This window comes from Peromyscus eremicus, chromosome 17, assembly GCF_949786415.1.
Source record: "Peromyscus eremicus chromosome 17, PerEre_H2_v1, whole genome shotgun sequence".
Taxonomy (NCBI): domain Eukaryota; kingdom Metazoa; phylum Chordata; class Mammalia; order Rodentia; family Cricetidae; genus Peromyscus; species Peromyscus eremicus.
This window is the reverse complement of record NC_081433.1, coordinates 37,135,421-37,279,599: the sequence shown is the minus strand read 5'-3', so window position 1 is coordinate 37,279,599 and position 144,179 is coordinate 37,135,421. Positions and strand designations below refer to the sequence as shown.

The 144,179-nt window shown below is 44.7% G+C and overlaps 1 protein-coding gene across 1 annotated transcript; it reads right to left on the bottom strand.

Moving 5' to 3' along the window:
• Positions 1 to 29,580: 29,580 nt before the first annotated feature.
• Positions 29,581 to 137,192, bottom strand: Irf2 (interferon regulatory factor 2). Its single transcript, XM_059244825.1, has 9 exons — positions 137,017 to 137,192; positions 82,958 to 83,050; positions 68,460 to 68,559; positions 67,622 to 67,798; positions 67,275 to 67,321; positions 55,947 to 56,064; positions 39,060 to 39,224; positions 31,783 to 31,829; positions 29,581 to 30,596 (listed from the first exon to the last, which is right to left on the bottom strand). The coding sequence occupies exons 2-9, from the start codon at positions 83,042 to 83,044 to the stop codon at positions 30,288 to 30,290; spliced, it is 1,050 nt and encodes a 349-aa protein (XP_059100808.1). The 5' UTR covers positions 83,045 to 83,050; positions 137,017 to 137,192; the 3' UTR covers positions 29,581 to 30,287.
• Between the last annotated feature and the right edge of the window lie 6,987 nt (positions 137,193 to 144,179).

Here is a 144,179-nt window from a genome sequence, read left to right as displayed (position 1 = left end):
AAGTGGAGTCAGCTGAAATCAACGGTATGCGTAAATTGAGATGACTACTACATAGTTCAGGCCAATCTCAATGCGGGATGCATTAGGGAAGTTTTGTGAAAGCATCAGCTGCTGTGAGTGATGTTTAATGGGCAGATGAGGCGGGATCTCAAACCCAGAATGCAGATAGGAATGTGGACGGTAAGAAAAAAACCACGTTGATATGGTATCAGCTAGAAACAAGGTCTCTTAGGGGACTGATTAAGAAGCCATTCATGGTACATTCTGGCAAACAACTTGGCTACATTTGGCAAGCTCTGAGGCGTGGTAAGTGGCGGAGCTTAAGGGTGATGGCCTTTTATCTGGTGAGAAAGTGCTAATGTAGCAGAGCATTCAGGCTGGGGCATGGGCACACCCTTCATGCAGATTTGCAGTAAGAATCAGGAGCACTCAGCAGAGAGGAAAAGAGGGTGTTTGTATCGGGCAGTTTTAGTGTCCCTGTGACCAAATACCGGAGACAATAACTCAAAGCAGTGATTCTCAACCTTCCTAATGCTGCGACCCTTTAGTACATACAGTTCCTCATGTTGTGGTGACCTCCAACCATAAAATTATTTTCATTGCTATTTCGGAACTGTGATTTTTCTACTGTTATGAATCATAAAGTAAATATCTGGTATGAGACCCCTGTGGGAGGGTCGTTTGACTCCCAAAGGGGTCACGACCACAGATTGAGAATGGCAGATATAAACGAAGGCTGGCAGTTAGCTCATGGTCTTAAGAGTTTCCGTGGGCGGAGGCCTGGCTCCCTGCAGTTCACAGAACAAGGCGGGTGGTAGAAGTAGAGAAACTCTTCACTTCATAGCGGACAGGAAGCATAGTAAAGGACAAGAAGGGGCCAGGGACAAGATCCCCAGGACCTACGTAAGTGTTTAACTTTCTCCAGTAGGTCCTACCTTATGAAGCTTGCAGAACTAGCTGGAGACCGAACTATTAAGGCACCAACCGGCCCATGGGAAATAGTTGATAGTCAAAGCGTAATAATTTTAAAGTTGTAGCCAAGGAAGGTGAGTCTGCTGAAGAAATGAGCAACATTTGACCACAACCATAAAGCCAGCTTGCTCATGCTGGCGGTACTGATCAAACTCAAGTGAATCACCACAAACAAGATAGGAAGGGCATGAGGAAGGAGAGCGGGTTCGGGGAATATGGGATGGGGGTTAGGTGAGGGTGCCTGGGATGAAAAAAAACCAACCTACATTTTATATGTGTGTGAAATAACAAATGAAGATAAATCCAAGCAAACAAAGGACCTCATTTCTTTGCATTGTAACCTTAGAAAAGATGCCCCAGGGCATGGCAGGAATCAGCAAGACCCACCCAGGTTCTCAGGTTTAAGGTTTTGATTTAAAAAAGAGAGAGAGAGACCCCTGTGGTATACTGCTCTCACTCTGAGCCACCCACTAAATCATTTCCCTGGGTTTGTTTGCCCATATTTAGCTGTCTAGGCACTGAGAGGCTGCTGGAGTCGGCTCCAAGTAGACCCAGCTACTGCTGAAGTCAGCCCCAGAAACTGGATTCCCCCTATTTGATTCTGGTTTCGCCTGAACACAGAATGCGTGAGTCATGGGTTCACGGAGGCTTCCAATGAAGTTGTGAAAGAGGCTCTGGAAGTCTAGGCAGCCTGTGGCAGAACAAGAGTCTCCCAGGCAGCCTCTAAAAGGTGATGTGTGAAGCTACGAGACAGGAGCTGAGCCTGCATTGGAAACCCCAGGAAGATCAGGAACCTTGACTGTGTAGGCAGCAAATGGAGCCAGCTGAAGAAAGAAATGCATGGGCTCCTTCCAGAAAGAAGGGGGGCTGCTGCAACCCTACTGAGCTCATACCACAGTTTCATGTATACAGGTGTTAGTCACGGAGGTACAGGTTTTAGTATTTGTTGAACTGAGTTCCCATCTTGCTTTTGACCTGATCCTTCCTTTCCATGACTCTACCTCCCCTTCTGAATGACGGTACTTCCCTTGCGCCATTGTTTATTGGAAGTATGGAACTTGTTTATTTTATTTCTAATCAAAATATTATATCATTTCCCCCTTCCTCCCTCCAGCCCTCCCATGATCCCACACTCTACTCCCTCTCAAATGCATGCCCTCTTTTTCTTTAATTAAACATAACATGTTAAGTCTGTTTATTGTTGTTTGTGTGTGTATGTTTTTAGACTGACCACTGGGTATTGGATAATCAGGTAGGGGCCTCATCCCTGGGGAAGACCGATTCTCTGTCTCTCAGCAGTAATTCCTTGTTTGTAGTTCTTCATCTAAGGGGAGGGCCCATGAGACTTCCCTCCACTCACAGTGGGTAGTCAACTGGCATTGGAATTATGGAGGTCTTGCTTAGGCTGTCACCTTGTTGAGATTTCATGGATGTAACTGTTGTGTCTAGAAGACACAATGTCACAGCAGACTTCCTGGACTATTGGCTCTTACAGTCTTTCCGGCTGTCTTCCAGGATGTTCTCTGATCCTTAGGTGTAGGAGCTGTGTTATAGATATATTAATGGGGCCGGGCGTCCTACAGTCAGTTGGTCTCTGCATTTTGACCAATTGTGGCTTTCTGTAATGGTCTCATATCTGCTGCAAAGGTAAAGGGTAAGCGCTATACCTGTAGTATAATCTGTGGGAATAATAATAAGTATTTAGAATGCAGTTAGGAATTATGCTGCTTCAGAAAAAAAAAATGACTTCTTGTACGTGGGAGCTTGTAGCTGAGAATTTATCTTGAGTCTCAAAGGGGAATTCGCTTGGTCTTTTGAGCAGTCCGATTAAGATTATAAAGATGCTTGGGATGGAACCAACATTGTTTGCATTTTGAGACTGACAAGAATCTTCAGGAACTAAAAGGGAAATGTTGTTTGAGTCTTAAATGTCCTTCAAAAGTTCATGTATTGAAGGAATGGTCCTCAGCTGATGGTGCTTCTTGGAACTGGTGTAAACCTTCCAAGATGATACCTACTGGTCATTGAGGATGTGCCCTTGAGGAGACTGGTGTAGACCTTCCAAGATGATACCTACTGGTCCTTGAGGATGTGCCCTTGAGGAGACTGGTGTAGACCTTCCAAGATGATACCTACTGGTCCTTGAGGATGTGCCCTTGAGGAGAACCCACCCCTCCCTGTCTTTCCTCTATCCTTTCTCCTTTTCTCCTCTCTCCTCTATTCATAATATGAACAGCATTGCTCCACTGCATGCTCCCCACCACGGTGTTCTACTTCTCACAGACTTGACTGGTTGCCAGACAGCCATGGCCTGAGACTTCGGGACCCGTTCTTCCTATTTGGTCCATCTCTGGCATTTCGTCACTCCAGTGGAAATTTGACTAAAACATCATGAGAATGAGAACCTTTTTAAAAATCGGATATTTTCAGATACAACCATAATATGACCTCAAAAAGAAATCAGGCTTTTTTTTCCTGTGGTGCCTCCTAAGCAACAGCTGTATCATGAGGAGGCTGAAAAGCCCCCTTCCAGCCGCCCTCTGTCAGAAACTCACTGACGTGGATGACGAATGCAAGCTTTGCACTTTCCACGAGAAGCCCAGCCGCAGGAGTAGCTGCTGATGCTCTGGGTGAAGGTAGACGGGTTCTGTGGTCTGAGTCCATAGTGGGAATGACAAACAAGGTTTTCTCAGGAAGTAAGGGGACTTGGCCCACAGCAGAATGTACCTGCTGTTGAGTAAGGGGTGTTCTTGTTAGAGAGACCAAGGAGAACTGTTGAGATGTGGAAGTCTTCTCAGGAATGCATTGTGGATTCCAATCTGTGTATTCTCAACTTGGCTATTGTAAAGAAGAAGAAAAGCAGGGAGAGCTATTCCTGGACTGACAGATACTACTGTGTCTCAGAGGTTGGGGTCCTGAAGAGCTAGCGGAATCCAAAAGTTTTCCAATCTCTCTACAGAAGATGATGTCTGCCAAAATGTTGTCAGAAAGCCCTTAAACAAAGAAGAGAAGAAGCCCAGGAGCAAAGTCCCCAAGACTCCATGTCTTGTTACTCCATGTGTCCTGACTTCTAGCTCTGAAGATACAACACATTAAGAAAAATAAGAAGAGTGCAGAACATGTTAAACTTCAGATTGCCAAGAGACATCATCAGCTGTCCTTGCTAAGAGCTTCTACTTCTGAATCCATTCAAAAATAAGTCATGGTGGCCATAAGGTGGGCCCTAATTACAATGATGGACATCTCCACAAGAAAAGGAAAGGACACAGAGAAGATCACATGAAGACAGAGGTGGAGGTTGGAGTGGTACAGCCATAAGCCAAGAATGTCTGAGGACACCAGAAAGTTTGCAGAGACACGGTATCCCTTGTTATGTGCTGCTTGAAACTTTTGGTCTCCAGAAATCTAAGAGGATAACTTGTATTTTAAGCCACCAAGTTTATGATAACTTCTTACAACAGCTCTAGAAAGCTAATTCATCTGTGAAATTTGTTCTGACGCCAGCTGAAATGCAGGAAGAAGAGCGGAGCAGCCTGACGACCCATTCAGTCTTCCGTTTGGAAAGACAAGGACGTAGAGAGCGGTACTTGGAGTGGGGGGAGTAACGGAAAAGTCATTGTGTGTTTCATTTATCCACTGTTATGTAATAAAGCATCCCAATAACTAGTGCCGTGAAGCCCAGGGGTCTCATAACGTCATTGTGACAGACAGAAGTGGGGTTGAGAAAGTGATTAGGAGACATAGGGGAAAGCAGTGGTAGGGGGTGCTTACGTACATCCATCTTGGTGCTGCTCTGTTTCTGATCAGCTCCTCCTGGCACAGAATTTGGGGAGAAAGCCTCCCACAGGGAGTTTGACTACTGGTCTTCAAGCAGGAAAAAGAGAGCATAGCTTTTCCTACATCTACTGATTTTCAGTGGCTTTCAACCCAAAATACTGCTCATGGCAAAGTGGCATATTTTAGACTAACCTATTCTGGATCCCTTCAATAGTAGAGGCCAGACTTTTCTATGTTGTCCTCACTGGTACCCTAGCCTTGGAACCTTTCCTAGGGTAAAGGTTTCCCAGCTCTCTGTGCCTCTGAGTTGCACATTGTGAGTTATATATAGTAAAGACTGAGTGGTCTAGTAAAGGGACCTGCTTAGATGAGGGTCAAGCTCTATTAAACATGAGAGGATCAGCATCATTAGTAATTTGAGATATGCAAATGAAACGAACAACAGAGCTGTTAGAATACTTTGCATTCAGAGGAAAATTAGAATGGTAATACCTGGTATTAATGAGGATTTCAAACCATTGTCTTTTTTTTTCCTTTTCAAAGGAGAAGGTTTTTTTAAGATTAGGAAAAAAAACTTACTTGGGTTATGCATGGATTAAACACATGAGTGATTAGCTCTGAGTCACCCATAACACATCGGTGTCGCATTAAGGAAAGTAATAACAGTATTTCCCCCTGGAGTCATCTAACCAAGAGCAAGTCCAGATTTGAATTCTCTTCTTTTTGTTCCCTATGTCTTCTGTCCTCTGGCTGTCGGATGAGTCTGAGTCTGTGCCTGCCTAGAGGCTGTCTTATGAATCTGTCTCTGTGACTGTCACTGTGTGTTCTGTGTGTCTATCCATGCCTATCAGTGTGTATCTGTGTGTCAGTCTGTGCTTGTCTTTAACAAAGGGCTTTGCTCTGTTGTTATTGAATAGTACAGAAGGCATCACATGGGGAAGGGACGGGGTACTTTACAGACATCTTTAAGAAGGGCTTAAATCACTGGCCCCAACCAATCCCAACTGACCCAGACAACAAATAATACTACAAATATCATTGTTTAGTAATCAATATCCAAATATTACATTCAACATTTACAGTGGATATTAATTTTAAAAGATTACTTCAACCTGTATTTACTGCTTTTTGCAAATGATACACCTATATTGTTCTGGGTGAGGAGCCTGGAAGAGCACATAGCTTATGGTCACAGCTATGCATTAACATAGGTTGCAAAAGCTGATTACATGGGAAGTCTCGGGTAAGCATGGCTGATTGTTACACTATTCTCTTAACAAACAGGCTGCAGACGACAGTAGGATAGCAGTCTTACGTCTTCAGTGACATTTAACTGTCATTAACATGTACCATTAACTCTGGCTCTGAGGTCCAACCAAAGTTCTAGTCTCTTAGAATGTAAGAGATATTTTCATATAGAATGAACACAGGGGTGTATGTTCATGTGCTTGTGTGTACATAAACACGTGCAGGCAGGTACCCATAGAAGAAGTGAGAGGTCATCACACTCTAGAGCTGCAGTTACAGGTGGTGGTGAGCCTTTGAGTGTGGGGAACAGAACTTCGGGCCTCTTCATGAGTAACAGGTGCTCTTCCCTGCTGAACCATCTCTCCAGCCCCGCATTTGGAACGGAACATCTGCACACTCCTGCTTAGAGTGCAAAATGGTGCTCTAACTCTGGGAAACAGCTTAGAAGTCTTTTCAGATAAAAGTAAATGTGTACTACCTTAGTCGCTTGGAACTGGTGTGACAGAATACCATAAAACTGATGGCTTAAAGAACAGTCATTCCTTGTGGTTTTAGAAGCTAGAATTCAGTTGCCAGCACAGTGGCTTCTGGTGAGACCTCTATTACTGGCTTTCAAGATGGCCCCTTCTTACTGTGTCCTCATATTCAATCTATAACAGTGGTTTCCCACCTTCCTAATGTTGCACTGTGACCCTTTAAAACAGTTCCTCATGTTGTGGTGACTCGCCAACCATGAAACTATTTTTGTTGCTACTTTATAATTGTAAGTTTGCTGCTGTTATGAATCATAATGTAAATATCTTTATTTTCCTATGGTCTTAGGTGACCCCTGTGAAAGGGTCATTTGACTCCCAAAGGGGATGCACCCCACGTGTTGAGAACCACTGATCTATAATATACACATACATGATTCCTAGCACCTCATCCATAGATGATTGAAATAAAAACTTATGTTTATAAAAAAAAAACTAGAATACAGATGTTAGAAATATTTTGTTCATCATCGCTCCTATCCAGATGTCCTTCAGTGGATGACTGGACCAACAAATTGTGATGTGTCTATCCCATGTAGTACTACTTAGCAATAAAACTGAACTGCTAATACATGCAATAAATTGGATGGATGTGAAGTATATTTTGAGAAAAAAAAGAAGGCAGGCTATAAGACGACATACCGCATCATCCCATTCATGTCGTGTCTTAGAACACACACAACTTGTAAGAAGAGAAAGCTGACACAGAGGTGACAGAATCTGGGAGTGAGAGATGAATGAGACCAAAGGCCCTGAGGGGCATCCTTTCAGGGAGTGTTACAGCGTGCATCTGAGTTCCAAAGGACCCCTTGAAGCTCCCAGGCTCTTGTGTCCCATGGCAAAGAACTGGCTGGACACATAGTTAGAAATGGAAGCAGAGACCATGTATTAAGAAACAAAGGCACTCCGGAGAATAGGGGTGGCCTAGTGGTCAGCGGGAAAGAATGCACTCAAAAGCATTGTGCCACCAAACCCTTTATGGTCCAATTACACAGCATCCACTCCCACAGCTCTATGTCACTGGGCTTTCCCTGAGCATGCTCTGTCTGATTTATGTAGCCCAGGTGGGAAAGGGTGTCCAGGCTCACCCTGCAAGCTGCCTTCTTTCATATGCCAATCTTGATGTAACTTTCTCTAGTCCCTTTGTCCTGCCGCAGGGAGAAAGGTCTCACCTCAGGCAAGCCATGTGGCATAGCCACTCTTGGTCAAAACTCATAAAACGGTATTTTTTAAAAGACCAATTTTCCATCAGTCACTGGCTAAGAGTTCTATCATGACAGCCAGAGTGTTCAGCCATCCAATCATCAGAGCAGGTCAGCTCAGGCACTCTCTTGACCATTGCCAGTAGTCTACAGTGGAGGTATCTTTGTGGATTCCTGGGGACCTCTCTAGCACTCTGCTTCTTCCTATTCCCCTGGGGTCTTCATTTATCATGGTATCTCTTTCCTTGTTCTCCCACTCTGTTCCTGATCCAGCTGGGACCTCCCGCTCCCCTAAGCTCTCTTTCCCGCGACCCTTGCCCTCCATTACCCAACCCCCCCCCCCCCCCCCGCCACGTCCAGTTTGCTCATGTAGATCTCATCCACCCAGGTGGGGCTTCAGGAGTCCAACCAGAGAGAGAGAAAAGGGATTATATGAGCAAGAGATATTGAGACCATGATTGGAAAAAGCACAGGGACAAATAGCCAAACTAGTGGAAACACATGAACTGTCAACCAATAGCTGAGGAGCCCCCATGGAACTGGACCAGGCCCTCTGGATAAATGAGACAGTTGATTAGCTTGATCTATTTAGGAGGCCCCAAGGCAGTGGGACTGGGACCTGTCCTTAGTGCATGAGCTGGCTTTTTGGAACCTAGGGCCTACACTGAGACATTTTGCTCAGCCCTGGTGTAGGGAGGAGGGGACTGGACCTGCCTTGACTGAATCTACCAGGCTGAGCTGAATCCCCAGGGGAGACCTTGCCTTGGAGGAGGTGGGAATGGGGGGTGGATTGGGGGGGAAGGCTGGGAGTGGGTGGGAGGAGGGAGGACAGGGGAATCCGTGTCTGATATGTAAAATTAAATTAATTATAAAATAAAAACAAAAAAAGACTAATTTTACTCCATATGAATTAAATAGCAATCTTAAGGGGGGGGCTAAGCAAAAAAGAACCACACAGAGAATAGATGGCCGACAAGCAAAATGGAAACAAAACACCTATTCATGTCTTATGCAATAATCCTTACAAGGAACAGTTTGGAAACAGGGCTTGACGTCAGATTAAGCACTTGTATAATCACACACCAGGATCGGCCATTTTCCCATTCATCCTACAAATAGTGGGTGTCCACCAAACACCTTGCTCTAGCTGCTAGGGACACAGAAGGACAGATACAAATTGAAAATAAGTGGGAAGAGACTTTCTGCTTTCTTGCTTTCTTTTTCTTCAGAATTTCCTTTCTGTGTCCCTTTCAAATCCATTTAAATATTTTTCGAGACTGAGTAAACTTCATGCCAGTTTGACATCTCAAGACTTTTTTTCTCTTGACCTCAAGTCATTGCCCTGGAGCATAATCCTCCAAGAAGGAAAAGTTGTGCATCCCTGCTTCCTGGGAGAAAACAGGGCTAACTTCAGCAGCCACTGACTCCAAATACAAAAAGTGCCCTGGTAAGGATGGTGTGAACCCAGTCCGTGTCTGCCTCTGAAGTTATTTCAGGGGTGTAGAGGTGCAAAAAGTGACCTGAGGTAGGGCAGGGACCACAAAGCAGTTCAATGAAGTTCTTACTGGAGGCATTAGGAATGCCAAAAGAAAGTTCTGGTTCCTCATCTCCCTCCCCTTGCATGGGAGCTCTGCCTGAGGATGTGAATGAAACTGAGAGGAGGCATCTGGATACCTCAAGGTGGGGTCCACTGGACTGACCACACCCCCATGCCTATCCCTAGTTCTGACATCAGTCCTCTAAAAGGCCCTAGACCAGCAGGACAGCGGTACCCCCATTTCCTGGGACCCACTGATACCATGCAGAATCTCTGCCTTCTCTTTTTCAGAAGCTCCTACCTACCAGTCTATAAGAGCCTTCTTTCTAGAAGCTACTCTCTGAAGTCCATGGATTTTATTCTTGGATGTCACAAGACAAGAATCCCAAGTCCGTTTGACTCATTAGAAATTTAGTGTGACCCTGAGCATCTGACGTCAGAGTTAAGAAGAGCCCATCGGAGGCCAGAAGAAAGGCATCCTTTGAACTTCAGCGATTCATCCCATTTCCCATATCACATAGACGGCTTTGAAGGCCTGAGGGATTCCTAGATATGGTCTCCAGTCTCTGCTAGAGGGCTGAAGAAGCTGGGTTTGAGTGTCAGCGAAGGAGGGGGTCGGGGCATGGCTGAAGGCGGAGTGGATAGAGTCATGAGTGAGGAGTGGAGCAAGCAGATAAGACGTAGCATGGCTTGTCTCTCAGGGTTCTTTATGTCTGGGCAGTGGGAAGCTGCTAACTGTCGGGAAGGGTTTTCTCCACTCAGTCCTCCCAGAAAGTACTGTCGCAGACCCGCCCAGAGGCACACCTCTCACTTGATTCCAGATCCAATCAAGTTGATGAGTGAGATGAGCAGTTGCAGAGCACAGAGGAGCTTGTACTTTAACCGTTTCTCAAATAATCAGCTGAAGATAATCCTCAGGCCAAGGAGGCTTCTGCAGCCATATTTCTAGGTGGACACACTCTGACTTCCTCAGAGAAAGTCTCAGTGAGAAATGGAAATTTTGGCAAAAATGTGAGGGGGATAAGGGAAAAAAAGGCATGGGACCAGGTAGGTCAAGGACAGTGGTCCTCGTGGGCCAGAAATGCAGAGGCTCTGTGGAGTAAGGGGTCGCTTTAGAAGCCATTACTGGACACCTGGGGTTTCCGTTCAGTTCTGAGGGCCTGCAGCAGGTGTGCAGCATTTTCTCCATCTATAAAATGAAGACATTCAGCAATGGGGAGCATGATTCCCTCCATCTTGAACCTAAGACTCCAAGGGTTCAATCTCTGCTCCTTGTCATCTTCTGAGACGACCCCTTGCTTTATTGCCTCAACAGAACCTGCTTGCCGTGTTCCAAAGCTGAAGACTAATATTTTTTTTCCTCTGTCCACTCCAAATGAGTTGGAGGGACCTGCCCTTTGCTGATGGTGTTCATCTGCCTTTGTTTCTGTTCTGATCATTTCATTTTACAAGTATATTCTTCTGTAATGAGACTTAGTAACCAATCTTCCTGTCCTGGTGAGGTTTTTGTCAACTTGGCATAAGCCAGAGTCATTTGAGAAGAGGGAACCTCAACTGAGAAAATGTCACCCACTGGATGGGCTTGTCAGCAAGACTGTGAGACATTTTGTTGTTTAATGATTGTTCTAGTTAGTGTTAACTATCGTTATGATGAAACACAAGGACCAAAAGGAAGTCGGGGAGGAAAGGGTTCATTCGTCTTACACTTCCACATCATTGTTCAACACTGAAGGAAGTCAGGACAGGAACTCAAACAGGGCAGGAACCTGGAGGCAGGAGCTGATGCAGAGGCCGTGGAGGAGTACTGCTTTCTAGCTTGCTCCTCGTGACATGCTCAGCCTGCTTTCTTTTAGAACCCAGGACAAACTGCCCAGGGTGGCACTACTCGCAATGTACTAGGCCCTCTCACATCAATCACTAATTAATAAAATGCCCTACAGGCTTGCCTACAGATATTATGAAAACATTATCTTAATTAAGGTTCCCTCCTTTCAGATGACTTTAGCTTGTGTCAAGTTGACATAAAACTAGCCAGCAGAATGATGGCTGTGGGAGGACCCAGCTCACTCTGGTAGGTGGTCCTACCCATTAGCAGGTGGTCCTGAGTTATATAAGAAAGCAGGGTCAGCAAGCCTAGAGGAACAAACCAGGAGGCAGAGTTCTCCCATGGCCTCTGCATCAGGTCCTGCCTTGAGTTGCTGTTCCAACTTCCCTAGGTGATGGAGTATGACCTGAGAGTTGTGAGTTGAGTTAAACCCTTTCCTCCCCAAGTTCCATGGTGTTTTATCACAGCAATGGAAATCCCATTGTTTATTTGAAATCGTCTTTATCTTTCATCCCACCCACCCCTACCATCACTACCACCAAAGGCTACCTCAAGCAACCTGGAAAATAATTTCCCCAGCCTAAGATTCCATCACTTGCATAATGCTCTCTCAACTTCAGAGTGGCCTTTTTGTGGGCATAGGGGAGAAGGAAGAAAGTTAGATTAAAAAAAAAAGAAAAAAGAAAAGACATAGAAGAGAGAGAGAGGAGGGGGAGGTAGAAGTCAAGAAGGCTAAGCGTACTGTGAAGATCCTTGAATGGCCTTGGTCCATTCGTCTGCACACATTAGCTACTCCTGCACCACAGCGACCATGTTACCTGACATAAACCACTTACTGTGGCTCATGGTTCAGTCAATTATGGCAGAAAAGGCATGGTGAAGCAGCTCTACTCATGGTCACTTGGAAAACCAAGAACCAGAGAGGGAGATGGGCACCAGGGACGGACGACAGATAACCTTAAAAGTCCATCACCAGTGACCCACTTCTTCCAATGAAGCCACATATCCTAAAAGTCCCACAGTTCCCAAAGTAACACCACCAGATGGGGAACAAGCTTTTAAACCATGGACCTGTGGGAGTTCCAACCATAACACTGCACAGTGATATGCTGCTTTCGTTCCCAGAGTTTAACTGCACCCCATTTCGAAGTCAGACACTAAATCTTCTAAATCATTTCAGACACCCACAGTCCCTCACAGGCCCGTGGAGGCATGGCACCTGCCTGCTGTGTTTGTGAGCTTGGTCTCTCCAGCACACTTAAGATTGATGGCATCATGGAGAATCCTGGCAGCGTGTTAGTGTGTGCTCAGTTTTTGTCAATTTGACACAAACCAAGACATATCAAGGAAGAGAGGCTCTCAACCGTGGAATTGACTCCATCAAATTGGTCTTTGGAAGCATTTTCTCGACAGATAATTGATGTAGGATGGCCCAGCCCACTGTAGGCGGTACTATCCCTTGTCAAGAGGACCTGAGCTGTGTAAGTAAGCTATCTGTCCTCGCCAAGATGAGCAATCTAATAAGCAGCGCTCCTCCATGTTTTCTGTGTCACCCCAGCTTGCTTTAGGTCAGGGTTTTATCACAGCCACAGAAAGCTAACCGAGACAGTTAACATGCTTCTCATTTCATTTGCTTTTCCTTAAAGCTAAACATCAAGCGGCTTCTTCTGAAATCACTAGAAGTCTTTGGTGGGTTTCGGAGGCTGGATAACTGTTTCCACGATGCGTGAGGTTGTCATGCCAACTTCCTCCAGCTTTAAAAGGGGGTATCATTTATTCAGTCTCGATGAGGCACTGTGGAATGCCTCTGTGCAACAACCGTCCCGTGCCAGCCACACATGGTGGCTTCTGTTCCGTAGAGTAACGCGGTGACAACTTTGCAAAGACATTTTCCATGACAATTAGGATCACGAATCTAAGCAAACGCTGGGCTGCCACAGATGCGCACAGCGAAATGGATGTGTGACATGAGCAGCTGGTTCTACGAGGCCGGCGAAGCTTGTGCTCCCGAAGGCAATGCCAACCGTGTTAGCGCCTCACTCCAGGGCTCAGCGACTGGCAATTTTTTTTTCTTTTTATATCGTAATTTAAAAAAAAAAAAATGTTATCTCTGTGAGTTCGAGGCCAGCCTGGGCTACCAAGTGAGTCCCAGGAAAAGGCGCAAAGCTACACAGAGAAACCCTGTCTTGAAAAACAAAAAACAAAAAACAAAACAAAAAAAAATGTTAACATGTGAACAAATGAAGTGAGACACGCTAGCCCAAAGAGGGGCAGTTTTCAACCATGTCGAAGCTCTGAGAATTCCGTTTGGCCTGCCGAGCTGGAGCGTTGTCCCTGAGCTGGACACTTGCTGCCTCGTCTTCATTTTCTGTGTTCGCGGCTCCCCTCCGGCTCCAACACTAGTGACAAGGGGTTCAAATCTCAGCTTGGAGCGAGAGCCTTCTGGAGGGAACAGACAGCAATGAAGCTTATTTGAAGTCGCCTGCCTAAACTGCCAGCGGGGTAATTTCTCATAGGTGAGGAGGCTTCATTGCCTGAAGGCTCATGGGTGAATCCCTGTGTTTCATGGCTTGCTGAGGAAAAAAGGCTCCCTCGTCTAGGTTTTTTAAACCTCTGAATTGATATTGACATATGGCTGTGTGAAACATCCACCTGAATCTCGTAGAGGAATTAGGAATTAATCCCATGTAAGCACTCTGCAGTTTGTGTATTCCTGTGGGTGGTTATTTTTGCTTAGTGTATTTTTTTTTCTTCCACCTTCAAACAACTTTTTCTCACAGTGGTTAAAAGTTCACACATAAAGCCCCTCCCTTCCTGCTTCACCGGTAATCGCTTGGCTTCATAGATTCTGAAACAATTCCTGACCAGTTCTGTAAAAGGGGGAAGGGTAAATTCTGCAGGCTGGAAGCTTGTGATAAGAATCTACAGAGGAGGGAGGCAAAACCAAAGCCGGCCAATGTTCAGAAATCTCTGGAAGGAATTTACAAAGCCCTAGAAGAACTGCGTTGTGGAGCTCGGTGCCTCTTGCCCTCAGTCAGCCTGGAGGAGGAATGCCCGTGATTTGTATGTCCTGGATGGCCAGCCGACCCTCAGCTCTGTCAGTGCGCTCGGACCCCTCGACAAGCAAGCAGCGTCTCAAGGGCCACTGCCCTCAACCTCATGCCTAGCAGCACGTCCACTGGGACAGCTGGAAACACTGACCTTTCACTCCTGGCCACAGACTCCACTTCATGCCCCTCACTCATCACACAGGCATTCAGATATATCTCATCTATTTGTGTATTCAGCTTGATTTCTTTATGAACACAAAGCCTCACTCTGCGTGCGTGCGTGCGTGCATGTGTGTGTGTGTGTGTGTGTGTATGTGTGTGAGTATATATATATGTGTCTACATATGTGCACCTCTGTGTGTCTGTGTTTATGTGTGTGCACCTCTGTGTGTGTATGTGTGCCTACAAATGTGCATCTCTGTGTGTGTATGTGTGTTTATGTTTGTGTGTGTCTCTCTCTGTGTATGTGTGTCTACATATGTGCACCCCTTTTTCTGTCTCTGTCTCTCTCTCTCCCTCTGTGTGTGTGTGTGTACATTTCTTTTAATTTCATTGTTTTAAGCGTACGAGTATTATGTCTGTGTATCACTTGCACAGGGTGCCCTTAGAAGCCAGAAGAAGACGGCAGATCCCCTGGAACTGGAGTCATAGCTGTGTGATGCCATGTGGGTGGAGGGAGTGAACTCAGGGCCCCTGAAAGAGCAGCTAGTGACTGCTAAATCATCTCTCCAGCCTCCATCCCCCATGATTTCTTCATACAAGGTCTCTCCTGGATCCCGGGGCTCACCAGTTTGATTAGGGGGACTGGCCAATGAGCTCCAGGGGTCCTTCAGTCTCGGCCTCCCCACTGCTGGAATTACCGGCATGTGCTACAAAGTGCTGAGATTATTTTATGTGGCGTGGGAGCTAAGGAGATGAACTCAGGTCCTCGCACTTGCTCAGCAAGCATTTCGAGGACTGAACTATCTTCCCAGACCTCCAAAGGCTGGTTTTTGACAATGTTGAATGTGTCCGTGTGGCCCAGTGAGGTCTTGGACTTTTCACTTGTCGTCAGCCTATCAGCATCCATGGCCTTTCACTGGGGAGGCGCTGCTGGAAAAGGGGCGGGGCAAAGCCCTATCAGCATCCATGGTCTTTCACTGGGGAGGCACCACTGGAAAAAGGGGCGGGGCAAAGCCCTATCAGCATCCCTGGTCTTTCACTGGGGAGGCCCTACTGGAAAAAGGGGCGGGGCAAAGCACTTAGAAGAACAGATGTTGGATCTAAATAAAAAAGCATGACTGCCTCCCAGGGATATGTAAATTCACCTTCTGCATCTGCTTATGTTAACCATTTTTCAGCACGGCCTTCTTAAAATAATTACTAGCTCTTGAGATAGATGCTGATATGATTTTTAGAAAATTTTGGCCTCAAGTTCTCTTATGGTCAATGATATCATCATAGGCCCCCAGGGGATGGCAGAGTCTACAAATATTTTCTGCAAATTAGGAATTTGCCACCAGCCTCTTTGAGAAATCAAAAGACAATAACCATTTTTCCATTAAATGTGCACTTATTTATCAAATTTCTTTGAGAACCCACAAGACGGTAATGCTTTTTTCACTAAATATGTACTTTAATTTTTTTTATTTCTAAGGATATGTTTTATTTTTGATTATGTGTATGTGTATAGTCTGTGTGTGAATGCGTGCCACATGAATGCAAGTACCCACGGAGGCCAGAAGAGGGCATCAGATCCCCTGGCTCTAGAATTCCAGGTGGTTGTGAACCACCTGCCATGTTTCACGGGTACCAAACTCTGGGCCTCTGCATGAACAGCATGATTTTAACTACTGAGCCCTCTCTTCAGCTCCAACTATGCACTTAAAAAAAAATCACTGCTGCTAAAATTACTTACTGCAAAAGAAAAAAAGAATTAATAAATAGCATTACAAATCGTTAAGATACATATCTTAACTAGAACTCAAAACCACTACTGTTCAAGTATTCTGTACTTGGTAGGTGTGCTAAGAAAAGACATCTGTGTTTTTATTTTTCATAAATATTTTATATGCCCCTGACCTACATTTTTCATGCTTCCTGCGGACCCTGTGAGTGGAACACAAGAACACTGCGCATGCCACAGGCCACAACATGAAGCATTAGTGTCCTGTAGAAGCATCCAATAGTCCTGGAACCAGGCCTGGGGGCCTGAAGGAGCTACGCATCCCCAAACACCTGTCTAAAAGTACATTTCACTTATAGTCACCCCACATGCCCTGCTTAAAAGGGAGATAATTGTATGCAGTGTCAGGAAAAGGTCAGGGGGAAAAAAAACAGTACCACTGGCCAAGTTTCAGATCTAGTCACACATTACAGCGAGAACTGGTTTGCCTGCATATGTATCTCACATTACATAGACCTTGGCAAAAGAAAGGATGAAATATAAAATAGAAGCAAGGGTATGATATCAATTCAGGGTCATTTCATGCAGCCACAAAAATGAATATTTGCTAAAAATGATACATATGGGAAGACAGTCTTCATCTTTAGGGTATATGTTACATATCCTAAAACTGATCTATTATTAACTGAATTATTTATACCTATATCTTTTTTTTTAATTCATGTGCTGTCTGTACTGAATATGGGGTGTTAACATCACCTATTATTAATGTGTTTCTATTTCATGAAATTTATGTTTCATGTGATCGTTGCTATGGTACACAGCACATAGATATTTCTAACTGTTCCGTCTTCTCTGTGTGAACCACACTTTTCTACATTTTATTACATCTTTCAAATGTAATCCATGTAAGTTTCAAAACCTACATCACAGAGAATTGGGGGCTGAGTTCACTTGCTTGATTAGAATCACCAGTGTTTTTATTTTTATAGTATACCTCTGCTTATTTTGGGCTTTGATTAGGGGTCCTTGAGTAACCATATTTGAGGTGTGTTTATTATATATAGTATGGGTTTAACTTTTGTGTTATGGGTCAAACTGGAAATTGACCCATTTGTCACTAAAACAAGAGAGGAGAAAGTTACAAACCTATTCCATTAATCAACATGGCTGCTATATTTAGTCATACCATACTAATTCATAATTATTGCATTGTTACCCTTTATTTTATACTTTCACTGGCTTGTTTTATTTGCTACTTGTCTTTCATTTCTTTCAGCATTTCAGGATATTTGTGTGTTTGTTGTATGGTTATTTTTATATTTGATTGCAGTACACATAATCCCCTTTCCATCTCGCTGAATATTTTATAGACTATTTGCAGGCTCCCCATGGCCCACCCTCTGTAGAACTGCCCATGGTAATTCTTTTCTTTTTCTCTTATCCCTTTTGGCCATGTCTATTATTTTATAGAATATCCAACATTTACGTATTACTCTTCAATCCACGGCCTGAGCTATACAACTAAACACAGTGATCTTTATCACGTGATAAAATTACACAAGAAAGCACATGTGTGCTGCCAGTGCTTTTGCTGGTGTTTTCCCAATTGCCTCTTGTTGGTATGAAACTCGTCTTCTAAACCTCAACTGATACTTGAACAGTATTCCTTGAGTTATTTCCAAGCTGTTTTTCTTTGAAATGTGAAGGGCAGCTTAGTTAGATACCAAAGTGCCAGCTTGCATTCTTTACCCTTAAGTCATTTAAAAATTATTCCCATTATTAGCTTCCTTTTCATGTCATTCATGAAAAGCCTGAGGTCATAAATGATTTAACCTTTTACCTAGAGGTTCTGGAATGAACTGAAAAATGGCCCCAAAAAGATATATACAGTCCCAAATCCTTGACACATGTGACTATCAGCTTAATTGGAAAACAGCCTTTGTAGTTGTCATTAAAAGATTGTCCTAGATTATCCAGGTGGCTTTTACATTCAATGAAAAATCTTCCTATAAAAGGGAGGCGTGCCGGGCGGTGGTGGCGCTCGCCTTTAATCCCAGCACTCGGGAGGCAGAGCCAGGCGGATCTCTATGAGTTCGAGGCCAGCCTGGGCTACCAAGTGAGTTCCAAGAAAGGCGCAAAGCTACACAGAGAAACCCTGTCTCGAGAAAACAAAAAAAAAAACAACAACAACAACAACAAAAAAAAAAAAGGGAGGCGCATGGTGTAGATCTCAGAGACAGAAAAATAGAGGAAAGCCCTAAAGTTGAAATGGGAAGAGCACCATGTGGAGACAGAGGCAGAGGCTGGAATGATATAGCCACAAGCCAGAGAACACCGGAAGTCGTCAGAACTTGGAAGAGATAAGGAAGGAGTCTCTCCCCTGAGCCCTCAAGGGATCATGGCCGTGATGATATAACTGTAAGAGAATACATGTATGTCATTTTAAACATCAGATTTATGGTCACTTGTAGAGCAACATTAGGAAATTCATATAAACCCCTGGAGAGAACCATGGGAGGGGGGAGGACGGGAGGGGAAAGAGAGACAGACAGACAGACAGACAGAGAGAGAGAGAGAGAGAGAGAGAAAGAGAGAGAGAGAGAGAGAGAAAGATTGAAATTTCAGAGTCTTCTAGAAAAAGTCTCAAAATTGCTCTTTCTAGGTCAGTTCTCCTAAATGTACAGTGGGTCTTTTCAATGTATAAATTTACATTTCCACTTATTTATGGAAGGTTTTCTTGGATTTCAGTTCTGTTCCATTGATGGCTTCTCTTCTTCTAGGACTTTCATTTTTATGTATATTAGGTCTTATTTGTAGTAGAATATTATTTTAAGGCGTGTTACTTTTGTTTATTTTGCATTTGTCTAACTCTGTGAAGCTGTGTTACTGTGCCTGTCTAAAACACCTGATGGTCTAATAAAGAACTGAACGGCCAATGGTACGGCAGGAGAAAGGATAGGCAGGGCTGGCAAGCAGAGAGAATGTATAGAAGGAGAAATCTGGGAGGAGAGGAAGAAGGAACGATAGAAGAAGGAGGAGGACTTCAGGAGCCAGCCACTCAGCTACACAGCTACACAGCAAGCCACGGAGTAAGAGTAAGATTTATAGATGTAAGAGAATGGGAAAAGCCCAGAGACAAAAGGTAGATGGGACAAGTTAAGGAAAGCTGGCAAGAAACAAGCCAAGCTAAGTCCAGGCATTGATAATTAAGAATAAGCCTCTGTGTGATTTATTTGGGAGCTGGGTGGCAGGACCCCCTGCCCTACAAAAAAAAAAACCATGTATTTGACTAGTGTGTGGACAGTATGTGAATGGTGCTCCTTGCAGAATTGGCAAAGAAAAAGACGAAGGGGGAAAACACTCTGGAAGAAATGAGATAATTTTTCATAGCATCATAGTCATATCACAGCTAAAATCTTTCTTTTTATTATCAAGTTATAATTGGAGTTCGCAAGTATTTTCCATGTGGGCATGCACGTGACGCATGCGAATACACCAGGTGTCCTAAACTTGAGGCCAGCATATGCTATGACAGCAGTACCCCTGTGCCACCAGTCACCCCCAGTTGCCGGGTCCTTCTTCCTTCGTGTCTTCTATCCTCTGCCTTTGTGCATGGCTCCACTATGGACACTTCTCCTACACCAGTGTCAGAGCTGCTACTGTCCTGGTCCGCCTCCTTGCCTTGCTTTCAACCAAGGTTTCATTCCTAACCTGAGGCTTCCGCTTACTCTGCTGTGGTCGTCAGGTGAGGAAAATGTGACAACGGATCTCAGAATATGGAATTTACAAATAGAAATTTATTGCCAACACTTTTGGAGCTCAGAAGTCCCAAGACTCAGGCACCAGAAATTTGTACCTTCTATGTGTCCTCGCCTGGTGGAGGGGCAAACACAGCTTTTGTGCCTCTTTTATAAGGATGCTTGTGATAATTCTGAGGGATCTGTCTTCAGGATCTAGTTGCCACCATTTTAGTCCTGTCGTTCTAGGACAGTGGTTCTCAGTCAACCTGGGGAGCGAAAGACCCTTTCACAGGGGTTACCTAAGACCGTCAGAAAACACAGATATTTACATTACAATTCATAACAGTAGCAAAATTACAATTATGAAGTATGAATCAAAATAATGTTATGGTTGGGGTCACTACAACATGAGGAACTATATTAAAGGGTTCCGGCATTAGGAAGGTTGAGAACTATGGCCCTAGGAACTAGCTTTTGTCACATGGGCTGTGGAGGGAATATAAACATTCATACTGTATCATCTAGTTAGGTACTCTCTCCTAGTCTCCTGTATGTTGCTGTGATTAAAAAAAAACAACAAACAACAACAACAACAACAAAACAAAACAACAACAACAAAAAAAAACACTCTGGCAAAAAGCAGCTTAGGAGAGAACGGGGTTATCTGGCTCACAGTTCCGGGTTACAATCCACCATAACAAGAAAGTCAAGCCAGGCACTTGAAATAACAGTTACAAAGCATCCAGGAGCAGAGGAAGAATAAACGCATGAACACCTGGTACTGAACTAGCCTCCTCTGCTCTTCTACAGGCCCAGATTCAGACCCAAGGAATGGCACTTCCCGTGATGGTCTGTGTCTTCCCGCCTCACTGAACTTAATTATGAAAACAAATCCCCTCCCAGGCATTCCCGAAGACCATCCTGACTTAGGCAGTTCTTCATTGAAGTCCTTGCCCCAAGTGACTCTAGCTTTTGTCAAGCTGACAATTAAGAGAGTCCTATGACATAATGTCTAGGGACTTTATAGTGTACCCCCACCCTGCTACCTTCAAGGAAGGTCTTCTCTATTTCACTGTCACCTGGGCTTGGACCACAGACACCTTCGCTGAAGAAGGATGGCCAGAACATTAGCCATCACTCTGAGCCATTTTCTTCTTCAAGGCATGTAAGCCTTCACAATGGGTGCCATTACGGGATCAGTAGTAGTTTCAACCTGCTACCAACAGCAGCTTCTTCCACCTTCAGAGAACAGCTGGCTCCAGCTGTTCTCAACCCTAGAGTACGTTCTTTCACAGGAATCCATTCCCTAACACACGGGGAGAGATCCTTTCCCGTGAAGCTACATGGCATCTTATGTCAATCAGTTCATCTAAGCAGAGGTCATTGTAGCTTGAGTTTTCCTGCCTGGCCCACAGTCAGGACAAATCTCTTTCACCTGCCAGTCCCACAGCCGCTCAAACCCGACCAAGTAAACACAGAGACTTATATTGCTTACAAACTGTATGGCCGTGGCAGGCTTCTTGTTAACTGTTCTTACAGCTTAAATTAATCCATTTCCATTAATCTATACCTTGCCACATGGCTTGTGGCTTACCAGCATCTTCACATGCTGTTTCTCATCGTGGCGGCTGGCAGTGTCTCTCTGACTCAGCCTTCCACTGCCCAGCTTTATTCTCCTCCTTGTCCCGCCTACACTTCCTGCCTAGCCAATGGCCAATCAGTGTTTTATTTATTGACTAATTAGCAACACATTTGCCATATGGAACATCCCACAGCAGTCATAGAGAGGTGTGCCCTAGCCTCACACCTGGCATATGTTTAGATTCTCAAAAATCAGCTGCCCTAGGCTGGAGAAATGGCTCAGCAGTTAAGAGAACACACTGACATCATAAAGAACCTCAGTGTGGTTCCAAGCTCTCATATAAGGAGGTTCGCAATTGCCTATAATTCTAGCTCCAGGGGACCACATACCCTCTTCTGACCTCCACAGACACCTGCACTCACATGCACATACCCTAAACACACACACACACACACACACACACACACACACACACACACACACACAATTAAAATAAAATAAACCTTAGTTAAGAAAGAAAAAAAAAACATCCACATGAAGTTGATTATCCCATGTACCCATGCATGAGCTCGAATAAGATTTTTAGAAATGAGGAGATAACAAGAAAGCAAAAAGGCCCAGCAATTCATTGTTCTGCTTTAAAGAATGTGTTAAAATATCTATACTTTCAAATTACTGAGTCAAAGTATCCCACATCCACAAATCTAGTGAGAATGACAGCAGAAACTTACCCTCAATTGAAATTATATTGATGACCCAAGAATGAAGCAAATTACAATATGCCAAACATCACAACTTAGTGTGAGCCCACCTAGTGGTTTTATAAGATGTTTCAAATGTTGTTTGAATCTATTTGTATAAAATTGAAACTACCATAACGTTTTTATCTCTTCAGTGTTTACCAGAGAGGAATTTACTCTTTCATCGTTTTATGCCAGTTCCATAGTGAAATTAGGCTATTTCAATAAAGTCCAAGACATGAGGCTGGGGGAAGAGATTATATATATATATATATATATATATATATATATATATATATATATATATATATATATATGTCTTAGGGATTTATTGCTGTGAAGAGACACCATGACCATGCCAACTCTTATAAAGGAAAACATTTAATTGAGGCTAGCTTACATTTTAGGCTCAGTCAATTATTTTCATGGTGGGAAGCATGGCAGCATGCAGGCAGACATGGAGCTGGAGAGTAGCTAAGAGTTCTACATCCAGATCAGCAGACAGCTGGAAGAAACAGTGAGCCATTAGGCCTGGCTTGAACTTCTGACACCTCAAAGCCCACCCCTAATGACATACTTCCTCCAATAAGGCCACACTTCGTAATAGTGCTACTCCCATAGGTTGGGGGCCATTTTCATTCAAACTACCACTGTGTGTGTGTGTGTGTGTGTGTGTGTGTGTGTGTGTGTGTGTGCATTGCAGTCACATGTTTGAGATCTGAGTTCCTCACTGATAAACTCTCAAATTCATATGAGTCCAGGAAAACTATGAATAATTTGATACCAGCCCTCCAAACCACAGCTCACAGCTACCTTATCCACAGGTACTGTAGAGGCTGCAAGCGAGTATCTACACTATGTTCCCCATATAACTAGCATTATCATGTTTAATTATATAACAACCTTACAAGTAAGGTGTTAACAGCCCCGTTTCCAGAAAGAAACCGTTCTTTCAAAATGTCAAGACAGTTGCCTAAAGCCATTAACAAGTAAGAATTGAATACAGACTGATCTGACTTCAAAAGTGTACCCTGCACTTGAGACTGTAGCATATACCAGCATTTAGATGCAGAGGCAGGATTGTGAGTTCGAGGCTAGCCCCAGCAGCTTAGCAAATACAGCACGTATGAATCCATCCTGGGCTACACAGTGGGAGCTTGTCTTAAGAACAGGCAAACATCAAGGATGGAGAGATTACCCAGAAGTTAGAGCACTGACTGCTCTTCCAGGGCACATGGGTTCAATTCCCAGCACCCACATGACAGCTTACAACTGTCTGTAACTCCAGTTTCAGGGGATCCCATGGCCTCTCTTTGCCTCTGAGGGTACACACATGGTGCACAGATATACATTCAGGCAAAGCACCTATCCACATACAATAATGAAAATGTTTTAAAGATTTAATTTAAAAAAGCTAGTCAAACCAAAAGCCTTGTTCCAGCCACTGTGTCTAGTTGCCTTTCCACATTTGCTGAAGTGTGCAGGATGAAGCTACCTCCCTCCGGCTATTCTCATTGCCTTTAGCATTCTTGCCATGCTCTCCTGAGGGGGTCTAGAGGTCCTGAACAGCCTGTAGCACCCATTCTTACCTGCCCGTGGTGCGCCCTTCTCTGCTGCTATGGCTGGAAACCTGCAACCCCATTTCTCAGTCTTACAACTGAGACCCTAATTGCAAAATTAGGCTCAACCTGTGCAAGAATGGGAAGTCAGCAGTGAGGCCGAGGTCATTTTCCTGATCCAGCTGTAACCAGTCCCATACACGTCGGGGAGCCTTGGGACTTTCTGACGCAGTGGCTCGGGGTTCCGTTACTAAAGTCATGAGTATCAAGGGATTCGTTGAGGTGGGCCATGACAAGATGGGGCTCTCTGATGAGATTGAAGCTAATGCAATGCGTTCACAGCGCTGGTGTCTCCTAGCATCCCACCTCCACAGTGGTGATGGAGGTGGAACCAACCCTTCAGAGGCTTGTCCAGCTTGCCCACACAAGCACCTGCTTCTCTCTGGTCAATGCCTTTGTGCTTAAAATAGCTACTGTGGTTTGAGCTTCCTGCAACAGAACACTGCTGATACGAACCATTTTTCTTCTTTCCCCCTAACTGCTGAGCTTTGCAACTGCCAGGCCTGCCACTGATCCTGTAAACACCACCACGATGGCCTTGAGTGTCTGCACTGCTCCTCCCCCCCGCCCTCCCCCCACCCCCTCCTTGCCCCATTTTATTTTCCTCCATGACCTTTATTGTCACCCAAAGATTACTATTCATTGGTTGAATAGCTCCCACCCACTCACCACCGGAACGCATGCTGTCTTAGAAGAAGTTCCATTCACTTCCGTGTGGCTTTCACACATAAGACCAACACATACTGGGAACTGATAGTGTTGAATGAATGAAGTCTATGTCTCTTCATAAACACACTACACCTAAATGAATGAATTAGTAATAGACTCATCAACAATGTATGTCCAATAACACCTTCTTGTGAAGCTTAAATATTTTTTTAACAGCCTCAAAAGAGCGTAACACATGTGTCCTCTGATTTCATCATTATATTCAGGGCAACTAAAACCTGTGGTTGTAACTGAGACAGTCCCAATTTCAACAGTGAGAATTCCCCATCCTACAGAACCTCTCAGTTCTGGGAAGAACAAGATCATTAGTTACCAAATTAAAGTCATGAGCTGCTAAAAGAAATTCACTTAGAATTACACCACTTAAAATCTGTCCTGCAAATAGAAACTTAAAAACATGCTAAAACACCCAGCAGCTTCCTGCCCTATTATAGCCTGGTTGCCATGTGACCCCTAAAGTCACTAGTTAGAATTTGAGCACTAGCTTTTGGCTGTATTTTGCACTTCTCCCTAAAATTCTAATTTCCCTATAGGCTGAATGTTGTGGATCCAAGACTGTGAACCCCCTTTCTGCATTTCACAGTCACATTAAAAACATGATGTATGGGCTTCCCAGAGCAAGGATGCTGCAGATGAAGATAAGCGCTGGATTTACAGCCCTGGAGGGGAATTGCTGGCAGACAGAACAGCATGCTCTATAGAGAATATCTGTCAGTGTTAATGCTCAGAGTGGATAAAGCCTGGCTCATCACTAACCATAGGAATCACTCTTAACTAGCTGTTTACATTGTCTGGAAACTTCAGGCACATCCCCAGTACAATGTGTGGATTTAAATTGCCTTTGAATGCTATAGGGGGATCTGGGGGCAACAGGAGCGATCCCAGATAGATGACCCAAGCTTTAATCAGATGGAAGATATCTGGAGTCTTTTCCCTCTGACAGTTTGTGTGGACGCACGTTAGGGGTTCCAATTTTAACATATTCTTCTCAGCAAAACTGGAATTTAGAGATATTAGTGATGCAGACTTTTTTTTTTTTCTGGACCTGCACGAAAGGTTGTGTCACTCAAACCCGCTGGGTGTGACCAGTGAGTGGGACAGCAGTGACTCTTCAGGGGTGAGTACAAGGACTTAAACCGAGAGCACTCGTAGAACCCAGCACCATATTTCCCACAGAGCCAGCAATCTGTTATGAACATGGTTATAGAGTAGACATGGAGAAAGTGACCAATCCTTACTTAGAGGCTCGGGACACATGCTCTGCTTTTCTGTCCAAAGAAACATGCCAACGGATCCTAGAACGCCGTCTTGCCAGACTGCAGAAATTCTTAACCTTTTTTTTTTTTTTTTTTTTTTTTTTTACTTATTTGTTTATTTAGTGGTTTTCAAGGTGCTGGGGCTTGCACAGGGTCCATCATATGTCAGAGAAGCACTCTATCACTGAGCTGCACCCCCAGACTATGTAACCTCTGAAATGGTCCCCCTCCTGATCCTTGCACAGCATGACCAAGTTCTTGGACAGACTTCACATTTTTGCTAAAACCAGCTCTCAGGCCTGACCACTTCCTTCCTCCCAGTCTCTATTTTCAGACAGTGCCTCGGCACCTGTTGTTAGAATGGCCACAGAAGCAAATCTCTTTAGAACCCTCATTTATGATCACAGCAGGACCAGCAATGCCCAAGCCACTGGAGAGAATTATTTCTGTGTCCATTAGGGTTGGCAGGGGCACAGAAGCCAGCCAGCTTCAGGAAGAAACCCTCCCTACCACGAGGCATACTTTTTGATATCTTCCCACCCAAAGCTCTACACAACCATGGCAAGATCCTTTTCCAGGTCTGCAGCTGGTATCCAAGTCATTGCTAAGGGGCAAAGCTGGGGACCGACACTATCCTCTTAACATTAGGAATGGTGGGGTATGGTGTAGGAGATGCTGGAGTGATAATCTATCGATATCTTCCTTGTGCCACTTATGAGAATGGGAATGTGGTGGAGACACCACCTCAAGAGGCTTTCAGTCTCGTGAGAGCTAGAAAAACACTATGACACCCCTGAGGAGGAGTCCACTGCAGCAGGGACACAGTGGGGGTGACATTCTCCTGGCTCCCTGGCAGGTAAGGTTCCCATCCCTGTGGCTCTGTCATTCATCCTGGCCTTAGGTTATACCAAGAGATGGAGTTTCAGGATGAAATGGCTGCATATAACTAGTTAAAAGCAGCTTCTGCCCCCATACTCTTTCCAAAGCCCAAACTCGTAAAGGCGTCATTGGATATTCTACCCCGGCATGCCGGAGACCCGTCTATCTGTTTGCTGGCCATTTCCTAGTTTTTTTGTCTGTCATCAGGAAAAATTTGGCACAAGTCTTGGGTTTTGATTTCCTCCTTTCATCTGGACCTGTTTGTCCAAAGCTAAAATGACAAGGGGCTTTTCAAGCCTAATGAATTCAACACTCAAAGGACAGCCTCTAGCCAATGGAAGGGCTAATGTTTCACCTCTCAGATGTAGGGGTAAGAGGCCATGTGGGGCTTTAACACTTTCTTTTTTCAGTCACATGGAAAAATACTTTGCAAAGCATCAACTTGAAAACTCAGAATCCTGAAACCAAATCTTTGATCTTCCTCATTCCTAAAATTTTTACCTCAGGAGCGGGTTACATGATAGTACCCTTTGCATTTGGAGCACCAACAAAAAAATGGATTGTTTTAGGGCTTAGGTGTCCGAAGGATTTGTACTTCTTCGCCACGTATACCTAATAAATTCAAATAGACAAAACACTGCCTTGGGCCTCTAAATAGGGAATGAAGGCTATAACTGAAGACAGACTTATTTAAGGCACCCAAACAGCTCTGTGAACGCCAGTCCCATCAAGGTGCTTGGTGAGCCCTACCTTACTGTGTTAGTGAATTCTCAGATCACAGATGTATAAGGAACTTTGTCATGGGTGTGACCTCCGGAGAATGGAATCTATTGTCCGAAAGGCGGTTACATTGCTACTTAAACACACCCACAGCCAGCCCCATCATAAAAACCATATCAGCACACACAGAGGCCAACTAAATAAATCACGTGTCCCCAGCACTTCCTCTGAGTGACAACAACAAGGTCTGGGCCGCCTGTTCCTGAGCTGTCCATCTGGCTTGTTTGTCTGTCCCAGGCATTTTGTAACTCACGTTTCCCTTTACTACAGGCAAGTGTGACTTAGAAATAACAGCCTTCCGGAGGGATATTTTAAGCATCGTTCTGTTTTTGTGGTCTCATTGGCAATAGAATATTATCTTGAGCACCTAAACGGCGTTATCTCTGGATCCTGACTTTGGCTGCCTTGTCTAGTTCCTGCCACAGGACTGGAATAAGGCAGTGGCATGACGTTTGGGACCTACAGGGCTCCTTGATGGTACAGAAGGGAGCAGACAAAAGGTCAGCGCTATCCTAGACCCACCGATCACCATGTGAGCCGAGGCCAACTTCTACTCCTGGGTTTTTGTTGTTTTGCAAACAAAACAAAAACAGGGTGATTAATGAGATTTTAAAATATAAATTACCAAAGGGGAGGGCTCCTATTCTGAGGACTGTATGACTCCTAAGGAATGAAAATAAACACTCCTTACAAAGGTGCTCTGAAAAGAAACAACGGGCCACCTGTGTGAGACATTTCAAACTCACCCAACAGTAACGTGTTTCCGGCGATTTGTGTTCAGGGAGGATAATTTTATGGCCACTGGTTGTATCTGCAGCCACACATAGAGATAGACCTAAAAAGAGCCCTTTGTCCTTGCATAAATTAAAAGGACCTTTCAAACATTAACTTAGCGATCTTCTCATAACCCCTAAAGGTGGTAGGGAGGCAGCTAAGTTTTAGTATTCTGAGGAAGCTTGGGAGGTAAGGGAGGTGACCTTCTCAAGGTCGGGGCTGTACCTTTAAATACCAAGGTGTGTATGTGAAGGCAATAAGGATAATTCAAAAGGAGAGAAAACAAATTCCAAGTAGGTGATAGAGACCAGTGTTCTCGAAGTCCTACATTTTAAAAGCAGGGCCTTCATGTAAAGAGGCCAGGTCTTAGAAGATAGAGGAACAGAAGGTAGACCACAACATCTATTTCTCATTTCTAAGTGTTTTATCTGTGCCCAGATATGTAACACAACACAAACTTGAGTTGTATGTCTAAGCCTATGGATAAGGACAGAAAACCACTGACATGAGAGGAGTCTGCTCACAGCAGAGAGCTGTGGACTAGGGAACAGTCTCCTCCAGAAATCCTCCAGACTTGGGCGCCAGCATCCTGGTCTGGTGCTGCATGGGTCACCTGAGCCGAGGGCCTTCATTTCAAGTCTCCACTGCTACCATGTGCAGTTGTGATAAACGCCCTTTCTGGGCACAGCTGTGATCGGCAACTCGTGTGGGACATTCCAACAGGGGTTCGGTGCAGTGCGCATTTGGAAGAGGAAATTATTCGCAGCCTCACCATAGGAACGTCCTAAGTTTCCCATGGTCAGTCCTGATCCATGATTGCACTCTATGCAGACACAGATAAAGCCAGGAGTGATATCCATTAAAAATTGTAACTATATATCATATTCATTTATTATCAATCCACAGGATAATTTCATTGCTACATGAGCTCATAAAAGTTTTTTTTCACCTTTACAAAATTAAAAAAAAAATGTGCCACAAGGATGTAATAACAACTGCTGATAAACAAGAAAAGGAATCTTAAAATTATAAATTTGCTGTAGAAAAGATAAAAAACAATTATATTTTATTTAGAATTTTACCTTGAATAAAATATTCCCCTGTATAAAAAATAAAAAAGCTTGCTCTGGTTAGAATTAGAGTATTTTCGTCTTCAAATCTGGGAATTTGCATAATATTTCCATGACAGTTTTCCTTTGTACCGCGTGGCGTTCAAGCATAGCAGATTAGAAAGATTTTTTTTTCAAGCAGTCTTAAAATGGGACAGCTGTGGAGAAACTAATTTTCTTCTTCCCCTCCTCCTCCTCCTCCTCCTCCTCCTCCTCCTCCTCCTCCTCCTCCTCCTCCTCCTCCAATATGTGGAACATTACCTTTGAGGAGAGAAAAGGAGAAAAAGAACCGGGTGGGCTGGGACTGGATGGGTTGGGGAGGGAAGGGTGGGTAGTGGGCTGGGATTGGATGGGTTGGGGAGGGAGAAGATGGGTAGTGGGCTGGGATTGGATGGGTAGTGGGCTGGGATTTGATGGGTTGGGGGTTGGTTAGTAGGCTGGGATTGGATGGGTTGGGAGGTTCATTAGTGGGCTGGGATTGGATGGGTTGGGGGGGGTTGGTTAGTGGGCTGGGATTGGATGGGCTGGTGAAGGGTGGGTCGTGGGGTAATGGGCACAGAGGGGACTCCGAGTGTGCTGTGAAGAAGAGCAAGATCACAAGAAGGCCTATTGTAAGTGCTTCAAGATAAGGTGCAGAAGCAGACTGCAACGTGGCTAGTACTGCCCTATGTACATATTCACAAGAATAAAAAAATTCCAGCTAGTTCACATTTTCTCGTCCGTTCTGAGGCATCCACTCCACCATGCTGGCCTTGACCGTAGGCAACGCAGCACCTCCACTGCCCGTGTGGCTGTTGGTCCATGAACTTGAGGGAGTAGCCTTGGGAGATCCAGCAGGTTCTAGAGATATGCATCTACCAAGGGGCTGGAGTCCTGAGTTTAGAAAGAAGCCCCAGCCCTGGAGTTGGACACAGCAATCAATATTCTATTGACAAGGCTTTTTCCCTTAGATTTGTCTAAGATAGGTATCAGAGAGAAAAATAAAATACAAACAAATAACAACACAAAGCTAAGAAATCCCAACAACCACCAGAGAGAGTCAAAGGCTTAACAGCTCTTGACACGGGCCTGGGTGATATCAGAGGTCTTCTTGATGACGCTGGCCCGGGTCTCCCTGTCCGGCCGGCTGCTGCTGGGTGTGGGGGTCACTGGGGCAGGGAGAGAGATGTCTGTAAACGGGGGCCAGGAGCTGTTGTAAGGCATTGGACAGCTCTCTTCTTTGATGGTGACCTGCAGATCTGGCTTGCTGGAAGTGACAAAGGTCGCCATGCTGGGCAGCAAGTAGGTGCTCCGTGTCCCCATGTTGCTAAGGTACTGTTTGCCTTCAATGTTCCTCTTCCGCCAGTGTGGTTTCCCCTTTCAGAGAAAACAATCAGTATATATGTATGTGTGTGTACATATATATATGTATATATATACATATATATACATACATATATATACATACATATATGTATATATATAATGTGTGTGTCACACACACATACACACACACATACACACACACACACACACACCGTCTTTTCCTTTCCATTGAATGCCACATACAATGCAATGGCTTCTCTTACTTTTCAAATAATTCCCATTTGCTATCTCCCAGTAATCTGGCCAAGACTCTTCTGCAAAGACACAAAATACAGTGGCAACTTGGCTTCTGGTTCCTGTGCCCAGGCTGCATAGTTTCCAGCCATAGTGGATGGCCCAACCTAATTAGTCACCCCGAATTTTCAGAGGAGGAGAGTAAGGAGCTTAGGAACAGTCAGCAAATGCCCTTTGATTGCTTTTTAAGTGGATAGGGCTGAGATCCACATTCTCTGAACCACAACTGGCCTCACAGCTGCCAGGCAGAAAAGGAGGTAACGTCTTTGAAGAAGCCAGATCATAAAATACGCCAGCATGGATGCCTACTGTCTTCTCGGAATTCCTGATATCGGAATAGTAGGAATTCAACCAAACATCAGCTTCTTCTCCAGCCCCCCTTTTCTTCCCATCAACACTGCAGCCATTTCCTGCCATTGTGTGAGCCTGGCCTACAGAGAGACGCCAAGCAGGTTGGCAGGGAGTGGAGACTGGACACACCCGCCTCTCTGCAGGACCACTCAAGGAGAGGACTGATCTGTGTGAAGATAATCTTGCTAGCTGTTCCTGATGCTGACTTCTGCCCACTGCTTTGGGCTGGGCAGGCCATTCTATTCCTGTTGGCAAAGCAGGATGTTTACAGCCAGAAGAATATCAACATTTCCTGGCCTTGACTTCCGTTTTCTCTTCCAGCCATGTCATATTCACCTCTCTTTCTGAGGGGCGCATTTTATTCCCTTCTTCCCACCCAGCGCTCAGCACCACATTTTACAATTGAGAATAAAAAGCTACGGTAAATTTTAAGGTTATGTACATTCACTGTCTTGTGTCTGTCTCTGTCTCTCTCTCTCACACTCACACCACACACACACACACACACACACACACACACACACACACACACACACGGATCCAAAAGTAAAACCCATGCTTTAAAACAAGAGGCAACAGGAAGCCGGCTCACCTCTGCATTCTCCTCATCACTAGGCACGCTGTCGGTAGTTTCACTTTCTGTCGAGAAAGAAAAACAGAAATATTCTTGTTGCTCAAGCTATTTTGGAGGCTCAGGAAGTATCTTGAAAACCTATGCCAGCACTTCAGAAATATGAAACTACACACACCCTCTCCCTCCACTTTGTGAGGTCAAACACTTCCAGTGGGACAAGCTGAGTGAATTTCCATTCTCTGCTTGGTCCCCTAAGAGAAGTGGGGCTTTGGGGCTGAGTGGAGAGGCTTGCTCTACAAGGCTATGCTGCCACAGCCTCTGCCTCCCGGGGTTCGGTGCAGCACTGGAGGGATCTTCTCCTCCCTGAAGCTCTGTCCACAATGCCACACACTGTCTTCTTCTAGTCCATCCCCGTTGTCACAGGAAGTCCCGACACAGTGAAATTTTCCAAGAAGTCTTCCTGAATCTCTCCTTGCCCCCTCCTATTTTTAGTAGCCTCCCTTGGATTTATAGAGATCCAGCTTCTACTGGGGTTTTAGCAGATGGCAGCCATGTTGTAGATGCCCCAAGACCTTCATTTGAAGTTTACCACCTTTGGGCCCATCCCCTTCCGTGTGGGCAGAAACTGTGACTTGCTTTTAACCAACAGAACACAGTAAAGACATAAACATGAGCAAGAGCATGCCATCATATAAGACTGAACCCATCTTTTGTTTGCTGGCTGTGTTTGGGAGGCCCACATGGCACATTTAAGCTAAGGGCAGCTTCTAGGTAAAAGCTCACGAGAAACTGCGGATCTCTGTTCAACACTTTGCAAGGAATTCAATTCTGCCCAACGCTGTGTGACCCAGTGGCTGAACAGTTGTCTCCCAGATGAGCCAACACCTCAGGACTGGTTAGCAAGGCTCTGCTGCCAAGAATCCAGCTAAGCCACACCTGGATTCCCACCCCACAGAGACTGTGAGATAGTAACTGTGTATTGTGTTAAGCCATGACATTTATGGTCATACTGCTACAGGGCAATAGCCGGTCCATTATAAACCTGATTGGACCTGCTGGCTGTGAGACACAGAGAAAAGTTCTTAACCACAGTGAGCTGCAGTTACCCGCCACTTTCCAAAGAGGATTCCGTGACGAGTAAGTGAGAGAGTGTTTGGGGGTTTGGCCCAGCACGGAGCTGACACATAGTGCCTGCAATATCATTGGTATTCACCACTAAATTTGCACATAGGGCTGGACACAACAGAGTAAAATTTAGTAACTGCTGATTACACATCATCCGTACGTTAGGCTTTACAAATTAAAAAATGACACTGAACAGTTTTTTCACCGTTCATCACCACTGAAAAATTAATGCACGGAGAGTAGAGCATCTAATACAGATGCTCATAGGTCATTTTGTCTGGATCATTTATTTGACTGATAAGAGCTGGGCATTTAGAGAACTACAGCAAGGCTCGGCTAGAGCCTTTGTATACAGGTCTGTTCATCTTACAACGATCCTAAGTCAGAAAGCAGCTGCTATCACCTGGCAATATGTCCTCTAGAGCTTCCGACCCTCACCCACCCTGCCACTGCTGAGGGAGATTAGCCTCTGGCTGCATGCCTACCCAACAGCAGTTAAGATCCAATGGCTCCAGGCCATCCGGGGCCCTCTGCATCATTCCGATCACGGGCCAGAGACTGGTCTCTCCACATAGATCAAGTGAAAGAGCAAATGGACAGACTGTACCCCAGTGCATTCCTTAGACAGACAGCGAGCATGTGAGATCCACAAGTCTCACCCAGGAATGCTTTTTTGCATGACTCTCAGCCACTGTTCTCCAGGGACTTCAGACAGGCCTGGGAGATGGTCACGGACTGACCAAAAATCAGATCGTTTGCTCCTCCAACTCGGAATGTTCTGCCCCCAAACAGCCCCATACAGGGGACACAGTTTCCGTGAGGAAGCCTAGATGTTAGCTGACAGTGGTCTGGGCTACAGAGACAATCCCACAATAGGCACAAGGAATGTTTTCAGGCAGAAGTAAGCGAAGACCAGAAAAGGAAACTGCCCTCCAAACACAAAAGCCACATGAACTCAGCCTCCAGGGGAGGCAGGACTGCCACTCCCAAGAAGAAAAAACGAGAAACAGAGATGTTGAGAAACCTGCCAAGTCTCGGACTGAGTCAGCAGAGGAAAGAAAACAAAACTGTACTTCGGATCCCAGAGTCGCAAACAGAGCATGGAGACTGCCTTCCTGCTGGCACAACTTCAAGGTCCCCTTTCTATTTTCATGCTTAGCTTTGTTTGTGCTCTGAAGCCAAAGTTTCGCTTCCTTCCACGTGCATCGAGCCCCCTCTCCTCCTCATGACTCCCCATAAATCCGTCTGTGCCTTTTCCCTTCGAAGAAAAGCAAGCACACAAAGCCCCCAGGCATGCGCGGGAAGGCCGAGGGTTCAGAGAAAGGAGCTGTCGACATCAAGGTCCTAGGATCCCACAAGCTCACGGCCACAGTTGTTGGAGGGTTTGGAAGTTAGATGCCAGGCTCAACTCCTTGGTAAGACTTTGAACAGTCCTGGTAGGGGATGAGAATGTTCCTTTCCTGTAAATACCCAGCATGCAACTAGAGGAATAAAGTTGTGACTCAGGAACGGCACACGTCCTCTGCCCTTGCTTTTTCGGCTGACTCAAATGCTGGCTGGAGAGACTCATTTCTAAACGATGTAGTGATGGAGGGAGCCTCTCCACTTCAGGAACTGGGCATAAGGGTTTGGATCTTAACTGTCTCCCAAAGGTTCAAGTGTTGAAGACCTGGTCCCCAGATGACGGTGATGCTGACATGGGCTGGAAACTCTAGGAGGTGAGGTCACTGCATTCATTACTGATGCAGGGGACATTGGGACCCCCAGCTTCTTCCTGTCTTCCCTTCCCTTCACAGCCACCATGGTCTGAGCAGATTAGCTCCACCAAGTGCTTCTGGCCATGCCGTTCTGTGCCATTACTTGCCCCAAAGCAACGGAGACAAGTAGCTATGAATTGAAATCTCTGAAACCGTGAGCCATGATGCCTTTTGGTCTCTTAAAGTTGACTACCTCGCGTGTTTAAAGCACTGTGAGGCGGACTAACACTCTGGTTTATAATTCTGATTCTTACAGAGAAAGCAGCCTCGAGAGTCTTCAGCCGAGGAGATGCAGGTGCCTGGGGCTCCCGTCTGAGGATCCCAAAGTTTACTTTTAGATGAATGGCGGTTTTTAGAACTATTACTCAATATCTGGCTCCCAGTCCTCATTCCTGTTCTCTTGGTGTTCCTCCACCAGAGCCATTTCCAGACTCATTCCTCACATGACAAATGAGTTCCCTGCAGCTGCGGCTTCCAGATCAACGTGACTGCCAAAACGTCAATGTGCATTATGTCACTTCCCCCTTTTATTAGTTTGGATCCTTCTCAAACTGACTTCCAATACAACGGGATGAAAAAAAAAAAAAAAGATTGAAGCTGCTTTGCAAGCATGGTCCGAAGAAGCTGAAATATTTACAGAATAGTAGCAGGTACATGAAGAAATGATTTAACCTTTCTGGCCCGTTTTCCTACAAGCAGCTAATAGGGAAGAAAGTGATTTGGACTCGGATCCGATGACATCAAGGGCTCTTCCTGAGTGCCAGTTCTAGCATCATGACACTTCAGCCCAGGTTTTAACATCTGCCTGGAGAACACATATTGCCAAACCACCTCGAGAACATCATGGAGAAGAAGATATATTTTATGGAACACATTATTGTATTATGTGATATCTGCTATGTTTTCTGGAAGGCTCTCATTCAACAAAATACGATTAGCATTGATTTCTTTCCATATAATTTCCTCAATTACATTCACTAGAAGATGCAACCAATCACTCAGCAGCTCAAATCCGAACCTTAGTCTCCATGCCAATACACCTTTGCCTCATTCACAACATCTCTATGGTTTCCGGGAGAATGATGCTTGGCTACCTGCATAACCTCTGTTCTCTTGAGTATATAACCAACTGATTCTTACTCTGCTTCCTATGCAGACCTGGTTTCCGCCTCCTTTCTTCTGAGTTACCATCACGGTTTCCTTTTACTAAACCAACCATCTAGTCAAATCCTGCGGAGATGTGGCATACAGCCACATTAAAATACAGTGAGGGCTTGGCCATACAGGCCAGTGGTGGAGTGCTTGTTTTATCATGCCCTGAAGCCTTGCAAAAGTAACTATGTAAACAAACAAACAAACAACAAAAAAGACTATGCCTTAGTGCTTCCTTAGCCCGGGTTTGGAAACATACTTTCCCCACTCTGAAAATGTTATCAAACAAAGTAGAATTTTCTATCAGCTTAAAGTATCCAATGCAAACACTTCCTTCCACCCAAAGACACTGCCTCAGCTTCTTCTTAGCCTGACAATTAAATAATAGAGTAGAAGAAGAGCTGCAAAGCTGAATGTGGTTCTGTGATATTCCTAGGATGATATATCAGTGATCTTTAGAGGAAAAAACTATTCAACAACAGCCTCCAAACAACAGGTTCCTGGGCAGGAGAACGAAGGTGGTTGACATTTGAAGGCGCAGTCTGCACAAAGGATCTCTATCATGAAAATAAGCAAACAGCCTACATTTGAACGCGCAGTCTGCACAAAGGATCTCTATCATGAAAATAAGCAAACAGCCTATGCTACTGACGAACATAAAATCAAAAGGTGAGGCTGGGTGGTGGTGGTGCACACCTTTTATCTCAGCACTTGGGAGGCAGAGGCAGGTCAATCTCTGTGAGTTCGAGGCCAGCCTAGTTTACAAAGTGAGTTCCAAGACAGACTCCGAAAGCTACACAGAGAAACCCTGGAAGACTTGTTCTAGCCATGGTCAGTAATGGAGAACTTTGTAACATATCTTCAAGTCTAGAAAGGACCAGCAGCAAAACATTTTGGCTCCATCCAATAAGCTTCCCTCTGTGAGAGTCTGGAGAATTCTGACAATGAAAACAATGGAATGAACCAAATACCAGGTTGAAAAGCTGGGCTCTCACAGAAATCCATGCTGTATCTGTCCTGCCCCGGAGCTAAGACCCTTCCTTTGAAATCTATGCAAGTGTCCCAGAACGGGGAAGGAAATTTTCATTTTTCTCCACACATCAGCTGTTCTCAGGACGCCTCTGCTAAGGCAAAATACCACTGCTGACAGAACAGCAAGACAGTCTTTCCAAAATCCCCAAGAAAATCTCAAACAGGTAGACCCGTCTGCTTTAAGGCTCTACCCCTCATACCCGACACCCTGTTTAACAACTACAGCAGCTGGGTGACTTAGAAGAAAGCCAAGACTTCAGCCTTAGCTCTGCAAATATAAGCAAAATAAAATACTGCAGTGCTTAATGCTACCATTGTTTCTGCATAAAGATTTTGGTCTACCTCCTCTGGTTGGTCCTTTGACAATCGAATGAGACTATGTGACCATGTGTAGGACCTTGGTGAGTGTCTAAGAACATCTACACATGGATATATCTGTTACTAGTTTCTTATTCCTAGACTTACATTAGCTTTAGAGTCCTCATTTCGGAAGAGGTGAGAATAACATTTATTCCCTTGATAATTAAGTGAGTCAATCAATACAAACCCTTATAAGCGTTTAGCATAATCCCCAGAGAACAATAAACACACAACAAACAATAGAGTTATTGGGCCCTGGCAAAGACAAAAAGAGACGGACCCATGTAAGAGTTCAAACTATGTCTGATGAATGAATGACTGATGGCCAGTTGTTTGGCCGGTTATAGGATTCCTGTCACTAACCTTCTTTCTCACGTTCTTTTCACGCCCCTAACACAAAAGCAAGTTATGATGTGCGCTAAGTAAAATAAGCCACTCCCAAAAGGGTAGAGACTGCAAGATTCCGCTCACAAGAGCCCACGGAGTAGACAGAAAATAGACTGTTAGTTCTCCAGATTCGGGTAGAGGAGTTCATATTTAATGGGTGCATCATTTTAGTTTTAGAAAATGAAAGACTTCTGGAGGTAGGGGGCAGTGAAGGTTGTAACACCACGAACACACTCAAAGCCATTCAACTGGACACTTAGCAAATGGCATGTTCGCGAGATATGTATTTTACCACCACCAAAAAATAAATTCAAAAAGAAAGCTGGCAGCTGGGGAATATGAGGTTAATTGATTTGCTGACAGTTTACAAACAACTGATGTTTGGATGAACTCTGCCACACAAGTCCGGGCTGTCCCTGTGTGGCCTCCAAAGCATGCAAACAGGCCTGGGGAGAGGGTGATCCCTTCGCTAGAGCTGACTGGCCTTTCCCATGCCTGGGCCTCTGGTTTTTGTTGTTGTTGTTGTTTTTTAATAGTTGCAAGCAAGAACACTGACTCAGAATTAAGGTTTCCTAGTTGTGATTGAGTTCCAAAAGCTCAAACGGAGATGGTCGGGAAGGCAGCGTAAAATGACGGAATTCTGGTGACGGAAGGAGCCGTCACTTTCTCAGTCTGTGTCTAATCCTGTAATCCTGCCTCGACTAATTTCTGCAACGATGGGATCAGTCCCCAGGAGTAGAAATGGCCTCAGTTGCCCAGTTCAGCTACAAGGAGCACTATATAACAAGGAAGGAAGGAGGGGAGGGAGGGAGGGAGGGAGGGAGGGAGGAAGGGAGGGAGGGAGGAAGGGAGGGAGGGAGGGAGGGAGGGAGGGAGGGAAGGAGGAAGTATATGGACGGGGCAAGTAAAGCTAGTGAAATGGATTAGATCCAGCAATGACCTCGAAGCTGAAGGCTGAGTTCAACTCCTGGCCAGGACACTTATTGGCCAGGGGACCTTGAGAAAATTCTTTCACTTCCACAAACAGAGACTCTAGAAAAGATGATTTCTAAAGCCCTGTCCACCTTAATAAAATCTAGATGCCATCAAACCACTCTGACCCCAAAGTCTGTTAACTTAGGCAAGGACCTTACAAGTGAATTTGAACTCCTTTGTGCCAGACCTTTTTGGGTCTTGGCCAGGTCTCAGTCACTGTATCATTTGTTGTATGTTCATGATGACAGTGAAGCATTTATCCCAGGAAATGTTATTTGTAGTCCTCAATGAACCATATCATGGACCGTTAAGAAAAGGAATACCATAACTACCTCTCCTAACAGAGGTGTCCAAGACGTTGTCAAGAACGTAAGAGTAGGAATAATTCCACAATGATAATTTCTAGTACGGAACAGAGATGTCTTGTGGTGGGGTGAAACGGGGCGATGCTAGACGTGGCGGTCTGCTTCCTATTCAGTCTCCATGTCACCCTCCTGTTCCCCTTACCTGCGTAGGAAGACACAGGAGAAATCTGTAGAGGGTAGAGCTCGCTCATGCTGACTGGCTGGTCATCACTCTCAGTGGTCACTTCCACAACTTGGCAAATGTCTGGTGGATTAGTGACAATCTCTTGATCTTCAATGTTGCTGTCCAGATGGGATTGTCCTACAACTTCAAAGGACAGGAGACCATCATCCCTCAGAGTCTCTAGACTTCATGATTACCCACTCTCAAACAGAAAACCCTCCTCAGCTCAGGCAGGCTGCCAACTAGGGTTCAATTCCTGGCCTCCCCATGTCACCAGCCAGGAAGCTGAAAACCAAACTTGAGTTCTGAGTTAAAGTCTCAGAGAAGTAGCCTGCAATGAGTTGGCCCAGATGTATCCCCCAAAGGCCTGCAAACGGTACACCCTGGTGACAGTGTACTGAGTCTCAAACTCAACCTGATCATGGCCAAGAAGACCTCAGGCTGTATTTTGACCAAACGACTCTCAGGCCAGATTTCCTAACTCTCTAAACCCAATCTGGTACTGTTTTCTGCTCTTGCTCTGCAAGACAGTGCTGTGTTTATTTTCAGGATTCTGTGGTCCAGACAGACATTGTCAAACCTTCATAAGAAGGAAAAAACACAAAAATCTACCCACTGTGCCATTTCCGGCTGAATGGAAAAGGGAAGTTCTTCTCATACCTTTCCTGATCTGAATGTGTCTGACTGTCCAAAATATCAGAACAATGACATGGTTCCCTGAGTCTAGCAAATGTTAACAGCATTAACCGCCCAAACACTGAGAAGATGGATTAAATACTCTGAAACTGCTTCCATATATTTTAAGCTAAAATCTTTCCTTTCGTGAAGGAAACAAATGACTGTGGGTTACCCAGACAACACACTCCCTCTGCTAAGGCTCAGGGGGCATCACAGAAGAGAAGGCAGAGAGACTGTAAGAGCCAGAGGACCAGGGAGTCTACTGTGAGATAGTTTCTTCTAGATAAGACAAGGAAGATGTACCGATGAAATCTCCACCATATAGTTGTCTAAACAAGAACTGAACGTGACAATACAGCTGATGTGGGGGACTTCTCACGTGGCCTCACCTCTAGGTAATTAATGACTAGTCTTCTCCTCTAACTGGTTACCAATACCAAGTGGTCACCCCTAGAAACATACGCACATGAGCAACAATAAATGGAATCATCGAGTTATATTTATGCATATGTAATTAAAGAATAAGGTCAAAAAACTAAAACTGAAAATTTTATTTGGGGACAATAATAAACTAGATTCATACTGCAAACCACGGAGGTTGACTTTTTTCCACTTAGCATAATTCCCCAGCAAGACACCAAGCTATGTGTACCCACAGCCAGTTCTCTGTTGCTGGTGTACACATCCTGCTGTGCAACTATTGTAAACTGTTGGAGAACATATCCCAGCAGTTTAGCTATCCACCCATTGAAGGATGCTTGGGCTGACACCAGACTTTGCCTAGTGCAGACAAGGTTGCTGTGGACATTTGTGTTCAAGTTTTCCACAAACATGTTTCCATTTCTCTGGGATAAACTTCCAAGCGTCTAATTGCTGGCTCATACGGAAATTCCACGTTTAGCTGCACAAGAACCAGCCAAACTGTTTCCCGGGGCGGGCACATATCTTACATTCTCATCAGCAGTGTCAGAGTGATCTCATTTCTCCTCATCCTTGCCAGGATTTGGTGGTGTTACCGTTTTTATTTGACCATTCTTCTAGGTAAATAATGAGAGTCCACTATGTCTATAACTGCAATGTCTATGATGCTATGTTCTAACTTCAAATGGAATTGACTGTATACTGTGTCAGCAGCTAATTGGATTAAATGTCCCTGAAAATTGGCTCCAATTAATAAAGGGGAAAAATGTAGTGTGCTAACACATTTTCCTAAGGTCCTCAAAGCACAAGGCTACCATAGCCGACATTGTGCTTATGCACATGGAAGTTATTTTAATGTTTCAGTCATCACACTGAAGCACCAGTATCCTGATACAGACGAAGGAACCTTGGTCACCGAGAGGCAGAGTGGCTTATCCACAACTCACAGTGTGGTTCTGCACAGTGCTCTGTTCCTCTCCTTCTCCCATCCCTCTGCAAAGGCAAAATGCTTAGTTTTTACCAGAAGAGGCCACATTACAGTCTCTCTGAAAGTTATCTACTGTCAACAGCTCTGGTTTCAGTCACTCAAAGTCTCTCTTCAGCTGACAAATGATTTATAACTTTGAACACACTTTTCAAGATATATTTTATTATTAAGTGTGTATGTGTGCACATGATTGTAAAAGCCCTCAGAGGCCACAGACTTTGGATTCCCTTGGAGCTTGAGTTATAGGCATTTGTGAGTCCTGGGAACTGAACTCAGGTCCTCTGCAAGAGCAGGACAAACTTTTAACCACCGAGCCATCTCTCCAGCCCCAGTATTTTTTTTAAAAACATTTACAACTTCTGGGCATGGTGGTGCACACCTCTAATCCCAGCACTTGAGAGACAGACACAAGAAGATCTCTGAGTTCTAGGCCAGCTGGTCTATAGAGTGAGTTACAGGCCAGTCAGGGATACATAGTGAGACCCTGTCACAGACACACATGCATACGTGTGAGCATTTGTGTGTGCGTGTGTTTGCTATGTGCGTGTGTGTTCACATGAGTGTGTATGTGCATGCGTGCATGTGTGTGTGTGTGTGTGCGTGCACATGCACATGTGGCATGTGTGTGAGTGTCTGCAGAGGCCAGAAGAAAGCATCAGATCCCTGGAGCTGAGTTGTGAACCTCCTAGAGTGAGGCTGAGACTTGAACCGAGGTCCTCTGGAAGAACATCTCTCCAGCCCTCGGCTGATGTATTTTTAAGTAAGTTTTTGTTTTAATTGCTTTAGGAGCACAGTGAGGGTATTGTCTAGTTTCTACTCAGGGAAAGCAGTGCTGAGAATTCATCGGATCTTTAATAAAGGGAGGTTAGGAAAGGGGACCTGGGTGTGATGAGAGAGCACACAGAAGGGGAGGAATCTGGATACTGTCTGGGTTTCTCTGGCAGCAAAAAAAAATTAAAGAGAAGAAAGACAAGCCACACATGGAGGTAGAGACCGAAGGTCTTATTTCATACTTCGGAGCATCCCATTTTGAGTGTGAGGATATCAGCTGAGCCGTTCCCTAGACTCCGGGTGCTGACACTGCATTCTCTGTGGTTTCCTCTGCCTCTTCTCCCAAGCAAAGCCAACGAAAGGGGAACAGAGAAAATGGCAAGAAGACAAAGCTCTACCCTACTCAAAGTCCTACAAAATAGCTGGGTGATGATAAAAAAAAAAAAAAAAAAAAAAAAAAAAAACAAGCAGGTTGTGTGTGTGTGTGTGTGTGTGCGCGCGCACGCGCGCGCACGCATCCATGTACAGTACATGCATGAAGCAGAAGGGGCAATGGAAATAGACTCCATTTCCATTGAAACTTTATTTCAGCCAAAGCCTCTTTAATTTCAATGCTCCAAAGCTCCTTCTTCCTTTGTGCTGTTACTCCTCACAGTGACAGGAAGCTGGCTGGCATTGTAAACAACGGCACAGCTCAGGTATCTTTTGTATCTGTCCCTTTGTTCTGCCCAGGAGTCCTTTCTCTCTGTTCTTTTCCTCACAATGCCCAGCTTAGTTATTCAACCAACCCAGACTAGGGGAGCACCTGCTTGGCACACACACTGCTATCTGGTCCTGGCAGAGAGGATGCTATGGCGACAGACTGAGGAATAGGTTTGTGAGAAGTCTGGAGGGCTGGAGGACAGCATATAGCCATCTACGGAGGAAGGGAGAGAAAGACTGTAAGGGAAAAAGGAGGGGATGAAATCCAGAGGGAGATCAAAGGAGGAAGTAAAGGGGTTTTTTGTTGTTGTTGTTTTTTGTTTTCTTTTGTTTTGTTTTTCCACAGCTGGAAAACCAAGGGTTTCAATAAGGCAGGGCTCAGGGAGACAGCAGCTGAGTTTGGGTACTGCTCCGATGGCCCTATTTTCTAGAGCCCTTCCTGAGGCTGACCCACAGATTCACCTGCACCTTTCATACCCTGTAGCTGGAGCTCCGCCCAAACTGTATGACCTGGCAGTACATCTTGATTTCCTGCCTCTGCTGCTTCTTAACCCTGTGCGTCTTTCTGTCACCTTTTACCTGCATGCACAGTATCTCCCGGGAGCCGAGAACTGCCATCAACACTTCCTGTCATCCATCACAGTCCAGGCTCATGGCTGGCACCAGCAAAGGGCTCAACAGACTTTTCCTGAACCGGTAATAAGTGAAGGGATTCAGGCTCAGTGACTAAAGCCAGAGTCTGTGAGGAGTTCACAACTCACAAGTATGGGACATGACATTAATGCTTTCTGGCAAATTTCTGGCTTTTTAAAAACTTTCCACAGTGAAAAAGACAAAACAGACAATATTGGTATGAGAAGGTAGGGGTAAGAAGGTTTTGGGTTGATGAAAACATTGTACCTCGACTATGCTGCTAGTTACACAACCTAACACATTGTCTACACTTGGAGAATTGCCAGGGCTGGGGGCATAACTCAGAGGTAGAATTATACACCTAAAAGGAGTTAATTTTGTCCTCGATTTCACCTAATATACATGACTTGAGAGAAAATGCAGACTAGTAGCTCCATTTCAATTATCAGTGGATCCTGAACACTGGCTGCTAGGACAGATAGCTAAGGTTTTGTCTTCTGGGCTAAGAACTAGACGCCCAGTCTCCACAGTTACATTATCATCTCTGAGAGCAGGGCTGTGCGATTTTTGAGAAGGAAGTGGTTCCTCCATCCACATACTGGCGAAAGCTCTTTGGAAAAATCCTGATTCTCAAATGCAATCCCGCCATAGAAACAGGGAAAGCCCAGAGTCTGAGGAGTCCTGTGGGTGTCTGCCACTCATGTCTCTTTCTATGGCACACCTCTAGGTGCTAGATAATGAGTAACCTGACTGAAAAATAACAGTAAAATTCAACTTTCCCAGCGCACCCTCTGAAAGCCTCCCAAGCCTGTAAGGAACATGCCCTACAATTATGACCCCCATTTTAGATAGAATTAAAAAGACATAATCAAGCAAAGGTCAGCCAGCTAGTACATGACAGATCCGAGAAGTCAAGGTCAGCTTTTCTTTGACTCCAAATTTCAATTCCTCTGTGACATGGTCTCCCTAAATACAGTTCAAACTGAACGACTTTTACTTCCTAAGCCCCTTTCAAGATAAAGCTTTTCAAACCACGCCTTAATGAATCATTGGGCCCATAAGCAACAGAGAAAAATTTTTTTTCACCAGCTTCCTGTTTGATGCCAGGAATTCTCAGCTGGGTTAGCAAGCAAGAAATCCACCAAGTTCATCCAACTTAGTAAGGTCAGGGCCTTATGCAAAGTTACCCTTGGGAATGTAACTTTGTCTGGATCTAGTTTCTGAGAATCACAACAATATTATTCATAGCTGGTTACTGATGGACCAGTTCGATGGCTTAAAAGGTCATTCATTACTTTATTAACAATTGTTGAGTTGATGCAAGGCCCCACCTGAGAAAGCATCTTGCTCTCTGGCTTCAGGGAAAGGGCTTTTGAGCAGGGACTACTGGAAACAGAAAGGCCCTTGAGGGGACTGGGCCTATCATTTTACAGTTTAAAGAGCTGAAATGCTGAGGTGAGGTAAATTGCCAGGGTGACCAGGTAGCTACAAGGCCGAGCAATGAACTCACTGGCTGTGTGTATAAAACCAGACCATCGACATCTCACTATCAGGAGAGATGTAGCTTTAGATGGTTTGAGGATTGAAACTGCTACTACACAGTGTACAGGGAAACACTTTTTCTACTCAGATGCATGTTAATTTGATTTTGGAAATATAATCATCCTATCTTCCTTCTAAACAGAGGATGACCAACTGCCCATTTCATTTGACCCTCACAACACTCCAAACAGCGTGTAGGATCAGTACTATCATTTCCATTTTATACAATATTGTATCTTTCCATTTTATAGATAACAAAGCAGGTCCTGTTCCCAATTCACATATACAGAGAGTCTCATATTTTAAGGGGTATGAATCAAAAAACTGCAAAAGTAGGTCTAGAATCCAAGTCTATGAACAGTGCTCATCTCTTTCGGGTTTTTTTTTTTATATATATATAAAATAAAAGCCAACACTAGGTTGGGAGAGGAAGAGTCAAAATAGGGTTAGGAACGGAAGGCCAGGGTTGAGTCCTAGCATGGCTCAGCTCAGCTGGCTGGGCTATCTCCTTAGGTTACTCCTAAGTTACCTCAACTAGTTGAGACAGGTATAGGAAGAAGCAAGAGTGGAGCTGCTGAGGGGACTCTTCAACCTGAGCGCTCACAGTGTCGCATGCTACTTTCCAAAGCAGGGCACACAGGGCTTCCCAGGAAAACTCAGTAGAGTTCATCAGCATCTCAGAGCTCAGCGATCTGGAAGCAGAAACACGAGCAGAGTGTGCTGGGCAAGCGGCTTCACTTGGCAATGAAGTGAGAGGCCCTGGCGCCGCTGCTTGGTCCTAAGGTCTCCTCCCATCAGCCTCCTTTTCAGCCGCTTGCCTCCTACAGTTAGATCATCCAGGCTACTTCAAGTTCAAACACAGTCTGGGCATGATAGGCAGAGACAGGTGATGTCAGACATGAAGAAGACTCCAGTGCGTTTTGCGTTGGAGGCAGTGGTCACGTAGTAATAAGAGCACTTTCAAAAACATCACTGTGTGACCGAGGAATGGGTAGGAAGAGGGGAGAATGGAAGCAGAGCCCAGGTGAGAAGCAAAGTATGGTTAGAAACAGTGTCGGAACTAGAAGATGGAGCAGAGGACAGAGGGAGGACCTGGCAGTTAATTATCAACAGGAAGAAGGGGAGGAGAGAAAAACCTCATGGAAATATGACAGCCTTCCTAAGAACATTTAAAAAAAAAAAAAAAAAACTCCATAAGGCTGGAAAAAGAAAACAACATCCAAACACCACCACCTTTGGCTCCCGGTTAGCACATGGTGACTGTCCCTCCTGCGTAAGCCAGCTCTAGGGGTCCTAAGCTGCCAAAGGGAAAAAAAACAACATAGTATCTGTTCTGTTACCTGAATTTTGAGGCTCTGCTAAAACACAAAACAAACAAACAAAACCTATTTAAGGCTAAGGTTGCACAGCTCAGCCCTGGAGTGTTCATCTAACATACATGAGGTCCTGGGTTCCCTCCCCAGCAACTCAGAAATTGAAGAAAAGGCAAAGAAAACCAGGTTCCTGAAACCTGAGCTTTGCTTTAAATAAAGCTAATCGAACTGGAAGAAACTGTCAGAAAAGGCAGTCCTCCAAGGTGCGTTTCGAATATCTAAGACAAAATTAAGACAAAATACATCACTTCCTAACTATCCTGTATCCAGCCACTTTAGGTTGCTTTATGCCCATAATAAAACTGTTCAATAGCGCCCCTTGTTTCTGGTGATCTCTGCCTTAGCCAAGGGTGGGGCTCCCTTTTATCAAGAAACACAATGGGACTGTAAAGCAAGGCCTCAGTGAGTCAGGCAGAGCGAGGCACCTGCAGGCTTCTTGGACTGGCCTGCAGCTCCTTCCCTTACAGCTCAGCAAAAGCTCTGCTACCTAGGGCAGGAGGCCAGTGGGGCACCCTCAGAACAATTCGACACACTACTGGCTTCTCCCACATCTTAAACACATAAGCCACCACACACCCTACCAAAATTCAATGCTTAAGGAAAAAAAAAAGCCTCCCCTTCCTTAGAGGGGTAACAGGGATAGGTGTTCTGGTTGCTAAACCTGTGACTTTAACCACTCAGAGCAAAGGAACTTCAGAAGACACAATTCATTCAGCAAGCGGACATTACTCTCTTTTTGGACTGCCTGAAGATGCTACCAGATGTTATGGAGAGGGTGACAGGAGCAGAGGACAGCCCCTGCCTCCCTCTGTGTGAGTGTGCCTGTCTGTCTGTCTTTCTGTCTGTCTGCCTATGTGTGTGTACGGGTGCAAATATGCAGATACCCACAGATGTCAGATCCTCTGGAATGTGTTACAAGCAGTTGTGAGCTGCCCAACATGGGTCCTGAGAACCAAACTCTAAACTCTAGGGGAGTGTGTGTGTGTGTGTGTGTTGCTGCTGTGACTTGTGACAAAAATGAGTCGAACACTATAGACACTAACCAAGAGTTCTTTGTCAAGGCAACAGTACATTTCAGATTGTACAGTTTTTGTTTATGAAACCAGCCAACCTTGACCAGAATAAAAGTTTACTGGTGACAACAGAACTCAGTGATTTTCCGTCCAGCTCCCTGGCGAATGAGCCTCCAGACAGCACGGGCAATGTTATCCTATGAAATGTTACCATACTAAGTACCCATTTCAGCTCCCAGTTTTCATATGTTCATCAACACAGGATGCAAACACCTCGTAGCTTTTGTGTTGGGGCCTAAATACAGAACTGAAATGCAAGGCAGGTTTCAAAGCAAGGCAGTAGAGAGTGAGAAGTGGTGTCATTTGTAAAGGAAGCCATTTTCAAGGTTAAAGAGACAGAGAGAGTATCTCAGAAGCCATTGCAGCTATGGATCCAGATCCCTGTTTCTTAGCTCTATCTACAAGCCTCAAAGACCAAGGTGGCCAATGGGGAATACACGGAAGGTTGTAGGCAAATGCTCTTTGGGGTTTAAAGTCTGAGACAGTAACATGGTAAACACCAGCACCAATTATCCATCTATTGAAAGACCTGAGGCTCTGCTTCATTTCAATGTGATTTATTCTGTAAGAGCAACCAGCTGAACAGAAAGATATCTTCAGACTTATTGTGCTGCCATGCATTATTAATGTACTATTAAGTCTATTAACTATTAACTTCCTGGTCACTATTAAGACCTGGAAGGGAATCGTTAATCCAGCAGGTGATGGTCTCAGGAACTCTGACCAGCTTCTTTGTCCCAGAAGAGAGTCATGACTCACTCTTACCCCAGCTCCAGGTAGCACTAGCCATGCAAAAGGGCAAAGAGTGATCAGAAATCCTCCACACACTGCCGACTCCACCAAAATGACAAGAAAAGAAGGGTAGACCAGAGGACACACTGCTAAGTGAAGTAAGTCAGGCACAGAAAACCAGTATTGCTTGGCCCCAGCATTTGAGTCGAAAGAAATCCAATCTAATTAGAAGAAAGGTAATCACTAGAGGCCAGTAGTGGGAGGGAGGGGAAGGGTAAGCTGCCGGTCCAAGGGCACAGAGCGTGTGTAGAGTTCAGGAGTGACTTTTAGAGGTCTTTAGCACAGCATGTTGTCAGCAATAGTTAATACTATACTGTGTGCTTCCAAATGGCTGGAAGAATTCATGTCTTTAAAAAAAATCCTAATACCACAAAAGAAAATGTTGATGAGGTGGCAGATGCTTTCATTACCATGATGAGTTAATGGTCCTACACATCGATCATAGCATCACATTGCACCATATATATATAGTCATAATTATTACTTGTCAATTAAAAGTAAGTAAATGGCATTAACAACAATCGTGGGACATGGTACAACCCTAGCTTTGGTTTGGCAGATCATTTGGGGCTGACTTCACCTAATAAATGAAGGGAAACTCCAGAACCATCCAACACATTCAAAATGAGCTAAGTCTTACGAAATTGTGCCTGGAGTTGGGGGGTGGCATTTTTTAAAGGCTCCAAGAGTCATGTGTACGTTCTCCAGACCTGCCTGCTAAGAAAGCTAAGTGGTACCCCACAGGCAAAGAGACAGGGGCAGGAGGCAGGAAAGAGGGAATACCTCCCAAATAAGGATGAATCTCCAAAATCAAGGGGAACGATGGATGCTGACAGCCTCTGGCTGTAGCTTCCTGTCAGACGGAAAGCCACCTATTCAAGAGGCTTGTTATATCTTTGTTAGTTCTTTCTAGGTCTTAGTAACATCGGAAGCTCAGACTGAAGCAAAGTTTTATGGACCAAAAGGTATCCCTGGGCCATGAAGCCTCACTTCTGGATTCTGAGTACAGATTCAAGCCAAGGTCACTGGTTTCAGTTTTTATAAGGTGTTTCCAGAGTCCATTCATCACAGCGTCTCAGTAGGATACTACTGTGATGTAATTCATGACTTGTCACCCACTTGCCTGAAACTCTGAAGGAGTAGTGCTTGCTTTGGGGCACTTTACTGTCCACATTATGCTTCAACTTAAAAAAATATATATAGACTTTTTTAATTTATGTGTTTGCATGTGTGTTTGTGTGTGTCCATCTCTCTCTCTCTCTCTCTCTCTCTCTCTCTCTCTCTCTCTCTCTCTCTCTCTCTCTCTCTGTGTGTGTGTGTGTGTGTGTGTGTGTGTGTGCATGTTTGCAGGTACCTACAGAAGCCAGAAGACAATGTCAGATTCCCTGGAGCTGGAGTTACAGGAAGTTGTGAGCTGCCAAACTCTGATCCTCCTGAAGAACAGCAAGCACTCTTAATTGCTGAGCCAATTTTCCAGCCCCCAATCTCAATTTCAAACACCCCCTCAATAATTTGAATAAAACCCCAGACATAATCTTTCTTAGCTCCATTGAAGAGAAGCAGTCTAATTTCCCCTTGGTAGTCTGGATCACCCACCCTTCCTAATTTTGTTATTCCTTTCTTAGCCTTGGCTTAAGGGCATCAGAAGCCCTAAGTAGGCAGAGGGAGGTCTGAGTTTCCAGTTTACTAGAATGTTTGTTGAGTCTCCTGGTAGAAGATCTTTCCCTTCTGCAACCCAAACCTCTGGGCCAGCAGAACCTAAGTCATGGGAACAGGAATCAAAAATTTCCCTAGTGGGTCACTAGGGTTGATAGTGAGTGGAACTATTCCCTTTCCCACACCTTGATTCCTGGACCCATGGATCCTGGCTATGGAAGAAACAGTACCATACACTGGATGCTGATTCAGAGCACATACAGTCTTTCAGGGAACCCTGCCCCAGCCCTCCAGGCTGCTGCCACCTCATCAATGTTGTAATTGTGTCTTCAAAAGGCCACATCCATCTTTCTGTGTCAAGGCAGCTGCTTCAGAATGTGGGAAACATGGTAAGACCACTGGATTCCATGGTTGGGGGCTGACTGTCACACTTCTCTGGCTGTGAAGTGAGTTCCTTGGTCAGCAGCAATACTGTGTAGAAAATAGCATGATAGTGGATAAGGCATTCTGCAAATCCATGGATGGTGGCTTTGGCAGAAGTGTTATGTGCAGGAAAGGTAAATCTATAACCAGAGTAAGTATCTACTCCAGTAAGGATGAAGTATTGTCTTTTCCATGGAGGAAATGACCCAATGTAGTCAACCTGCTACCAGATCACTGGCTGGTTACCTCAGGGAATGATGTCATATCTGAGGCTGCTCAGTGTTGGTCAGCAGCAACTGTAGCCAGGTCAGCCGTGATGAGTTGAAGTCCATGTTGTTGAGCCCATGCACAACACCCATCTCTGCCACCACGGCCACTTGGTTTATGGGCAATGATAGGAATGGCTGGGGAGAGAGGCTGACTGTCCACAGACTGGGTCATCTATGTACTTGATTACTGAATTCCTCCTCTGCTGAAGTGACTTTGTGATGATCACTTACACGGGACACAATAGCTTCACACCCTTAGTCCATCTGGAGAGATCTAGCCACATACTTCTTCCCTGGATACCTTTCTCACCAGTTTCCCAACCACGCCCTTTTCAAGTCCCCGATCATCCGGCAAATCCACTGGCTACAGCCCATGAATCGGTGAACAAGTGCACATCGGGTCGTTTCTCCTTCCAAACAAAGCGTATGATCCTGTGAACCACCCACAGTTCTGCCCACTGTGAAGATTTCCCTTCACCAGTATCTTTCCAGGTAGTCCAGAAAGGGGTTGTAATGCTGCAGCTGTCCACTTCTGAGTGATGTCTGCATAAAGTGCAGAACCATCTAGTACACCAGGCCAGTCTTCTTTCCTCACTCAACGGATCACAGGGCATATCCCATGAAGCTATAGGTGCAGGCTTGCGAGCAGTCAGCATTGTGAAAGGAGTAAAAACCATAGGCATTTGAGCAACTTCTTCATGTAACTTGCTTGTACCCTCAGGACCTGCTTGGGCCAGATCCCATACAGACCACTTCCACGTGACCATGGATTTCAGTTGTGCACATCCTACTTTAGGATTTGGAGGGTCAGATAACACCCAGCTCATGATGGGCAGTTCAGGTCTCACGGTAACTTTGTAGTCCACTGTCAAACATTCCGTTTCCACTATGGCCCAACCACAGGCCAAGAGCTGTCTCTCAGAGGGAGAACAGTAGTCTGCGGATGACGGAAGAGCCCTCCTCCAACAGGCTCCCAACAGCATCCCTCATCTGTCATTGACATCTCACGTACCATCAGACTCTTTGATCATATGGTCCAAGGGGTAGAGTAGCCAGCACAGCAGCCTGGACCTGCTGCAGAGCGTTCTCCTGTTCCAGGTCCCACTCAACGTCAGCAGCTTTCTAAGTCGCTTGGTATACGGGCCAGAGTAACACACCCACGTGAGGAATGGGCTGTCACCAGAATCCAAAGAGGTCCACTAAATGTGCTTCTTTCTTGGTGGTGGGAGGGGCCGAGTGCAAGAACTCATCCTTCACCTAAGAAGGGATATCTCTGTACGCCCCACACCACTGGACTCCTAAGAATTTCACTGCGGTAGAAGGCCCTTGAATTTTTGGTTGGATTTAGTTCTCATCCTCTGATGTACAAATGTCACCAACAAGTACAAAGTGGCTGCTACTTCTTGCTCCCTAGGTACGATCAGCATGTCATCAATATTGCGAACCAATGTGATATTTTTTGGAAAAGGCGGCTGACCAAGATCTCTTTGAACAAAGTTTATGACACAGGGCAGGAGAGTTAATATTTTTATACACTTGTGGTAAAATTGCAAAGGTATATTGCCAACCTTGCCAACTGAAAACCAATTGCTTCTGGTGGTCCGTATGGAGAAGTACCGCAAAAGAGGCATTTGCTAGATCAATAGCTGCATTCCACATACCAGGAGATGTGTTCATCTGCTCAAGTAAGGACATCACATCTGGTACAGGAGCTACAAGTGGAGTCACGACTTTATAAAGTTTTCGGTAGTCAGCTGTCATTCTCTATGATCCACGTGTCTTCTGAACTGGCCAGATAGGAGAGCAGGAGGGAGATGTGGTGGGAACCACCTCTCCTGTATCTTTCAAGCCCTTGATGGTGGCACTGATTTCTTTGGTTCCTCCTGGAATGTGATGTTGTCTCTGACTCATTATTTTCCCCGGCAGAGGCAGCTGCAATGGCTTCCATTCCCTTTCCAACCATTATAGCCCTCACTTCGTAAGTCAGAAAGCCAATGTGAGAATTCCACCAACTTCTAAGTATATCTATCCCAATTATACATTCTGAAACCAGCAAACTGACTACAGGGTGAACTGGGGAACCTCCTGTGCCTACTATGAGTAATATTTGGGCTAACACTCCATAAATCACCTGACCTCCATAATGCCCTACTTTAACTCTAAGGCCACAGCATTTCTTAGGGTCTCCTGGAATCAACGTCAATTCAGAGCCAGTATCCAATAGACTCTGGAAAGTCTGGTTGTTTCTTTTCTTTCAATGTAGTTACCCTTGTAAAGGCCACAGGTTCCTCTGGGAAGGACTGGAGAAAGGCTAACAGTAAACTCTTCTGTATTTTATCAAGATCCTTCCTCAAGACAACCTGGCCATCCCTTCATTCAAGGGGTTCTGGGTCTGCAAATTGGCTCAAGTCTGGAAATTGGTTCATAAGCCGAGATTCTCTTTCGCCATGACCCAATGCAACCTCTCTTTCATTTGTTTAAGAATTTTTCCACTTATATAGATCAAACAAAAATGCAGTAGGCCTTTTAATCTGGTTCGTGCCTGGAAACACCATAATGATTAGCCAGTACCAAAGATCCATATAAGTCATGCCACCGTAAAAATCATGTTACCTGTGTTGCTCATTATGGGTCAGGCCATTACGAACATTGTTGCGTCTATGCAGCCCATTACGATATCTACGATCACCTTGCCTTTGGTGTCACCCGGCCCTTGCTACTTCGGGCCCCAATTAAACCCACTGCATTTAATTCATCCAGCTGAGCAGCAGCATCTCCAACCCTATGGTCTGACACAGGGAAAAGACAACACAACTCTTCAGACGTGCGGGTGCCCCCTCACCATTCTGCTGTCTTACAGGATTAGTGAAGGCCATGTCTTCTGGGTTTTCCCACGGTGGAGGATGAGGTTTTACACAGCATGCTCTCTCTAGCACTGCTTTCCCTGATCCTTAAAATCCATCATCAACACTAAGCCAAGGGATAGCAGGTATCTCCAGCTTTTTTTCAGTCAGTCATCTTCTGAGAAATGCTTCAGCCAACCATTCAGACTTTCAGCACCATTTTTAACTGAGCAAGCTTCCACACTAACAATAAAATCTCCACTCTGTGGGTTCCTATCAGGAAACTCAGCCTGACACAGTTTTACATTCCTTCTATCACTATCCCACGCCCTTAAAATCCGTTCCCACACGTATTTCCCAGACGAATTAGCAAACTCATTAAGCTCTTTAGTGGTGTATGTGGTGCACCTCCTTGGGGTCTACACTTCCTATTCCTCCTCTAAGAGCCTGCTGAGCCTTAAGTCTGGGTATAGGTCTAGAAGCAACCGTTGGTGGTCCCTGAGGGACCTCAGTATTGTCTTGCCCATCATCTCCTTCAGAGAGGGTCACTGATGATTTAGCAGATAATGAGAGATTAATTTTCCAGTCAATGATGAAAAAGGCAATATTCAGGGGTTGGGCATATGAGTACATTTTCTGCTAAGGGTGGAGAAACTCCTTCCTAACATAAGATAAACCCTTGAGAATCTGAGGGTTCAAAGATCGCAGCTTCAATTGGGTCCTCCCACACATCTCCACCCCAAGTTATACGATCCCATTCTTCACCAATTAATGCCCTTCTTTTAACCGTCTACACTCTCCAACTCGGCAGGCGACCTCTAAGGCTTGAATGTTCACTGTTATTCAGCCAACCTTATAAGGAGGGCTTTGGTTTGATTTTCCACAACTTGCGCTTTGTGGCTGCTGGAGTGAAGATTTTCTTCCAGGGAACACTTGGAAACCTCTAAAATGTATATGTGCATTCGGGGCTGGTCAGTTTTATCAGCAAGTTTTTGGTTGTCCTACACAGTATCCGGAGATGCTAGAAGTTGGCTAATTTGATCACGGAGCTCATTCTTTTCCTCTGTCAATTCATCCAGAGGTACTAGGAGCAATCGACCAGCATCATCCTTTTCCTTATTTTTCCACAAATTGTCAAAAGTTTTATACAGAGAGTCACCAAATCTGTTGCTTCTCACAATTGGTGCATCAGGATAATTAAATGCATGTATCTCCTTAAGTTTGTAAACTAGTTCGCACCATGGGCTTTTACTATTCTCCAAGCTCCTAGGAGAGGCTTCGGTAACTGTAAGTGTTGGTAAATTGGAAAGCCTACTCCAGATACTAAAAAAAAAAAATCATCCTTATACTTTTGTTGCTCTAGAACCACTCGTGGCATCAAAATCTGTCTTAGTCAGGGTTCTCTAGAGCAACAGAACCAATAGAATGAATATATTTGGGATTTGTGGCCTGCAGGCTGAGGTCCAGCTAGCCCAACAATGGCCGTCTACCAATGGAAAGTCCAAGAACCCAGTAGCTGTTCAGTCCATGAGGCTGAATGTCTCAGCTGGTCTTTAGTATATGCCAGACTCCCGAAGAAGCAGGCACTAATACCAGTGAAGGAATGGACTTGCCAGTGAGAATTAGGGCAGGCAAAAATAAAAAATCTTCCTTCTTCCATGCCCCTTCTATAGGCTGCCAGCAGAAGGTGTGGCCCAGATCAAAGGTGGATGGTCCCACCTCAAAAGATCTGGATTACGGTGGGTCTTCCCACTTCAAATGATTTAATTAAGGGAAAACAAATCCCTCACAGGTGTACCCAGCTGCTTGGATTTTGGCTAATTACAGACGTAGTCAAGCTGACAGCCAAGAATAGCCACCACACCACCTCTGAGGGGACCTCATGGGAAGTCACCATTCTTCCTATACTGTGTAACTCTGGCCTGCCTTCTGTTCCCTCAGATGTTTTCTACTCAGGGTTTCTGTCAACATCATGTCTACCTCCATGTGTCACCTGCTGCTCCTCACACACCCACTATAGGGCAATGTCACTCTTCTGAGGACACTCACCACGACAACCATGTAAGTCTGGTTTCTAGGCTGTTCCCAATTACCTCTGTTTTCTTCCTTTGTATCACAGGCCACAAATGGGGGTGCTATGCTTACCCGTGTCTTTGTCTGTTTACTGTGTCCCCACAAAATGGGAATAGAGCTGAACTTGTTCCCTATTTACTCCCTGCTCACAGAACTGTGTATGGATGGTAGAGACCTCTCAGCAAATCTGTAGCACCAGTCCGTCCTTTGACAGAAAGTTTCTGTGCCTCAGTTTCTTGGCCTGTAAAAATGAGTGCCACCTCTGGGCAGGTGGACACAAGGCAGAAGCTGGGAGGGCTCACAGGGATGGCTTTCCCTTTCCTTGGTTCCCAAGTTAAATGAACGACATTTTTGTCCATGGGACTGAACAATGAGTGATGAAGAACCGCTAACCATAAGCCCCCGGGGAGGAAGCATTTCGAAAGCCTGGCCTTCTTTTGTTGATTCTGACTCGTCTACGAACCTTTATTTCATCTGTGAAGCCCTGAAATCTGGGGACTAGAACTTGTGTTTGGACAGGTTCCAAGACTTCCCCTTACTGACTGTGTTTGTTTTGAGATGACTGTTTTGCAAAGTTTAGAGCTTGGAGGCTGCTGGTGAGTATAAAAATAAGATGTCAAAACGGTTTACCTATGATGTTCACCGTACTATCCACTTCATTTTTTATAGCTGAGGTCAGGACCGCATACTCAGGAGAAAGGTCACTTACTCCATTACTAAGCCCCAAAGATGACTCAACTGGTTCTTGCTAGGAAGAAGAAAAGAAAACAGAATTGAGAACACTTCCTTTCCCTCCCTTTTCTTAGCTTCAATTCTCCCCCTGTCTAATCGGTTGAATCCTGGGGTTAGTCATTCGCGTCATGTCCCAAATGCGTCCCCTGCCTCTCTAAATTAGCCTGACATTCAAGAAGCCAGCTATTCGGTTTCTTCGATTTTTTTCCTTCAAGGAAATGTTCTCAGCACATCTGGCTTGCCTTCAGGAAATACCTGCAGCTGCAGAGGATAGCTCTGTGGTGGAGCAGACCTGCAGCACGATGTAAGTCCCATGCTGCGTGGGTCCCGAGACGTCCTCCTCTGAGGGGGGACGCACAGGGACCAACTTCTGGATTCTCTCAGAGGAAAGAAGCCATGTCCCTGCTTTTGCAATCACTTCTTAGGACTAACTCTGCCTCCATGACTAGCCAGCGACGGGAGCCCCGAGGAAGGTGGTGAGCATTCTGGTACACTCTGTGATGGGGGTACCGCCACTTGAGCACACTGCACTGGTGGTCTGATGATAACATGGACCCCAACCTCAGCTGAAGCCTCCTCTCACTGGCCCATCACCAGACAGGCGACCCCACCTCCACAGCGTCACATAAATGTCCTTCTTGGGCCCAAAAGTCCACCCGGCCCAACCGCTAGCTATATATACAACGGCACTGACGAAAGGGGAATGCATCCATTCCTTGTTTGAACTCTGCATCTCTTCTTCCTTCAAGTACACTTGAGCCGTCCACTCCCTGAGAGCACCAACCCATCAAGGAAAGCCAGTCCTGAGGCGCACGCGACTCTGGGAACTTGCATGAGCACACTTCCTTCCCATAAGACTACATGTGTTTCAGTGACAGCAAAAGGCCCAACAAAAGCCACAGAAGACAACTCCCGAGGAATCCAAAATGGAGGAGGAGGCTGGAGAAGGAGAGGGAAGTCAGGGCTGCAAGCGGAGGAGGATTGTGGGAGCGGTAAGGGCAGGAGTACTTGGCATTCTAAGGCATATGAGGCACTCTTATCAGTTGATCACACTGGGGGGGGGTCAAGATCAAACTCCATACAGTCCCCCGTGGCCCTCTGGCAAACTCCCATGATTATTATGGCTTTAAAGGCCGAGTCACCTTGATGTTCAGTTCAGCTTAACAAGACAAAACAAAACAACAACAAAACTCACTGTAGGGTTTACCTTCTCTACCAAAGGTCAAATACCTAGAAGGGCCCAGGGCAGGTCCACTGAGCAGTCAATTGACCCCTCCTCGCTGTTAGTAAGTTCCAATAAAAGGCTTGTCCTTTTGGGGACAGGGGGAGGGAGGGACCTTACCGGTTTTCCTTCCTTTATAGTCAAACATCTGGACAAATGGCTGCTTTTGCTAACTCTGCCTCCTCACGAGCACCCCTGAAAAGGCGCACCATCCCCCCTCACCTCCATAGGCAGAATGAAGCCCCCAGAGGTCAGGCTAAGAAAAGGACTCTGGGGTCAGACCAAGCCTGGCTCCTTTGTGTCTCACTAGTTGGCAGGCTGAATTTAACCCTTTAATCCCTTCTCAAGGCACTGCAGACATCTGTGTGCTGAGAAGAGTCATGGGTACCACACCACAGGATGAAGCTTACAGGAGAAGAATATAGACAAGGCATTTATTATCAAATAACACCCGCTACCATCATAGGTCACCAATAAAACTGCTTCCCAAATCCACTCAGCTCCATGCTCTGGCACTTAACAGGGAGGACATTGCCTCCAATTTTTGTTGTTGTTGTTGTTGTTGTTGTTTTGTTTGAGATAGAGTTTCTCTAGGTAGCCCTGGCTGTCCTGCAACTCCATCTCTATAGACCAGGCTGACCTCAAACTCATAGAGATCCCCCTGCCTCTGCCTCCTGAGTGCTGGGACTAAAAGCATGCACCATGCCTCCATTCTCAACACCCTGAATCCCCTGACGCTGCTGGGGGTGCCCACCCCCCATGGCACCATTCTTTCTCTGTGACTCTCTTAATAGCCCCTGTTCTCCTCCCCAGTCACGGTCCACATTCTATCACAAAACTTCCTCTCCTCAATTTCTCCTCGAGGAACTAAGTATGGGTCTCTAAAGACAGGACAGGAAGAACCGCTTCTGTATGATCTTCTTTGGTTTCCTTTTTTAAAAAAAAAAATTATTCTATTTCTACATTTCTTACCAAAGTAATGCATCAGTCAGGTTTGCATTATTCAAAAATTGAATGATTCTAACTTTGCAACAGAAACTTCTAAGTGTTTCACATGATCTACAGTTTAACGAGTGGCAAGTGATACTTTTGTCACTTCTAGGGAGAGAAAATTATGACTCACTAAATTAATTTTCCAAGATCATGCTCCATTTAGCCTGCTGAGACACAGGAGCTGAGCTAAGCCTTGGCCTATGCAGCATGTTCAAATGTGATGACAGTCTCTGTCTTCTGCGTTCATTCCGATGGAGACCAAGATGGGTCTGGGTGGGACAGAGATGGATCTGGGTGGGACAGAGATGGTGCTGGGTGGAACAGAGATGGAGCTGGGTGGAACAGAGATGGATTGGGGTAGAACAGTGACAGATCGGCGTAGAACAGAGATGGATCTGGATGGAAGAGAAATGGACCGGGGTGGACCCCTACTTCTCTCTGCCTGCCCGGTGTCCTGCCTACAGCAGAACTCTCAGCCAACGGCTACTGAGAGATTATTTGAGACTTGCCTTACTCCTCCCGCCACCGCTCTGGGCAAACTCTCATTGCTCCTGTCACTCCAGAGGGACAAGATGGTAACATGTGCAGCACAATGGGCCGTGCATCTCCCTGACACGTCTCCTTTGAGGGTGTGGAACACATAATCCCAAGAGAGATGTTTCTTTAAGAATTCAGTTGAAAGTTTTGAAATAATTAGAAATGAGTATATCCAAAGCTAAACTGGGCCAGCAAGATGGCTCAGCAGATAAAGGCATTTGCCGCCAAGCCTGATGACCTGAGTTCAATTCCTGGGACCCACATGGTAGAGAGAACACACCACCCACTTAGGACATTCTCTGACCTCCACTATACACTGTGCATGTGTGGGCATGTGCACAGACACACAAACAAATAATAAAAAATATAATACAAGCATTAAAAAACCAAATTACATTATAAACCCAAGGATTCCAAACTGTGCCTATGCTCATGCACAGAGACAGTGGAAGTGATGGATGCCCTGTTCTGGTCACCTCTAATGGCCCGCTTCTGCCCTGTCTCACTGACACCTCACTCTAGCCCAGTGAGTCCTGAGCCTCATGTTAGATAGAGGCTCTCTTACAAAGTAATACCTGTGGCTACCTTGCTTTCTAAGTCTCTTGCGTCACTCCAACAAAACCAAACAAACAAACCATGCTCAGGCAGATTCCCTCTGCTGTGCATTAACCCTGCCAAATATTTAGGCTCGAAGACATCTTCTGCAATTACAGAATCTAAGACCTGCTGTAGAGCTTAAAGGATTTTTAAGCAAAAGGAAATTGGCACAACAGAGTTTTAAGGGTGAGAAGTGGCCATGCTTACAACTGTGAAACATCCTGCTTTGGTTGCTCTCCAGCTTGGCTTGCTAGATGGGCTTAGAGTGGACCTGAGATAGAGCAGCAGAGGAGCTGGTGGCAGAAGCATCTCACTCCTCTGCTCGGAGCCCCTTCTGCCTCACCTCTAGACCTGTCCTCGTAGGGCCCAATGGAATGGCCAGAAGAACATTTCCCACCCTGACCCACCACCTCCTATCCCAAAGTGCTCTCCTAAAGTCAATTTGAGGACATCAAATCTAAGGGCATCTGCAGGGCTCTGTTAACAAAAGGTCCAGGCTGAGCTTCACCACCACAGGCAGGGAACTGAACCTGGGAGAGTGCACAGGCCCGCCACAGCAGTCCCAGCACCACGGAGATCAAAAGCTGAGGCGCAGTCTCCAGCCCACCTTTCCCCTCCCTTCCCTGGAGCACGGCCATCTTTCCTGGACTCTTCCCCAGCTCTCGCTGTACCTTCCCTTGTGACCTTTGCCCTTGGCTCCTTCTTCACTTCCTTTTCTTTCATCTCAGAGAATTTCTGTCTTAGAGAAGGCCTACTTTCAAGGATTCCAAAGTTGTTCTGGAGTGAACGATCGCACCTTTGGACCTCAGAGAGTCAGCGTGACATGTGCTTGCCAGGGCTCTCTCTCATGTCATACACAAGCTCCAGGCCTAGGTTCCCTCCCTGTATCCTCCTCTTTAATCCACTCCTGTCTTTTCTGACCATACTCGGAAGAAATGTCTCCTCCTCTCCCCACAACGGCCACCATCTCTGTCTGTACTTGCTAGAGTCCATCATTCTCTTCCTCCTACCATGGACTGCCATTAAATATAAACTCCACTGGGCTCCAAAACTTCACCCCAAGTAGTTCAACTTTATTTCCTAAAGTTATCCATAGACATGTGAACAAGAATTCCTGGTAAGAAGCGGTGTCTGGAGAGACTGATCCACTGAATAGAACTTTAGTAATATAAAGTGATTGGAACGTTGCAGGTCCAGGACCAATTAGCTTACCGTGAGCTAGCTTTAGCCTCCATAATAGACATCCCTGCCCCTCTGTGTCGGAACTAACATCCTGTGACTAATCAATAAAAACTTTAAAATATATATTAATATAGCAGTATACTACCTTCCACCAACTTCAAACCTAAGAATGCCGTCAGGGGGCTGGGGAGATGGCTCAGTGGTTAAGAGCACTGGCTGCTCTTCCAAAGGACCCGGGTTCAATTCTCAGCACACACATGGCAGCTCACAACTTGTCTGTAACTCCAGTTTCAGGGGATCCAACAACTTCATATGGACATACATGCAGGCAAAACCACAAATGCACAGGAAATAAAAATAAATAATTAGAAAAAAAGAATACCATCAGATATGAGGCCTATGGAAAAGCTTCTCCCGTCTGTCCGTAAGCACCTTTCTGATGTACCCAACAATGCATTTTAAACTTGCCTTGACTTGTGATTTTCTTGATTCTGTAAAACCGAAACTTCATGGGACCGCTTCCATGTTGGAACATGAAATTTGGAGTGACCGAAATCTATGTTCCAGAGCCACGGTCACTCAAACTTAGTTCTAGAATGAACTATCTTTTCTTTCCTTTAAGGTGAAAGCCATCATTTCTGTGTCCATAGATGTGATTAAGCCTACCACCAGCAGGAGAATGGAAGGACCAGAGATGGCTCCTAGCCTGCTTCATCCAGAACAGCTCTGGTGTGTTTTCAAGGAGATTACTGATACAGGTTCTCTTGTAATCACAGTTTCAAACCTAAAGATCTTTCCCAAACAGAGAAGGGGCTGCTGCAGCAACAGCTCCCACAGGTGGTCACCGTCCTGTCTAACTGGGAATGCACAGTTTTAAAACAGCTCTGGTCTCAGTTGCGGTAAACAGTCCTTCGAGAAAGTTCTGCAGAACCAGTATCCGCTCTTCTGTAACTTCTACCCCCACGTCTGTACTCAGAACTAACATACACCAATGACTTTCACCAGATGATGTTAGGCCGCTTTCTATTCTGTTTCCATGGTAACGCTGATGCTTTGATCTGGAAATACTTGGGTTTTCCTCTGCAAACTACCCCCACGGCAGGAAGCACTTATTCCTTCTTACCTGTGTGCATCTTTATTTCCCATTGTTCTCCACATAAAACCTGCTCAAATTAAGCCAGTTTCCATATTCATTCAGAGAAAACCAAGTAACTCTAACCTCATGAAGGTCCTGGGACTAGGGAATGCAGACCATCTGATCTGGGCCACATTTCTGTCCTCAACGTCTGGCTCGGGTTCTGCAGTTTCCAAAAGGCTGAGGCACGAGTTCACTGACTCTCTCAAGCTATGGCATCTTGGGAAAATGACTCAGCCCCTGTGTCTGGACTGCCTTGATATGACCATCACAGGAAGAGCTAAATAAGGTAATAAAGTCATTTAGGGGAACTAAAAATTGTCAACACCTACTGCTCTCCCTACTTTTAGCCTCATTGTTCTTGGTCTTGCCTATATTCCCACAGAGCAATCTGTTCCATGATATTTTTTGAAGCACATACGTTCCCTGATGATGTTCAGTCTAGGATTGCTCGCTGGCATTTCTCTTATTCTAATCTCCTTAGGTAGACAGGTAGCCCCATGTAGGCCGAGTTTATTTCAGTGATGTATGGCTCTCTAAGCACTCAGGGTACATACACTCTCAGACCGAGTGGTGGAAATGAAGATATTCTAGAGATGCATCTGTCTCAAGTAGATGACCTTACAAAATGTGACGGAAGCCCAGGACTGTGAAGATGTTCATGTTCTCTGCCTCTATTTAAACTTGAACTGCCTTTCACGACCCCAAAGATAGACTTGAGGGGTTTACTTCATCTTTCTATTTTTCTTCCCAGTGTGGTCATATCTTTAAAAAAAAATCTCCATTTTTTGCTTCTTACTATTAATTTGGCTCTTTTAATTGGTTTATTGAGGATGGGTGACCAAACATGGCTTAGAAAACAGGCTAAGACCCCAAAGTTCTATATGACAAGGTGGTCAAACAAATTATCAGGACTGTGTGAAATCTCATTGGGAGACAAGTTTCCCACTTGGATGGGGCCTTTTCCTTCTCCCAGCATGAGATTTCTGGGAAATTTCCCATTTCTTTGGGGTTCCTTGTTTTAATAGCCTGGCAGTCTCTTCAGAATACCTTCACTTCTGCCAGACCAGTTACAAGCCACCAGTTTTGTTTTAAGTCCTCAATCTGGAGGTGTCTGTGTCTGAATGAATAACCAGAATGTGGATAGGAATGAAGGCTAGAATAGATTTAATCAGTGTCAGGTATGTGTTCATAAGAAGCATTTTTTTCTAATCCCTTGACTTGGCATAAGGAACTCCATCTTGGTTTGAGAAAGGGGCTTATCATGAAGTTCAGACTGGCCTCAAACTTTATATCCTCCTGCTTCAGCTTTGTAAGTGGGGAATGACAGGAAGACACTGCCGCTCCCAGCCTGACTCCGTTTTAATTCTGACAACTTCTCCGCTAATCTCCACTTCCCCATATAGAGCCACAAATCTTGGAGAAACTATTTTGTGGGCCAAGGAAGAGCCTACAACCAACATGTCTGTGGCCCAGGAAAAAAAAACTTCAAGTACTTGGCTAGCATGCTCTAAATATTGTTTGCTACTTAAAACTTTAGCTTGAATTGAAGATTGGGAAGAGCTTGCTTCAACAGCTGTAAGTTATTGCAGTTCTAGGTACACAGATAGTTTTCTCAGAAGGTCTCTAGCTCGTCCAGCCACTCACACATTGGCATACAACTGAAGAATTCAGCTTAGGTATTCTGTTAGTTTCGTGGTTGTTTTGACAGGGGTTGTTTTATTTTTTTGAGACAGGTTCTCATGTAGCACAGGCTGGCCTCAAGCTATGTGGCTGAGGCTTACCTTAAAACTCCTGGTCCTTCTACCTCCACACCCCAAGTTCTGGGATGATAGGCATGTGCCACCAAGCACAGCTCAGTTTACGTATTTTGACTTGCAAAAACAACACACAAAAAAGTAAACTATTAATAGTTATTGAAGAAAATCTTTGACTATATGATCCCAGAGCAATCATGGAGTTAACTCTGGAAACATTCTGCAGGGACCCTAAGTCATGCAAGAATCGGGGAAGCCCACTGGCTTTATTCCTGTTCCACTGTAACACTGCAAGACATAGGCAAAAAAAAGATCTACATCCAAAGGTCAGGCTGCACTATGCATGATTCATCAACCCTCCGCTGCAAGAGCGATGTCCCTTGAGGAAGACAGTGTTAATCATATCTTTGTTACACAAGGATTTCATAACATTCGCTGCGAAGCAGAAGCTTCACCCACATGGTTGCACCTAAGGCCTCTCAGTTCCTGGTTCAACATGGCTGAGCCCAGCCCAGGGCTGTGCCTTCCACAGCTTGCTCATTTTAGAGGCCCCACAAAAGACGAGGCCCACAAGGCTGATGCAACTGAAGGTACTCTTTACTTAGGACTCAGGTTTCCTCACGTTCCCACAGTCCTGAAATACTACATGTCTTAACTTTGACTCTGGGCCCTAGTTTCAGGAAGCAGTTTTCCTATCTTAAAAAGACATAATATAATGATCTACCATAGGTTCTTTGGTATTTTATATCAAAGGAAATATAGTGGTTACATGTGGGCAAAATATATTGAAAAGTAGACATTGTTCTGCTGTCAGTTTTCCAAATACAATTATGAAATCAAATCGGTACCCTAATATAAAGCCCCTGACTCCCATCACACATACTTTACTTATGTGTTTCTTCAATAAATGTTTATGTATCCACTCTACTATCAAATACAAATTATTTGTTCTACGTGAGAGTCACTGAATACTGTGAAAACAGTAAATATGATACAATCACACCTAAGATTGCAGCAAATTCCTCAAACTATCTATTTGTGGGGAGAGAAAAAGTTATGCATCTCTTACTGAACAAGATGTTCAAACTGTGGGTCTAAAGAAATGGTACAATGAAATACAATATAGCTAATCACTAGTTTTTTATAATCACAGGGAGAAAAATCATCTTTTTTATATAAAAGGAGATGTAGGAAAACCCAGAGATTAAAAACAAAACCACTCAAGCCGGTTGTGTTGGCTCCAGTCTGTAATCCCAGAACTGGAGAGGCCAAGGGAAGAGAAGTACTGGAAATCTGGAGCCTGCCCAGGCTGCACAGTGAGTTTTTCTCAAGGAAAAACCAAGCAAGCAAGCAAAGAAAGAAAGAAAAGTCTTAATACATAAAAAAAAAAACCCACATGGTTCTCATACCAATTTCCTCCTCTTTTCTGAAGCAAAATTTCCCCATGATATGGTCCAGGACAGCCTCATCTTCAAGAGCTCCCTGATTAGTCCTTAAATTCAAGGATTATAGATAAGTGCTCCCTACCATACCCAGCCCTTAATACGGATCTTCATTAAGGTTAATTAAAAAAAAAATTATACAGAAGCTGTAATAACATTTCTGAGATAACTGGAACCCTGAGCACTGCCTAGATATTTAATCATACTGAGGAATCACTGTCAAATTCATCAGCTGAAGAATACTCTTAAAGATATATATATATATATATATATATATATATATATATATATATATATATATATATATTAGTAAAGTATTTAGGCAAGAAAAAACATGTTTGAAATTTGCTTCCAAGCATTTTGACCACTATCAGAAATTGTGTCTGTAAGTCAAAACGGGTCAAATATTGTGACGTCATACTGACAGACAGGGAATGGACGGAGGTGCTGACGGAACAAAACGTGGCCAGGAGTCGATTACTACTAAAGTCTGGGCGGTGGGCTAGTGCCAACTCTACTCCTTCCTGTGTGTATAGAACTTGTCCACAGTAAAACTACAACACAATTCATTAATCCTGTGCTGTTTTTTTTTAAATAAATATTTTGTTATTTTTAACTTGTGAGTGAGTGTGTGTGTGTGTGTGTGTGTGTGTGTGTGTGTGTGTTACTTATGTGTGTGCCTGTAGAAGCAAAAGGAGGATTTTGGATCTCTTGGAGTTGAAGTTAAAGGTGGTTGTGAGCTACCTGCCATGGGCGCTAGGAACCAAACTCAGGTCCCCTAGAAGCACGAAGCCCTGAGCCACCTCTCCAGTCCCCAATCCTGTGTTCTGTTTAAAATACCTCAGACAAAGGATCACTGCTAAACAGTCTGCCTGAAGTACTTATTTTCCAGTGCAGAGATAAACACCTCTCGACCCGGAACAGCTAGCCAAGTGTTCCCTCAAACTCTAACCACGGGGCCAAGAGAAATGGCTTCTCCACTCTGAGAACTTGCTGCTCTTCTAGAGGGTTAGGGTTCAATTCTTCATACACACATGGAGGCTCACAACTGTCCATAACTCCAGATCCAAGGGATCTGAGGCCCTCGCTGGCCTCTGTAGGTACCAGGCATGTACATGGTGCGCGGACATCCAGGCAAGATGCCTATATGCATTAAAAATAATCTAATAGCAGTTAGCCATATACATACCACAATTCTACAGCTAATATTCAACCAAGCACTGGTCTATTCTAACCATATATATAGACTTCTTTTCTTGTAATTATTCCCTAATGATATAACACCACAACTTTTTTTACTATTAAGTATTAAAAGTAACTAAGGGGTAATTTAAAGTAAATGGGAGATAAGGATAGGTTCTATGCCAACACTACTACATCATTTTCCATGAGGCTATCTTGTAGGGGAGGGGAATCCTGAGGACCAGGTCCCAATGATAGCACAGGATGTTGTCCCTTCTCAAACCTAATGAGATACCTAAAGTAATTCACTTTGTGTTTTTTGTTTGTTTTTTATTGTAAATCAGAATATTCCACATCCACTTCAAGCTCAGTTCTAAGGAGCCATGGGACCTTGCATACAAGCCACTTGACTTTTATCTGTCAGTCCCTTCCCCTACACACAGAAGCCAGTGACCACTATCACCTCTGGGGTGGTCTTTGGGTCTCTAACTGTACTGTCCGCCCTTTGCATAAAAACGGATGGGCTCCCCAGTCAGGCACAGGGCTTGACACCTCTCTCACTATTTAACAGGGGCTACACCTTCTATGAGCTAAGACAATTGAAATGTAGGGGTGGTCAGACCACTTAGCCGACTGATAACCTCAAGCACATAGACCCATCCCCCTAGAGAACTCTTGGAACACATTCAATCACAGAACAGAAAAGAACATTGAGACTCACACTAATAAGAGTGTCTGAACTACTGTGTTCCCAAGCTAATGGCTTATGATAGAACAGACAGAAAGATAGTTAAGACTTCTTAACAGACATATGTAATAATTATGATAGTTTTCAAACATATTTCATAGCCTGAAAGCATATTCCACAGTATGAGACCTAAGTTGGTTGCTGGAGCTTGGTTGGGGCTGAGTGACAGGTAAGGAGAGGTGACCGTCAAGCTCTGCGTATCTGTTACATCATTTTTCTCTGGGACACTGGTGTGAGCAAAGCATAAGTGGACTTGTGTCTGCAAGTGGGTGCATGCAGAGGAGGAAATATAAACAGCACATGAAACACAATAGAAAGAGGGGAAAGGGCAAGGCCTGCATAAAGGTCCTGCTACTGCTCTGATGTGACAGACTATGACTCATTAATGCACGGTCACAACATGGGCTTTCTAAACAACCAAAGACTATTACCTTGATGTGCTTAACTCGCTCCTCTTTTTCCGTCTTTGGTTTCTTTCCTGTGGCAACAAAAAGGTAGTTCTGGATCAGTTCACGAAGGACAGAGGAAGATGAGCTTTCCTCCATTAAATTCTTTCTGAAACCCACTGCCTCAGCTATACAAGATCGGAAGTACAAATCTTTTTGCCTTTGGTGCCTTGAAAGTCATTTTCCCAAGGCAAGTGAAGGCGGAATTATCACCTCTAGGGTGAACAAGTATTCTACCCTTCAAAGTGACGACAGAGGCAGAAATGAAGAGTCTAAAAGGGCACCATGGTCTACAGTGAGGGATCATTTCTTTAATCTGTAGAGGGCTTTACCTTTTTTAGAAGGGCGCTCGGATAAGGGCAGCATCCGGTACACTCTGAAGGCATTGTTCCCTTTCTTTATACTTCTGTCTTTCACTTCTTCGATATCAGGCAAGGAATTCATGGCACACCGAAAATTCGCTTTCCATGTTTTTGGATCAGGTTTATCTACTCCTGGTTGATGCTTTCCTAGCAAAATAGCCAAAGATAAAGAAAAAGAGGGAGGGCATTAGACATAGGGGAGGAGGTCTAAAACAGTACTGAGAGAGACAGAGAGCAAAAAGCCTCTATTGCAGATGACAAACGATCCTGCTTTGCCGGAAGCTGAGGTATTTCTAAGCTACAGGCATTTTATTTTAAAAACCTAGACAACAGAGACCACACTTGGGCAAGCTGGTCTCTCTGGTTCTACCATCCATATTTGAGGGGAAAAATAAAATGGTAGATGAAGAATCAAACCACAGATAAGTCTAGAAAGCCAACAAGCAGAATTAACTAGCTTCAAATGTAAGTAAAAAGTCCACTTCTAAAGATAGCTCCCTGCAGAAATTTTGTAATAAATAAATGTATGACTATAAGTTAGTAGTGCTAAAGTTCCCCTAGTAACCCTTAGGAACTTATGAGAATACCACATCTATGGGAAATTTAAGGGCTGGGAACCTCTAGGATGGGTGGGGACATCACTTCTGAGTGATGCTGTCTCTACTCCTCATACATCCCCTAGATGTACCTGAGGACAAGTCACGGGATTTCAGAGCTATCTTCTGAGGTCATAAGGAAGGATGTTTGTGTAACAAAAGCAAAAGTCAACAACAGCAACTGTGTAAATAAGCAAGCCAAGGGTTAATACCTGTATGGATCGCCCAGTTTCTGAAGAGTGGGGCATCCTTCTCCACATCCCACCCATGTCTAGCTGCATGCATCCAAGGGATCTGGAAAATCTTCTTTTCCTGAAATGAGATGGGGGTTGGGGGGATAGAAGTTAAGTAAAAACTAAAGTTGTGGGGCTTGGCTGAGGACAGCATGTGCTGGTGAAGTTTCAGTGCTAAATTCCACAACTAAGCAACACTGAGTTTGTGAGGGTCTGTAATGAGGTCAACTGTAAAACAAGCCCATGGCCTGGGAAGGTGGATCCACCGGTAAAGAGCATGAAGACCCAAGTTCAAGCACCCATGTAAAAAGCCAGGTGTCATGTGTGCCTGTGTCTTGGTTAGGGTGACTACTGCCATGATGAAACACCATGACCAAAGCAATTTGGGAGGAAATGGTTTATTTGGCTCATGCTTCCATATCACTTTTCATCAATGAAGGAAGTCAGGACAGGAACTCAAACAGGGCAGGAACCTGGAGGCATGAGATGATACAGAGGCCATGGAGGGGTGCTGCTTATTGGCTTGCTCCACATGGCTTGCTCAGCCTGCTTTCTTCTAGAACCCAGGACCACCAGCCCACTGGTGGCACCACCCACAATGGGCTGGGTCCTCTCCCATCAATCACTAATTAATAAAATGTCCTACAAGCTTGCCTACAGCCAGATCGTATGGATACATTTTCTTAATTGATGTCCCCTCCTCTCAGATGACTTTTAGCTTGTGTCAAGTTGACATTAATCTATCCAGCACAGCCTACAATCCTCGAGCTAGAGAAGTAGAGACCAGAAGACCCCTGGAGCATGCTGGCCAATTAATCTTGCTCAATCAGTAGACTCCAGGTTCAGGGAGAGATACTGTCTCAAAAAATAAGGTGGAAAGCCAATATCAAACATGCACAACTACAGACATATGAGCATGCACACACACAACATGCACACATATTTGAAGAAAACTGAAATCAAAGAAAAAAATCCCACTGCCCCATTGGGTCCCTAATTCTGACAATCTATGCAGGAAGGAATTCAGAGTCTTGCATGGCCTGGAAGAACAGGAGTGTATTGTAAGGTCAAAGGTGAAGATTTATGCTACAGTGATGTGTTCCACGCTTTGTTTCCCTTCCCTTTTGTACAGTCACAAAACACCAGCCACTGGCTGAAACGTCTAGTATGTATTTATTATTTCTTCTTGTCACGTTGCTAAGGAAATGTCTAGTGTATTGGTGACCACTGCTACAGAAAACAAGTATCTTCCATTTTGCATGGGTATTTACCAAACACAGAGGGGTGTGTGTGTGTGTGTGTGTGTGTGTGTGTGTGTGTGTGTGTGTCTGTCTGTATCATTCTAAATCCCTCCAGGTCTACTGTCCTGGACATAAGAGCAGGAAATGCAAAGATATTCAGTCTGTGAGGTCATACTCATTCTCCAGCAAAAAGTTCGATACATACCCTACACCCTACACCCTACACTAGACTCTATCTTTCTTACCCTCTGAGCACAGCTCACAACTGCTTAAGTCAAACCCAGCAAACGCACATGCTCAGAAACTAACACTCTAGCAAAAGTCTACTCAGAGTGACACCTCATGTGTGAAAGAAAGGTGGGTAGGCCCACCCTCGACCACATCTGTGTGCTACACACCTGACTATGCATGTCCACGTGGGTAGGTCTACCTACCGACCACACCTGTGCACTGCACACCTGACTATGCATGTCCACATGGGTAGGCTCACCCTCCAACTACACCTGTGCACCGCACATCGGACTATGCATGTCCACATGAGGCTCACTTTTGTTTCTTGCAACCACGGAAGGAACTAAGTAGATGCTTATCATTTCCATTTTACAAGTGAGGGAACTGAAGAAGGGAATTCAATTATTTTGCCAAGGAACTTGTGGTTCAACATATCTAAACGCAGAGTCAAAGTCGTGTGACCCCTTATTAACCCACACATTGTCTCCCATCCTCTACACTTAGATTTCCTGCCTTGTTGTCTTGGATTCTGTGGAATGTGGGGAGTTTGGGAGCTAAGGTAGGGAGGTGTGTTTTGTCTGTTTTTGTTTGTTTGTTGAAAGCTTCTGGGCCATTCTGATAATTGCTAAGTACCAAGGATCCCTCCCTGCACCACACAATGGGGCAGAAAAGGGAAGGTCAGTAGGGAATTTCCACCAACGGATCTCACATATTGAAATCTAGAAAAGAACCCAGCACTCTCAAAGAGACCTCAAGACAGAACCACTTACAGGGATTGAACTGACAACATTTTAAAATGCTGTAGAGTTTCCAGAACTGTTATTAGGGGGGAAATCTACTGTATTTATAACAGTCCGTTAATAAAGAAGAACCGAAAGTTACAAACATTTTCATAAATTCTTCACTGTTCAGTGTGTGCTGCACACAGGTGGGCCAATGAGCAGGGGGATCAGAAGGTTGAGTGGAATTTTAATTTTTTAATGCGTGTGAAAAATCAGAGAGCAAAATTGCTTACTGCAGTTTTTGATGTTCTTGTGAAAAATGAATACAAATACAAAGAAACTGATTTCATGGAAATGTTTTCCCTGCTGGTTAGATTTCAAAACGCTAGAAGGTGCAAGGAGGATGCTGGGGGAGAAAACACATCCATGGGATTAAACCATCAATGGTCCAGCACTGGACTCTGCATGCTATTATAATACCTGCTGTAACGAAGCCAGGCAAGATGTGTCCACCAGTGCAATAATGGCATGGATGTTAGCAACCAACTACTTTCTGAGGCCTGTTCCATGGGTGGGAATCTGTGCCTGGCATTGCAAACCGGTTCAAAAGCCATGACTATGAAAGTCATAAGCCCTAGTTGGGAACCAAGTACAACCTTTTTTTTTTTTTTTTTTTTTTTTTGCTAAACTGACATGTTGTCAAACTTCCTTCTCAATATTTTTGTTTATGCCCATAGAATAGTGTTGTTCTCAACCTTAGCTAGAGAAGTCTCTTTTTGCAGTGGGTAGCATTCAGTGCGGACTTGTAACCAGTCAAAGTACTGAGAATAAGTGCCTATTGAGTGTCAGCCCTAAAAAGGACATCTCTATCAATCTCCTCAAGACTCTGGGGACATCACAGAAGAAGGGGCAGAAAGACTGCAATAGTGGGAGAATGGGGAGGAATGTTGTGACATCACATGACTGTTGGGGAGTGTTATGACATCACATGACCACTGCACTTATGAACTGACAGCAGCTATGGTTATCTGCACAAAACCAAGCCAGTCCACATTTAGAAAGGAAGGGAGACAGGCTCACCGAGTCTCACCCCAGCTGAGAAGATACAATGTCAGTTGATGGCTGCTCAGGGAGGGACGGCCATTTTCCTTTGGGGGTGTGGCTGCTAATATATTGCTCATGCTCTGGCTGCTGGCCCCACACCCATGCACGTGTGGGAGGTGCTAACGGAACTCAGTGGATGATTAAAACAAAAAGACAGTGAACATGAAGGTTGGAGGGGGGATATATCCAGGGGAGGTTTAAGAGTGGGAAGGGGAACTGAGGATGGATCTGGTCAAAGTATATTGTTTACATGTATGAAACTGTCAAAGAATCCATATAAAATATTCTGTAAAAAAGATTCCAGTTATTTTTTCCTGGAATTTACCCCTATAATTTAAAGCTTTCTGCTTGAAAATACAGACTCTGAAGAATGTGTTGTACTTTTTTTCTACATGAAAAGAGTTCTGATGTCACCCAATTAGAATTCTGTTCCCCAAGACACAGAGTGACATCTTTCCAAGCATTTCATGCATGTGCGCGCACACACACACACACACACACACACACACACGCATGTGCACACACATATACATTTGTTCACACACACACAAATGTGGTCTCATAGGAATCAAACAAAAATCATGAAATCATAAAAATGCTGACTGAATCTAGCAACTGCCAGTACAGATCATGCTGACAGGGGTAAAGAACCCAAATAGAGCTTGAGTCACTAAAGAATTACAGACTGAAACACCAAGCATCTCACCCCCACCAGAACGGCTACAGAGGGAGTAAGAGAAAACGAGAATATAAGAAGCGTTTGTGAGGATCCGGAGATACCGGAACTCCCATGCACTGCTGAGCGAATGTGGAATACAGCAAAGCCACCGTGGGGGAAATACTCTGGCCATTCCTCAGAAAATTAAACACACAAGTTGCCTGCTGGCAACTCCGTAATTTCACTTAATGTCTGGATATGTACTCAAAGAATTATAACAAGTATTCAGCAAACACCGAGATGTGGATATGCACAAGCTTACAAAGCCCAAAGATGGCAACAGCCCAAATGCCCGCCGGCTGGTGAATCCAAAAACTAAGTTTGGCATGCGCATACAGTGGAGTATCATGCCACTCTTTCCTGTATCCCACTGGACATCACTCCATTTAGTTTGTACAGATCACGTGCACCCACCTGGGTGAACTGTGCAAGACTGTACCGACAAAAAGACTCCCCGACACAAAGGAACAGACACGAAATGGCCCCATTCGTAGGGAATAACCAGGAAGAGCAAAGCTATAAGGACTGAGGGCAGCTCAGCCATTGCCAAGCACCAGCGAAGGAAGCAATGGGCAGTGACTGGTTAATGAATATGGCGTTTGATCTGGGTGGGGTGAAAAAAGGTTTGGAAGGAGATGGTGGTAGTAATTGTGAAATACTATGAAGGTGCCTAATGTCTCTGAAATGTACACTCTAAAATAGCTAAAGTGGTTAGCTTTTTAAAAACTATACATAACTTTTAACTACTTTTTCATACTGTATAAAAAGCATCCCAGAGTTTAAAAATATTCTAATGGAAAAAAAAAATATGAGTTTTGTGTTAAAAATGCATTTGTGTTTATATGTATGTGTGTCTGTGTATGTGTTAGGAGGGAAGCATACGTATATGGGAGTGTAGGTCCAGAGGATCCCCCAGAGCTGGGGTGACAACTGGTTGGGAGTCACCCAATGTGGGTGCCGGGAACTGAAGCAGAGTCCCCCTCCAAGAGAAGTATACTCTCTTAACTGCTGGACCATCTCTCCAGAGCCAAGATTCATTTTAAAATTGAGATTTGCAACAAGCATTTTTGTCAAAAATTTTTGTGCTTCCATGGACAGAAACCGTGTTGTTACATGTCTGTGTAGACCCTGAGGCATCTTCAGAGTCCAGTGGCCCAGAATCCCTCATAGTCCTGCACACCCAGTGGTTGTACACACTTTGATAGGAAGATTGCTCCTGAGTCCTCCTGTATGTGCATATGAACAGACCTGCCCAACTGAGGAAGAGCTGGCTGAGATGAGAAAATCACCTGAGGCTCTCTTGAGCAGGGTGAACAGCACATATCTCAGTTCCCATGGAAACTAGTTCTGTTGTCTCTCTCTGCTTCATTTTCCCCCAACCCTGATAAGATGTTCTAACTGGTTTGTTCCTTCTGTTTGGACTTTTTACCCTGTGCAGAGATAGCCTTAAAAACACAAGCCTGCTTCAAAGTGAAGAAAAGAGAGAGTCCTTTGATCTGAGGAGTGGCCACAGTGTCTTGGTCTAAATGGATCTCTACTGTGAATGTCGACAATCAGAATGGAAATCATCACAGAGCCACCAGGGAAATGATGAACCCAGCGGTGGATGCCTCCTTCATTCCTAGATAAATGGCCTCGGAAAATTACAAGCAACCATACAGACAAATCCAGAACTAGCCTGGATTGTCTACCAAGTCAATGACAAGAAAGAAAGCAAAAACAGGGTACTTCCTGCTCACAGTCAGCAAAGACCTGAGAGTCATAAAACCCAACCTGCAAACCAAACACAGACATACAGCAAGAAGATTATGCACCATAACCAAGTAGGCTTTATACCCGAGGTGCAGGATGGTTCAACATATGCAAGTCAATAAAAGCAATAGGCCAAATAAATAAATAAATAAATAAATAAATAAATAAATAAAAGCAATAGGCCACATAAAGGGACTTAAAGACAAAAATCACATGATCATCTCAATAGATGCATGATCCAACATGCCTTCATGGTAAAAGTCCTAGATAAGGTAGGCTAGAAGGAACGTAATAAAGGTTGTATGTGAGAAACTCAAGACAACGTCATCCTAAATGAAGAAAAGCTTAAGTCAATCCTGCTTAAATCAGGAATGAGACAGGGATGTCCACTAGCCCCACTCCTTTGCAATATTGTGCTCAAAGCACTAGCTAAAGCATCAAGGCAAGAGAAGGAAATTAATTATAGGGATATAACTAAGGTAAGGAGTCAAACCATCTCTATTCACAGATGACATGATACTATACATTAGAGATCCCAACAATTCTACCGGAAATCTTCTAGAAATGATCAATTCAGCAATGTGGCAGGATACAGAGTCAAGAAAGCATCTCTAACAATGGTGCTGAGGAAACTTACTGTCCACATGCAAAGGAAAGAAACTAGACCTGTATCTATCACCTTTCACAAAAACTAACTCCAAATGGACCAAAGACCTAAAGGTGAAACCTGGAAACCTGAAACTCCTTGAGGAAAACACAGGCAGTACTTACAGGATATAGGTATAGACAATGACTCCCTGGATAGGACTTCATTGGCCCAAGAATTAAGGTCAACAAGTGACAAGTGGGACTTCATGAAACTAAAAGTGCTGTGGGATGGTCTGTATGTCAAATGTGTTGCTCTGATTGGTCAATAAATAAAACACTGATTGGCCAGTAGCCAGGCAGGAAGTATAGGCGGGACTAAGAGAGGAGAATTGAGAGAATAGGAAGGTGAAGGGAGACACTGCCAGCCACCGCCATGACAAGCAGCATGTGAAGATGCTGGTAAGCCACGAGTCACATGGCAAGGTATAGATTTATAGAAATGGATTAATTTAAGATGTAAGAACTAGATAGCTAGAAGCCTGAGCCATTAGGCCAAACCATTTAAATAATATAAGCATCTGTGTGTTTATTTTATAAGTGGGCTGTTGGACTGCTGGGGCTTGGCGGGACCTGGAGAGAATACTCTCCAGCCACACTAAAAGTCTTCCACACAGCTAAAGAAACAATTGGTAGGGTGAAGAGGAAGCCCAGAGAATGGGTGGGAATCGTTGTCAGCTATACATCTGAGAAGAGGATTAATATCCAGAATATATAGAGGACTCAAAAATGAAAGTCAAACAAAACAAAACGTAAGACCTATTCAAAAAAATGGACCTGAATCTGAACACAGTTCTCAAGAGAAGAAAAAAATGTCTAAGAAATACTTCAGAAAAATGTTCATCATCCCTAAGCAATTAAGGAAATCCAAATCCAAACGATTTTGAGATTTAACCTCACCCCAGTCAGAGCAGCAAAGATCAACAAACAACTGACAGAAAATGCTAGAGAAGGGATGCGGAAAAAGGAACCTTCACTCACTGTTGGTAGGACTGCAACTAGTCCAACCGCTCTGTAAATCATTGTGGGGAAGCTAAAAGTAGATCTGCCATGTGACCCAGTTTTACCACTCGGTGGCACAGCCTACTCCGTGGATATTTTACTCAGCATGCCCATTGCTGCTCTATGCCCAATACTTAGGAAATGAAAACAACTTCAACGTCTTCCAACTGATGAATCGATAATGAAAATGTGGTACATACACACTCTGGAAATCAGCTGTAAAGAAAAAACGAAATCATAAAATTTGCAGGTAAATGGACGGAACTAGAAAAGATTGAAGAGTGAAGTAACCCAGACCTAGATAGACAAACATCAAATGTTCTCTCTCATCCAAGGTTTCTAGCTCCAAATCTTCAGGTGTGAGTATATAACACAGACTAACTACGGAAACTAGGAAAGTGAAAAGAGACCATTGCAAGGTCGGGGGTGGGATAGCAATAGAGAACAGCAGAGTAAAGGGATCTGAAGAGGGGAAATGGGAAAAACATGGGGGCTCTAATTAGGAAGGAGAGGGAGAGAAATACAGCAGAACAGATGGTAAAATTACAGTAAGGATGTCTGAAAAAGCCACGAGGAACCATACAATTAACTATTCACTAAAAATATCTGTAATACATGTAAGTTGGTGTGTAGATAAACAAATATAGTTTAAATGAAATTTCCCATCTGGGCTGACAATCCTTCCCCCAAGAGCCACAGACCACCTAGTAAAACTCCAACAAAAGGTATAAGAAGTCCTCTTCTGAGTTGTTGGTCAGAGTGTCCAAAAGATTCCCAAAATATTATAGATTCTTGCTGTTACCTTTAGTTGCCTACCTCACTTCATCCCACCCCTTAGGTGGACGCTAAGTCCCTATTGTTTCAGACAGTATTCATTTCAGACCAAGGACCCGGAAGCCCTGAGCTGGCTGGATCTAACCTGAAAGCTTCCTCCCTGAAGACTAGCTCTCATGGTATCAGAGGGTGCCATCCCAAAGGAGGGAGGCAGCCAACAATCGACCCAGCTTTGACACCTATGAACCACGAGGATGACCGGCGTCACACGCTAACCCTAAGGGTTCTGTAGTGGTACACATACCTTGGTGGTAACCAACAGCTCTTGAATTGGACTTTGAACTTCAGACCCAGTCATCAAGAGGGAAATCACGTCTGGTACTGAAAACTCAGCCAACTACCCAGGACTAGTGAAATCCAGGCTCTTTCGCTAAACTAGCGCAGTCCCTAACTACATTCTAAATATTTGTTCTTACACCCACAGATAAGTGCAGCTCTCAGCCCTCACCAAGGAAACTCTATCTTTGCAGCAGAGAGAGTATTGCAGAAAACAATCACTCAAAAGGCAGAGTTGTGGGACCCAGTCCTAACTGCTGCATCTGCAATACAACTCTTGCACCTGAGGCTCAGGGATCATTGCAGAAGAGGTAGAAGAAAGATTGTAAGAGCCAGAGGATCCGGAGACTGTGTCGCCTAGATATGTCGGAAAGCACACCCATGAAGTCTCACCAGCATGGCTGCCTGAACAAGGATGGCATCAAGGGACATGGTAATGTGGAAGGGGCAAAGCTCAGGAGGCTTCAACCCTAGGCAAAGAGCCACAGGCACCCAAGCAAAGCTGAGAGTGAGAGAAAGAGTCTTCCCCAGGGGAGAGCACACCAATTGGTTATCCAGTACCAAATGATCAATCCTAAAGACATACATACACATAACATCGTACAGACTGATCAGGCGGTATTTATGTATTTAGGAACAAACATATAAAAAAAAAAGAAGAAAATGAGGTCATGAAAAGAGAGTAAGTGGGGTTCATGGGAGAATATAGAAGGAGGAAGTGATGTAATTATATTTATATCTCAAAAAATAAACTATTTAATTTAAAGTTATCTTGGGAATACAGAGGCATCTGAATATAAGTGGGACAGTGATACTAGAAAAATTACTATTGACTTTGTCCAATTTACAAAGATATAGTAGATAGGTTAAAAAAAAATATCCTCAATCTTACAGATGTACATCATCATCCGACAGTTTTAAGATACTACCCCCTCTTACCCAAACAGAAAAGATAAAGCAAGTAGCAAGAAATTTAGAGGTGGGCATATGAGAATTTGGTCTCCTATTCATTCTAGACATATGACTTGACCATACTGCATCATTTTGCCAATACTGTCATAAAAAGTAGATGGTCCTTCCAGGGTCTCATTCATCAGTAATTCAGATGCTGCTTTGGGAACAGTCTAGATGTTCATTTGGACTCTTGCAATGAGACCTGTTACATGACAGGTTTCCTTCAACTTTATTAGAAATGGGAATGGAAACAAATGAAGGCACAATTAATCACCTACTGTGTCTTACTAAGAATGCCCTACACGGGCTGGACTCTTCCTTGGAGATACACACAACAGCAGCCAACCCACTTGTCCTAACTTTGATCTCTCTTTTTCTTTTTTTGTTTGATTGGTTTTTTGTTGTTGTTGTTTTTGTTTTTGTCATGTTTTGAGGCAGGGTTTCCATATAGACCCATTTAGACTCAAATGCTCAGCAATACTGAGTATGAAGATTACAGATATACACCACCATGCTTGTTAATCTTAGTGTAAAAAAAAAAGCCATGGATTTGGGCCAGGACCTTCATTCATAGGTGTAGATAAATTGCTAACCAGTCGTATAAAATAATAAATATAGAGCCAGAATTTGTGGTTAAAGCCTGAGAGATCGAAGGAATAGGAAAAGCCACAGCTCCTCCTACTTGGTCAGGCACGAGGTCTGGCGCTGTGCATAGAGTAACCATCAGGACAGCCATGCCCTGTACCAACAGCTTCCAGGAATAGGTAAAAAATGCATTCTGAGTGTCAACTTCTATGGTCTGGATGTGGCTGGAGCGTTTTTTGCAAGGCTTTCTTAAGGTCTGCAGCATGGATGGGTTGAGATGATGGAAGTTTTAAGTGATGGGGGTCCAGTGGAGAACAATGAATCACAAGCTCTGCGCTCATGAATGGGTTGGTGCTGTTTGGGGAAGTGGGTCAGGTCTGGTAGGAGTATCCTAGTTCCTTAAAGAATCTACTGGGGTGGTTTGTTTGTCTGTCGTTTTTAACAGCAAGCTGCCCTGCCCAGGTCTTCTCTCCTAGCCTTCAGGTTTGCCTCCTCTGTTGTTGGCCCTGTTGTCAAGCAGTCCTCACCAGGACGTGTTCTGCTCCAGCAACCTGTACTGAGAGTCGGCAAATTCCATGGCATGCAGTTTAACACATTCTGTTACAGCAGTGCACCAGAACACCAACTGTGGTGCAAGAGAATCACAAAGTCTTGGGGATGGTGCATATCTTTCCCTAGAATCCCAACAGTCTTCAACAGCAAACGAGGTATTGGAAAGACCTCAACCCACTCAAAATACCAAGAGGGTTCTGGGAGTCCTTGTGATGGAAAAACAACAGACTCTTGGTGATGGATGAATGCCAACAAGCCTAAGTTAGAGAAAACCTAGAAAAGGTCCCCATGGGAGTTTAGGTATGGATAGAAAACACCCTGGCCCATCTCAGGCCTATACTGTCCATGTGCACAGAAAACACACCTGCTGTAGTGGGTCACCTGTCTAACAGGGACCCTCAGACACTGAGCAGCCTAAGCATTCCTGTGTCAATATTGTCCTGAGAAACCAAGGTAGCTAGAGCCAGTGACACGTTCCTTTCAATCAGATGGCCCCAGGTCCAGCTCTAGCCGAAGTGCCTATAAGATGGCAAGGAGGTCCCCTTCCCTACTCTTCTCTGGGAAGAGAACTGTGGTGCCAGGAAACTGAGAAGGGATTCCCAGCAGGGAAGGGGCCCCTGAGCACGCCAAGGGTTTGGTTATACAAAGAAAAATGATTGTCTCTGGCCCTAGAACAGAAAAATATGAACAGGGCTATGGATATACCTCACTGGCAGAGTACCTGCCCAGCAGCACAAGGCTTTTTTATCCCCAGTGCTGGAGGTAATGGGCAGCAAAAAAGCTGTCTCCACAGAGGAGGAAGTACTTAGAGGGTGCACTTTTTTCCTAGGGCTATTATAAAAAATGGCCACACCCTGGGTGGTTTACAATAGAAATGCATTCTATCACAGTTCTCAAAGTCAGAAATCCAAAGTCAATGTTTTGGCAGACTTTTTTTTTTCTTCAAAACTTCTAGAAGAGTCTTTTATCCCTCTTGCAGCTTCTGAAGATCTTGGAATCCCTTGGCTATGGCTTCATTGCATCCACCTCTGTCTTGACAAAGCTTTTCCTCTGTGTTCTTCTGTATCTTTTAAAGACACCTGCCCTTGAACTCAGGGACCCAGGCAGATAACCCAGATGCTGTCATCTTGAAGTCCTTAACTGCACTAAAAGCCCCTTTCCAAATAATGTCTCATTCCCAAGTTCTAGAGGTTGGGATGGGTCTCTGGAGGTAGAGACTACTGGTCAACCTCCTGCAGAGCCCACCTAACTACAGGTTGCCAGTGCCTAGTTGACAAAAGAAGTATAATGGCACCCATGTTCTCCACATACAGATGTGCTTAAGGACAAACAACAGTGAGAATAGACAACCCAGGTGTTAGAAAAAGAAAGAGCAGAAACAGACCACTTGCTTCTCTTGAGAATTGAGAAACACAGACTTCAGTCTCACACCATGAGTCCAAACAAGTCCCCCTTACCTCTCTGTACCTCAGTTTCCTAGTCTGCAACATGAAAAATAACAGCCTTTTCCCAGAGTAGGGATTAAGTGAGTTGATGTATGCAATGCTTTGCTTAGAAGAGGAAATAGCACAAAATACTTAGCAAACATCAGCTGCCATTACTATTTTCTGTTACCCTACATTTCCCCATACTGTCTCTAAACTAACACCTCTTTCCTTTTACCTATATTTGTTCTGCTGCTCACTGAGCAGTCAAGGGTGGTCTGAGTTCGTGCTTGTATTTTTAGAAGAGACTAACTATATACCTAAACCTCAACTAACTATAGATGTTGCAAGCTGAGGAAAAAATATATTGCTTGCCACAAAATGTTCCAGTACAGGACAAAACATGTGAGCAAGTACATAGTTTATTTATTTCAATCTTCTCTGTGGTCCACCTTATTTCAGAAAAGACTCGAACAGATATTCAATTAGTTATAGTAAATTCAAAATAAACGGACAAGAGAAAGAATAAGGTTTAAGAGGTATCAGAAAAGACAAAATGAAACCAGAAGTTTTGAGGTTTGGGTATTTTTTTTTTTAATTTCTCTACACTAGCTTTCTCACTCATTAAAAGCAGGCCACAATCTGCTCTCTGGCTTTAAGCTCTTACACCTGGTGTGAAAATAAAGCCTGACCCATTAAATTATTCACAATGTCCTTAAGATTGAAAGATGAGGGGAGTAGACTGGAAAAGAAGAAAGAGACATTTGCTCAGAATTCTTGGTGTTCTTGTGGAAGGAGAAAAAATCCTCCCTTGAGCCTCCTTAGAGAAGTCATAACATATTCAGCTGTTACTCTGAACCAGTATTTCTCAAGCTGTGGGATCATGGCCCCTTTGGGGTTGAATGACCCTTTCATAGGAGTTACACATCAGATATCCCGAATATTAGATATTTATATTATAATTCATAACAGTAGAAAAATTATAGTTATGAAGTAGCAACAAAAATAATTTTATGATTGAGGGTCACCACAACATGAGGAACTGTATTAAAGGATTGCAGCATTAGGAAGGTTGAGAACCACTGCTCTAGACTGTGCATTTCTAGATTAAAAATAAAGTTGCCCACATTATCTCTCTTTGATTCACCCCAAATAGCTAGATCAGTTAAATTGAGAGTGTTGCAGTTAACAAAGTGTGTGTGTGTGTGTGTGTGTGTGTGTGTGTGTGTGTGTGTGAGAGAGAGAGAGAGAGAGAGAGAGAGAGAGAGAGAGAGAGAGAGAGAGAGAGAGAGAGAGAGAGTTTGGGGAAATGTAAGCAATTAACAACGACTTTTTTAGGGTAAGTGGGCATACAAGCAGGGTTTCATGTAATAACAGTACTTTTCTTTTTGTTTTCTGAGACTGGGTCTTGCTGCATCCAGAATGGCCTAGAACTTACTCTATCAACCAGACTGGCCTCAAACTCACAGAGATCCTCAGCTGCCTGCCTCTGTCCCCCAAGTTCTGGAATTAAAGGTAAGCAATGCCACACCCAGCACAACAGTACTTTTTTAAAAAGTACTTCTAAGAGGCAAAAGCAAAAGTCCCTGAAATAAAGAAACGTTTAAAGGCTAAGATCCTCCACTCAGACAAAACCAAACACCACACGGAGCCCTGTATCCTTTAGTGCTAGAGAAGTTGGAGCAGCAAAGACAAGGTCTGAGGAAAGGGTGGAGGGCAAGGGTCCGTGGAGAAGCCACAAGAGGAGCTTCACAAAGTCACCTGAAAACCAAAGCTACAACCAGTACACTCGGGTTGAGGTGACAGTCTGAGAAGAAGACAGGAAAAAAAAAAACCCTTAAAAAAAAAAGAAAACTTTACCATAAAGAACTTGCAAGAGAAAAGCATCATGGTGGGAGATGAGCCAGCTCCAAAGTCTACAAAGTCTCATGAACTTCTGAACAGTGAGAGCAGTCACACTGAAGCTGTGGGGCTCCACGCCGCATTTTATATTTCCCCTATCCATTGTATTTTTATGTACTTATCCATCACAACAAAAAAAGGTAAATCAGTGACCATTTAAAAACAATTAGCTTTGTATCCTCCTTCATGACTCACGTGTTCATTACCCGGATTCCATCGTTCCTCGTCACCTAAATTCACTCTTTCTCTGTACCCCACTTTACTTCAGAAATGTGACCAAAACCTTTTTGACATGAAAAAATGAATGTTTTGTGATCGATCATTGTTAGCTGGGTGTCCCCTGTATGAATGAGCATAAGATTTTGAACACAACTTTATTTGGTGGTCCAGTGGGCACACCTTCAACAGGAAACGCCCCCTTCTCTTCCCTTCCCTCCCCTTCCCTTCCCTTTTATCTTCTTTCCTTTCCTTCTCTCTGTCTCACATTCCCCCCACAACACACATACTCACATACACACACACCCAACATACCGACCTTGTTCAGCCACTTTAGCCCTGGTATCGTATTTGAATTTATCTGTTCCTCCAGCCATGGGCGCATCCGCATCCTTTCCACCGGCATGGTACTCTGTGGCAGAAGAGAAGCACAGCATTTGATATTTCTGTGACTAACCGTCTTATCTGCATCACGAAGTTCTACATCCTTGGCGTGACCCTTTCCTAGGCTCCTCTTCCTAGGGAGGAGTGGGGTATATCCAGCTCTCCTGCCACCTGCTCTTTTGCCTAGCCTGCTCTTTCAATGGGTAGGAATATGGACCAGGCCTCACATTCTCTATACTGACTCTCAGCTGAAGAAAGTTTTTATGGACATGGGAGTGACTTTGTCTCCAGCCAATCTTTACCCTCCCCCATCCTTTCTAAGCTGGGCTTATAGCATAAACTGTCAACATACCAGACATTCAAGGACCAAACTTTTACCTTCCAAACGCCAAGCGAATGCCAGGCAAACAGTTCTGAGGCAAACTCTGGTAGCCAGTGCATTCCTTGGAGGATCTAGGCTGTATACATAATTGGACCTCTGAATACTGGCACTAAAGCACTGATGGATTTGGTTTCATGGAAGGTTTGTTACCGACCAGTCATTCCCTCTAGACTCACTTTATGCTCAGAGCTCACCAGCACCTTGCCCTGTCCTCATCTTGGCTCCTACATCAACTCTCACGCTATCTCTTAGTCACTCCATCCAGCATTTTCCTTCAGGACCCGCCTCCCTGCTCTGACTCAGCTACATGCCTTTTCCCTTTGCTCACTCTCCCTTTGAAAACCACTTGCATGGCTGGACTATCGTTCCTCCAGCAGACCACACAACGCCTCTCTCCACTCCCACCAGACTCCTTCCACGGCAGTCTTTCCTTTTGCCACCCAAACACAGCTACTGTGGAATCACTAATAAAGTCGCTTCCCACTCTGCACCCTACATCCTCATGATACTTAGGTCTGTACATTTACATTCAGTCTGGTGCCTGAAAGCAAGGTGACACTGACTCAGGCGTCCCCTCTACAAGACGTCCCGGAAAATGTGACATTACAGTCCTCTATCTCTTTTCCTCCAAAATGAACTGAGAAATCTATACAGATGAATGTGGATCATGATGATTCATGCCTCATTATTCTCTCCATCTTGCCAAGCTCTGCCCTATTGCTCTGTCCCCAGCTAGGGCCAAGAGACTAAGCACCATTATGTGAATCAGCAAGGGTTTCACCTTTGTACATGGGATCCCCCACCTTTTTCCTGTTCCCCTCCCACAGCTCAAGCCCACTGTGCTTCTTGCTCACACCAAGCTCTCCTTTCCTCTTTGGCCCTGTCAATCTTTATCTGTCTTCTGAGACCTAAGCTCTACGCCTCTTCTCTGAAAAGTCATTCCAGATCACTCCAGCCTGAAGCAAGCCTTCCTCCTCCAACTCCTGCACCGCTCACAGATCGTCCTCTGATTATCTGAGGAGCAGACATTGCTTTGGGGCAGCGTTTTAGTCTCGGCTCTCATCTCATCTCTTATTATGCCTCTAAACTTTTCAGCTGTGCACGGCCTCGCTCACCATGCAAATTGTGAGCTCTTTGAGAGGATGAACTTCACTCCTTCGAGTGAAATGTATAATCCTGTGAAGCCAAGTTCTGCCTTGGCTTACCACAGTAAATGTTCAACACATGGACCAGGCAAGTTCTAAGCAAGCCATGCAATGCTGCTATGGAACAGTGGCCTCGTGCAACATCTGCAGGCTCCAGGTGGCCACTCTTTGAGACAGTAATAGGAACCTTAGAGACGTTACAAAAGGACATGTGATGATGAGCAGTCACCAATACAGCTGCTTTTCATGAATCTCAAAGTGTCCCATTCATGCATTCATTCACCCACTGACTCATTCATCATCTATCCATTCAAGGATCTTGGATTGAAAATGAGAGTCTGGGAGTTGGGTATGATAAAACATTCCCTGACATCGTGATTCTTACAGGATTCAGGACTCGGTCAAGAAGGGAATTAGAAATCTGTCAGGCTTTGTGAATAGGTGTCCGGAGTTACCAAAGAGTTCTGAAAACACTGGGAAAAGTTACACACACTGCTGCCTCCAGGCTGTGCCCTGCAGAGTGGTGACCACAACCTACTCAAATCTTCCCTCAGAAGAAGACCTCAAGACGTGAAGCGGGACAGAATAGCAGCATTAGGGACAGTCTCAGAAGTCGTTAGCAGACAGAAACAGATTCCACTTCTGAGGTGACAATCTATGAGAAGTGCTGCCGGCATGCCTAAACTCGGTGACAGGGCAGTCGGAGAGACACACCTGAGTAGCCCCTACTTCCTTTGCAAAATCATCCCAGTATGTTTCCTTCCATGTTTATTCATAAATAACCTATTCGGAGAGCTGACGCACACTATTTCCAAGTTCTGTACCTGGGAATTATCTTACTAAAAAATGTATTTGTAACTGCAAAATCCACCCTTACAGTGCTTTCCATGGTCATTACAGATTTGGGCCAAAGGGTAAAATACAAGATGTCTCGTATGAATGCAGCCAGCTGAGGTCAACAAAGCAACACTGTATGTTTTTGCTGCCCGTCTCCTACAGCAAACCAGAGTCCTTTCCACAGTCTACTTAGTATAACATTTTTAATATCTCTGTGCTTTTTGTTGTTCACTTTATCATTTAAAATGCCCCCCAAAGTAGTGCTGAAGTACTGTGTTGTGTTTCTAAGTACACACACACACACACACACACACACACACACACACACACACACACGGGGCTGTGTTGTACCTTATGGGGAAAATATATGTAATCAGACAAGCTTACTCAGACTCAGGCATGAGTCATATCAGAGTTATATATGCTTGGCTGTGAGTTCATTTTATTGTTGTTGCTGTTGTTTATTTTTGAGACAGGGTCTTTCTAGGTAGTCCCAGCTATCCTGGAATTCGATATATAGACCATACTGGCCTCAAACTCACAGAGATCCGCCTACCTCTGCCTCCTGGGTGCTGGGATTAAAGGCGTGCACCACCTCACTCGGTGTAAATTCAGTATTAATCAACAGTGTGTATTAAACAAGGCATCTTAAAACATCAAGGCTATATATTTACCTACTGGTGAAAATGTCCTGACCAGAGTCTCATTAGAACAAAGACACACACCAAGAAGAAACTGTGGGCCTAGACATGGAGAGAAGACAGTCACATGAAGCAGCAACAGAGACCGGGTGAATCTTCCCCCACACCAAGTAATGCCCAAGGCTCCTAGAATCTAGATGTAACAAGGATAGAGCCTCTCCCCGAGCCTTCAGAGGAAGCACAGCCCTGCTAACACCTTGGTTTTTGACTCATGGTGGAACTGTAGCGAATACACTGCTATTGCTTTAAGCCACACGGTCTTGCTATGGCAACGCTAAGAAAGAAGAACACATAAAGACGAAGAAGGAGAAGGACCAGAAACCAGACAGCAGTCAACAGCAGCTGGCCCTGGAAGGCCATTGTGCAACATCCCCTAATGCCAGAGAGAAAACTAATAAGCTCTTAGGTCCCTGGACCGTGCTCTGAGAAGCCAAGATCCAGATGCCCTTTAATTGTTCCATATGAATTGCCTGGATATTCTGTGGCATCCTACAATGTCTGGTCTTTCTGGCGGCAGATCTTTTCCATTCATCTAATTGCCAGGCTCTACTGCTTCATCTGTCCATTAGCCCATCCCTAACAGTTCAGCCCAAATTCAAAGTTTACCTCTTCCCTCGCCAAAATACTAGCTGTTTGGTTTGTCCCTCAAAGGTTCATACGCTAGAAATTTGGTTCCTAGTGTGGTAGGGTGAGTGGGTGGAACTTCAAGCGGTAGAGGCTACTGCTAGGTCACGAGGCTATGGTGCCTCCAGATCAGTGCTAGCTCTGGAACAGGTCAGGTCCCTGGGACTGGATTTGTTCCTGAATCAGTGATGTGAAAGAGCTGGAGAAAGGGCTCAATGGTTATCAGTACCAGCCGCTCTTGTAGAGAACCTGAGTTTGGTTCACAGAACCCACATGGTAGCTCACAACAGTCTGTAACTCCAGTTCCAAGGAACCCGATCCCTTCTTCTGGCCTCTACAGGCACTGCATACATGTGGCGCCTAGACATACATGCAGGCTAAGACCCACACACATAAAATAAAAATCAATCATGAATAAAGGAGGGCTTTCATAGGCAAGCCTTGCACCTCCCCCTCAACCTTAATTCCAAACACTCCCTGTGATGTCAGCTGCCAGAAGTCCCCACCACCTCCATGCTCCCGAACCTCCAGAACATCGAGCTTAGTGCAAATCTTCTGTCATAAAGACACAACCTCGGGCGTTTTGTTTCAGGAACACAAAATAAGCTAAGACGTGTGAATAAACATGTAAAAACATTTAGGAATTTTCTGTATTTATTTCTATTGTTTTTCTCCCATTGCACACAACGTCTGTGCTAAGATTATCACACACCGTGGCTGAAGGAGAAAGTGTCTTGGCTTTGTTCGCATTGCTCTGTCTCTTGAGGATTCACTGAGCCCTACATTCTGACAGAAGTGCCCCAGTATCTATAATAGCTACCTCTAAAAAAGTGATGACATTATCCTTGCTTTTATAATTATCTACCGAAAAAAAAAAAAGAAAGAAAAGCTAAATTTCTCCAACCAACCGGAGTTGGCTCAGTGGGGGGTGGGGGGGAGCACACGAAAGCAGACAGAACTGACTCCACAAGCAGAGAGAACTGACTCCACAGAGTTGTCCTGTGACCACCACATGAAGACCACGGCACGGGCTCTGATCTTTGAATACGAAGAAAGTACTTACGGTTTCTTTGCGGCAACCTCACTGATAACTAACCTCTCTACTCTCGCCCCGTGAGGCCAGCTTAGGTAAAATAAGAGTTACCTGAATGTAGACAACACAATACAGTGACAGCTGATGGATCTAATGATAAGTAGCAAACAACACGGACCCAGGACGGCTCACTGCTCAGGTAGGATACGGCCAAAGGCACGAGGTTGCATTACACCACTCAGAACTGTGTGTGATGTTAAACTTCATGCTTGTTTATGGAATTTTACACTTAGTGGTTTCAGAACACAGTTGACCCAAGGCAATAGAAACCACAGGATGCAAAAACCCACGATAAGATAGAACCACCATATGGTTGTCCGTGGTGTCGAGGCCACTGCATAAAGCCATGCAGTGATTAATATACCATGGAGCTGACAATGTTGTGGTCCTGATTAGAGCTATCATCAACCATGTTTATTAATTTCCATCTAAATAACTGAGATTTAGTTCCTGGTATAGTAATACTACCCATGACTACTATTGCCATTATCTTCTGATGGACTGGGTATTAACACTAAGGTTTTGTTGAGTTTTGTTATGTAACTATTGCAGCCCTCGGAGATGGGGGCTTGTCTAGGACATACCAACCCCTATAGAGGAGTAGGTTGGAGAACTGCTGGAAGGCAACCTGCTAGGGGAGCTGAGATCTCATCAAGTCTATGTGATGGGGGAGGCCCAGGTTCTACCCGTGATTCTAGAAAGCCCTTTATTAGGATGGCCTCTCTATTATTCTGATATTTCCTTCTCCGGTTTCTCCTTCTTATATGCCACGAGTACAGGCATCTGCCTAAACTACAATTTCCATCATGTTGATGTTCTGTGCTTCTAGAGATGTCTAAACATCCTAGAGGCAGTGCTGACTCCTAGGAGGCGGTTAGGAGGCTCAGAAGCTGACCAGAACTTGGGATCCATTCAAGTGACTAAGGCGACCATTGAAGATCAGCACTCAACCAGGAAAAGGAGGCCCTGGAGCCTTGCTAAGCTCTCTAACTAATAAACCCATGGGGCTGGAGAGGTAGCTTACCAGTTATCACTTGCTGCTTTTTTTTTTTTTTATAGACCAAGGCTTGTTTCCCAGCACCCAAGTTAGTGGCTTACAACCACCTGTAACTCCAGCTCCAGGAGGCTCCGATGCCTCTAGCCTCCAAGGGCACCTGCACTCACATGTACACACACACACACACACACACACACACACACACACACACAATTGAAAATAAAATAAAACAAATGAAAGTAAATCAATAAGAATAAATAGATGGACTCAGAAAACAGTTCAGTCAGGAAAGCACTTGCTGTACATGAAGACCTCAGTTGGATCCCTAGAGCTGACATAAAAAGAAACAGTACACGTAAAGAGCTGGCTGTGGCAGCACACATCTATAAACCAAGTTTTGGGGGAAATGGAGACAGAAGGATCTTTGGGGCTTGCTTGCTGGCCAGCTAGTCGAGCAGAATTGATAAGCTCCAACGAGGGACAGTATCTCAAAAAATAAAAGGGAGAGCAATCGGCAAAGAGATGTGATGTTGGCATGAGGTTTCCACATGCACACAGACACATGTGCACACATGTCTGAATACACACACACACACACACACACACACACACACACACACACAGGCACATAAACTGACCTAAGTGGAAATACACCAAGTAAAGATGGAAACCCAGTTTTGAATCATCTCAGTTTCTAATCAAATTAAACTAGACTGGAGCTTCCAAAAAGGAAATGTAAATCTTATATTGAGAAAAGTGACATTATCCAAGAGTTAGCCATTATCTCTGGAGATCTTCATATGCAGTCAACAGCATTCAGTCACTATAGCTAGAAATATAAGAATAAATAGCAACAAACAGAAAATCAAGAGAAATAATGAACAATAGAAACAGACCCATAGGATATAGACACAGGTCTTAAACAGATACAGTGGCATACAAAGACACAGACTAAATGTCTTCAGGCATTTATTTTAGACAGGGTTCCACTACGTAGACCAGGCTGGCCTCAAACTCACAGAGATCCACCTGTTTTTACCTCCCAAAATCTGACGGAAAGCCTGAACCACCACTCCCAGCCCTTGGATAGTTTTAAAAACAGTGATGCCTAATATGTTTAAGAAATAAAAGGCAAAGGTGAAGATTTTTTGTCAGAGAAACTATTTTAAAATTTTAAATTAGAGACTTAACGGATGTTATTAAAATGAAGAACTCAATGGATGGGCCAAAAAAAATAGCTTTGATATTTGGGGGTGGGGGGGTGTGGTATGTGAACCCAAAAAACAGGTCAAAGGAAATATACAGAACGAAACTGATAGACAAAAATATGAAAACATGTAAGAAGAAGGTCATAAGCTCCACAGAGAAAACACTGTAGAGTTTAAAATACGAGCAATTTGAAAGTCTGTGAAGACAGGAAAAAGAGTGAGGCAGAAACAGTTCTTGAGGAGACCATGACCAGACATTTTCTAATCATAGATTAAAATGTCACTGAAAGCCCTAAATGGGCAGACACAAATAAAAACCACACCTAAACCAAAAACAGAGAAAAAAAATGTAAAAACCCACTAGAGGGCAAAAGACTCATTACCTTTAAAAAAAAAAAGTTATAAAACATCCCAGACCTAAATGCTCTACAAGTCCCTGCTCCACAGAAACCATGGAAGACAGAAGGCCTTTGGGGAAAGTCTTGGGCCAGCTTGGTTTAGCAGACAGTCATGGGCCACCAAGCCAGACGACTTGAGTTCAATCCCCACCACACCATGATGAAAACAGGGAACCAACTCCTTCAGGCTGTATTCTGACCTCCACACTGTGACTGGGTGCACACACACGCACACGCAAACTCACACACACAGAGTGCAAAAATTAATTTTGAAGAAAAAGTATTAAAGGAAAACAACTGCTTTGTGGATTTTTATGCCCAGACAATATTTCCCCCAAGAATAAAGATGAGATCAAGGCATCTTTACTCAGACAAAAACATACAGATTTCCACCACAGACTAAATATGGTGGAGCGTCCTACAACCCCAGCTCTCAGGAAGCCAAGGCAGGGGGGTTAAGTTCAAAATGAGCATGGATTTCACAGTGAGACCCTGGCTCAAAACAGAGAGAGAGAGAGAGAGAGAGAGAGAGAGAGAGAGAGAGAGAGAGAGAGAGAGAGAGAGAGAGAGAGAGAGAGAACAGATTAGATTAAAATTCGAAAACACACAACTGTTACCTTCCAGAACTTTCTATACAGTTTATCAGCTCACTACAGTACGAGTCCCGCAGGACAGGTAAAAGCCAGATGTAATGAAAAACTGACGGGAAGTAAATTACTAAGGACAGAGCGAAGTTGGAGTCTGTGTCCTAGAAGATGACAACAGCCATGGCCTGTCCTAATTCTCTCGCAGCTACACCAGTTTTCAAAAGTGCCTGTGAGGACTCTTGGAACCTACCAGCCCTCCTCACAGAGCTATGTCCCCAGCCCTCTTCCCAACCTCCAGGATTTTCTGCTCTCCTAACAAGAGGCGCTGTAAATCTAACTTCATTGGTGGAAGAGCTTCTCTTACGGTGCTCGCTACTGGGCACTCCTGTCTACAGGCACATGCTGTCTGGGTCTCCAGTCACCCTCAATAGATCTTAAACCATGGCATGACAGGAAACTGTGCTCAGTGCAGCAGCGGGTGGGAGGGTTCCAAGACATGTAAGATGTGACCACTACCCTCTGGGAACTCATAAATTAGCTGAGGATGTGAGACATAAATCATATAAAGCTAACTAATAATTCTGTAATTATCATAATAAAATGATGCAGCGGAGACCAGAGATTCGCCTGTGATTAATTGCCAACTAAGTTAACTAGTTCATAAGGAATACATAAATCACTATTAATTGGATTTCCAAGGAAAGTATTATGATGGAGGGAGAGCATATGGGATGGGCGGAAATGCCCGGGCGAGGAGAGAGTTCAACAGACAAGATGAGTTAGATAAAAGTGGGTCAAAGCAGCGCTGAGGGGGGGCGGGGTGTAGCTGATGGGGACAGAGAAACTGCCCCATGCACCATCACAGGTGAAGCTCCTGGGTCACCTCCCATAGGAAAAACAAGTCCTAGATACTTAATGTTGACCTTCAGTCACACACAGAACAGCCTTAACCATTAGGTATCATTACGTACTTTTTAGAGATGAGTAAAAGTAGCTAAAAAGGTACCCCATCCCAAAAGGTGATAATAAGTTAAAAAGAAAAATTAAAAGGGAGGAAGAGTAGGGCTGAGGGGAGAGGAGGACTAGGAAAGAGGGGGAGATGTTCCTTCCAGGAATGAAAAGGGGAAAAAACCCTACAGTACAATTAAAAGACTGTGACAGTAACTTCCAGTAGTAATTCTTCCTCAGCATGCAATAAGCTGTTCCCATTTCTTAAGAGTTCATTTCTTCTGTGATGTTCTCTACTCCTCACACTGACTGTGGTGTGCTTCCCAGCAACAGTAAGAACTTCCGTGCAGAAGTACATGAATTGGGAGGGAGCTGAAGATGAACAGTGGACGTCACCACGATTTTCAATCATTCAGCCTTCCAGCAAGCCACCTGTGTGCAATGTCTCACCGCCAGCCTGGAGCCCAGGGGATGAAGCCACTTACTTAACCTGACCTTAGAGAAGAGGAGGGGTTCAGGTTCAAACCCAAGTCTCTCTGCCTCCATCGGCCACTCCAGAACCCAGTGTGTTCTCAAACCTCTGGCAATAGCCCACTGAGGCACTATGTGGTCTGTTTGGGGGTTTTGTTGTTTGTTTGCTTTTATTAAGATTGGTATTCTTGGTTTATAAACATCAAATTTAATCTAATTTTAATGTACTGAAGTATAAAATAGAAAATATAAGCAGGCACTACAAATTAGAGTCAATATAATTGTGAGAAATTTCCTTCCACTTTGTATCTTAGATGTACTTGTATAGATATTATGTACTTGTATCATAGATGGTAGCATTTGATACTAATACTATGGTTGATAAAGTTGAAAAAGAATTACATTTAGACTGAACATTTAGAGAGTGTGTGTGTGTGTGTGTGTGTGTGTGTGTGTGTGTGTGTGTGTGGTGTGGTGTGTGTGTAGACAGGGAGAGAGAATACTGGCAAGAAACAGGAGGCCAAAGAGGGATCCAGGGAAACAAGAAGAAATAAATCCATCCTTAGTAACCTATGGGCTACTGGGAGTTAGAAGTGAATCGACAAGCGCTTACTGGCATTTGCTTGCATAAAAAGATCACGTTCAGAGCCAAGACAGTATGACATGATATGTTAAGGGTTCTGGGGCCCTCACACTTGGCTATGTTTCCTACTTCTCAGTCTGTGCTATTTGTACATATCACTCTATATATTCTGGTGGGACACTGGAGAAGTAAGTCAACAACTGCGGGTCATGGAACCAGAGAGATGTTTTGACATTTCCGTGGAGTGCCAAAGTGGGGGAAACATAATGCTATCTACACCAATATAAAGCTGACTTTTCAAGGTTTGGTTAAACTTCATCTTTATTTCATAATTCACTGTTTTGTGAAGCTTTTAAAAGGATATATGTCCAATTCATCAAAGAACACATTTCGGGAGGGTGTGGAGAAATGGTTCAGTAGTTAAAATCAGTTGTTACTCTTCCAGAAGACCTGTGTTCAGTTCTTAGCCCCCACAATGAGCAGGTCATGGCCATCTGTAACTCTAGGTCCAAGGGATCTGATGCCTTCCTTTGTCCTATGCAGACACTGCATGCATGTGGTGCATATACATACACTTGGGCACACACAGATGCACATAAACTAAATAAAAAGAACGAGTTTCAAGCTGAGGAGATGGCTCAGCAGTACAATGCTTGCCACAAAAGCATGAGGACCTGGTCCCCAGAATCCATGTAAAAAGCCAGGTGTAACAGAATACACCTGTAATTCCCGGACTGGGAGGCAAAGACAGGAGGATCCCTGGAGTGTGTTGGCCAGTCAATCTAGGTGAACCAGCTCTAAGTTCAGTGAGGAATCTTATTTCAAAAATAAAATAGATAAGGAAGATAGCCAATGACAAACTCTGGACTCCATATACATAGAGGTACACAGTTACCCACACCTTGTGTGCAAGGGCATGCACACATGCATACACACACACACACACACACACACACACACACACACACACACACACAGAATGAGTTTTCAGTCCATTGTTTTCTCCATGAAGTTCAAAGCAATTCAATCATCCATTCTATTACTAGTAAGTGGCCACCTCAGAGCATCATGAGCCGTAATCACCTTCTCCGTTTTGCATTTATCCCAGTCTCTAAAACTGCTGTGCGATATTATTACCTGGTGAACTTTGAAAGAAAACTCCCTAGCTCCACTCTAATAAGACTCTCCGGGGCTTAGGAACAGGAATCACTTTCATTATCCTGGAGTAATTTTGATATGCCACTAAGCGGGGGAATGACTGCCACTTAGTGCCCATTAATCCAATGGCCTTCCGCATCCCTGATGTTTAACAAACATCTCTAAATGAGTCATGGAACAAGGGGAGGCTAATGGTGGATGGAGTTCATTACTAATGGAAAACAAATGCGTAGGAAATTAAAATTCCAAAATGCCTTTATCACAAAACATGCTTCCCACACTGAGAATCGTACAGATGATAGTTTGATATTTTCTGATGAGGTGAGTTCTAGGTCCTTTTGGAAGATATTAAGCTACCATAGCAATTTAAAAAAAAAAAAAGACATCATCTCTGGGCACAGACTACTCTGGTACCCAATGTGGTTTGACTTAGCTTCTGGCCATAATGGGTACTATTGCATCACCACCATAAACACACAGCAAAAGTGCCTTAGGGTCTCCATATGTGTGCTCAAAGACACTTACATATGGCCAGTTTGGGGTATGACAGCTGACATGGTGGTCATCCCAGAGAGGGGTTCTCACTGCATCCTCACAAGAACAATTCTTTAGCCAGGGAGTCAGCCTTAAAGATGCATGTAACTTGTAATTCTCACGCTCAAGTGTTTGCTGAGAAGTCCCACTGGGCTTGAAGAGCAGCACCAAGATAGGCAAGGTTAAGGAGCCCAGGTCAAGCACACTCATGGAGAACCTCTTTTTACGTCTGACTCGCCCCTTTGTACTTGGCCTCACCCATTACCACTTCCCTCCCCCCCCCCCAGCCACCTAGCCACGCCTAGCAGTCTGCTTCCATGGGCCTGCCCTATGGCCATACCCTCTCCATCCTCACCAGCGCAGCCTGGTTACCAATATTGTCTTCCTCACCCGTGCTACCCAGCAATCCTGCAGCGGCCATTCTGCCTTCAGTCTGTCACCACGGTCTACTTGGCAGTCTCAGAAACAAGTCTGCCGCGGTCACTCTCACATTCAGAAAATGTCCTACGACTTTTCCAACTGTTCTCAGACAAGGTGGCAATCATTGCCACTCAGCTTCTGCAATCCAATGTGGCTTGAGGACAGGCCAAGATTGATTTCTGGCCTGTGAGTTTGAGATCTCCTTGGGACAGTCAAAACAATGTTGGATGGTCAATTATATGCATGAGGTTGGAGCTCTGGAAAAGGTCCAGTCAGGAAATACTCAACCAGCCCTCTGCAGATTTTCAAATGCCATCTCTTCTACAATGTCTACCCCACAACTTAGGACTCAAACATCCCCCTTCCTTTGAACTCATAACTCAACCTCTAACCATTACTTAACACATGCTAACACTGTCCTCAAGTCTGTTTCATTTTTCTGTGCTTTCAACCATCAAGACAAAGGTCCCTCTGGAGCTGGAAGCCTGTGATGACATTGCTATATGTGTAAATACATATGACTACAGTCTTACACACTGCACCGAGGAATTACAGATCAATTCTACCCAGCAGACTCTTGCAACAATCAACTTACTCTATTTACAGGATCCAACAGGGTAGTTGCTAGACACTTATGGCCACCTAGCACCTCAAATGTGGCAGGCATGAGTGAGACAACATAACACGAATTGCTAAACGGCCTTATTAATACAAACCTGGAGTCAGATATTGGGATGAAAGCTGAAGGACCAAAGAAACAGTACAAGCCAGCCAGTAGTTCTTACCTCTACAAAATCCTCGGTCTAGAGAGCCAGTTGTCACCAAAGAAGGAAAGACAGTTTCCAGGCCACATCTAACCTTCCCTGGTCATGGTCCCCCATTAGATGCCTAGTGTAAACAAAGTTACTGCACTGGTCACCCCTGTGGAGCTGCCAGAAGAGGCCGGTTAGCCATGTGACATTGAAACTATACTATATGCCCTGGTCACCCCTGTGGAGCTGCCAGAAGAGGCCAGTTAGCCATGTGACATTGAAACTGTACTATATGCACTGGTCACCCCTATGGAGCTGCCAGAAGAGGCCAGTTAGCCATGTGACACTGAAACTATACTATATGCCCTGGTCACCCCTGTGGAGCTGCCAGAAGAGGCCAGTTAGCCATGTGACATTGAAACTGTACTATATGCACTGGTCACCCCTATGGAGCTGCCAGAAGAGGCCGGTTAGCCATGTGACACCGAAACTGTACTATAATGTGAAACTTAGCTTTTAAAAAAACCTGACTCATATTCTACAAGCTTAGTCACCTCTCGGAACACAACCTATTAGTAAGCGGAGGACCTTGAGTGTAACTAACTAAATGATCAAGGTCTAGACCTGCAAGCTCCTGCAAACACCACCAGCTGTCAGGTCCAGCATCTCCCCACGCTGGGCAGAAGGATATTAACAATAGCTACCCGGTCCAGGTGCTTAATGGTGCTGTGCAAGTTATAGGCATTAAGAGCATTGGCTCAGTTCACCCTCAAGCATGAAGGTGCTGCTGTGACTTCTAATTTACAGACGAAGAACCAGGCACTTAAGATTAACTGAGGCGTCCAAGGTTACAGGGCTGCTGATCACGAATGCTGGGGCTTCATCAGCCATCTTAGACCCTTATGTATTCGTCCTTTGGGTAAAGAACACACACACACTTGCAGGCCAAACTTGGGTCCACAGGGCTGGGTGCTGTCATCTCACCCACCTCCACACTTGGGAACCTGTGCTGCAGGGGCCATGGGTGGGGCTGGGGAATACAGCAAAACAAACCCACTTCCAGCTCCAGGGGCTGAGTCTACTGAACGGGGAAGTCATCTTCCAACTTCCTTTACCAGCCCCCTCTTGGTGCCTTCCTGAAAAATAGGAATTGCGGAAGTGACTATACATCCTGACCAACCACAGCTTTACTTCTGTAGCTTGCCCAAGGAAAACAGTATTTCCCCACTCCCTGTGTTCTAAGACAAAAAGCACCTTCCTTCTCTCCGGCCTTTCCCCTCCCTCCTTTCTTTAAGAGACAGGGAGAGGAAGGAACCAGAGCGAGGTTTTCCCATTGCATCACTTGGGTACATTCTCTATGTGCCTCACTGGAGCTTGCCTCCTAAAGCAGGGTCACCTGGCCAGTACACATGCTTCCAGGTCCTCAAAAGGACTTGAAAGCTGAGGACCAGGAGCATGCGCCCCGCCTGGCCTGTCTCTGATTAACCTGGAGAGCTGTTTCAGGAGCACACATCCCACAGGAGTCTAATGTGTCCACCACCCCGATGTTAATTCCACATTTACACTTACCTAAGGTGTTGAAAGCCACTAAAGGACTCAGCCCCTTTCCTATCTGCCCAGCTCCACCTCCTGCTGGTCTCTAGGACTAAAAACAACAGGAAGCTAGGAGGCCACATTGCTTCCCACTCCAAAATGATGACGACTTCCTAAGAGCGGCCAGTTCCCCAGCCTGAGAACCACTCCACCACTTAAGTATCTCCGCACTTTGACTGGCTTGTACTTCTCAATACCAAATTACTTCTCCTGGCTTTCAGGGGAAAGATGTGAACCTCCCCTCCCAAGAAAGTTGTATTAGGGCCAGGAGACTCCCAACTGTTACCATGGGACTTACTAATTTGATAACACTACAAAATACTTGGGTGCTAATGTCAAGCCATCTTGTCTGGCTCACAGCTAATTAATTTGACAACATGGATTTTAGCTTTGAGAAAGGGTCTCATTATGTTACCATGTAGCTCAGACTAGTCTCAAACTCCTGATCCTCCTGCCTCAGTCTCCTGGGGATTATGCAACACTCAGCAATATGGAACTTTGTTGGGTTTTGTTGTTGTTGTTGTTGAAAAACAGCTTCCTGCTATTAGTTGAGGATGGCTTTAAACTGATCCACCCACCTCTATCCTTTGAACAGCAGCATTACAAAAGTGTGCCACTGTGCCCAGTTGCTTCATGCATCAAGTACTCTGCCAGCCGCTGACCCACATCCCCAGCCCCAATGTTCAACCAGATTTTTAAAAGATTATTATTATTTTATGTATCCGTGTGCACGTGAGTATGCAGATGCATGTGCTTGTGTGCACACACAGAGGCCAGAAGAAGGTGCCAGGTGTCCTCAATCTCTGCCTAGTTCTTTAAAATAAAGTCTCTCCTTGACCTGGGGCTCATGTCTTCTTGCTAGGCTGGAAGTCAGGAAGAGCCCAAGGTCCTCATGTCTCCATCCCACTTGGAGCTGGGGTTACAAGTGTGCACAGTTTTGTTATGTGGGTGCTGAGATACAAATCTTGGTCCTCAGAACTGTTCTACAGGCACTCTTAACCACTGATCCATTTCTCTAGCCCCAAACATGGAACATCTTAATGAGTCACTATGACCTCCATAGGTCCCAGCACTGTCTTTACTTATCATGGAGTAAGAAAGAGGCCACAAAGCAGGATGCAGGATGAGGTGTCTTAGCCACCAGACCTCCAAGACATCCCAGGTACCCAAAGTCAAAATGGGTACCAGGGAAGACCTCCTTAGCTCTTGAGTGTCTCACAGTGTGCAGAGTGAGTCTGTAACTCAGGCATCTCTTTATCACTATACCTTATATGAAATAAGAATTGGGATCTTCTGTCTTAAATGAGAAATCAGCCTTCCACTATAAAACTCAGAAACCCTCTACTCTCTCCTACGCTCACCACAACTTAGAAGCTGTTGGGTGGTAGATGGAGATGGGGGGTTCTCTGTCAACTGCAACCACTTTCTTGGGCACTGCTTCAAGAACCAGATACAGAGGGTAGCAGAACCCAAGGTCCTCATGCTTTCATTTTCTCCCCTGAAAATGTAACTTCCTCAGTTTTCGATGACCAAATTCCTAGCCTAGCCTCTGACCAATAGCATTTAGTTAATAATCATTCGTTTCTGCAGATACAAAGTTTATGGCTAAAGATTTTTTTTATAAAGATTTATTTATTATGTATACAATGTTCTGCCTGCATGTATGTCTGCAGGCCAGAAGAGGGCACCAGATCTCATTACAGATGGTTGTGAGCCACCATGTGGTTGCTGGGAATTGAACTCAGGACCTCTGTAAGAGCAGTCAGTGCCCTTAACCTCTGAGCCATCTCTCCAGCCCCGGCTAAAGATGTTTAAGGAGAGACTGGGGATGTAGGTCAGTAGTAGATCACTTGCCTAGAAAGTACAAGGCCCTGGGTTCAGTCCTCGGCTCTGAAAAAGTAAAAAAAAAAAAAATATATATGTTTAAGGAGCACTGTTTATGATTTTGAAGCATTTAAGTGGACTAAAATATCTAGATTGTAGGAAAACGTTTAAATAAAATGTGGTAGAGTCCAATAATGAAATATCGGGAATACAAAGGTATCAGGATGCTCAAAACATTATAGTGAAAAGAAAAAGTGGAGGAAGCAGCAGTTTTTTTTCAGCCATCGAGGTAATTAAGAGTCATGCACAAACTGCCGGGGACTGTGTGCCACAGCAGGCTTCCCCACGGGCAGTGTGGACCACGACCACAAAGCCATCTTCTACAGTGTTAGTGACCATCATAGCTGACCCATCCCAAGTGCTCCAGCTAAATGGCACTTGTGGGACTCAGGACACGGACACTTGGCCTGAAACCTGCACCAAGGGCCAGTTGTCTGGCTTCAAATGGGGCAGCTGTGGGATGGGTTCATACCCCAACACTAAAGTGGCCAGTACAGAAGGTATAAACATTTCCTGAACAGAGTGAAGGTTACAATCTCCGGATGGCTGAAACCCAATGCCCTCAACATGGGTGCTAGCCTATGCTCACTCTAAGTCCTGGTTTTCCTAAGACTCTTCTGATACCAGAAGGCCTGGGCTTTAGATGAGAAGTAGGAATAATGGAGCAGTATTACCCAACACACCTGAAGGAGATTCCACCTCCCTCCCTTCCTCCCCCCTCCCCATCTCATGCAAATAACTTAGTCCAAATGCCCACTCAGCAGAGCAGAGTAAGCAGATACACTAGCTTGAATCACCCTCCCACAAGCCCCCCAACCCCACAACATTCTCATCCACCCAAAACTGGGAATGGGACATTATGGGAAAAGGGGGTCTCTGCAGATACGCTCACATTTAATAGGAGGCCATCCCGGATTAAAGTGAGCCTACCACGGAAGGGAAAGGGTGGGTTTCTAGACTCTTTGGCTGGGCTGCAAATTAAGACGGCATAAGGCAGGTTATCAAGAGAAAAACTGTATCTAAAGCCCTATCTAAACCATATACACAGGCATCCCACTGAATGTGAGACTCACAAAGAAGCAGGTGATTGAAGTGTAAGCAACATCCTGAGCTACAGAAGCATTTGTGCCTTTGTGAGGGGTTGTGGTTACATATGTATGGAATGTGTGCTGAGTAAAACACAGTTGGCCAGATATAATCTTGGGTAATAAGAGTGGTCATGGCAACCCTCTCTGACCCTAACACTCTCTCTAACGCACATTTTCTTTTAAATGTATGCTTCAGATTGTTTTTTACAAAAGCATAACTTCCCAGATCTACTGCTGTGCCTGAGTTTCTCAGGCTTATCAGTTTGAAAAATAGCGAAGAAGTGTATCTGGGGTGGTATATTCAGGCTCCCTTAATTACATTTGAAGTCGTGTAGACTGAGCCCCAACAGGCTCATTTATCAAGTCCCATATGACCAATGTCTTTCAATGTAGATGACGACTAGGCGCTGACAGGAACACACTCAAAACGCAGAGAGAGACAGACACACACACAGAGAGAGAGAGAGAGAGAGAGAGAGAGAGAGAGAGAGAGAGAGAGAGAGAGAATGTGTGCAATCCATCTACAAGCCAGAGAATCAAGACGCCAGGAAGGTACCCAGCAGCTTCTCCCTTGGGTCTCCAGAAGGAAGCCGCTTGGCCAACACCTTGACTTCCGACTTCTGGCTTTCAGAACTACGAGAGGAACCATTTCCGTTGCTTTCAGGTCAGTCTTTGCAGCCACGGGCACACGAAAGGAGAGGAGGCCCAAGTGCTGAGTGTGGGCACTGGCATGGGGTGAGCTTCACCAGGGAAGAGGCAGCAGGGACATCCTTGCCTGTGGAAGAAGGACGGCCATGTGGGGCGGTGAGGACAGACGCAGGGAGGGAACAGCAGCTGGGAGACAGATGACAGGCTCCTCCTTAGGAGGCGGCAGCCTTGTGCAGGGGACAAGGAACACATCCAGACTGCAGCCAGGCAACCATGGAGCCTGACAGCAATATGTGCAGGCAACTGGGTAAGTATAGAACGCAGTCAGAATAAATGGAAGGAAGTTACACAGTCAGAAGGCTAGAATCATAGAGGGCACTGGGCGGTGGTGAGAGAACTGGTTTGGATTCATGGGTTTTTTTTCACATATTAAATTATAGATATAAATGTAGATGTGAAAAGCATGTGTATGTGTAAGTACGTGTGCATATATATTATTATAAACATACATGTATGTGCATGCATATATGTATTCTCTATCCCTGTCCTCTCAGAGGGTCTGGGATAAACAACGAACACATTGTGGTAGTCTGAATGTAATTGGCCCCCATAATCTCATAGGGAGTGGCTCTATTAAGAGATGTGGCCTTGTTGGAGGAAGTGTGTCACTGTGGGGGCGGGCTTTGAAGTTTCCTAAGTTCGGGATACTGCCCAGTGTCTCAGTTGACTTCCTGCTGCCTGCAAGATGCAGGACTCTCGGCTATTCCTCCAGCACCATGTCTGCCTGCACACCGACCGCCATGCTCCCCACCATGATGATAATGAACTGAACCTCTGAAACTGGGAGCGAACCCCCTCAATTAAATGTTTTTCTTAAGAGTTGCCATGGTCATGGTGTCTCTTCACAGCCATAAAAACCCTAAGACACACGTCAAGGACAATAAACGCACCGCCAGCTCCAATCTTTGTCTCTGAATACTCCCACTAACCAGAGCCCCAGATGCTTAGAGCAATGGCCGACTCCAAGGCCAGGCCAGGGAACACAAAAGACAAGACTTAAGCAGAATGTTTACTTACTTATTTTGGGACAAGAAAAATAGGAAAGCTTTCAAAGGAAAACAGAACATATCGAAAAAGAAAAAAAAAAAATAGCAGCCAATTCCAGCTTCAAGGGCCTGCACTGGCCAAATCAAAATTTGAGCATCCAGTCAGTAATAAGAAGAAATGTAAGGATCCTTGAATAAGTAAACACGGAGTAAGCTTCTCCATGAAGTAGAATGTCAATCAACGAACACAGGAGAACAATGGGAACCGGAGATTAACATTTGGTATCTAGCAAAGTAGTAATTCTTCAATTAAGAGGCATCAGTGAAAAGCAGGGCATGTTGGTACAGCTGTACACCCAGCACCTGGGAGCCAGAGGCAGGAGCATTGTCAGCAGTTCGAGGCCTGCAAAAGCTACATAGTGATTCCGAGGCCAGCCTAGGCTATATCATGAGATCCTGTCTCAAGAAGCCAAAAAACAGAGCCAGTGGGACGGCTCAGTGGGTAAAGGCATGGGCTGCCAAGCCTGATGGCCCGTGTTCAATCCCCGGAACACACACACGGTAGCAAAACAGAATTGACTACGGCAAGTTCCACACACCCATCCTAGTGTGTACCCCCAACTCACACATGCCAAAACAAATAAGTAAATGTAAAAATGAGGGAGGAGGAGGAGGAGGAGGAGGAGGAGAAAGATGGTTGACAAATGGGGCATCAACATAGTCCTAAAGTACCTCTTATAAAATATTTTTACTACAAAGGGGAAGGAAACTAACTGTATGACAGAAAAGGCTAATAACTCCTTAAGCAAGTGATGAAAGGACATCATCAGTAAAGGGACAGATCAGAGTTGTATACAACCCGCGAGAATGCTAGATGAGGGCATCACACCTGTAAGGATGTTATTTAAAAGTACATGGCCTGAGTAACAGCAGGAGGAAATACCCAATGAGGCCAGACTGGCAGATACTCTATAGGCTAATGGCCTGTAATTGTCAAAAGTGTCAAGTCCATGCAAGTTGAGGACAGATTAAAAAGGAAGGATTCCTGAATGCAATGCCAGGCCCCCGGATCAGACACAAAGGCCATTATTGAGACATCTGGCAAACTTGAATGGGTCTGTGGATTAATGGTACCAATGCACCCATGCATTTCCTGGTTCTGGTGGTCACACTGTGGTGACGTTGAAGAGTGTCTTTAACGTAGGAAAGAGACTCATGTATTCGGGAGAGAAAGGACATCAGAGTTAGGAAGTAACTCTCTCGGGGTTCTGGGAGTGGGGGTGGAAAAAAAGGATTCTTTGTGATGCTATTCTTGTAACTTCAGTCTAAGTCTGAAATTAGTTCAAAAGGAAAGGACTTGGCAGGGAAGACAATAGCAAAATATGTAAATAATTTACAAGAGGGGGAAAACAAATTTCTGCAAATATAACAAACCCTAGAAAAGTCTCTTTGTTAAGTCTCCAGTTAAGCTGCTGACCATTCTTCCTAATCCAGGCACTGAGACACTAAACATATGCACCATTGCCCATCCGTCCTGCCTGTGTGCAGGGGCGACCCAACGAAGCCACAACTATCTCATCAATGAACCTCTGAGCTTCATTTCCTGGGAGAGACAGGCAGTGCCGGTTCTTAATTCACTTAAACTGTTAGGGTGCATAGAAAATTTAAATGATGACCAAGGAGGTTGCCTGCTTGCTTAGAGAGTCTCTCAAATTTAGACACCAAAGTCATACCTCCGGTGAAATTCCTATACTAACATTTAAGGGCAGCTTTTTACATTTTTAAAATGCCATTGATTTCCCAGGAGTACTGTCTCACCTCCCATAGGTTACTTTGGTAACAAAGAAAAACATCAGGGGCATCCCTTCCTAGGCAGCCACAGATTGCATATCTTAGAAGCTCCCACACCACCAAGACTCAGCGGGCAATTTCCTAAAGGCTCTCTGTCTTCCAGCAGCCCCTAAAGTTGTTCTTCTCAGCATCAGTTCATTTTCGAGCATGACAACAATTCCCACTCCCACAGCCTTTCGGGTAACTTGGCTCCACAGAGTCCCACCATGAGTAAGGGCTTCACTCTCTGTTTCTCATTTGCAACTTTTCCTCATTTGCAGAAGGAAGCCTGAATGAACCCTCAGTTCTGCTTGTCCCAGCCAGGCTGGAAATTGCAGTCACTGGGCTGACCTCGGAGTACCAAGCAGAGCACATATAACTATTGTCCGGGGGGAACAGCTGAGACTCTGTGAGCACGGAAAGCCAAGCCAGTGGTTCCAAGAACAATTGCTTCCTTCTACAAAGACGGTACCAAACGGCCATCCCGACTGCCCTGCGCCGCCCACAGCCCTGCCCCAGCATTGGCCCTGCAGCCAGAACACTGTCTAAAATCACAAATAAGAGCTTGTCGCTCTGCTGAAAGCCTGCTGATGTCACATGCACTCACTGACTCCCTTCCAGCCCCTGTTCTATACTGTCCTTGCTCCCCAAACTGTTGGGGGGCAAGGAGTGTCTCCCCCAAGACCTCTTCCTTCACCTGCTGTCCCTCAGCCTCAAGCATGTCCTCCTTCACTTGCCACTACAGTTTGAGAAAGTGACAGGTCCCACACTGGCTGCCATATTTGAATACTTAGTTCCCGACTCGCAGTGATGTTTTGGAAGGTTTTTTGTTTTTTGTTTTTTGTTTTTTGTTTTTTTTGTTTTTTTTTTTTTTTTTAGGGGGGGGGTCTTCTTCGGAATCCTTAGGAGGGAGCACTTAGCTGGAGGAAGGATGCTGCTATTAGACAGACCTTGTGGTTTGTAGCCCAGCTCCAGCTCCTGTCTCCTCAATGCTTGCTGATCCATTCAGATATGAGTCAGCAGCCTCTTTCTCCTAGGGCTACAGCCGTTTCCACCACCATACCCTTTAGTCTCAAGGGACTGTACAGTCAAAGGTCAGTCAAAATAAAACTTCCCTCCCTATTTCTTGCCAGCAACCAGGTCACAGCAATAAAAAGGTAACCAAGATGGTGTGTGGTGGTGCACGTCTCTAATCCCAGCACTAGAGACAGAGGCAGGTGAATCTCTGTGAGTTCAAGGTCAACCTGGTCTACATAGTAAGTTCTTGGCCAGGGAGGACAACCTAGTGCCTCCTGCCCCATCCCACCCTCCAAAGAGGTGCTAACACACTGACTTACTCAGTTTTCTGATTTAGCTTTAAAATTATTCCCTAAGCAAGATTTCTCAACCTCCCCAAACAAAGCCCCCCCCCAATCCGTGTGCCCCATTAGTTAAGAAATCTCCATAAACAAAACCAATTCTTTTTTATCACTGTGTACCCAGGCCTTGGATAGAGCATGGCAAAAGCCAAAGGTTAATAAATATTTTAAAATAAATAACCAGTAACTTACTGCAGTACCCTCCCTTTTCCATTGTTTCTATGGTTTCAATTACTGGAGGTCAACCACTGTCTGAAAATATTCAATGGAAGTTCCAGAAATCAACAATTCAAAAAATTTAAAGTAACTTATTGTGTTTGATTGTTGGAACGGTTCCAATTCATTATTGATGTTCTTTATCTCTTTTTGTAGTGTGTGTGTGTGTGTGTGTGTGTGTGTGTGTGTGTGTGTTGGGAAGGATATGTGCACACGATTACAGGTAACTTTCAAAGGCCAGAAGAGTGCATCAGAACCCCTGGAGTTGGAGCTACAGGTGGCTGTAAGATGCTGGAACCAAACTAGAGCCTTCGGGAAGGGCAGCAAGCACTCCTAACTGCCATCTCTCTGGCCCTCATCCTTGATATCCCACTCTGCCTAACTCATAATTAACCTTCAGAGGTAGGCATGCACAGGAAAAATTAGTCTGCCTCTATCTCTATCTACAGTACTATCCACAGTGGCAAGTACTCACTGGGAATCTTGCAAAGTACCCCCAGTGGGTGTGTAAGGGGCATGACATTAACATCAAGCATCATGATGACCAAAGGGAATAAATTCCTAGGCAATAGGAAAATGATTATCTACTATGAAAAGCATTATCTATCATCTATCTACCCATTCGTGCTGGAGGGAATTCTACCAAAGGAGGCAGTAGGGAATATATTTTAAGATTACTTCTTATAAATAATGTTATATTATTTTAGACTTACAAGACATAATCAGAATCTCGCTTGTTTTAAATTCCATATATAGGAATTCATTAGGAACTTAATTCTCACCAGTAGCACCACGGTGCCTATAACCAACAGTCCATGGTGATCATGCAATTTATTGACCAAGGTGGAACAATTTCGAGTATGGATCAGGCCTTATTATTAGTGGCTATCCTGGAAGCAGATATAAAGAGGGACAGACCTCAACAGAATCAAAAGTAAGGCCAGCCTGAGCTACATAGATGAGACTTGTCTAAGAAAAAAAGTGGGGCTGTTCTTGGAAAAACCGAGATGGGAGGATCCTGGGACTGTTAAATCACGGCATGAGAACAAGCTACCATCTTTTGTTCAAGACCTTTGGGCCAGGACTGTTTCAGAATTCGAAGTGTTCAGATTTAGAAAGTTAAGGTAGCATACCATATGGAACACAAGACTTCTGGCTGTGTTTAGGGTAGACGCTCTTAATCTAGGAAAATAATATTTTGCACCAAAACATACACATCCCCACTGACTGGGACAAATGAAAGCTATGGATAGCTTCATGTCAACTCAGGGTAGACTATAGTGCCAGAGGAGTCGTGATAGTAACTTCCAGACTTCTGTACCCTTTGGGTTATAAGTAAGGGCAGTGGATTTCAAGTTATTTCCAACATCGGAATATACTGTTGCTTCCCTTCTGTGCAGGAAAATGGGCATCCTGGCCATTAAACTGCACTCATATTACAAATTTATCTGGCACATGCTAGGTTTAATTTAGTGAATAACAGCGTTTTTTAGTTCTAATATGAAAGAACTTAATGCAAACTCTGTCCCCATTAGAAAGTGGGAAAATGTGTTTCCTGAATATTTTTACAAAATTTGAATCTTAAGTAAGCATTTAAATGATTACATCCTTTGAAAAGGGTTTACCTAGCCATGTAAATAAGAGTATCGTCTTTTACTGACCTAATGCATAAAATGTTCATTTATAAAATAAGAATTAAAAGGATTCAAAATGTCCTAAATCTTCTCTATAAATACATTTGTTGTACCCTTGTTTGTTCTCTTATGACATTTAATACTTGATTTGGGGCCACCAAAATGGCTCAGCTAGAAAAGGCACTTGCTGCCAAGGCCGACAACCTGAGTTCGACTCCCGCAAGCCACACTGTGGAAAGAGAATGAACTCTGGAAAGTCATCTTCTGATCTCCACACTCACACACATACAAAACAAACAAAAACAAGTAAATAAATGAATGTAAATGTTTTATTCCAAAAAGTTATTAGGAAGGTAAAATGTGTTATAATTTGATAGGTAATCATATCAAGCTTCTTATTTGTTTCTGTATGCACTTGGATGAGGTCTACATCGCGTACGGAAACTGGGAGCTATGCTCCTACAGGGATAAGCCTTACTCTTCCACAAAGGCCATGGTGTGAAACCAAACTAAAGTAGGATGGGTGAAAGTTGATACCATTGGAGGAAAGAAAAACAAGACAAAACGAAAGGCCTGGACCGCTTACTGTCTGTGTTTCTTTTATCACTCAGTAGTGATTGGAAGGAAGAGGACATCACAGCAACGTGGGAAGAATGACATGCACCGAAAGTACTTGGGTTCTGTGACATCCCTGAGCACACACCACACTAAAGAGGGTCAAGGTGAAGGCGTCCTCAAGACTCCTTCTAAAAGGGCCCAAACACTTCAACTAGCTGTGCCTGAACTGAACTGCTCATAAATATATACATGCAAAAATCAAAACTTGCCTCAAAAAAACATGCTTCCCACATTCCTCGGGTGACAGTGGGGCAGGGGGTGGGGGGGGCCTGGTGGCAGTGACGAGGCACTGAGTATCTGCCACTTGACTTGGCATGTGCTCTCCCTGAAGCTCAGTCATCCTGTGATGTCGGTACCATGGCCACCGTCACTTTAAGACAATTCTGTCCGCGCCTTAGTCCATGTTACATCTGATGCAGGAACACTGAGTTCCATTAGCCTAAGCACTGGGTACTCACAACTGAACTTCAATCTTCGGAGATAAAATTGCTAATAGGAAATCCCCAGGGGACAGTCTTTCTCTACATGTGCCCTTTGAGCTCTCAAACACAGATGCTCGGATAGTTTTTGGACATGTCTCTAGCTGTCGCAACTGTCTCCTCAGGTCTGGAACCTGACATGTATGGTCTTCCCAAGCCCATATATAACACAGAACACACAAGCCTCCATTGTGTGTTGTGCCCAACACTTTTTAGCTTTGTTCAGTCTTTGTTTAGATTAAAGGAAAGAACATTAAAAATGCAATCACCCACAAACCCAGATGGAACAAGAAGATAAGCACACAGGCTGGGACTTTTCCTCAAAAAGGAAGTCTTGTGACCCTGCATAACCCCAGGGTTGTGCAGATAAAAACAAACACGGTTTGTGTAATCCATCACAACAAACCCAGAAGGAAAATGAGCTTGGCTCCAAAGCCTGAGATCCCACAGCAGCCTGTGCAGCATCCATCTAGAGAACACAGGAAGCCCAGAAGGGGCCGCCAACACTCATCCTGCCCTTCACTGCTTCAGTGGAGAAAGAGGCAGGAAGACAGGGCCCGGAAGTAAGACACAGCACTGTCCCCTGCCTTTCTTGGCCTAGCAGCCAGCAGAAAAGGAAGAAGAGGAAGTGTGGGGACACTGACCAGGGAGGGACTTGCTCTCCGAAGTGACTTCCGATTCTTTCCAAAAGAATGCTTTCCAAGTGACAGTTTCCCCATAAACGTAAAGACCAGAGGTTTGTGGGATTTGTTTTGGTTTGGGTTTTGTTCAGGTGATGTGTGTTTTATTTCGTTTTTGAGGGGTGTGTGTGTGTGTGTGTGTGTGTGTGTGTGTGTGTATGTGTATGGCAAGTGTATGCAGATGTCCTTGGGTCCCCTGGAGCTGGAAAGGCAGAGGCAGTTATAAGCTGTCCAATGTGGAGTCTAGGAATGAATCTCAGGTCCTCTGGAAGAGTACTCTGAAGCCATCTCTCCAGCCAAAGACTAAAGGTTTTGCTCCAGGAAAATCATTCTAGCCCTAACCTACCAGGGGCATGGAGGAGAGCTAAAAGGCAAAGCCATACCTATCCTCAGAGGCTCTGGAGAAAGACAAAGTCTTGTCACAGCATCATGTGGCTAGTTTTCTTATGTCCCCTGCCACAGCAACAATAGCATTTTAGGCAACAGCACAGGACCTGGCTGAATCTGCCTGCCTTCAAACTGTAGCTCTATTACTAAACTCTGTGGCTTTCGGCAGGTTGCTGAGCCTCTCTCTGCTCTTAGCAGGTTTTATAAGGAAAAAAAAAATGAAGAGAAATGCAAAACAAGTACCGCAATCCCACCACTTGGGAGGCTAAGGCAGGCATCTCAGGCCAGCTCAGGCTACATTGCTAGACCCTGTATCAAAAAACAAACCAACAAAAACAAAACAAAACAAAAAAAACCACCAAGGGGGTAGGCAATGGTTCTGTCCGTAAAACACTTGCTTTGGAAGCATGAAAACCTGATTTTGATCCCCAGAACCTGCATTTTAAACAAAAAGCCCAGCACAGTGGCAAACACTCAGAAGCCCAGCACTGGAAGGCAGACAGGAAGAGTCCTGGAGCTTGGGCCAGCCAGTCCAGCCTAATGAACGAGCCAGCCAATGAGAGACTGTCAAAAACCAAGTTCTTCCCAATGGGGGGAGCCTCTCCTCTGGGGCTAATGGCTCCGAGGTGAAGGTCACCTCAAAACTCAGATTTGGTTGCCAGGATCCACTTGGCAACTGACAACTGTCTATAACTCCCAATTCTAGGGTATCTGGTGCCGTCTCTGGCCTCCATGGGCACTGTGCACACATGGTTTAAATATGTGCGTGCAGTTAAACACTCGTACACATACAATAAAAATAATCTTTAAAATTAAGTTATAGGGCACCTGAAGAATGACACCCAAGGTTGTCCTCTGGTCTACACACACACACAAAAACACACATACACACACACACACATATACACACATACACACACACATACACACACACATACACACACACACACACACACACACACACACACACACACACCAAAAAGGGGGGAAAATGAGAATACTTGACATGTCACATGTACTATGGACTATAAATAGGTACAAAATTTCCAGCTCAAAGCTTGGCAACAAGCACCAAAAATTTTTAAATGACAGCAATGAATGTTTCTCAAGTTATTTAGTTATGTGTATAAGGTGTTTCTTTTTTAAAAAAAAATCTATGATTACGAACAAATTTTTTGCAAATACTAAATGTAATAATTTTGCAAAAATAAAAAGACTTTTTAAAGCTGTGTGGGGTTACACAAATAAATTATTTTCCAGATACAACTAAATTACAAAAGTGTATATTTTACTCCATCAGTTTTAAAGTAACTATTTTCCAGAACAATTTCATATCTGAAACAGCAGTCTGGCTTTTGAGACATTAGAAAGTTTTTTAAAACCATGCTGGGGAAACTGAGGGTGCTTGTGTCTCCCCCACCCTCTCCCTACCTCTCCCCCCTCCCCTCCCCTACCCCCCTCCCCGCTCCTCCCTCCCCCGTCCCAGCATCTAGACTATACACTTTGTGCAAGTCGGCAAATCAAGTGCCACCGTCAGATTTCCAAGCATATGGATTCGATCTCATCTCATTTTCTACGTGGACAATGAAGGGAAAGGGACCCTCTTCCACCCACCCCACCCCCACCAGCATCTCCTCTGAACAGTCATTGTCTCACAGAACAGGAGAAACTGCTATGTCTTCATGTACACCCGAAAAACAGCAGCAAGATGCTCTGCAGCTCCCAGGGAGGCGACATCCCAACAGGCCACAGTCAAGCTGAAAATGCACAGGTCACACCTATGCACCACAGGTCAGCCACACAGCACACTGCAGCGTGCTCATAGAGCTTGTGGTCCTGGAGCTAGCTGGATAGGAGCTGTGGCTAGCTGCACTGCCTACAATCGTGAGAAAATATACTGATACATATCACTACGGGGGGGGGGGGGGGGGCATCATTAGGTCAATGAATCATAAACCAAACCATCGTAAGCCAGGGCCAGGCTATATATGGGGAAAGTATATTAAGATGGTACATGAGGGGGCTGGACAGATGGCTCAGAAGTTAAAAGCACTTACTGCTCTTCCAGAGGTCTCGGGTTCTAGTCCCAGTACCCATGTGGCAGCTCACAACCATCTGTAACTCCAGTTCCTGGGAATCCAACATGTTCTTCCAGCCTTCTCTGGCACTAGGTATGCATATGGTACACAGACACACATGCGTGCAAAACACCTATACACATACAATACAAACGAGGAGGAAGAAGGAAATGCGAATCCTCATGGAGATTTGCTTTAAAAAAAAAAAAGGTACATGAGGAGAAAGGGCAGACATGAAGTTAGAGCTTGAGAAAGAGAGCATGGCAGCATATAGGCAGAATCTAAATGATCACAGACCCACATCCTTCTTGTACTTGACAGATCTATAAAAAGGTCTGTTCAGGGCTCAGGCTATAGCTTAGTGGTAGAGCAATTGCTCAGCATGCAAGAGGCCAACTCCTGACACCACAAAGAAAGAAACAGCAGGGGCTGCAGAGATGGCTTAGCAGTTAAGAGCACTGTCTGCTCTTGCAGAGGACCCAGGTTCAATTCCCAGAAACCACATGGCTGCTCACAAGCACCTATAACTTCAGTTCCAGAGGATGCACCACACTCTTCCAGCCTTCTCTGGAACTAGGCTTGCACATGCTGCACAGACATGCATGCAGGCAAAACACCCACACACACTAGAAAGATATAAAGAAGGAAAAGAGTATATTTTGAGGGTAGCCCACTTCTGATACAAATACGTCTAATACTTCGGTTAGAAAAGCCTGTGGACAGGATGTTCAGAAGGACCAGCTTACTGACACCCAAGGAAGCTCTGCAGAAAGCTACAAGTTTTTCTGCTGTCCCATTTCAAGTCCATTGCTGGCAGAGCACCTTGAAAGCAAATGGCTTCCCAAATGCAGAGAAAAGAAATACCTGCTCTAGAAAAAGCTACTGTGCTGCCCTGCTATGAGATGAAATGATTCTCTTCTTCACATCCAAGTTCATGACCACCCCCTTCTTGCCACAATTCCTCCAGGGGTTTCCTTTAAGCTGCCCTTCTTCTAGTGATCAACCAATAAAGGATGCCTACTTATTGTTGTTAATTTTATCATCATCATCATCATCATCATCATCATCATCATCATCACCATATATAATACAGCTCCTTACGTTTAAATAAGTTTGGTTCCAAAACACAAATCCAAACTATAAAACTTACGCACTGAGTTTTCAGAGTTTGAGTCTATCCATGGGAGAAACCATTATTACCAATGAATTCCAAATGTAAAGAGCTAATATTGCACCCTACTCTAGGTCCAGGAATCTCTCTGACACAGGAACACATCTCTGCCCTGTAAGCAGGAGAACTGTCCTAACATATTTTTAAAAGATACTCACTGCCTCTCAGTTTCCATCCAGTTGCCAAAAGCTGAAATTGGTATGCATTGTATGGTTGCCAGGTTCTCTCCTCTGAAGCAACCCCTTTCAAAACCACAGTGAGGCTAGCAAGATGGCTCAGTGAGTAAAGGCACATATTTGATATCAAGCCTGAGGACTCCGGTCCAATCCCTGAAACCCACACGGTGGAAGTAGAGAGAATTGACTATTACAAGCTGTCCTTTGACCTCCACACACGAAGTGTGGACTGCGTACCACACACACACACACACACACACACACACACACACACATGAACATAATAAACAAGTAAATGTAATTTTAAAGTTAGAACATAATATGGTAGAAATAGCTCAGGTTTGGTGTCAAGCACACCTAGATTTGAATGGTACCCACATACAGCCTGGAAGGGTGTCTACAGTCCTTAAGCATCAAGTGGCAGGGCAACTTCTACCTAATAGAGAGAGGCCAAGGACGGATTCTCCACAGAGAGCAAGTAGGCACCCAAAGTCCATGTTATGGACCAGAAGTGTATGTCCTGCCCTGAACAGGGATGACCAGATTAACGTCCCCAGCGCCTCCTTGCTCAAAATCTTTGAATACCTCCACAGTGTGGACTAAAACCCTCACTCCCGGCCGCTACAATTGACCTTCATTCCACCTTGCCACCCACCCCTTTCTTCCACTGACTCTGGCCGCCCAGTGACACCAACATTCACGCCATGCACTTGAAAGCAGGCTTATCACTGCACAAAGTCCTTCTGAGCAGGAGTCTTACCTTCATGTCGTTGAACACCCCCTCAATTTATCAAGCATAGCACCTTGTACATAATGATATATAGTGATTATTCATCAATAAGGAAGTAGATGAATCCCTTCTGGAGAACAGATGGGGCAGGGAGGGAAAGGCGTATTAACATATTAACTCTATGTTGTGATAAATGTATCATACACGAGTGATAAGGAAAATAAAAAGATTGCAAAAAGCATAAAGGCTGAAAAGTGAACCAATTTACTATTTACATATTATCCAGGGAATTCAGTCTGGTATCTTCACAAACTTTTGAATTTACTCAACATTTCAATTTAAAAAAAAATCATTGACTCATACGCTATAAAGAATACTGTGCACTCAGTATTAGGAAGAGCTCTGTGAAGGACCCAAAAGTGGCTCAGACGTAGTACCCAAAGAAGATACAGGACAATGTTAGATCAGTCACATCCACGCAAAGACAAGTCACGATGTCCTCAAGGCGTTACTAGAGAAGCACCCTGAAGATGATGGAGTTGTGCTGGTGATGCCTGTCCTGCTGCTACGCATTCCCAATGTGGGCATTTAACACAGCGGTCCAGCCTATCCTCCACGTCACACTCGCCTCCGTCACTTCACAAGACTGTAACCCTGTGTTTTCTACAGGTGGATAACTTGGGAACTGTGTTGTAAAACTGTGTTTTACTTTCCTACATAAAAGCCCCGGAGAAAAGAAGGTCTCTAGAAGGTTTCCTCTAGAAGAGGAGGCAGTTGAACTAAACCTAAAAGATAGGTGGTCCTTAGGTGAAAAGGAAAGGAAAAGATTGCATAAAAGCAAAGCAAAGAAAGAAAAACAAGGGAGAAAGACAAGGACAAGAAGAGGGAAGCGTAGGGATGCAGTTGAGCCATTATTAATATGTGCCACCAGGGCAACAGACAGATGATGGAGAAACAGCTGCAAACCTCAGCTAGCATTGGCTTGCTGTGGGATGGTCTGTATGTCAAATTGCTCTGATTGGTCAATAAATAAAACACTGATTGGCCAGTGGCCAGGCAGGAAGTTAGGCGGGACAAGGAGAGAGGAGAATTCTGGGAAGTGGAAGGCTGAGTGAGGGAGACACTGCCAGCCGCCGCCATGACAAGCAGCATGTGAAGATGCCGGTAAGCCACAAGCCACGTGGCAAGGTATGGATTTACAGAAATGGATTAATTTAAGATGTAAGAACTGGATAGCTAGAAGCCTGAGCCATTAGGCCAACAGTTTAAACAATATAAATCTCTATGTGTTTACTCGACTGGGTCAAAGTGGCTGTGGGACTGGCGGGTGACAGAGATTTGTCCTGACTGTGGACCAGGCAGGACTGGAGAAAACTCCAGCTACATTGGCTCGTCAAGGGAGAGCACGCTGTCCTTGTACTTACAGGGATCCTTGCTGACTGGCTGAGGGAAACACCCAACACACACCAGAGCGTGTACGGACGTGGCTGGTGTACTTTCCTACCCCCTGTCTGCTCTGTGTCCCTTTCTAGGAAGCACAGGCCATGACCTCTTTATCCCTAACCTGCGGTGGACAGGTAATAGAAACTGGGGGACTAATTCAAGCATCACAGTTGAACTCGACCCACATTTATGGACCCACTTCACTCTGCCCTGTGAAAAGCACTTCACGGCCCCCCAAAATTCATAACTGGCTCCAACAGGGGGTTATTTATAATGGAGTGTAGAATGTAATAAATTCACATAAGCCCCAGATACAGCGAAGGCCTCTGAGTAAGACCTCCAAATCATATTCCTATAGTGAAGAGTTCAGAAAACATCTAATAAATGCTGTCACTGCAGTCTATCCGGCCAGGTGTTCTGTCCACCACAGCCAAGAGCAACACCATGTTTACCTCCATCACACCGGGGGAGTGGATGGGAAGAAGTCTCAGACACATGACAGTCAACACAAGGGGCTTCATCAGGTCCTCCAGTGTTGAAGCCTGAGACTGAGGTGTTCAGCCTGCCATTCTACGGCCTAGCATGGTGTGGTCTTAGGAAGAAGGCCTCACGTAGAGCAAGTGCTAGAAGGAGGCGCTAAGTGACTCCCCCAAGCAAAGAAAACCCCATCCTACATATATCTGCCTTGTTAAGGCCTTGCCTAGGAGCACTGCTGTTCTCCAGGTTCCCTAACCTAGGTTTCTTATCCAAATTGGAGACTTTGAGTATTATAAACCCACTCTGAATCACCTCACTTTTTTATGAATCAATTCAAAACAAAAGAGAGTACAAAAATATTTTTCTAGTTTTGTATTACTTCCCCTTAGAAACATACAAAGCAGTTATGCTGGGGTGTTCTTCAATGAGAGTGTTTGCTTTGCATGTACAAGGCCTCTGTTCTTTATCCCCATCACTATGGAAGGAGGGAGGGAGGGAGGTGAGTCAATCTGAAAGACAGTCAGGTCACAGCCAGGATCCAGTCCTTTTTGCACTGCCCATCAAGTCTACGGCCTACACCCACACACACGCTTCTACCGTTTCTTACATATCCCAGGTTCAGAGTTCTGATGCACTCCGTCACAGTCATTTTCTGAAACATATTCCAAAGCCCTGGTAATCTGCCCTCAAAAAAAAAAAACAAAAACAAAAACAAAACAAAACAAAACCTCTTTCCTAACCGGGAAAGCAGAATGCATGCCATCAGGCACTCACCACACCGTTCCCCAGCGACTCATCTGCCCAGTGCTCAGTCACTCTGGACAGCTCTCCAGGCTCCAGCAGCACAAGGAATTTACAGCCTTCTCTGGCATTCTTTTTTCTTGCTGTTCTTTCAACCACATTGCCTTGCTCACGCATTAGTTACCAACTGCCATATTCTCTCTCTCTCTCTCTCTCTCTCTCTCTCTCTCTCTCTCTCTCTCTCTCTCTCTCTCTCTCTGTGTGTGTGTGTGTGTGTATGTGTGTGTGTGTGTGTGTGTGTCTGTGTCTGTGTGTGTGTCTTCCAGAAGCTGTGATTAAAGCACACCCCAGGTTCTCGCCTCCTTCCTCTCCCCTCCCTTAGCTTGGTTCTTGTGATGCTTCTCGGATGCTCACATTTCTTCATCTTTTGTCGCCGCGGCTGTTCTATTACCTGCTTCCCCCTTCGCTAAGCTGTAAGGTCGTGGAGAGCACAGCTGGGAATGTTTCACCTCTACATCCTCACAGTGCCTCACACCCAGCTGCTCACAACTACCTGCTGCAGGAATCCATCCCCCAGAGACGTCTCTTCTAAGTGGGTGGCAGAGATGGTTTCAGTTTAATTTCATCACCATCACATTTATTTTCACAGCACTGACAGCTAATTTTAGGGATGGGGGGGGAGTTTCTCCCCTGGGGCTGAAGGAATGGCGATTCAGAGCACAGGCTGCTTCTGCAGAGGACCTGAGCATGGCTCCCAGCACTCACACAGTGGCACACAACCATCTGTGACTCCAGTTCCAGGAGGTCTGATGCCCTCTTCTGGTCTCTATAGGCACTGCATGCACATAGTGCACAGAGTTATATACATGAAGGCACACACTCATGAGTAAAAATAAATACATATCCTTTAAAAAAAGGTAATAAAAAGTTCTGTGACTTCTACTACCCCACCTCGTGTCAGATATGATAGCATGTATCTCTCCCCAATTTTTACAATTCATTATGGGCTATTGTCTCCATTAACTTGCCAGGCTGTTATTCAATAAAATCAAATTTCCAGAAAGAATGAATGAAGTCAATATTTGAGCAGGCCATAAATGTCAACTAACAATGAATTTGCTGTGACACGATCGAGCTGTCCCCCAATGTCTTCATACCCTATAGCTAGCTCTTGTAAGAAGTGACAAGTCCCCTGCCCTGGAGCTGTGCATGGTAGCATACATCTGTACAAGGAGCCAGAGGCAGGAGGATCACAAGTTTGAGGCCACCCTGAACTTCATACTGAGACTCTGTTTCAGAAACAAGAGGTTCCTCATTCTGTTGATGAGTCATAACAAATATTCAAATGCCTTTATTTGCTTAACAGATCTGTTATTACAGCAATACATTTTTTTTCCCATCCACATAGTAGTACTGAGCCATTACGGAGAGGGCTACGCTTAAATTATTAATCCCCTAATTGTCATGCTAAGGCTGAACTGACTTACCTTCCCCCTGGGATACGATACAAATGCTGTGCCTACTGCGTAGAGATCTCATCTAAATTGAACCATTTCATCCTATAGAGAAGCTCCCAGAGACTCAGGGCATTAAATAACTCCCCAGTCTCAGGAGTCCCTGAAATGTAACAGATTCACAAGACCCCTTCCTCCCCTTAAGCAATATGGACAGCTGAGTCCAGTATGGCACAGGATAGAGTACGGTAGTCTAGCTGCAAGCAAGTGGTGCAGAGAATTCCTGCTGCCATGAACCATCACTCATGCTAACATGGGCTTTCAATGATGTACCTGCTTCCGAATAATCCATGCTGCTGAGAGTAAACCCCTCTGTGAGTGACCCCAATAAACTATCGGTTCACGTTGAACATTGGTGGGGTCCCCTATCTGTGGTGACTAAAGATTTGTTCACATGCCCCAAGGACAGCATCATACACCAGAGCTCTAGGGTCCAATGGACTTCCTTATCAGTCCTAAGAAGTTATCTAAAAAGCAAGGGCTGGCCGCAATTAATTCACATCCACATCCTCCTTCTGATGTTTTCTCCCCTTAATAGAAATGTTAGGGTTTGAAATATAACAGAAAAAAATCATTTAACACACAGCCCAAAAAAACAAAAGCCTGAACAGCAAGGCAGGCTATAATCACTCAAGAGACTCCTAATTCAGGGGCTGGCGAGGTGGTTTACAAGTTAAAGGTGCTTGTTGCTCTCACAGAGGATCTGGATTCAGTTCCCAGCACCCACATGGTAGTTCATAATCATAACTTCAGTTATAAGTTCATAACTTCAGTTTCCAGGAGATCCAATGCCCTCTTCTGACATTCATGGGCACCAGGCATGCACCTGGTGCACATACATATATGCAGGCAAAACTCTTACATATAAAATAAAGTACATCCTTTTTTTTAATGTATAAAGAAACTCCCAATTCTAGCATTCTATGGGAGGGTTGAGTACCTTTTTCTGGTTTTCCATTTACCCATGAACTTCATTCATCAGCAACTTAATTGCCCAAAGCGCATCTTATCAACATTTAACAACAGCTCATTTAGAAGGTTCGATTTCCAGGCCATATTTTAATGTCATCTGGAACCTACCAAGAGAATGACTTGATCTAACAGCTGAACATCCAAGAAATAAACAATTTAAAATCAGGCACAGAATTTAAATCGATATTTCTCATCATGGAAAAAAAAAAAAACATTCTACGTCATTCTAGTTACTAAGGAACTGGAAATCAAAGATCATAATGAGGAATCCCTCACATTCATTAGGATTAATTAAAAAAGAAGTACAAATAGCCCCCCTAAAAAGTAACAAACGTTGATAGAGGTGTAAAGTCCATGGAACTGGTATGCATTGCTGGCAAGAGCATAAAAAAAATGGTACAGCAACTGTGTAAAACAGTTTGGTGGTTCCCAGGACCTAACATTTGAGCCTTTTCATTGATGATAAGGGGCAAACTCATCTCTTCTGTAATGCTTCTCAGCTGAAGTTAGAGAGTCATTGTCAGGGTTTGGGAAGGCTGGGATGTCAGAAAGAGGGGTGCGGGCTGGAGGATATCACATCTGTGCCTGTTTCCCTCACACTGCCCAGCTTCTGTGGGACCACCTGGGGCTAGGGAAGTGCAGGCCAGCTTTGGAGGGAGCAGCAGTCAGTGATACTGAACTACCCAGAGCTGCAGCGTTGCAGGCAATCCTTGCAGCAGCCATCTGCAGTTGGCTGGAAACCTGCAGGGACACATAGAGACTAGAGACAGAAGGTCAAGTGAAGACGTTTAGGAGGAAATGTTTATCTTGGGTGTACACTTGAAACTTCTAGGCCCATGGTCCTGGTAGTTGGGAGTGGGAGTCCCAAGACCAGGGGAGAGAGATCCCACTCTCAGGAATAGGCAGGTAGGGACACTTAGGCTGTTCATCGACAGGATTACTTCTCTGGAGTCTGCAGTACTTATCTGGAATCTGTTTGACCTATGACAGGTGGATACAAGTTGTGATTTCCTGAAGTTTTCAAAAAAAATTTTTAAGTTCACAAAAAAAAATAAAAGTTTTAGACATAGTAGCATTACTACTGTTTGTAATCTGTAGTGAAATCCACACTGTAAAAAAAGCAGTAGACTCACAGCTTCGATTCACAGCAAAAGCTATGGTTTGGGGTTAAAAGCATGAACATTCTTTCCACTGTTCAGAGGGCTGGATAAATAGATCAGACAGAGATGTTTTCAGTACAATGGGAAGCATGTGTGAGTCTATACTTAGCAGATGACAAAAGAAATTTACAAGTTTGAGCTTGTGACTGTGATACTGTAGTCAGTGGTTTAACGGAGCTATATTAATAGTGTATCATAACTCTGTTGATGAGTGTTAAAACTCTGAACTTTTGAAGTCTTAGTTAAACAATAGCATAGAGAGAGGGAAAGAGATCAGATACATTTCTCACTTTTCTTGTACCTTAAATCACTTCCTCAGACCTTTACAACTTTCATTTACACACCTTAAAACAGTTTCTTAGACCCTCACACATCCTCAGACCTTTAAAACTTGCATTTATATACCTTAAATTACTTTCTTAGACCCTCACGACTTATATAAACTTTAAACCTCTTCTTTCCATTCAAGTATTTACCATGAGACACAGGTATTGAGTGCTGAGAGCAGTCACTGCAAAACAAATTCCTTTAAATAAAGAAATACTAAAAAGTTACATTGAAACTGGTTTTGTGAGTTTACCTTCTTCTGTGTGAAGTCTTCTAGCAAGATAAATTGTGTCTGTGTCTGCCTTTTTCAACAGGAGTCCTAGTAGCTCTAGAAAAGCCTGATTTTACATAGGATATCAACAGACCAGGCAGCTACAGCCTTCCGGCAGGAGCTGGTTTTCTTGCTGTTGTTAAACTGATGAAGCTAGTTAGTGGGCAGCACCATCAGAGATCTGAGAAGGATAAATTGTAGCAAGAAGTATAATCCAGACAGTCTATGTATCAATTAAAGTGAGAGAGATTTACCAGCTACTCCAGACTCCTAGATGGTTTTGTGGAGGGCAGAGGCTGGTCTTCTGCTGTCATAGAGGACATCATGGGCCTTTGGCTGCCAGACCCAGAAAATCTGAGAGATTTTCCTGTGGAAGAGGAACTTGGGAAAACTGACCTACATTGTCAAGGCAGAGTAGAACAATCAATCCAACAGTGTCCACAGTTTAGGCAGGGCCCTGAAAGGCATGGGGCAGGTCTTGCCCAGTAGTTAGCATTATCACAATCCAGGTGGAGTTGTCCATGGCCCCATCATCTTTTTCTTTAGAGACCTTAGAGTCGCCACTATGAACTAGCATCTCTGTCTATCATGGGAAGCTTTTTTCATTAAACACTGTAAAAGTCATGTTCAGCATATGTCTGAAGAGTTTAAGGACACTATCTATTAAGTGTACCTGATTTTAAACAAACCTTGTTTCTAGTTACTTGTTTTAGGCTTAACCTTGAATACATATACAGTAAGCTAAATAAAGCTTGTCACTGTAATGAATTATATTTGTACTTAACATGACTATGAGCATAGTTCTGGGCACATTAAAGAACTTGATCATTTATAAGGTGACTGAGCATTAACTTGCAGTCTTAACTGTCTTTAACAGTTTACATCAAGTTAGTAGCTTTTATAAAATTAGGATTTTATAGTTTTATCCCTAGCAAGTTTGAGCCTTAAAATTTGAGTTGAAAATTAAATTGAAGATCCTTAAGCATCAAAATAAAACTTTAAACCATAAATCCTGTTCCACAGAAACTGGGAACTTTACTAGACCAAATATATAGCTCACATAGAGACTGGAAACCTTACATTTCTGATCCGTTCACAATGCACCATTACAGAATATCACAGCTTCTCGTATGGCTCACTTTATCCATACAGCTAAAACTTAACACAGTCAGCCAAGACAAAGAGGCTAGACATAGACCTTTAAGTGAACTACTGTTAACCTGAGTAGACCTTAGGAATTCCTAAAACTTTATTTGTCAAATATCTTATTTATCAAACACAAGTTGTTCCTTATTTAAAACTCTTTAGAAGTCTGGTGTTGAGCAGTTAGTAAAGACATAAGGAGTTAGACATGCACCTCTAAGTCAGTTTCTGTTAAGCTGAGTAGATCTTTATAACCTTAGGAATTTATCATGACATGAAAATCCATCCTAATCCAGGACATTTTGGAGACCTGCTGTTTTCTCCAGAGGGCTCAGTAGGACTAAGAAGTTTTATAAGGGTTGCCTTAGTTGATTTATGCCACATGGTGAAGTTACATTGCTTACACTCTTTTAACCTTAGTAAAGATGGCTGCCAGCCACATGGTTGTCTTAACCAAGATCATGGTGAAGTTACATTGCATACACTCTTTTAACCTTAGTAAAGATGGCTGCCAGCCACATGGTTGTCTTAATCAAGATCGTGGCAGTGAAGTTACATTGCATACACTCTTTTAACCTTAGTAAAGATGGCTGCCAGCCACATGGCTACTTCCACTCTGATGAGGTTATCAGCCAAGATGGAGGCCAGCCACATGGCTGCTATTTAAAAACATCAATTTTCCTAGTAGATCTATTTTTTTATACAAGAGTTGAATCCCAGTTACATATACAGTACATTCTAAACAGGAGTTGAGTCACATATACACTAAGTTGTAGCAAATTAAGATTACCTATGCATAGCTTTTTAACTATAAGCCTTTTGCTATAGGTTGTAAGCTAAATTTTGTTACAGATTTTTTTGAACCAAACCCAACAAATTTACAAATCCTAAACTGGTTTACAGCAGTCTTAAGAGGCTTTTTGAGAGCAGAGAGCAAAGAAATCGCAGAGATAAAAGATTTTTTTTTAAGAGTGGAAAGTTGAAAAATCATAAAGGTAAGAGACTTAGAAGTGTGGAGCAGAGAAAGTCCAAATATAAGAACTTTATGGATCATTTGTTTGTGCAGCAGCAGGAATTGTTGCCTGATGAGAGAATCTGAAAATCAACCATGCCAATTTCTGGCCATTGACTGAGCTGTCCTGAGGCCAAGCCATTTGCATCTTAATGATGCTTTAAGAAAGTCTCTGGCCAGGCGGTGGTGGCACACGCCTTTAATCCCAGCACTCGGGAGGCAGAGCCAGGCGGATCTCTGTGAGTTCGAGGCCAGCCTGGTCTCCAAAGTGAGTTCCAGGAAAGGCGCAAAGCTACACAGAGAAACCCTGTCTCGAAAAACCAAAAAAAAAAAAAAAAGAAAGTCTCTGAGTCTGTGGAGGAAGAGAGACAGGGTCATATAAGGCCCAGGGGGGCCTAAGGAAGCAGTGGGACTCCCAGGAGGGAGCTGAGAGACAGAAGGGACAGGGTCACAGGAGGGCCATCTGAGGGAAGATTCCAGTATCTCAGAGGCCAGGAAGGGCTTAAGGAAGCTGTGGGACTGTAGCTCCAAGAGGGAGGCAAGGAAGTGCCCAGAAAGAGCTGAGAACAAAGGGGCAGAGATGGTAATTGTGGTGACAAGAATCTCAATTCAGGGTGTCCCCAAGCCAACTGAGAGGCTTGTCAGAGAGAAATGTCTCAAATGACAGAGGAGAGGAACCCCTTTCCATGTGATAGAGGCCAAGTGAGCTGAAGGAGCTTTCTGACACCAGTGTGGCTTTTGTAGTCATACTAACCAATCAGGCAGTTCTGGGGTGACACCCAGTAGAGGAGGAGAGATGAGTGGTTAGAGCAGGTAGAGGAGAAAACACCTGAAGAGGTGGACTGGGAGAGAGGCTTTTGGGAAAAGGGAGGGTTCCAATGGAGGAGAGGAGTATGTGTCTTCATAGAGAGACGCCCATGAGAGCTTAATGGGCCAGAGAAATGGAGAGATGCCCAGGTAAAAATACCTCAAACAGATAACGTTTTACAGCAACGTTCACAGCAACATTGCTCATGAGAGCCAACAGGTAATAACAACCCAATGTCCACCGACAGGTGAATGGATTAACAACATCCGGGCACATCTTCCAGTCTTGAAAGGAGATGGACCATGACACAGGTCACAGCAAGGACGAACACAGAAAGCATGCTGGGAGTGCAGTATGTCAGACACAGAAAGATAAGTGTGGTACGCGTCTGCTACCGTGAAGAGTCAAGTTCACTGAGAAAGCAGAACGGTGGTGTCCAGGGGCTGCGAAAAATGAAGTGCCTGTTAACTACGAGGAGAGTTTCTGGTTGAGATGGTTTGTTTGTTTGTTTGTTTGTTTGTTTTTAATTCAGGAAATGGTTGGGGTGATGGTTGCACAACATCGTAAATGAACTTAATGCCACCGAACTGTCCACTTATAGATCATTGGAAAGGTAAGTTTTCTGACTTAAATTTTGCGACAGGAAAGAGTGACAAGCCATTTGTTTATGAATTCACCTCTTGCTGACAACGCTTTCCTCACTCTTCTCTGATGAACAGTAATCGTTTTTAACATAGGTGAGTTGAAATATTCACTATAGACACACACACAAAGAGAGGGAGAGAGAGGAGAGAGAGAGAGATAGACAGAGAGAGAGACAGAGAGAAGCATTCTGTGAATTAACTAAAGGCTAGTTTTCCCTTCACAGCAATGTTCTCTCAGCCCAGGTGAGAAGAAAGCCCCACTAATCACTCCAAGAGGTAGGTTCTCTTGGCACAAGCCTGCGGGGAGAGATTCGGGGAAGAAGCGCTTCCTCAGGGTCAGTGGCTGCATCTACCCTCGGGGAAAGGGAAGTACCAAGTGTAGACAGCTACCAGCCTCCTTCTCTTAAGTTTCCTCAGAGAAGGCAGGCCCCTGACAGGACCTCTACGGGCCACAGCTACACATGGAAGTGTGGTGGGAAAGCACTCGCGGTATCAGAACAGTCTATGGTTGGTAGGTTTTACAATCTACCAACAATCTGGTTTCTAAAACAGTGAGATATATATACACTTGATCAAAAGGCTGCCCCATGCTCACTGTGGCTTCCCTGACAAGATGAGATAGCTGTGATGTGGCCCTTGGACTCATAGATAATCTCTGGTGGCTGCTAAAACCATTGTTTTTTTCAGTTGCCTAGTTGCTGGATCCTGCTACAGACGTCTGTGGCTCCTCAATGTGGGAATGGAGGTACCTAGCCAGTCACACCCAACCTCCCTCCTCAGCACTGTGTCATTTACCCAAGGACATGACTCCGTGCATGACCAAAACAGTTGATTCTCTCTGCCAGGGACCTTCCTCGATCCCATCTACCAACTGTAAATGTACTGATTTTCAAGAAAGACAAAATCAACCAATAAACAGTATTTCTTGATACCCGAAAGCTGCCTGTCCCCAGCAATTCCTCTCCTCTAATGTTTTCTTGCCACTCCAAACGCACACGTCATCAGCACAGCATACCCCAAAGTGGAAGATGTCGTCCATCTACTGTCCCTACTGGGGCCTCCTTTACAGGCTCCCCAAGCTTCTACCTTCATTCTACAGTGGACAGGAGAAAAGGGGAGCCTCAACGTGGCTGCAGGTACCAGCATGCCCCCCACCACTAGGCACATGCTTTTGGAACCACAGCCTCAATTCTACCTTCCCTATTGAAGCTTTTCCTTCCTACTTAAGAGGCCCTTCACTTGAAAGGTGGGACCAACTGTGCGTGGAAGCTAAACTCTCCCATATGAGGAAACCCCCAATACCCTTAAGAAACACTCACTATAGACTTGCCTTCTGGATTATTATTTTAAAGCGAGATTATATTTTTTTCCTGTTCTTCTGTCAGTTGCAAATCCCTAAACCAACTGGCATTCACTTAAAACTAATCTGCTGTGTTTTTATTGAAGAGAATAATCGGGCATGTTCAGCCCCACTGAACAGCTGGGAATTTTGTTGCTGAAGGTTTGGGTTTAGTCTTTATTTTTCTAGCTGCTGGGCCCTGCTAACAGGATTCCAGGAAGGTCACATTTAATCTTGCAGCGACAGGCTACCTAAGCATTTCTTAGGTTGGCCTCAGTAAAAATAAATTGCCTGAGCTCTGGAGACAGGCCTGGTGCCTGTAGACAGCCCAAACAATTAGAGCCAAAGGGAACCAATGGAGGCAGTTGTAAAACACTGCACTTGATTTCGAAACAATTTCACCGCGCAGGTTAAAGGCTGGCCGGAAGCGTTTGTTAATAACAATAACCAAGGTAGAGCTATTTAATCCACACAGAAAGCAGCAGTTCTTGGTAGCCCATCTCCAGTTCACCACCAAATAGATTTATATTCATAAAACGGTGTAAATAACACCACTGGGAATGAAACGTCAAGTTCTTTCAAAAGTCTTAGTATGAAAGAGAAAAGCAGAGCAATTTTTCATCTTATGGGTGTTGAACCTCTTATACAGAGTGACAAGGCCCCCTTGCTAAGTGACAAGACTCCGTGCCTGTGTGCTAAATACACATACCAATAGGTTTCTAACACAAAGCAGATCTGTGCCGTTCCTCCTGAGCTCAAGTTCAGCTTTCTGAGCTAACCTTTGCTTTAAACTGGAAATCAAAGCAACAAATATTTATCTAGTTCTTATGCGTATCAAGTACCCAGGAGGAATGCAGAGAACACATGATCCCAGCTCTCAAATAACATGTCACAGAGGTGAGAGAAATGAAAAAGTCCAAATAACCAAAGCTTTTCACAACACACCCAGAGGCCCACAAACACTCAGGTATACACACACACAGCTTATGGCCATAGGAACAGTACGTGCTGTGTGATGCTTCTGTGGGCATTCGGAATATTATTTAGTGTCTTCGGCTGAAGAAATCAAGTCAGGCTTATGATGAGAAGTCACAGGAGAGTCAGGAGCTTCTGACCAAAGTAAAAGACTTTACCTACTTCCCTTTGGTCCTTTCAGGTTCCATTCCTTGTACTAAAACTGTCCCGAGACCTCTCCCTCCTCTGTGTGTGTGTGTGTGTGAGAGAGAGAGAGAGAGTGTGTGTGTGTGTGTGTGTGTGTGAGAGAGAGAGAGAGAGAGAGAGAGAGAGAGAGAGAGAGAGAATCAGGGATCACCAGTATCACTAGTGTGTGTGTGTGTGTGTGTGTGTGTGTGTGTGTGTGTGTGTGTGTAACATTCAGCATCACTCCCCTGGTACAGTCTACCTTTTTTGATACAGGGCCTGTCACTGGCAGTGATCCTCCTGTCTCCACTACCCCAGTGTTGGGATTACAAATGTGGGCCATCAGGCCTGGCTGTTTACCTGAGTGCTGGAGATCGGACGCTGGTCCCCATGATTGTGCAGTGGGCACTTTACCAACTGAGCATCTCCCCAGCCTCTCTGCATCCTCCATTCCCTGTCCCATCTACTATGGTAGCTGCTAGCCTCTGGCGTCCGCTGAGCACTCAGAATGTAGCTAGGTTGAATTAAGACAACATGTAGGTTTAAAAAAAAAAAAAGCAACATACCGGACTTTAAAGATTTGCTATTAAAAAGTAATGTAAAGTAACATCTTTGCAATCATGGTGCTGACATGATAACATTTGGGAAGTAATGGGTTAAACAAATTTTATTATTTCATCTGTTTCTTTTACTTTTCTAACATAGACACTAAAAACAAGACATAAGCACATGGGTCATGTTGTACTTGTACTGGACAGTGTCCTCATCATTAACTGCCCCCCACTTTGGTTTTGTCCTCCAGTCTCTGGACTAGTATTTAATACACCCAACCTAAGTTTCAGCACAATCATAAAAATGGGGACTGTATTCATAACTGGAGTGAAACTGTTCTAATATTTCATCAGATAAAAAATAGACACGTGGAGTCTTCCTCCATGGTAAAAAATCAGAGACCACAGTGTAACTAAGGCTTCCTAAGTGACTGTCCCAAAGATTTGCCAAGTGGGTATAGAGGAAACCTAACACCCTTAGATTGTTTAGGACTCCCAGAAACTGCCCTAGCCTCCTGAGACAAGAGAACACATCTGATATGAAGTCAACAGGGAAGGTATAGAATGTAAAGACAGGGCATGCTCACTAGACCTCTTCATTTGCATACACCCTGAGACATAGATCTGTAGCCATTTGTCTAAATTAACTGCTCTTATCTGATAGGAAAAAACCCATATCTCCTCAACAGGATAAAATAATACAGCCTGGTCCAGACCTCTTACTTAATTTGGGTCCCCAGTTGCTAAAGCTAAGAAGACCCCTGTCTGCCTAAGCATTTATACTACAGAAAGGATAAGAGACAGAGCCTGGAGGACATCCCTAGTCCCTAAGAGTCATATATCTTAGAAGAAGCCTGAATCCTTTCCTCTCCATCACAAAGAAACCAAAGTTTGGAGCTCTCTCTGTGTGTCTCTGTCTGTCTCTGTCTCTCTCTCTCTCTCTGTGTCTCCCTCTCTCTCTTCCTCTCTCCCTCCCTCCCTCCTTCTTCCTCCCTCCCTCCCTCCTTCTTCCTCCCTCTAGGAAAGGGAGTAGGACAGTTTCTCCACAGAGTGAAATGCCCCCACCATGATCCATCAAGTTCTAGGGGTGGGGGACCAATACTGCAGTGACCTTCTGATTGACTGGCTTGTAAATACCAGTAATTCTTGTCTCCTTCTCAAGTGTTGGGTGTTTCTACGGTATTTACAATCATAAAAGGCAGAATTGTCAAGTGGGATAACATCTTAGATCGTTACTAGCTCTTGGCATAGTGAGGCAATGGTGCCTCCCAGCACTGGCTAGGAAAGCCCCAATTCTTAGCCTGGATCTGGACAAGGAAGCAGACTGAGATGAAGAATGGACACAAAGTCAATGGGTAGCATCCTCCCCAGCAACATTCAACTGCGTCAAACTCACAGAGATCCACTTGCCTCTGCCTCTCAAGTGCTGGAATTCAAGGCAAGCACCAAAACCACCTGGCCCAATTTCCTTTTCCTAATCTCCCACTTGCTAGAGTTGGGTCAATGGGGACACATGAGCATTGTCTTGAGAACATTGCTCTAGTTATGAAAGTAACTACAGTTGATTCAAATTTAAACATACGAAGTGTCTCAAGGAGTATCAAAAAAGGTCAAATATATCCTACCATCTAACTGTTTTCTTGCAGCATCTTTTAACATTGCATAAACAAAATACACATGATGTTAAAATTAAGAGTGGGGGTCACAATCTAATATCCTTTTCTCCCACCCCCAGCATGTGATAAATATTTCCCCTCATTAAATGCTATCCAGAAGTATGAATTTTAAGAACTATCTACTTTCCAGATGTGCCCATAATTTACATGTGTTTCTCTTGTTGACTATTCAAATAGCTCCCAAGTTTCTATATAGTGAAATCCAATTCAATAAACAACCTTACACATAAACCTTTGTTCTAACCTCTAGTCACCTCAAGGAAGTGGGTTCCTAGAAGCAACATTCCTGTGACAGACCGTTTAACTCTTGTTAGACTGAGGTCGGATTGTTTTGAAGCAAAATCTCACTATGTATCCAAGTTAGCCTTGAGCTCACTACATAGCTCAAGACCACCTCAACTTTGCAGCAATCCTCCTGCCTCAGTCTTCTTGGTGTTAGGATGGCAAGCATTCACCACTGTGACTGCCTGGCTGGAACACTTAGCATTCTTAACACTGTGAGCATCTATCACCAAGTTCAATTCCAGAAAACTCCTCCCCATGTCATGACGTCACACTAGGTTTCCCAACAGCGGATGGATGACCTGTGGTCCCTACCTCCCTACGGAGCTCACAGTTCAGTCTCCACCTGTTCTGGAAGAAAGCACAGTACTGGCCATTCTGTTCTCCTGTCTCCACACATACCCCACCCTAGTGCTTCTGATTCGCTGAGAAAGTTGAGGGGCCTCACAGTGCGCGGTCTCAATTCTTCAGTTCTCAAAACTTCAACATCAACACCTCAAAGGTGACTTCAACCATGCCCAAGTGACAGTCGCCTGTAAGTCCATGTTCAGTTGTATAAAAGTAGCTGCCCCCTGGCAGTTTCCTGTCACATTCTGTCTCCCCTGGGGTTAAAGGTCAAACCCCAAAGACAACAGTAGAGGCCGCTTCAGCATTTCAACTTGCCCTTGAGTAAGCACTAACTACCTGACTCTCCTTCCTTAACTCCACAGTGTAGTTGACACCTTGCAATGAAAGGAATTTCCTGGAATTTAACTTCATGGGATAGGCTTGACGTATTTAAAATGCTAAACCTGGAGCCTAAGAGATTGATCAGTGTTTAAAAGTGCTTGATGGCCTTCCAGAGAACCCAGGTTCAGTTCCCAGAATCTACACGGAGACTCACAACCATCTGTAACTCCAGTTCCAGGGGATCTGCCACCCTTGTCTGGTCTCTACAGGCATCAGGCATGCACACGGTACACAGACATCCATGCAGACAAAACACTCATACATATGAAATAAAAGTGAACGTTAACCACTCAAGCCAGATGTGGCCGTACATAGACAGAATGTCTACCTGCCTAACTGCCTCTTCCCTTTCTCCCAGTACCAAGAAGCCACAATTGAGCTTTCTCCTTATTCTCTCCAGTTCCCCAGATCCCCCCTGCCACCCTCCCAACACCATGTTTAGGTGTTAGGACATTCTCTTCTCACCATGTTCTTTCCTTTGTCTTCAAGAAATCTAGGATAAGGAGAAGAAAATTAAAAATAGCTGATATTGCCTGAAATAAAGTAATCTATATGCAGCTCCTTCTCATTCACAATGTCAACCAAATGAAATGAGGAGTGAGTCAAAGATTTGAAGCTCACAGGGCAAGACAGCATCTTCTACCTACAAAAGGACTCTTTGGGTTATCTCTAAATCTGACAGGCAGAAGGTCACTAAGGACCAATTAAGTTGTACGCTCACTACTTTCCTTTGGTTGCCCAAAGTGTGGGCATCCGATGCTGTTACACAGGTAGCAGTAGACTGATAAGTACATTTGGAAATAAGTTATTTAGAAAAATGGCATGCTCCAAAATAAGTTTGTTTAATGAAAACTGGACAGGCTTTTATCACACAAAATTCTAAATTAAGATCTCTGTTCAACTACATTGGTTATGCTCTCAGGGTTTAAAAAAAAAAATGCTTAGGACCCCACCCCCCCACCCACCCCCACCACCCCCCACCCCCGCCCAAGAGCCTCTTGATTCTCTGATGTGTCTCCACATCTCTCTTTGCTCAACTCTAGTTCTTTCTGGCTTACCTGAGCTAATGAAAGGAAGTATAAACCATAACAGAAACAAAACAAGACAGGAAAAAGAACCCACCATAACTATGACCTTCCTGCCCAAGGAGACCACACCACACAACACTGTCTATCTTCCTTGACTCTTTATAATGGAAAAGTCGGAGTGGAACAACCATGATGTGAATTCCATTTTTGGTATGATGACTAAGGTCAATATGGACAGCACCAATACAGGTGAACCCTATTCAAAGCAATGGGTAAAATGTAGAAGCAAGTGGTTTTTGCTTGCTGTTTGCTGGGCATAGCCTCTGAGCCAAGGCCAAAACCAAAGACTCACCCTGGGAAGAGATCCTTCAAAAGTGAGTGGTTCTGTACCTTTGCCCTGGCCACACAATTGAGGAAGGCTGGAGTGGAGGACTTGGCACACTCTAGGGAACAAGAGGTTCATAATGATGGGGAGAAGAGATATGTTATATACTGTAGTATTTTATAATACTATGGATTACAGCCAATCTCAAGTCTAAAGGATTTAGACTTGAAGATTGTAGCCAGTCTCAAATCTAAAGAATTCTGAATAGTCTCTAACTGTTCCTTTCTCTTGGTCATTTAATAATAAACAAATGTACTTCCTGGTCCCCTAAGGATTACAGAACTATCTAACCACATTTTATGGAAAGTAAAGTCCCAAAAGGGGAAGTTACTAAAGAATGAATAAAAGAGATAAAAGTCAACTCTAAGGCTTGGGGTGTAACTTAATGACAGAGCACTTACTTAACATGCTCATGGCTCTGGGTTCAATTCAGGGCACATACACATACGTGTGTGTGTGTGTGTGTGTATTATTTGAAATAAATCAATTTATGTTTATGTTATATATGAAGACAGCTTGAAACTAAGTAATTTATATACATATACTATTTATTTGTATGTATATAAAGTGTGTGTGTGTGTGTGTGTGTGTGTGTGTGTGTGTGTGTAGTGAATTCTAGGTTTCTGAGCCCATTCACCTTCCTCTACACAAAAGCTTGTACATGGCCAGTTGTCCACAAACATTTGATAAGTGAATGAGTTTGTGTGTTACTACATTTAACTAACTACTCTTTTAAAGTAATGATATGAGATTCCTGGATCCCCAGCAGAATTCAAAGTTCTGAGGGAAACGGTCAGCTGGTTCCAGTACCTCATGACTGTTACCTTAACGCAGATCTGTCCAGAATGCCAACACACTGGGTTTCCCTATGTGTGGACAGAATGACATTTACCAGATTTGATGAGAGTATCTTTTTCAAGTTGACCAGGAGTTCACATGACAAGAAGTCAGATGAAGGCTTCCTAAATGAACACAACTTGTTTCAGAGAGTCTATCCTAAGGTGAATCTTGTAAGGGGTGAGACCAATTTAAAGAACTCCCCGACAGTCAAAGGCTGGCACTCATAAGCCTGCTGCTTGCTCTTAATTCAGAGAAAGCCCAGGGAACCTTCATGACAAGGCCACAGCTGGGTGTCAGCTGCCTGGGGCAGGTATTTTTCTGGGTAGTATTTTCTTCCATATTTTATTTTCAAATAATAACTTGGGGTTTAAATCTTATACCTATATATAATCTTCTGTGGGGGATGGTAATCAAAGCTTGATCAAACCTCCTTAGCTAGCTACAATCTCCACCAGCTAACACACCCCCTCAGGTCAGCCAGTTATACATTAAGCTGATATTCTTAATTAAATATTAATCCATGCAAGCCAAAGAGCAAGGCATGAATGGAGGAGAGAGAGGTAGAAAGTCCTGCTCATCTCTGTCCCCTATTCAGGAAGGAACATGGAGTGCTACACAGATGAACATAATTGGCTTCATTATTAATACTTCTTGTCATTTCATAGAAATGTATCTGTGTGTATGATTATTTATTTTACATGTATTATGAATATGTACTATTGATGCTTATTTTCACCTGTCATGGCATATTATTTTTACATATGTGGTGTTGAGCACTCCAGCAGTCTGTAAATCCGAGTCAACCAAGACCCTTTAAAGACAATGCATAAAATATAGACTAGTGCTAAGCCATATCTGTAGGAGCAATAACTTAATGAGTCTGAAACAGTGGTGAAAAAAATCAGACCAAAGCACCGTGCAACCTGTGTGTTGTATCTATTATAAGAAGGGAAAACATGTTGTCTTTCATATTAACCTATAATGGATATGTACCCAGCTGTAAGTGTGTGTATCATATACTATTTGGAAAAGAGATCAAGAAAGGGTAATATTAGGTGATGGGGAAGGACAGAATGTAGGCAAAGGGAACCATGAGTCATGAAAGAGGAAATAAAGCTAATGTTTTCGTAGTTTCAACCCTGTTACAGGTTTTCATTTTAGTGGTAGATAAGTGCATACAAATGAAATTAACAGTGAATTATAAACCCCCAAGTGAAGCTCCATGACTTCTGAAAGGTCATTCTAACTGTATAGAAAAGTTCACGGAGATGCATAGAGTTTGGGACTGGGCAAGTATTTGTTTGAGTGGCTATCTTAATCTATTTGCATCTTAATCTATTTCCATGTTTTGATAAGTGTGAACCCATTACAATAAAGTGATTTAATTAATGTATAAATAAACAGAGAAAACACCCATCCAAAATCAGTTGTTCCCATATCATTTGGTTTCCATGGTTATCATTTAACTTTTCTCCTAGCACACACACACACACACACAAAATTATTTCACATATTTCACTATTAAATATTTTCTTGACAGTTTACAAATAATAGTTGCCCAATATTTAATCCTTTGCCATTATTTTATATACCCTCAGAAGTATCCTCCTAATTATGATTCCCCACTTTTATTTTAAAGACAGGGTCTTGGTATGCATCTGAACTTGAACTCACAATCCCCCTGCTTCTGCCTCCCTAATGCTGGGATTAGAAGTATGTGCCAGGACACTCACCTCCCTATATATTTTTTAACCTTAACAGTAATCTAATAGAACTGAGAAAGTTAATGTGTGACACATTTGTGGGTTGCTAAAATTTACCCAATGTTCTTTCATACACAGTATCACAATTGTTCCCCAAAGCAGCCCTGTAAGTATACTATATTATTACCTTTCTTAGCCTAACCCCCCCAAGGTAATTACTGTATTTATTTTTGGTTGTTGTCTGCTCACAGCTAGAATGCAACCTCTGTAGAACCTGAGGAGGCTGCCCTTCTTGCTTCCAGATGAATCCACACAGCCCTACCACTGGATCTGGTAGCTCATGTCCCACAAATGTATAAATAAGTTCTCTCTTGATTACTTTAAGCCTGTTTGGGGGAAGGCAGATAAGGGACCTGTGATGTGACACCCCATGCACAGTTCGGTAGTCTGTTTGCTACTTTAAAAAATGAAGTGAAAACGTTGGAAATAAAATACAGCTTTTCCTAAATAACGCAGAGAAAAAAAGGGCAGTGCCCTTGGGCATGTGAGGAAATCAATGTATATCAAATGCTGAATATCCCAAGTTTTAAGTATTCCAGTCCTAGATTTAAACAGCTTTCACTAGCTCTGGTATATTAAGTATTTGTTTAATGAAGTATTTCAGGAGGTGGGGTAGGAGAAGAAAGCAACCATAGTTCACAGAGCTATCAGGACTTCATGGTAATTCCTCTTTTGCCTTACTTTGCTTCCAAACCTTCTTTATATACATATAAGATGATATTTTTACAGGTAAGTGAGTCTGAAACATGTGGAACTCTTCCTAACTTCTGAAGGTCAACAGAAAAAAAAAAAGACAACTCATTGAGAATGAAATATGTTTAATTTTAAGAAGCAGTAACAAATCATAACAGACAAGACCTCTCAGACCTAAGCGCAGGCCAAAATCTAACTTCTTACACAAGCAAGGCTGTAAATTATAATCATTCACCAACTACAGTGAAATTCCGGACTTTGCCCGTCAATCAATAGATGTTCCAAAGTTACCCCTTAGAAGAGATGCCAACTCAAGTTCTACATATTCCATTTGCTTCAATCTGCTTTGGAAAAGAAAAATTCCAAGACTGTATTGGTTTCTATTTTTATGACACCCCCACCCCAACATAAAAAGAATGAGAGTTGAGAAAAATCACAGAACCCTGAACTCGTGCGAGTGATTAAGTTAAACGGGGCGACCTCTGGGGCCCTGCCCTGACCAGGCAGTGTACATCTGTCTACCCTACCATCCAGTCATCCACCTTCTGTAAACAGTGGGCTAACAGACCCGCGCCCTGCACCTGCCCTTAAGCACCAGAAGCACAGACTGCTAACTTCAAATGTTACTTGCAGTCAGTCGCTGTAAAAGAACTAATAAATGACTTCAGACTTGACGACAACCTCAGTAATTCCTGAAAATGCACAACAGGAAATGTAACTATCCTCCACCCTCCCTAGCCATTCATCAAGAGCAGCCGGGAGTCCTGGCCACAGGGAGGCCAGTGGCAGAAAGCTAACCCCAGCACCACTTCGCCTCCCTGGCACAGTCACAACCAAGGACAAGGAGTGCCCACACTGGGGGTTGGGGGGGAGGAGGGAAGGAGGGACATGTCCCCAAGTTTCAAACATAGGGGGTTAAGAAGGACTTCAAACGAGCCAGCAGACGAGTGACAACCTCCACTGCCAATCCCCGGGGTTTTATTTACATCCGACCACCAAGGGTCTTGCCTCCACCGGCAGACCCGGGCGTCTCACCTGGTGCCCGAGCACAGTCCTGGCTCAGGGCTGAGGCTGCCGGCCTCCTTCCCTTTCCTGCTCCTAAGGGGCGGAGGGGCTGAGGGTGGCCAACGATCCACGACCCGGGGCCCAGCGGAGGCACCGGCTGCGGCGTCCGGGGCCCTGCGCTCTCGCTAAGGCTTCCCCGGGCCGCTCAGGGGCGCCGGCCCCCAAGGCCGTGTGGCGGGGACTGGCCGGGCACCGCGATTGGCCGCGGCCCGCATCGCTCGCCCAGAGAGCCGGGCCGGCGGGGCGGAGTGGAAGTGGCGGCTGGCCGCTCTGCACCAACCATGTTCGGCCGGCGGGCGAATGTCACCCGGCGCCGGGAGCGGGTCGGAGGGCACGGGGCGGGCACTCGGCTCACCATCGCTTCCCGGAGACCCCCCGAGGGCTCGCCAGCTCCCCCACCGCCACCACCAACCCCGACTCCTGCCCGCGTGGGGAAGGTGGGGGCGCTGCTCGGTCCCCGGAGGCTCCCCACCCCCACACCTCGCCCGTTCCGTAGCCAAGGCGGGTCGGGCCCAGCGCGCCAGGCCGGCCCCGGGGCGCCCGCGGGGACCCGGAGGCGCTCGCAGCTAGGCCGCGCCGGGGTAGGTGACCCCTGCGCACAGAGCCCTCCCGGGACGCGCCTCTCGGGTGTCTTGCGTGCTGGGACAAGTGCAGTGACAAAGCCCCGAGGCCAGGCCGGGCGCTGGCCGGCGGGTAGGAGGACGCGATGTCCCCAGCGAGTGGCGGCGGCCCAGCCCCCAGGAAGCCGGGCGCGCCGGCCAGGCCCGCGCCCAGCCGCGCGCGGAGCCCGCCCGGCCCGAGTGGCCGCTGGCACCCCACACCAGTCACCCGAGCCCGAGCCCCGCGGGCGAGCGCATCCCGGGAGCGCCTCCCGGCACCCATCAAGTTTACTGTGGCCACTGCCCGGGCATGGGTATCTGGGGACCGCGGGTGCCAGTCTATTTACACCGGAGACTGCCGTGAGAGAAGGGCCGCCGCCGGGCACCGAGAAGAACCCGGCTCCCTTCTTCGGACCTGGTGGCGACAGTGTCTGTAAACACACACATACACACACACACACACACACACACACACACACACACACACCAATATTATTTTAAATGAGGCCCGACTCCAGCGGACCTGCACCCACAACGCGCACGACACCTGGGGCGCAGAATCACACAGAGCAGATCTGTGTCCATGGAGCCACCTCTTCGCATCTGCAAATCCAAAAGTGAAATTAAACCTCCACTAACCTCCTCCTCCTCCTCCCTCTCTACCTCCTCCTCCTCCTCCTCGCAGCCTCAGCAGCCCCAGTACCAGCAGCAACAGCAGCAGACCCTGCTTCCCCTAAAATCAGATGATCCATAACTGCGCCGACTCTTCCTCCAAAAATCGGTATTAATATTTATGAACCCCGGCATTTTTTTCCGTCTGCAAAATATCGTGTCAAGGCATCAGGACGCACATACATACATAGCTCCTGTCCCCATCAACATGCCCTCGAGAGAAAACACACGCACAGTCACAACTATTATTTGAAAAAAAATGTTACCTCTCAGTGTGCTTTTTTTCACGCTACCAATACAATCCCGCAAGGTGTGAGTGTTGTTAGGGTGTGTAAAATGGAAATGAAAGCCCGTCAGTTGAATAATCGCAGGAGCAAAACTAAAAGTTACTCCCCAGCTTGCCTGAGAACAGTCCAGATCGAAAGCAAAACAAGGAGAGGAAACTGCGCGGAGCCGAGGCTGGAAATCCCCCCACCCCCGCCCTCTCCCGGCCCCGCTCCCTCCCTCGCTCCCCCTCCGCCCTCCTCCCTCCCCGCCCTTCCTCCCCAGTGTTTGTTTCAAGCTTGTGCAACCCGGAGGTGGAGGCAGAGGGAGGGCTCCAGCCGCCAGCCGGGAGGTGCGGAAGTTCGCCGCCGCTGTTCATTGGCGGGCAGCGCGGCTTTCATCATTTCTCGGAAAAGTCAATTTCATTTTCACTTCCCCACGTCGCGGCTCCGGGGGAGCAACAAGCGGCTGCGCGGGAGTGTGTGGCTCGCGCCGAGGGGCGCTCGCTTGTCACCGGCGGCCACCACGCTGGAGTGTGGGCTTCCCGAAGTGGCGGGCCAGGGGCAGGCTTGAGATCTTGGCCACCAGCTAGTGGCCTTAGGAGAGGAAGGAGGTACCCGACTCTGCATCTTACCTCAAGGTGGGGACCGACCAGAGGGCGCCTGGGAAGCCGGGGGACCCTTCCTGACCTGTGGGTTCAGTGTTCAGAACCTCCGTGCTCAGGCTGCATACACACACACTCATCTTGGAAAGTCGCCCGCTGTAAAGGAATGTAAGGAACGAAGTCAGCTGAAAAGAGGGCATTACTGGCGTCCCTACTTTATTGGATCTCCTACTGGGGGGGGGGGGGGGCTTGAAGCGCCAGGCTGGCATTCTGTGTGGGAGCTAGGATGATTAGAAAGGCCTTCCCCTAGTAAGTCACTCTCCGAGGCTACTTTACGCCTGCGCTATTCACATTCCGTTCCTGCAAGATGAGATGGGCATTACTTAAAATGTCTTGATTGTGGCTGATCCTGGAGGGAAGGCTGAATGCTGCAGATTAACTTCTAGTCAAGTTCAAATTTGACCCCCTTATTAGCTGGACATCCCAGGCCTCTGGCCTCTGTGCCATCCAATGGAGATAATAAAGAATTCAAGAAGGGGGTCCGTACCTATGACAGGTGCAGCAGGTGCAGCAGGTGTTGCCGGTTAGCTCTACCAGGCCAGCTCACTTGGAACTTCCTCTTCTTTGGTCATTTAACTTTCAGCGTATTCGTTACATTTAGTTACATCTGTTTCTTCCCTGGCTTACAGTTTCATTAGCCTTCTACCAGTCTTCTCTAGCCACTAGAGAAGGTCCCATCCTAAGAGATTGTAACTACCTATGTGTACACATCTGAAAACTATTTCTACCTCCTGTTTGTCCCAGAAGTACCCGATTCCACAGACAGGAAAAAGGAGAGTATCCATGTACTTGTGGAAGGAAATCGGTGAGATTAGGGACTCGGTCTTGTCTCAAAAGTAGATTTCCCTCATGCACACATTGTCCTTTATTCCTCCCCTAATGACACTGTAAGAAGCTTGCTTTCATATCTCATACGTCAATAACCATGAGAGTGTACCAACTGCAAGAGAGTTGGCCCTCTGTTTCTACCTGGCACCTAAGTTAAAAACCTAATAACTACTTGTCATTCTTTGCTTGCCTGCTTTGTGTGCCTGAGTACATGGGGTACGTGTGTGTGTGTGTGTGTGTGTGTGTGTGTGTGTGTGTGTGTGTGTGTTGTACAAATCGTGTATACTCACAGAGGCCGGAGTGCACTGCTCTGTCGTTCTCTACAGCATTGCTTTAAGGCAGGGTTCTCACTGAACCTAGAACTAGCCTGGCAGCCGGCTGCTCCAGCAATTTTCATATCTCTGCCAGCCACAGCACTGGAATTAGGTGGGCACATAGCCAGGCCTGGCTTTCCAAGTGAGTCCTGGGATTTGAACTCAACTCTCCGTACTTTGGCAGCAAGCACTCTTCGCTCCCGAGCCGTTTCCACGGCCCTCTCTTTTTGTTGTTGTTTTCTTTGCTGCTGATGGTCTGCTCGTTTTATTTTTGCTCGTTTTCTTGTTTGTTCATGTCTTTGATTTTAGACAGGACCTTCCTATGTAGTCCAGGCTAGCCAGAACTGTAGCCCAGGTTGTGTGGAACTAAAGGTGCCCCGGCCTTAGCTCTGGAGTCCTGAATTACAGGCTTGTGCTCTCTGCATCTGTTTATTTTCATCTGTACCCAAACGATTGTCTTCTCTTCCCTAGAACAGGGAGAGGAAGAGAAGACAGGTGTCTCTCTGAACTTCTGGCTCATTCCAGCCTCAGGTCAGCATCCTTTATGTGCAGGCCCAAGGAGCAAAAGAGACAATGAAGTCTGATGGGGCCAACCTATGTCACCTTCCTGGTATCCATGACAGTAGCTGCCTCAGTGGTGAAAACTCAGGGGAGTCAGGCAGGACAGATCTCTACCCTGTATCCTAATGACTGATGGCCACACACAGAGGCTAGTCCTGGAACCCCCATTGCTGGGTACAGAAAGCATCCCAACTGCGTGCTTCTGATGATTGGCCTCCCATCCGTGAGTCTTCACCGGGAAATAGACCTGCCTGCTCTGAGTGCAGCTCGATCTCACTGTTTGAGAAAGAGCAATGCCCTAATCGCGTATGGTCTTTGATAAGCAACGGAAGGTTTGCTTGGACTGTTCGGGTTTTTGCAGTTGTCCTTGATAATCTCCCTCCCACAGCATCCATCCATCCAATCGATGGTATCAGTACAACACATCCAGTCACAATCAATCGTGTCCTAGCTGCATGTCGATGCAATGCCCCAGTGTCTCTGGATATGACACATCCCTAGAGCACCGCCTTCACTCATGGCCATTCCTGAGAACCCTGCCCAGCAGCCTTCCTTGGGGTCCTCTATGCCAATAGACACATCGTTATCAAGGTTAAGCAGAAACTTACTTCGCTTGAAGCCCAATTCTAGCCCTCTCTCTGGCCCTTAGAAACCCATCTGGAGCTTTCAGAGTAAAGGCCGTATTAGTTAGAAGACACAGAAAATCATTTTAATGTGGTGGCAGGCTGCCACCTAATATGTGCTGCCAGCACGCCCTCCGAGACCTGCGTCCCTCCCTTGCTAAGCCAGCTGGCTTCCTTTCTTCGTAGAACATCAGGGTCGTTCTCACATTCCTTGTTTATCATGAGCTTGGAGCCCAGCACATACATGGTCAAATATTTTTGAATTCACAATTCCTCGATCCTTTCTCTAAGTTCTTACGGAATAGTCCAGACTTTCTTAGAGCGTTTGTTGTGTACTTCAATAACATTTTAAAAGATTCATTTATTTTATTTTATGTGTATGAGTGCTTTGCCTGTATGTATACATGTGCACTGTGTGTGTGTATACCTAGAGCCCACAGAAGTCAAAAGAGGACATCAGATCTCCTGGAACTGGAATATGGATGGGTATGAGTCTGCATCTGGGGACCAGAAACTGAACCTGGGTGCTCTGCAAGAGTCGTGAGTGTTCTTAACTGTTGAGCCATCACTCCAGACCCTTTTAATAATATTTTAATACAGATGTAACTGATTGTCACTATATGGAAGTCAGAAAACATAGAGTAGTTGAAAGAAAAGAGCATTGCTGAGCATGGTAGCAGACAACTGTAATCCCAGCCCTTGGGAGACTGAGGGAGGTTGGCCCTGAGTTCTAGGGAAGCCTGGGCTGCATAGGGAGTCCTAGACTCAAAGAAACAAGGTTGAAGATATAGCTCAACTGTTAGTGTTTTCTTAATGTGAGCAAGGGCATGATATCGGCTCCCCACCATGTGCGTGAGTACACACAGACACACACACACACACACACACACACACACGGTGCGGGGAGAGCTAAAATGTTCCCTCAGAAGTAGATCTACTGATATTTGTATGTGCTTCCAACTAGTAATTTTTCAAATGTGCTGTTTCCCGTCCTCATCTGCTAATCGTTTCGTGTGCAGACTACACTTCCCATCCCCCTCTGGGCTTATGTGATATCTTTCCATCCTGTTCCATTTCTTGGCTGGCTTCTCTTATTCTGCCAGCCCCCTAAATTATGGTGTTTCCAAGCATTCTATCTTCAACCCTCTTATTTTCTCATTTTCTATGCTCTTTCTCTTTGGGTTCTCTCGTCCACGCCCAAAGCCTCAGATATCACTACAGATGGTCCTCAACAATCGTTCTCCTTACAATTTTCCAATTATGCAGTGGTACAAAAGCAACCAGGATTCAGTAGAAACTTTACTCCAAATTTTGAATGTTGGTCTTTTCCTGGGCTAGCACTGTGCCGTATAATATTTTGTTGCCGTGTTGAGCAGTGGCAGACATCCTCATCTCCTAGTCAGCCACAAGATCACCAGGTGAATCAGCCCACACCCTGCAATGTACCAGTTACTAAACTATAACCTTCCCTAGGCTAGCTACATCAAATGCATTTTAGGGTACAGTGTTACCACTTGTGATGGGTTTGTGAGGGTCAGGCCCCTTGTAGTTTGAGAAACATCTATACTTGGTGATGATTTCAAAATAAAACTCGGAGCTACAGTCATCCTACCTCCTTGATGCCGGTGAGATCCGTATGTATTCCAAACTCAAGTCAATGCTCACACAAGGAAAACACAGACAGGGTCTCCCTGTGTCACTCATGCTGTCTTGAAATCAGGATCCTTCTCGATCAGCCACACAAGTCCTCAGATTACAGTCTAAAAGTAGACTTCTAACATCTTTCCCTACAAAGTCAGACTTGTCATTTTATCCAGAGCCAGAAATCTGGCAAACATCACAGCCCCCCCCACACACACACACACACTCACAACTTCTCTGAGCCCCTGGGGCGTCCCTAGGCATAGGTACTGCTTGCAATTTTCCAGACCCTTAAACTCATAAAACCTAGAATGAATAGCACCGTGTTCTTATGCCCTTGATGAAATGTCACAGCCGATCATAGATATAAATATGACTCAGAACATCCACATGGTATTGATACACACAGTCACAAAATATTTCTTGGCTCTTTGATGATACATCACACACACACACACACACACACACACACACACACTAATAAATCTCTGCAGAAAATTAATCAGTATAGCAAAATACAGCCTTTGATAGCTTGTGAAAAAAGTATCATTTGCTGAATGGTAAAATTAAAATATTTTCTTAGGGATTGAATTTTTCATTTCATCTGCAGAATGGACCTCCTACAGAATCTTCCTGGGTGTATATTGATAGTGTTTTCTTTCTCTTCAGGAGAGTTGAGTTATTTAAGACACTGGTTATTTAAACAGGGTATGGGTAGATCTCTCTATGAGCAGATCTTGACCAAGGGGGGGGGGGGAATTGAAGATACACTCAGAGCCCCTTTTTAAAATGGGCTTTTAATTTATCTTGCTGATAAATGAGATGCTTTAACAAAATAATCATTCAATTAGCAAATATTTGCTGGGTGCCCAGAATGCATCTCAGCACTGGCTATATAGCAGTGAACCAAAGGAATGAAAACCACTATGGTCTGGGACTTTTTTTTTTAACAATCTAGTCAATTACTATGTTCATTTCCATTGTAACATCTCAGTAATGGCAGGGTCATGGCCTCTTGCTATTATAGCAGTCCTTAGAATTGTAATCAAAGTTCTAAGAACCGACAATGTATGGCATGTTCACTCGGGTAAGTGTAAGTGATGAAATCAGAGATCCTCAGCAGACCGTCAGCTAACACTCTGATTCTGTCCACAGACTTACTGGTACCACTTCGGTGCTGGCCACTGGGGCTCTCTCTCTACTCCAAGGTTCTAAAATTCAGGGTGGGGGGGATAAGAAGATGAGGGTTCCACACTTGCCAGAACACATGATCAACGTCCAGCTCAGTCCTGCACTGCAAAGAACATCCCAGTGAAGTCCAAAATGAAGAAGGACAGCCAGGTGAAAGGTTAAATTCTAGCAAAGACAACGGAACTGTAGGGATGTGCCAAGCCTGTAGCGGAGTTCTGTGAAACTGCTAACACACTGAAGAAATTTTTGAGCATGCTTTCTCACTGCTTCTATTTCACTAGAAACAAAACAAAGCTTAGTTTGTTACAAAACCATGAAAATCATGAGTTTACATTGGGTAATATATTACCCAATACTTAGTAATAATGTTCTGATGAGTAAAAGGGAAACATAACTCTAAAATTTCCAAGTTAGTTCTCCCTTTCCCTTCCCCATCTTTCTTTCTCTCTCTCTCTCTCTCTCTCTCTCTCTCTCTCTCTCTCTCTCTCTCTCTCTCTCTCTCTCTTTCTCTCTTCCCCCCCCCCTCTCTCTCTCTCTCTCTCTCTCTCTCTCCTATGTGTGATGAGTGTTCTTGTTCAAAGAGAAGGCTTTCGACTTCAAAAAATGTCATGACATGAGATGTTTTGGGGAATCACTTCCCAAGCGACTGTGAGTGCAGCTGCTACCTAGAAAGCTAAGTGAGAAAGTGCCTGTAGCCTTGTCTTGACGTTCATTAGAAAGGACTGCTGTAATGCCGTCAGGGACTAAGGAGAGAAACTTAAAACATGTAACTGAAAGTCAGCAAAGCAGAGCTGCAGACATGGCTCACTTGGTAAACTGCTTGCTGTGAAAGCTTGGGGACCAGGGTCCATATCCTCAGCACTCACCTAAAGGCTTCATGGGGAGGTACATGCCTATAATCCCAGCTATCTCAAGGCAGAGGCAAGCAGATCTCTGAAGGTTCGAGGCTAGTCTGGTCTGCAGAGCAAGTTCTGGGCCAGCCAGGGTTACACAGTAAGACCTTGTCTCTAAACAAACAAATAAATAAAAAAAAAAACAAACAAGTAAATATAAGGTCATGCTATGAGTACTGGAGGCTAGATTTCAGCATGTAAATGGGGTGGGGGCACAATTTAACCCATAACACAACATATCAGCTGTAGATGAAGGGCCTGAGCAAAGGAACAAGTTGGGACAGGCCCATCAAGAGTCCAAGGCGGCCGGGCGGTGGTGGCGCACGCCTTTAATCCCAGCACTCGGGAGGCAGAGCCAGGCGGATCTCTGTGAGTTCGAGGCCAGCCTGGGCTACCAAGTGAGTTCCAGGAAAGGCGCAAAGCTACGCAGAGAAACCCTGTCTCGAAAAA

Coding starts and splice junctions, on each gene's coding strand:
- Irf2 (XM_059244825.1), bottom strand. CDS start 83,044: ATGCCGGTGGAAAGGATGCGGATGCGCCCATGGCTGGAGGAACAGATA. Junction 31,830..39,059: donor TCCTGTGTCTTCCTACGCAG/GTAAGGGGAACA, acceptor CTTTCTCGACAG/AAAGTGAAACTACCGACAGC. Junction 30,597..31,782: donor GTGATGAGGAGAATGCAGAG/GTGAGCCGGCTT, acceptor TTTCTCTGAAAG/GGGAAACCACACTGGCGGAA.